Source organism: Camelus bactrianus, chromosome 17 (genome assembly GCF_048773025.1).
Source record: "Camelus bactrianus isolate YW-2024 breed Bactrian camel chromosome 17, ASM4877302v1, whole genome shotgun sequence".
NCBI classification, from domain to species: Eukaryota; Metazoa; Chordata; class Mammalia; order Artiodactyla; family Camelidae; genus Camelus; species Camelus bactrianus.
Genome location: NC_133555.1, coordinates 51,811,305 through 51,955,483, shown reverse-complemented (window position 1 = coordinate 51,955,483; position 144,179 = coordinate 51,811,305). Strand labels below are relative to the sequence as shown.

The window sequence follows — 144,179 nt, the reverse complement described above, 5'->3', positions numbered from 1 at the left end:
GGGAACACAGAGTTTCTTTTCAGTTGCAGACTCCATTCCATACATATATATGGGGAGGTAGAAGCTCCAACTCGGTTTTACAGTGAAAACTGCAGGAACTTCAAACCGGCACTAGGAAACAGACTGAGAAAGCAGAGAAAAAGTGTCCCCTGCAACCCGTTCCCTTGGTGCTAGATGAACGAACGTCTCTCCACTTGCTCAGTTCTGAGAGATAAGTGTGAGTGAAAGCCGTCCTTCACCTAGCTTGTTGGGAACACAAAGTTTCTTTTCAGTTGCAAACTCCATTCCATACATATATATGGGGAGGTACAAGCTCCAACTCGGTTTTACAGTGAAAACTGCAGGAACTTCAAACCGGCACTAGGAAACAGACTGAGAAAGCAGAGAAAAAGTGTCTCCTGCAACCCGTTCCCTTGGTGCTAGATGAACGAACGTCTCTCCACTTGCTCAGTTCTGAGAGATAAGTGTGTGTGAAAGCCGTCCTTCACCTAGCTTTTTGGGAACACAAAGATTCTTTTCAGTTGCAAACTCCATTCCATACATATATATGGGGAGGTACAAGCTCCAACTCGGTTTTACAGTTAAAACTGCAGGAACTTCAAACCGGCACTAGGAAAGAGACTGAGAAAGCAGAGAAAAAGTGTCTCCTGCAACCCGTTCCCTTGTTGCTAGATGAACGAACGTCTCTCCACTTGCTCAGTTCTGAGAGATAAGTGTGTGTGAAAGCCGTCCTTCACCTAGCTTGTTGGGAACACAAAGTTTCTTTTCAGTTGCAAACTCCATTCCATACATATATATGGGGAGGTACTAGCTCCAACTCGGTTTGACAGTGTAAACTGCAGGAACTTCAAACCGGCACTAGGAAACAGACAGAGAAAGCAGAGAAAAAGTGTCTCCTGCAACCCGTTCCCTTGGTGCTAGATGAACGAACTTCTCTCCACTTGCTCTGTTCTGAGAGATAAGTGTGTGTGAAAGCCGTCCTTCACCTAGCTTGTTGGGAACACAAAGTTTCTTTTCAGTTGCAAACTCCATTCCATACATATATATGGGGAGGTAGAAGCTCCAACTCGGTTTTACAGTGAAAACTGCAGGAAATTCAAAGCGGCACTAGGAAACAGACTGAGAAACCAGAGAAAAAGTGTCTCCTGCAACCCGTTCCCTTGATGCTAGATGAACGAACGTCTCTCCACTTGCTCAGTTCTGAGAGATAATTGTGTGTGAAAGCCGTCCTTCACCTAGCTTGTTGGGAACACAAAGTTTCTTTTCAGTTGCAAACTCCATTCCATACATATATATGGGGAGGTACTAGCTCCAACTCGGTTTGACAGTGAAAACTGCAGGAACTTCAAACCGGCACTAGGAAACAGACTGAGAAAGCAGAGAAAAAGTGTCTCCTGCAACCCGTTCCCTTGGTGCTAGATGAACGAACGTCTCTCCACTTGCTCTGTTCTGAGAGATAAGTGTGTGTGAAAGCCGTACTTCACCTAGCTTGTTGGGAACACAGAGTTTCTTTTCAGTTGCAAACTCCATTCCATACATATATATGGGGAGGTAGAAGCTCCAACTCGGTTTTACAGTGAAAACTGCAGGAATTTCAAACCGGCACTAGGAAACAGACTGAGAAAGCAGAGACAAAGTGTCCCCTGCAACCCCTTCCCTTGGTGCTAGATGAACGAACGTCTCTCCACTTGCTCAGTTCTGAGAGATAAGTGTGTGTGAAAGCCGTCCTTCACCTAGCTTGTTGGGAACACAAAGTTTCTTTTCAGTTGCAAACTCCATTCCATACATATATATGGGGAGGTACAAGCTCCAACTCGGTTTTACAGTGAAAACTGCAGGAACTTCAAACCGGCACTAGGAAACAGACTGAGAAAGCAGAGAAAAAGTGTCTCCTGCAACCCGTTCCCTTGGTGCTAGATGAACGAACGTCTCTCCACTTGCTCAGTTCTGAGAGATAAGTGTGTGTGAAAGCCGTCCTTCACCTAGCTTGTTGGGAACACAAAGTTTCTTTTCAGTTGCAAACTCCATTCCATACATATATATGGGGAGGTAGAAGCTCCAACTCGGTTTTACAGTGAAAACTGCAGGAACTTCAAACCGGCACTAGGAAACAGACTGAGAAAGCAGAGAAAAAGTGTCTCCTGCAAACCGTTCCCTTGGTGCTAGATGAACGAACGTCTCTCCACTTGCTCAGTTCTGAGAGATAAGTGTGTGTGAAAGCAATACTTCACCTAGCTTGTTGGGAACACAAAGTTTCTTTTCAGTTGCAAACTCCATTCCATACATATATATGGGGAGGTACTAGCTCCAACTCGGTTTGACAGTGAAAACTGCAGGAACTTCAAACCGGCACTAGGAAACAGACTGAGAAAGCAGAGAAAAAGTGTCTCCTGCAACCCGTTCCCTTGTTGCTAGATGAACGAACGTCTCTCCACTTGCTCAGTTCTGAGAGATAAGTGTGTGTGAAAGCCGTCCTTCACCTAGCTTTTTGGGAACACAAAGTTTCTTTTCAGTTGCAAACTCCATTCCATACATATATATGGGGAGGTACTAGCTCCAACTCGGTTTGACAGTGTAAACTGCAGGAACTTCAAACCGGCACTAGGAAAAAGACAGAGAAAGCAGAGAAAAAGTGTCTAATGCAACCCGTTCCCTTGGTGCTAGATGAACGAACTTCTCTCCACTTGCTCTGTTCTGAGAGATAAGTGTGTGTGAAAGCCGTCCTTCACCTAGCTTGTTGGGAACACAGAGTTTCTTTTCAGTTGCAAACCCCATTCCATACATATATATGGGGAGGTAGAAGCTCCAACTCGGTTTTACAGTGAAAACTGCAGGAACTTCAAACCGGCACTAGGAAACAGACTGAGAAAGCAGAGAATAAGTGTCTCCTGCAACCCGTTCCCTTGGTGCTAGATGAACGAACGTCTCTCCACTTGCTCAGTTCTGAGAGATAAGTGTGTGTGAAAGCCGTCCTTCACCTAGCTTGTTGGGAACACAAAGTTTCTTTTCAGTTGCAAACTCCATTCCATACATATATATGGGGAGGTACTAGCTCCAACTCGGTTTGACAGTGAAAACTGCAGGAACTTCAAACCGGCACTAGGAAACAGACTGAGAAAGCAGAGAAAAAGTGTCTCCTGCAACCCGTTCCCTTGGTGCTAGATGAACGAACGTCTCTCCACTTGCTCAGTTCTGAGAGATAAGTGTGTGTGAAAGCCGTCCTTCACCTAGCTTGTTGGGAACACAAAGTTTCTTTTCAGTTGCAAACTCCATTCCATACATATATATGGGGAGGTACTAGCTCCAACTCGGTTTGACAGTGAAAACTGCAGGAACTTCAAACCGGCACTAGGAAACAGACTGAGAAAGCAGAGAAAAAGTGTCTCCTGCAACCCGTTCCCTTGGTGCTAGATGAACGAACGTCTCTCCACTTGCTCTGTTCTGAGAGATAAGTGTGTGTGAAAGCCGTACTTCACCTAGCTTGTTGGGAACACAGAGTTTCTTTTCAGTTGCAAACTCCATTCCATACATATATATGGGGAGGTTGAAGCTCCAACTCGGTTTTACAGTGAAAACTGCAGGAATTTCAAACCGGCACTAGGAAACAGACTGAGAAAGCAGAGACAATATGTCCCCTGCAACCCCTTCCCTTGGTGCTAGATGAACGAACGTCTCTCCACTTGCTCAGTTCTGAGAGATAAGTGTGTGTGAAAGCCGTCCTTCACCTAGCTTGTTGGGAACACAAAGTTTCTTTTCAGTTGCAAACTCCATTCCATACATATATATGGGGAGGTACAAGCTCCAACTCGGTTTTACAGTGAAAACTGCAGGAACTTCAAACCGGCACTAGGAAACAGACTGAGAAAGCAGAGAAAAAGTGTCTCCTGCAACCCGTTCCCTTGGTGCTAGATGAACGAACGTCTCTCCACTTGCTCAGTTCTGAGAGATAAGTGTGTGTGAAAGCAATACTTCACCTAGCTTGTTGGGAACACAAAGTTTCTTTTCAGTTGCAAACTCCATTCCATACATATATATGGGAAGGTACTAGCTCCAACTCGGTTTGACAGTGAAAACTGCAGGAACTTCAATCCGGCACTAGGAAACAGACTGAGAAAGCAGAGAAAAAGTGTCTCCTGCAACCCGTTCCCTTGTTGCTATATGAACGAACGTCTCTCCACTTGCTCAGTTCTGAGAGATAATTGTGTGTGAAAGCCGTCCTTCACCTAGCTTGTTGGGAACCCAAAGTTTCTTTTCAGTTGCAAACTCCATTCCATACATATATATGGGGAGGTTCTAGCTCCAACTCGGTTTGACAGTGAAAACTGCAGGAACATCATACCGGCACTAGGAAACAGACTGAGAAAGCAGAGAAAAAGTGTCTCCTGCAACCCGTTCCCTTGGTGCTAGATGAACGAACGTCTCTCCACTTGCTCAGTTCTGAGAGATAAGTGTGTGTGAAAGCCGTCCTTCACCTTGCTTGTTGGGAACACAAAGTTTCTTTTCAGTTGCAAACTCAATTCCATACATATATATGGGGAGGTACTAGCTCCAACTCGGTTTGACAGTGAAAACTGCAGGAACTTCAAACCGGCACTAGGAAACAGACTGAGAATGCAGAGAAAAAGTGTCTCCTGCAACCCGTTCCCTTGTTGCTAGATGAACGAACGTCTCTCCACTTGCTCAGTTCTGAGAGATAAGTGTGTGTGAAAGCCGTCCTTCACCTAGCTTGTTGGGAACACAAAGTTTCTTTTCAGTTGCAAACTCCATTGCATACATATATATGGGGAGGTACAAGCTCCAACTCGGTTTGACAGTGAAAACTGCAGGAACTTCAAACCGGCACTAGGAAACAGACTGAGAAAGCAGAGAAAAAGTGTCCCCTGCAACCCGTTCAATTGGTGCTAGATGAACGAACGTCTCTCCACTTGCTCAGTTCTGAGAGATAAGTGTGTGTGAAAGCCGTCCTTCACCTAGCTTGTTGGGAACACAAAGTTTCTTTTCAGTTGCAAACTCCATTCCATAAATATATATGGGGAGGTACTAGCTCCAACTCGGTTTGACAGTGAAAACTGCAGGAACTTCAAACGGGCACTAGGAAACAGACTGAGAAAGCAGAGAATAAGTGTCTCCTGCAACCCGTTCCCTTGTTGCTAGATGAACGAACGTCTCTCCACTTGCTCAGTTCTGAGAGATAAGTGTGTGTGAAAGCCGTACTTCACCTAGCTTGTTGGGAACACAAAGTTTCTTTTCAGTTGCAAACTCCATTCCATACATATATATGGGGAGGTACTAGCTCCAACTCGGTTTGACAGTGAAAACTGCAGGAACTTCAAACAGGCACTAGGAAACAGACTGAGAAAGCAGAGAAAAAGTGTCTCCTGCAACCCGTTCCCTTGGTGCTAGATGAACGAACGTCTCTCCACTTGCTCAGTTCTGAGAGATAAGTGTGTGTGAAAGCCGTCCTTCACCTAGCTTGTTGGGAACACAAAGTTTCTTTTCAGTTGCAAACTCCATTCCATACATATATATGGGGAGGTACTAGCTCCAACTCGGTTTGACAGTGTAAACTGCAGGAACTTCAAACCGGCACTAGGAAACAGACAGAGAAAGCAGAGAAAAAGTGTCTCCTGCAACCCGTTCCCTTGGTGCTAGATGAACGAACTTCTCTCCACTTGCTCTGTTCTGAGAGATAAGTGTGTGTGAAAGCCGTCCTTCACCTAGCTTGTTGGGAACACAGAGTTTCTTTTCAGTTGCAAACCCCATTCCATACATATATATGGGGAGGTAGAAGCTCCAACTCGGTTTTACAGTGAAAACTGCAGGAACTTCAAACCGGCACTAGGAAACAGACTGAGAAAGCAGAGAATAAGTGTCTCCTGCAACCCGTTCCCTTGGTGCTAGATGAACGAACGTCTCTCCACTTGCTCAGTTCTGAGAGATAAGTGTGTGTGAAAGCCGTCCTTCACCTAGCTTGTTGGGAACACAAAGTTTCTTTTCAGTTGCAAACTCCATACCATACATATATATGGGGAGGTACTAGCTCCAACTCGGTTTGACAGTGTAAACTGCAGGAACTTCAAACCGGCACTAGGAAACAGACAGAGAAAGCAGAGAAAAAGTGTCTCCTGCAACCCGTTCCCTTGGTGCTAGATGAACGAACTTCTCTCCACTTGCTCTGTTCTGAGAGATAAGTGTGTGTGAAAGCCGTCCTTCACCTAGCTTGTTGGGAACACAGAGTTTCTTTTCAGTTGCAAACCCCATTCCATACATATATATGGGGAGGTACTATCTCCAACTCGGTTTTACAGTGAAAACTGCAGGAACTTCAAACCGGCACTAGGAAACAGAGTGAGAAAGCAGAGAATAAGTGTCTCCTGCAACCCGTTCCCTTGGTGCTAGATGAACGAACGTCTCTCCACTTGCTCAGTTCTGAGAGATAAGTGTGTGTGAAAGCCGTCCTTCACCTAGCTTGTTGGGAACACAAAGTTTCTTTTCAGTTGCAAACTCCATTCCATACATATATATGGGGAGGTAGAAGCTCCAACTCGGTTTGACAGTGAAAACTGCAGGAACTTCAAACCGGCACTAGGAAACAGACTGAGAAAGCAGAGAAAAAGTGTCTCCTGCAACCCGTTCCCTTGGTGCTAGATGAACGAACGTCTCTCCACTTGCTCAGTTCTGAGAGATAAGTGTGTGTGAAAGCCGTCCTTCACCTAGCTTGTTGGGAACACAAAGTTTCTTTTCAGTTGCAAACTCCATTCCATACATATATATGGGGAGGTAGAAGCTCCAACTCGGTTTGACAGTGAAAACTGCAGGAACTTCAAACCGGCACTAGGAAACAGACTGAGAAAGCAGAGAAAAAGTGTCTCCTGCAACCCGTTCCCTTGGTGCTAGATGAACGAACGTCTCTCCACTTGCTCAGTTCTGAGAGATAAGTGTGTGTGAAAGCCGTCCTTCACCTAGCTTGTTGGGAACACAAAGTTTCTTTTCAGTTGCAAACTCCATTCCATACATATATATGGGGAGGTACTAGCTCCAACTCGGTTTGACAGTGAAAACTGCAGGAACATCATACCGGCACTAGGAAACAGACTGAGAAAGCAGAGAAAAAGTGTCTCCTGCAACCCGTTGACTTGGTGCTAGATGAACGAACGTCTCTCCACTTGCTCTGTTCTGAGAGATAAGTGTGTGTGAAAGCCGTACTTCACCTAGCTTGTTGGGAACACAGAGTTTCTTTTCAGTTGCAGACTCCATTCCATACATATATATGGGGAGGTAGAAGCTCCAACTCGGTTTTACAGTGAAAACTGCAGGAACTTCAAACCGGCACTAGGAAACAGACTGAGAAAGCAGAGAAAAAGTGTCCCCTGCAACCCGTTCCCTTGGTGCTAGATGAACGAACGTCTCTCCACTTGCTCAGTTCTGAGAGATAAGTGTGAGTGAAAGCCGTCCTTCACCTAGCTTGTTGGGAACACAAAGTTTCTTTTCAGTTGCAAACTCCATTCCATACATATATATGGGGAGGTACAAGCTCCAACTCGGTTTTACAGTGAAAACTGCAGGAACTTCAAACCGGCACTAGGAAACAGACTGAGAAAGCAGAGAAAAAGTGTCTCCTGCAACCCGTTCCCTTGGTGCTAGATGAACGAACGTCTCTCCACTTGCTCAGTTCTGAGAGATAAGTGTGTGTGAAAGCCGTCCTTCACCTAGCTTTTTGGGAACACAAAGATTCTTTTCAGTTGCAAACTCCATTCCATACATATATATGGGGAGGTACTAGCTCCAACTCGGTTTGACAGTGAAAACTGCAGGAACTTCAAACCGGCACTAGGAAAGAGACTGAGAAAGCAGAGAAAAAGTGTCCCCTGCAACCCGTTCCCTTGTTGCTAGATGAACGAACGTCTCTCCACTTGCTCAGTTCTGAGAGATAAGTGTGTGTGAAAGCCGTCCTTCACCTAGCTTGTTGGGAACACAAAGTTTCTTTTCAGTTGCAAACTCCATTCCATACATATATATGGGGAGGTACTAGCTCCAACTCGGTTTGACAGTGTAAACTGCAGGAACTTCAAACCGGCACTAGGAAACAGACAGAGAAAGCAGAGAAAAAGTGTCTCCTGCAACCCGTTCCCTTGGTGCTAGATGAACGAACTTCTCTCCACTTGCTCTGTTCTGAGAGATAAGTGTGTGTGAAAGCCGTCCTTCACCTAGCTTGTTGGGAACACAAAGTTTCTTTTCAGTTGCAAACTCCATTCCATACATATATATGGGGAGGTAGAAGCTCCAACTCGGTTTTACAGTGAAAACTGCAGGAAATTCAAAGCGGCACTAGGAAACAGACTGAGAAACCAGAGAAAAAGTGTCTCCTGCAACCCGTTCCCTTGATGCTAGATGAACGAACGTCTCTCCACTTGCTCAGTTCTGAGAGATAATTGTGTGTGAAAGCCGTCCTTCACCTAGCTTGTTGGGAACACAAAGTTTCTTTTCAGTTGCAAACTCCATTCCATACATATATATGGGGAGGTACTAGCTCCAACACGGTTTGACAGTGAAAACTGCAGGAACTTCAAACCGGCACTAGGAAACAGACTGAGAAAGCAGAGAAAAAGTTTCTCCTGCAACCCGTTCCCTTGGTGCTAGATGAACGAACGTCTCTCCACTTGCTCTGTTCTGAGAGATAAGTGTGTGTGAAAGCCGTACTTCACCTAGCTTGTTGGGAACACAGAGTTTCTTTTCAGTTGCAAACTCCATTCCATACATATATATGGGGAGGTAGAAGCTCCAACTCGGTTTTACAGTGAAAACTGCAGGAATTTCAAACCGGCACTAGGAAACAGACTGAGAAAGCAGAGACAAAGTGTCCCCTGCAACCCCTTCCCTTGGTGCTAGATGAACGAACGTCTCTCCACTTGCTCAGTTCTGAGAGATAAGTGTGTGTGAAAGCCGTCCTTCACCTAGCTTGTTGGGAACACAAAGTTTCTTTTCAGTTGCAAACTCCATTCCATACATATATATGGGGAGGTACAAGCTCCAACTCGGTTTTACAGTGAAAACTGCAGGAACTTCAAACCGGCACTAGGAAACAGACTGAGAAAGCAGAGAAAAAGTGTCTCCTGCAACCCGTTCCCTTGGTGCTAGATGAACGAACGTCTCTCCACTTGCTCAGTTCTGAGAGATAAGTGTGTGTGAAAGCCGTCCTTCACCTAGCTTGTTGGGAACACAAAGTTTCTTTTCAGTTGCAAACTCCATTCCATACATATATATGGGGAGGTACAAGCTCCAACTCGGTTTTACAGTGAAAACTGCAGGAACTTCAAACCGGCACTAGGAAACAGACTGAGAAAGCAGAGAAAAAGTGTCTCCTGCAACCCGTTCCCTTGGTGCTAGATGAACGAACGTCTCTCCACTTGCTCAGTTCTGAGAGATAAGTGTGTGTGAAAGCAATACTTCACCTAGCTTGTTGGGAACACAAAGTTTCTTTTCAGTTGCAAACTCCATTCCATACATATATATGGGGAGGTACTAGCTCCAACTCTGTTTGACAGTGAAAACTGCAGGAACTTCAAACCGGCACTAGGAAACAGACTGAGAAAGCAGAGAAAAAGTGTCTCCTGCAACCCGTTCCCTTGTTGCTAGATGAACGAACGTCTCTCCACTTGCTCAGTTCTGAGAGATAAGTGTGTGTGAAAGCCGTCCTTCACCTAGCTTTTTGGGAACACAAAGTTTCTTTTCAGTTGCAAACTCCATTCCATACATATATATGGGGAGGTACTAGCTCCAACTCGGTTTGACAGTGTAAACTGCAGGAACTTCAAACCGGCACTAGGAAAAAGACAGAGAAAGCAGAGAAAAAGTGTCTCCTGCAACCCGTTCCCTTGGTGCTAGATGAACGAACGTCTCTCCACTTGCTCAGTTCTGAGAGATAAGTGTGTGTGAAAGCCGTCCTTCACCTAGCTTGTTGGGAACACAAAGTTTCTTTTCAGTTGCAAACTCCATTCCATACATATATATGGGGAGGTACTAGCTCCAACTCGGTTTGACAGTGAAAACTGCAGGAACTTCAAACCGGCACTAGGAAACAGACTGAGAAAGCAGAGAAAAAGTGTCTCCTGCAACCCGTTCCCTTGGTGCTAGATGAACGAACGTCTCTCCACTTGCTCAGTTCTGAGAGATAAGTGTGTGTGAAAGCCGTCCTTCACCTAGCTTGTTGGGAACACAAAGTTTCTTTTCAGTTGCAAACTCCATTCCATACATATATATGGGGAGGTACTAGCTCCAACTCGGTTTGACAGTGAAAACTGCAGGAACTTCAAACCGGCACTAGGAAACAGACTGAGAAAGCAGAGAAAAAGTGTCTCCTGCAACCCGTTCCCTTGGTGCTAGATGAACGAACGTCTCTCCACTTGCTCAGTTCTGAGAGATAAGTGTGTGTGAAAGCAATACTTCACCTAGCTTGTTGGGAACACAAAGTTTCTTTTCAGTTGCAAACTCCATTCCATACATATATATGGGAAGGTACTAGCTCCAACTCGGTTTGACAGTGAAAACTGCAGGAACTTCAATCCGGCACTAGGAAACAGACTGAGAAAGCAGAGAAAAAGTGTCTCCTGCAACCCGTTCCCTTGTTGCTATATGAACGAACGTCTCTCCACTTGCTCAGTTCTGAGAGATAATTGTGTGTGAAAGCCGTCCTTCACCTAGCTTGTTGGGAACCCAAAGTTTCTTTTCAGTTGCAAACTCCATTCCATACATATATATGGGGAGGTTCTAGCTCCAACTCGGTTTGACAGTGAAAACTGCAGGAACATCATACCGGCACTAGGAAACAGACTGAGAAAGCAGAGAAAAAGTGTCTCCTGCAACCCGTTCCCTTGGTGCTAGATGAACGAACGTCTCTCCACTTGCTCAGTTCTGAGAGATAAGTGTGTGTGAAAGCCGTCCTTCACCTTGCTTGTTGGGAACACAAAGTTTCTTTTCAGTTGCAAACTCAATTCCATACATATATATGGGGAGGTACTAGCTCCAACTCGGTTTGACAGTGAAAACTGCAGGAACTTCAAACCGGCACTAGGAAACAGACTGAGAATGCAGAGAAAAAGTGTCTCCTGCAACCCGTTCCCTTGTTGCTAGATGAACGAACGTCTCTCCACTTGCTCAGTTCTGAGAGATAAGTGTGTGTGAAAGCCGTCCTTCACCTAGCTTGTTGGGAACACAAAGTTTCTTTTCAGTTGCAAACTCCATTGCATACATATATATGGGGAGGTACTAGCTCCAACTCGGTTTGACAGTGAAAACTGCAGGAACTTCAAACCGGCACTAGGAAACAGACTGAGAAAGCAGAGAAAAAGTGTCCCCTGCAACCCGTTCAATTGGTGCTAGATGAACGAACGTCTCTCCACTTGCTCAGTTCTGAGAGATAAGTGTGTGTGAAAGCCGTCCTTCACCTAGCTTGTTGGGAACACAAAGTTTCTTTTCAGTTGCAAACTCCATTCCATAAATATATATGGGGAGGTACTAGCTCCAACTCGGTTTGACAGTGAAAACTGCAGGAACTTCAAACCGGCACTAGGAAACAGACTGAGAAAGCAGAGAATAAGTGTCTCCTGCAACCCGTTCCCTTGTTGCTAGATGAACGAACGTCTCTCCACTTGCTCAGTTCTGAGAGATAAGTGTGTGTGAAAGCCGTACTTCACCTAGCTTGTTGGGAACACAAAGTTTCTTTTCAGTTGCAAACTCCATTCCATACATATATATGGGGAGGTACTAGCTCCAACTCGGTTTGACAGTGAAAACTGCAGGAACTTCAAACCGGCACTAGGAAACAGACTGAGAAAGCAGAGAAAAAGTGTCTCCTGCAACACGTTCCCTTGGTGCTAGATGAACGAACGTCTCTCCACTTGCTCAGTTCTGAGAGATAAGTGTGTGTGAAAGCCGTCCTTCACCTAGCTTGTTGGGAACACAAAGTTTCTTTTCAGTTGCAAACTCCATTCCATACATATATATGGGGAGGTACTAGCTCCAACTCGGTTTGACAGTGTAAACTGCAGGAACTTCAAACCGGCACTAGGAAACAGACAGAGAAAGCAGAGAAAAAGTGTCTCCTGCAACCCGTTCCCTTGGTGCTAGATGAACGAACTTCTCTCCACTTGCTCTGTTCTGAGAGATAAGTGTGTGTGAAAGCCGTCCTTCACCTAGCTTGTTGGGAACACAGAGTTTCTTTTCAGTTGCAAACCCCATTCCATACATATATATGGGGAGGTAGAAGCTCCAACTCGGTTTTACAGTGAAAACTGCAGGAACTTCAAACCGGCACTAGGAAACAGACTGAGAAAGCAGAGAATAAGTGTCTCCTGCAACCCGTTCCCTTGGTGCTAGATGAACGAACGTCTCTCCACTTGCTCAGTTCTGAGAGATAAGTGTGTGTGAAAGCCGTCCTTCAGCTAGCTTGTTGGGAACACAAAGTTTCTTTTCAGTTGCAAACTCCATTCCATACATATATATGGGGAGGTACTAGCTCCAACTCGGTTTGACAGTGAAAACTGCAGGAACTTCAAACCGGCACTAGGAAACAGACTGAGAAATCAGAGAAAAAGTGTCTCCTGCAACCCGTTCCCTTGGTGCTAGATGAACGAACGTCTCTCCACTTGCTCAGTTCTGAGAGATAAGTGTGTGTGAAAGCCGTCCTTCACCTAGCTTGTTGGGAACACAAAGTTTCTTTTCAGTTGCAAACTCCATACCATACATATATATGGGGAGGTACTAGCTCCAACTCGGTTTGACAGTGTAAACTGCAGGAACTTCAAACCGGCACTAGGAAACAGACAGAGAAAGCAGAGAAAAAGTGTCTCCTGCAACCCGTTCCCTTGGTGCTAGATGAACGAACTTCTCTCCACTTGCTCTGTTCTGAGAGATAAGTGTGTGTGAAAGCCGTCCTTCACCTAGCTTGTTGGGAACACAGAGTTTCTTTTCAGTTGCAAACCCCATTCCATACATATATATGGGGAGGTAGAAGCTCCAACTCGGTTTTACAGTGAAAACTGCAGGAACTTCAAACCGGCACTAGGAAACAGACTGAGAAAGCAGAGAATAAGTGTCTCCTGCAACCCGTTCCCTTGGTGCTAGATGAACGAACGTCTCTCCACTTGCTCAGTTCTGAGAGATAAGTGTGTGTGAAAGCCGTCCTTCACCTAGCTTGTTGGGAACACAAAGTTTCTTTTCAGTTGCAAACTCCATTCCATACATATATATGGGGAGGTACAAGCTCCAACTCGGTTTTACAGTGAAAACTGCAGGAACTTCAAACCGGCACTAGGAAACAGACTGAGAAAGCAGAGAAAAAGTGTCCCCTGCAACCCGTTCCCTTGGTGCTAGATGAACGAACGTCTCTCCACTTGCTCAGTTCTGAGAGATAAGTGTGTGTGAAAGCCGTCCTTCACCTAGCTTGTTGGGAACACAAAGTTTCTTTTCAGTTGCAAACTCCATTCCATACATATATATGGGGAGGTACTAGCTCCAACTCGGTTTGACAGTGAAAACTGCAGGAACTTCAAACCGGCACTAGGAAACAGACTGAGAAAGCAGAGAAAAAGTGTCTCCTGCAACCCGTTCCCTTGGTGCTAGATGAACGAACGTCTTTCCACTTGCTCTGTTCTGAGAGATAAGTGTGTGTGAAAGCCGTACTTCACCTAGCTTGTTGGGAACACAGAGTTTCTTTTCAGTTGCAAACTCCATTCCATACATATATATGGGGAGGTAGAAGCTCCAACTCGGTTTTACAGTGAAAACTGCAGGAATTTCAAACCGGCACTAGGAAACAGACTGAGAAAGCAGAGACAATGTGTCCCCTGCAACCCCTTCCCTTGGTGCTAGATGAACGAACGTCTCTCCACTTGCTCAGTTCTGAGAGATAAGTGTGTGTGAAAGCCGTCCTTCACCTAGCTTGTTGGGAACACAAAGTTTCTTTTCAGTTGCAAACTCCATTCCATACATATATATGGGGAGGTACAAGCTCCAACTCGGTTTTACAGTGAAAACTGCAGGAACTTCAAACCGGCACTAGGAAACAGACTGAGAAAGCAGAGAAAAAGTGTCTCCTGCAACCCGTTCCCTTGGTGCTAGACGAACGAACGTCTCTCCACTTGCTCAGTTCTGAGAGATAAGTGTGTGTGAAACCCGTCCTTCACCTAGCTTGTTGGGAACACAAAGTTTCTTTTCAGTTGCAAACTCCATTCCATACATATATATGGGGAGGTAGAAGCTCCAACTCGGTTTTACAGTGAAAACTGCAGGAACTTCAAACCGGCACTAGGAAACAGACTGAGAAAGCAGAGAAAAAGTGTCTCCTGCAACCCGTTCCCTTGGTGCTAGATGAAAGAACGTCTCTCCACTTGCTCAGTTCTGAGAGATAAGTGTGTGTGAAAGCAATACTTCACCTAGCTTGTTGGGAACACAAAGTTTCTTTTCAGTTGCAAACTCCATTCCATACATATATATGGGAAGGTACTAGCTCCAACTCGGTTTGACAGTGAAAACTGCAGGAACTTCAAACCGGCACTAGGAAACAGACTGAGAAAGCAGAGAAAAAGTGTCTCCTGAAACCCGTTCCCTTGTTGCTACATGAACGAACGTCTATCCACTTGCTCAGTTCTGAGAGATAAGTGTGTGTGAAAGCCGTCCTTCACCTAGCTTGTTGGGAACCCAAAGTTTCCTTTCAGTTGCAAACTCCATTCCATACATATATATGGGGAGGTACAAGCTCCAACTCGGTTTGACAGTGAAAACTGCAGGAACATCATACCGGCACTAGGAAACAGACTGAGAAAGCAGAGAAAAAGTGTCTCCTGCAACCCGTTCCCTTGGTGCTAGATGAACGAACGTCTCTCCACTTGCTCAGTTCTGAGAGATAAGTGTGTGTGAAAGCCGTCCTTCACCTTGCTTGTTGGGAACACAAAGTTTCTTTTCAGTTGCAAACTCAATTCCATACATATATATGGGGAGGTACTAGCTCCAACTCGGTTTGACAGTGAAAACTGCAGGAACTTCAAACCGGCACTAGGAAACAGACTGAGAAAGCAGAGAAAAAGTGTCTCCTGCAACCCGTTCCCTTGTTGCTAGATGAACGAACGTCTCTCCACTTGCTCAGTTCTGAGAGATAAGTGTGTGTGAAAGCCGTCCTTCACCTAGCTTGTTGGGAACACAAAGTTTCTTTTCAGTTGCAAACTCCATTGCATACATATATATGGGGAGGTACTAGCTCCAACTCGGTTTGACAGTGAAAACTGCAGGAACTTCAAACCGGCACTAGGAAACAGACTGAGATAGCAGAGAAAAAGTGTCCCCTGCAACCCGTTCAATTGGTGCTAGATGAACGAACGTCTCTCCACTTGCTCAGTTCTGAGAGATAAGTGTGTGTGAAAGCCGTCCTTCACCTAGCTTGTTGTGAACACAAAGTTTCTTTTCAGTTGCAAACTCCATTCCATACATATATATGGGGAGGTACTAGCTCCAACTCGGTTTGACAGTGTAAACTGCAGGAACTTCAAACCGGCACTAGGAAACAGACAGAGAAAGCAGAGAAAAAGTGTCTCCTGCAACCCGTTCCCTTGGTGCTAGATGAACGAACTTCTCTCCACTTGCTCTGTTCTGAGAGATAAGTGTGTGTGAAAGCCGTCCTTCACCTAGCTTGTTGGGAACACAGAGTTTCTTTTCAGTTGCAAACTCCATTCCATACATATATATGGGGAGGTAGAAGCTCCAACTCGGTTTTACAGTGAAAACTGCAGGAACTTCAAACCGGCACTAGGAAACAGACTGAGGACGCAGAGAATAAGTGTCTCCTGCAACCCGTTCCCTTGGTGCTAGATGAACGAACGTCTCTCCACTTGCTCAGTTCTGAGAGATAAGTGTGTGTGAAAGCCGTCCTTCACCAAGCTTGTTGGGAACACAAAGTTTCTTTTCAGTTGCAAACTCCATTCCATACATATATATGGGGAGGTACTAGCTCCAACTCGGTTTGACAGTGAAAACTGCTGGAACTTCAAACCGGCACTAGGAAACAGACTGAGAAAGCAGAGAAAAAGTGTCTCCTGCAACCCGTTCCCTTGGTGCTAGATGAACGAACGTCTCTCCACTTGCTCTGTTCTGAGAGATAAGTGTGTGTGAAAGCCGTACTTCACCTAGCTTGTTGGGAACACAGAGTTTCTTTTCAGTTGCAAACTCCATTCCATACATATATATGGGGAGGTAGAAACTCCAACTCGGTTTTACAGTGAAAACTGCAGGAACTTCAAACCGGCACTAGGAAACAGACTGAGAAAGCAGAGAAAAAGTGTCCCCTGCAACCCCTTCCCTTGGTGCTAGATGAACGAACGTCTCTCCACTTGCTCAGTTCTGAGAGATAAGTGTGTGTGAAAGCCGTCCTTCACCTAGCTTGTTGGGAACACAAAGTTTCTTTTCAGTTGCAAACTCCATTCCATACATATATATGGGGAGGTACAAGCTCCAACTCGGTTTTACAGTGAAAACTGCAGGAACTTCCAACCGGCACTAGGAAACAGACTGAGAAAGCAGAGAAAAAGTGTCTCCTGCAACCCGTTCCCTTGGTGCTAGATGAACGAACGTCTCTCCACTTGCTCAGTTCTGACAGATAAGTGTGTGTGAAAGCCGTCCTTCACCTAGCTTGTTGGGAACACAAAGTTTCTTTTCAGTTGCAAACTCCATTCCATACATATATATGGGGAGGTACTAGCTCCAACTCGGTTTGACAGTGAAAACTGCTGGAACTTCAAACCGGCACTAGGAAACAGACTGAGAAAGCAGAGAAAAAGTGTCTCCTGCAACCCGTTCCCTTGGTGCTAGATGAACGAACGTCTCTCCACTTGCTCTGTTCTGAGAGATAAGTGTGTGTGAAAGCCGTACTTCACCTAGCTTGTTGGGAACACAGAGTTTCTTTTCAGTTGCAAACTCCATTCCATACATATATATGGGGAGGTAGAAACTCCAACTCGGTTTTACAGTGAAAACTGCAGGAACTTCAAACCGGCACTAGGAAACAGACTTAGAAAGCAGAGAAAAAGTGTCCCCTGCAACCCCTTCCCTTGGTGCTAGATGAACGAACGTCTCTCCACTTGCTCAGTTCTGAGAGATAAGTGTGTGTGAAAGCCGTCCTTCACCTAGCTTGTTGGGAACACAAAGTTTCTTTTCAGTTGCAAACTCCATTCCATACATATATATGGGGAGGTACTAGCTCCAACTCGGTTTGACAGTGAAAACTGCTGGAACTTCAAACCGGCACTAGGAAACAGACTGAGAAAGCAGAGAAAAAGTGTCTCCTGCAACCCGTTCCCTTGGTGCTAGATGAACGAACGTCTCTCCACTTGCTCTGTTCTGAGAGATAAGTGTGTGTGAAAGCCGTACTTCACCTAGCTTGTTGGGAACACAGAGTTTCTTTTCAGTTGCAAACTCCATTCCATACATATATATGGGGAGGTAGAAACTCCAACTCGGTTTTACAGTGAAAACTGCAGGAACTTCAAACCGGCACTAGGAAACAGACTTAGAAAGCAGAGAAAAAGTGTCCCCTGCAACCCCTTCCCTTGGTGCTAGATGAACGAACGTCTCTCCACTTGCTCAGTTCTGAGAGATAAGTGTGTGTGAAAGCCGTCCTTCACCTAGCTTGTTGGGAACACAAAGTTTCTTTTCAGTTGCAAACTCCATTCCATACATATATATGGGGAGGTACTAGCTCCAACTCGGTTTTACAGTGAAAACTGCAGGAACTTCAAACCGGCACTAGGAAACAGACTGAGAAAGCAGAGAAAAAGTGTCCCCTGCAACCCGTTCCCTTGGTGCTAGATGAACGAACGTATCTCCACTTGCTCTGTTCTGAGAGATAAGTGTGTGTGAAAGCCGTCCTTCAACTAGCTTGTTGGGAACACAAAGTTTCTTTTCAGTTGCAAACTCCATTCCATACATATATATTGGGAGGTAGAAGCTCCAACTCGGTTTGACAGTGAAATCTGCAGAAACTTCAAACCGGCACTAGGAAACAGACTGAGAAAGCAGAGAAAAAGTGCCTCCTGCAACCCGTTCCCTTGGTGCTAGATGAACGAACGTATCTCCACTTGCTCTGTTCTGAGAGATAAGTGTGTGTGAAAGCCGTCCTTCAACTAGCTTGTTGGGAACACAAAGTTTCTTTTCAGTTGCAAACTCCATTCCATACATATATATGGGGAGGTAGAAGCTCCAACTCGGTTTGACAGTGAAATCTGCAGAAACTTCAAACCGGCACTAGGAAACAGACTGAGAAAGCAGAGAAAAAGTGCCTCCTGCAACCCGTTCCCTTGGTGCTAGATGAACGAACGTCTCTCCACTTGCTCAGTTCTGAGAGATAAGTGTGTGTGAAAGCCGTCCTTCACCTAGCTTGTTGGGAACACAAAGTTTCTTTTCAGTTGCAAACTCCATTCCATACATATATATGGGGAGGTACTAGCTCCAACTCGGTTTTACAGTGAAAACTGCAGGAACTTCAAACCGGCACTAGGAAACAGACTGAGAAAGCAGAGAAAAAGTGTCCCCTGCAACCCGTTCCCTTGGTGCTAGATGAACGAACGTATCTCCACTTGCTCTGTTCTGAGAGATAAGTGTGTGTGAAAGCCGTCCTTCAACTAGCTTGTTGGGAACACAAAGTTTCTTTTCAGTTGCAAACTCCATTCCATACATATATATGGGGAGGTAGAAGCTCCAACTCGGTTTGACAGTGAAATCTGCAGAAACTTCAAACCGGCACTAGGAAACAGACTGAGAAAGCAGAGAAAAAGTGCCTCCTGCAACCCGTTCCCTTGGTGCTAGATGAACGAACGTCTCTCCACTTGCTCAGTTCTGAGAGATAAGTGTGTGTGAAAGCCGTCCTTCACCTAGCTTGTTGGGAACACAAAGTTTCTTTTCAGTTGCAAACTCCATTCCATACATATATATGGGGAGGTAGAAGCTCCAAATCGGTTTGACAGTGAAATCTGCAGAAACTTCAAACCGGCACTAGGAAACAGACTGAGAAAGCAGAGAAAAAGTGTCTCCTGCAACCCGTTCCCTTGTTGCTAGATGAACGAACGTCTCTCCACTTGCTCAGTTCTGAGAGATAAGTGTGTGTGAAAGCCGTCCTTCACCTAGCTTGTTGGGAACACGAAGTTTCTTTTCAGTTGCAAACTCCATTCCATACATATATATGGGGAGGTACTAGCTCCAACTCGGTTTGACAGTGAAAACTGCAGGAACTTCAAACCGGCACTAGGAAACAGACAGAGAAAGCAGAGAAAAAGTGTCTCCTGCAACCCGTTCCCTTGGTGCTAGATGAACGAACGTCTCTCCACTTGCTCAGTTCTGAGAGATAAGTGTGTGTGAAAGCCGTACTTCACCTTGCTTTTTGGGAACACAAAGTTTCTTTTCAGTTGCCAACTCAATTCCATACATATATATGGGGAGGTACTAGCTCCAACTCGGTTTGACAGTGAAAACTGCAGGAACTTCAAACCGGCACTAGGAAACAGACTGAGAAAGCAGAGAAAAAGTGTCCCCTGCAACCCGTTCCCTTGGTGCTAGATGAACGAACGTCTCTCCACTTGCTCAGTTCTGAGAGATAAGTGTGTGTGAAAGCCGTCCTTCACCTAGCTTGTTGGGAACACAAAGTTTCTTTTCAGTTGCAAACTCCATTCCATACATATATATGGGGAGGAACTAGCTCCAACTCGGTTTTACAGTGAAAACTGCAGGAACTTCAAACCGGCACTAGGAAACAGACTGAGAAAGCAGAGAAAAAGTGTCTCCTGCAACCCGTTCCCTTGGTGCTAGATGAACGAACGTCTCTCCACTTGCTCAGTTCTGAGAGATAAGTGTGTGTGAAAGCCGTCCTTCACCAAGCTTGTTGGGAACACAAAGTTTCTTTTCAGTTGCAAACTCCATTCCATACATATATATGGGGAGGTACTAGCTCCAACTCGGTTTGACAGTGAAAACTGCTGGAACTTCAAACCGGCACTAGGAAACAGACTGAGAAAGCAGAGAAAAAGTGTCTCCTGCAACCCGTTCCCTTGGTGCTAGATGAACGAACGTCTCTCCACTTGCTCTTTTCTGAGAGATAATTGTGTGTGAAAGCCGTACTTCACCTAGCTTGTTGGGAACACAGAGTTTCTTTTCAGTTGCAAACTCCATTCCATACATATATATGGGGAGGTAGAAACTCCAACTCGGTTTTACAGTGAAAACTGCAGGAACTTCAAACCGGCACTAGGAAAAAGACTGAGAAAGCAGAGAAAAATTGTCCCCTGCAACCCCTTCCCTTGGTGCTAGATGAACGAACGTCTCTCCACTTGCTCAGTTCTGAGAGATAAGTGTGTGTGAAAGCCGTCCTTCACCTAGCTTGTTGGGAACACAAAGTTTCTTTTCAGTTGCAAACTCCATTCCATACATATATATGGGGAGGTACAAGCTCCAACTCGGTTTTACAGTGAAAACTGCAGGAACTTCAAACCGGCACTAGGAAACAGACTGAGAAAGCAGAGAAAAAGTGTCTCCTGCAACCCGTTCCCTTGGTGCTAGATGAACGAACGTCTCTCCACTTGCTCAGTTCTGAGAGATAAGTGTGTGTGAAAGCCGTCCTTCACCTAGCTTGTTGGGAACACAAAGTTTCTTTTCAGTTGCAAACTCCATTCCATACATATATATGGGGAGGTAGAAGCTCCAACTCGGTTTTACAGTGAAAACTGCAGGAACTTCAAACCGGCACTAGGAAACAGACTGAGAAAGCAGAGAAAAAGTGTCTCCTGCAACCCGTTCCCTTGGTGCTAGATGAACGAACGTCTCTCCACTTGCTCAGTTCTGAGAGATAAGTGTGTGTGAAAGCAATCCTTCACCTAGCTTGTTGGGAACACAAAGTTTCTTTTCAGTTGCAAACTCCATTCCATACATATATATGGGGAGGTACTAGCTCCAACTCGGTTTGACAGTGAAAACTGCAGGAACTTCAAACCGGCACTAGGAAACAGACTGAGAAAGCAGAGAAAAAGTGTCTCCTGCAAACCGTTCCCTTGGTGCTACATGAACGAACGTCTCTCCACTTGCTCAGTTCTGAGAGATAAGTGTGTGTGAAAGCCGTCCTTCACCAAGCTTGTTGGGAACACAAAGTTTCTTTTCAGTTGCAAACTCCATTCCATACATATATATGGGGAGGTACTAGCTCCAACTCGGTTTGACAGTGAAAACTGCTGGAACTTCAAACCGGCACTAGGAAACAGACTGAGAAAGCAGAGAAAAAGTGTCTCCTGCAACCCGTTCCCTTGGTGCTAGATGAACGAACGTCTCTCCACTTGCTCTGTTCTGAGAGATAAGTGTGTGTGAAAGCCGTACTTCACCTAGCTTGTTGGGAACACAGAGTTTCTTTTCAGTTGCAAACTCCATTCCATACATATATATGGGGAGGTAGAAACTCCAACTCGGTTTTACAGTGAAAACTGCAGGAACTTCAAACCGGCACTAGGAAACAGACTGAGAAAGCAGAGAAAAAGTGTCCCCTGCAACCCCTTCCCTTGGTGCTAGATGAACGAACGTCTCTCCACTTGCTCAGTTCTGAGAGATAAGTGTGTGTGAAAGCCGTCCTTCACCTAGCTTGTTGGGAACACAAAGTTTCTTTTCAGTTGCAAACTCCATTCCATACATATATATGGGGAGGTAGAAGCTCCAACTCGGTTTTACAGTGAAAACTGCAGGAACTTCAAACCGGCACTAGGAAACAGACTGAGAAAGCAGAGAAAAAGTGTCTCCTGCAACCCGTTCCCTTGGTGCTAGATGAACGAACGTCTCTCCACTTGCTCAGTTCTGAGAGATAAGTGTGTGTGAAAGCCGTCCTTCACCTAGCTTGTTGGGAACACAAAGTTTCTTTTCAGTTGCAAACTCCATTCCATACATATATATGGGGAGGTACAAGCTCCAACTCGGTTTTACAGTGAAAACTGCAGGAACTTCAAACCGGCTCTAGGAAACAGACTGAGAATGCAGAGAAAAAGTGTCTACTGCAACCCGTTCCCTTGGTGCTAGATGAACGAACGTCTCTCCACTTGCTCAGTTCTGAGAGATAAGTGTGTGTGAAAGCCGTCCTTCACCTAGCTTGCTGGGAACACAAAGTTTCTTTTCAGTTGCAAACTCCATTCCATACATATATATGGGGAGGTACAAGCTCCAACTCGGTTTGACAGTGAAAACTGCAGGAACTTCCAACCGGCACTAGGAAACAGACTGAGAAAGCAGAGAAAAAGTGTCTCCTGCAACCCGTTCCCTTGGTGCCAGATGAACGAACGTCTCTCCACTTGCTCAGTTCTGAGAGATAATTGTGTGTGAAAGCCGTCCTTCACCTAGCTTGTTGGGAACACAAAGTTTCTTTTCAGTTGCAAACTCCATTCCATACATATATATGGGGAGGTACTAGCTCAAACTCGCTTTGACAGTGAAAACTGCAGGAACTTCAAACCGGCACTAGGAAACAGACTGAGAAAGCAGAGAAAAAGTGTCTCCTGCAACCCGTTCCCTTGTTGGTAGATGAACGAACGTCTCTCCACTTGCTCAGTTCTGAGAGATAAGTGTGTGTGAAAGCCGTCCTTCACCTAGCTTGCTGGGAACACAAAGTTTCTTTTCAGTTGCAAACTCCATTCCATACATATATATGGGGAGGTACAAGCTCCAACTCGGTTTGACAGTGAAAACTGCAGGAACTTCAAACCGGCACTAGGAAACACACTGAGAAAGCAGAGAAAAAGTGTCTCCTGCAACCCGTTCCCTTGGTGCTAGATGAACGAACGTCTCTCCACTTGCTCTGTTCTGAGAGATAAGTGTGTGTGAAAGCCGTCCTTCACCTAGCTTGTTGGGAACACAAAGTTTCTTTTCAGTTGCAAACTCCATTCCATACATATATATGCGGAGGTAGAAGCTCCAACTCGGTTTTACAGTGAAAACTGCAGGAACTTCAAACCGGCACTAGGAAACAGACTGAGAAAGCATAGAATAAGTGTCCCCTGCAACCCGTTCCCTTGGTGCTAGATGAACGAACGTCTCTCCACTTGCTCAGTTCTGAGAGATAAGTGTGTGTGAAAGCCGTCCTTCACCTAGCTTGTTGGGAACACAAAGTTTCTTTTCAGTTGCAAACTCCATTCCATACATATATATGGGGAGGTAGAAGCTCCAACTCGGTTTTACAGTGAAAACTGCAGGAACTTCAAACCGGCACTAGGAAACAGACTGAGGAAGCAGAGAAAAAGTGTCTCCTGCAACCCGTTCCCTTGGTGCTAGATGAACGAACGTCTCTCCACTTGCTCAGTTCTGAGAGATAAGTGTGTGTGAAAGCCGTCCTTCACCTAGCTTGTTGGGAACACAAAGTTTCTTTTCAGTTGCAAACTCCATTCCATACATATATATGGGGAGGTAGAAGCTCCAACTCGGTTTTTCAGTGAAAACTGCAGGAACTTCAAACCAGCACTAGGAAACAGACTGAGAAAGCAGAGAAAAATTGTCCCCTGCAACCAGTTCCCTTGGTGCTAGATGAACGAACGTCTCTCCACTTGCTCAGTTCAGAGAGATAAGTGTGTGTGAAAGCCATACTTCACCTAGCTTGTTGGGAACACAAAGTTTCTTTTCAGTTGCCAACTCAATTCCATACATATATATGGGGAGGTAGAAGCTCCAACTCGGTTTGACAGTGAAAACTGCAGGAACTTCAAACCGGCACTAGGAAACAGACTGAGAAAGCAGAGAAAAAGTGTCTCCTGCAACCCGTTCCCTTGGTGCTAGATGAACGAACGTCTCTCCACTTGCTCAGTTCTGAGAGTTAAGTGTGTGTGAAAGCCGTACTTCACCTAGCTTGTTGGGAACACAAAGTTTCTTTTCAGTTGTAAACTCCATTCCATACATATATATGGGGAGGTACTAGCTCCAACTCGGTTTTACAGTGAAAACTGCAGGAACTTCAAACCGGCACTAGGAAACAGACTGAGAAAGCAGAGAAAAAGTGTCTCCTGCAACCCGTTCCCTTTGTGCTAGATGAACGAACGTCTCTCAACTTGCTCAGTTCTGAGAGATAAGTGTGTGTGAAATCCGTCCTTCACCTAGCTTGTTGGGAACACAAAGTTTCTTTTCAGTTCCAAACTCCATTCCATACATATATATGGGGAGTTACTAGCTCCAACTCGGTTTTACAGTGAAAACTGCAGGAACTTCAAACCGGCACTAGGAAACAGACTGAGAAACCAGAGTAAAGTGTCTCCTGCAACCCGTTCCCTTGGTGCTAGATGAACGAACGTCTCTGTACACGCTCAGTTCTGAGAGATAAATGTGTGTGAAAGCCGTCCTTCACCTAGCTTGTTGGGAACACAAAGTTTCTTTCAGTTGCAAACTCCATTCCATACATATATATGGGGAGGTAGTATCTCCAACTCGATTTTACAGTGAAAACTGCAGGAAATTCAAAGCGGCACTAGGAATCAGACTGAGAAAGCAGAGAAAAAGTGTCTCCTGCAACCCGTTCCCTTGGAGCTAGATGAACGAATGTCTCTCCACTTGCTCAGTTCTGAGAGATAAGTGTGTGTGAAAGCCGTCCTTCACCTAACTTGTTGTGAACACATAGTTTCTTTTCAGTTGCAAACCCCATTCCATACATATATATGGGGAGGTACAAGCTCCAACTCGGTTTTACAGTGAAAACTGCAGGAACTTCAAACCGGCACTAGGAAACAGACTGAGGAAGCAGAGAAAAAGTGTCTCCTGCAACCCGTTCCCTTGGTGCTAGATGAACGAACGTCTCTCCACTTGCTCAGTTCTGAAAGATACTTGTGTGTGAAAGCCGTCCTTCACCTAGCTTGTTGATAACACAAAGTTTCTTTTCAGTTGCAAACTCCATTCCATACATATATATGGGGAGGTACTAGCTCCAAATCGGTTTGACAGTGAAAACTGCTGGAACTTCAAACCGGCACTAGGAAACAGACTGAGAAAGCAGAGAAAAAGTGTCTCCTGCAACCCGTTCCCTTGGTGCTAGATGAACGAACGTCTCTCCACTTGCTCAGTTCTGAGAGATAAGTGTGTGTGAAAGCCGTCCTTCACCTAGCTTGTTGGGAACACAAAGTTTCTTTTCAGTTGCAAACTCCATTCCATACATATATATGGGGAGGTACTAGCTCCAACTCGGTTTTACAGTGAAAACTGCAGGATCTTCAATCCGGCACTAGGAAACAGACTGAGAAAGCAGAGAAAAAGTGTCTCCTGCAAACCGTTCCCATGGTGCTAGATGAACGAACGTCTCTCCACTTTCTCAGTTCTGAGAGATAATTGTGTGTGAAAGCCGTCCTTCACCTAGCTTGTTGGGAACACAAAGTTTCTTTTCAGTTGCAAACTCCATTCCATACATATATATGGGGAGGTAGAAGCTCCAACTCGGTTTTACAGTGAAAACTGCAGGAACTTCAAACCGGCACTAGGAAACAGACTGAGAAAGCAGAGAAAAAGTGTCCCCTGCAACCCGTTCCCTTGGTGCTAGATGAACGAACGTCTCTCCACTTGCTCAGTTCTGAGAGATAAGTGTGTGTGAAAGCCGTCCTTCACCTAGCTTGTTGGGAACACAAAGTTTCTTTTCAGTTGCAAACTCCATTCCATACATATATATGGGGAGTTACTAGCTCCAACTCGGTTTTACAGTGAAAACTGCAGGAACTTCTAACCGGCACTAGGAAACAGACTGAGAAAGCAGAGAAAAAGTGTCCCCTGCAACCCGTTCCCTTGGTGCTAGATGAACGAACGTCTCTCCACTTGCTCAGTTCTGAGAGATAAGTGTGTGTGAAAGCCGTCCTTCACCTAGCTTGTTGGGAACACAAAGTTTCTTTTCAGTTGCAAACTCCATTCCATACATATATATGGGGAGGTACTATCTCCAACTCGGTTTTACAGTGAAAACTGCAGGAACTTCCAACCGGCACTAGGAAACAGACAGAGAAAGCAGAGAAAAAGTGTCTCCTGCAACCCGTTCCATTGGTGCTAGATGAACTAACGTCTCTCCACTTGCTCAGTTCCGAGAGATAAATGTGTGTGAAAGCCGTCCTTCACCTAGCTTGTTGGGAAAACAAAGTTTCTTTTCAGTTGCAAACTCCATTCCATACATATATATGGGGAGGTACTAGCTCCAACTCGGTTTGACAGTGAAAACTGCAGGAACTTCAAACCGGCACTAGGAAACAGACTGAGAAAGCAGAGAAAAAGTGTCTCCTGCAACCCGTTCACTTGGTGCTAGATGAACGAACGTCTCTCCACTTGCTCAGTTCTGAGAGATAAGTGTGTGTGAAAGCCGTCCTTCACCTAGCTTGTTGGGAACACAAAGTTTCTTTTCAGTTGTAACTCCACTCCATACATATATGTGGGGATCTACTAGCTCCAACTCGGTTTTACAGTGAAAACTGCAAGAACTTCCAACCAGCACTAGGAAACCGAATAAGAATCCATTATAAGTGTTTCTACTGAACCCACTCCCTTTTGTTAGTTGAACAAATGTCTCTCTATATGTTGAATATTGAGTGTTAAGTTTTTGGTAAGTCTTCAATGTTCTAAATTGTTTAGAACACATTTTTTTTCTGTTGTAATCTGCACTACATACATATATATGGTGATTACTAGCTCCAACTCAGCTTTACAGAAAAACTTCATGATATTTGCCCGGATCTAGGATAAGATACTGATAAACCAGAGTAATTTTTTCTACTACAGTCCATTCCATTTATACTGGATAATAGAACTTCTCTTCTCATTCTCAATTCTGACAGATAAATATTTGTGCATGGCATCAGAAAGCTTAATTGTTGGAAAAACCGTTTCTTTTCAGTGGGTAAATACACTACATGCATATATATGGGAAAGTACTAGCTCCAAGTCGATTTTACAGTGAAAACTGCGTGAACTTCAAAGTGTCACTCTGAATCATACTGTGAGTCCAGGGTATGTGATTCTATTTCAACCCTTTTCCTTTTTATATATGAACGAACTTCTCTCCACTTGCACAATTCTGAGTGTTAAGTGTGTGTGAAAGTCTTCAATTAAATTTCTTGGGAACACACAGTTTCTTATGAGTGTTATAATTCACTACATTTGTATAAATGTGGAGATACCAGTTACAACTCGTATTTACAATGAAAACTGCATGAACTTCAAACCAGCACTAGGAAGCATAGTCAGAATCCAGTGTAGGTGTTTCTCCTGCACACCATTCCCTTTATGCTAGACAAATGAATATCTCTCCACATTCTCAATATTCAAAACTGAATGAGTGTTGAAGCCATCCTTCATCTACCTTGTTGATAACCCAGAGTTTCAGTCCAATGGAAATTACTTTTCTTTCATATATATAGGAACTTTCTAGCATGGACTCGGTTTTATACTGTAAACTTCTTTTATTTGAAACCGGCTTTGAGAAACATGCTGACAACTCATAGAATCTGTTTCTGTATATCACTTAACCTTCAATGCTGGATGAAAAAACTCCTCTCCACAGGCTTACTTCTGACATCTGAATTTGTTTTGGAGACGACCTTCACTTAACTTGTTTGAAAACCAGAGGTTCTGTTGTAGGGGAACTAAGCTACTTACGTATCTAAGGGCAGGCGCTCACTCCAACGTGGTTTTCCACACTAAATCGCTTTTACATTGAAAACGGCGTTAGGAAACATGCTGAAATTTTAGAGAATGTGTGTCTGTAATACCTCTGCATTTTATTCTGCATGAAGGAACTCCTCTCAACATGCTCAATTTTCATAACTCTATGAGTTTGGAAGCTTTAATTCACCTAGCTTGTTGGAAACCCAGAGTTTCAGTCCAAGGCAAACTAAGCTGCTTCCATATATATCGGGATGTAATAGTACTAACTCAATTTTAAACTGCAAATCGCCTTTACTTGAAATCGGCTTTGAGAAACATGCTGAGAAATCAGAGTAATTATTTCTGTATGTCACTTAACCTTCAATGCTGGATGAAAGAACGTCTCTCCATAAGCTCAATTCTGATATCTGAGTTTGCGTTGGAGCCGTCCTTCAGCTAACTTGTTGGAAATCCATAGTTTCTGGTACAGGGGAACTACGCTACTTACATATCTAAGGGGAGACACTCGCTCCAACGTGGTTTTCCACACTAAATCGCTTTTACATTGAAAAAGGCGTTAGGAAACATGCTTACAAATCAGAGAATTTGTGTCTAGAATACCTCTGCCTTTTATGCTGCATGAAGGAACGCCTCTCAACATGCTCAATTATCAGATCTGTACGAGTGTGAAAGCCGTTCTTCACCTAAGTTTTTGGAAAACCAGTGTTTCAGTCCAAGGTAAACTACTCTGCTTTCCAATATATGGGGATGTACTAGCATGAACTCGATTTTTCACTGCAATCGGCTTTTACTTGAAACCGGCTTTGAGAAACATGCTGAGAAATCAGAGTACTTGTTTCTGTATGTAACTTAACCTTCAAGGCTGGATGAAAGAAGCCTCTCCACAAGCTCACTTTTGACATCTGAATTTCTCTTGGAGCCGTCCTTCACCTAACTTGTTGGAACCCCAGAGTTTCTTGTATAGGGTAACTACGCTACTTACATTTGTAAGGGGGGGCTTTCGCTCCAACTTCGTTTTCCAGATCAAACCGCTTTTACATTGAAACCGGCATAAGAAACACGGTCAGAAATCAGAGAATGTGTGTCTAGAAGTCCCTCTGCCTTTTATGCTGGATGAAGGAACGCCTCTCCACATGCTCAATTTTCAGGAATATAGGAGTGTGGAAGCCACCTTTCACCTAGCTTGTTGGAAACCCAGATTTTCAGTCCAAGGTAAACTTCGCTGCTTTCATATATATGGGGACGTACTAGCACGAACTCAGTTTTTCACTGCAAACCGCTTTTACTTGAAACCGGGTTTAAGAAATATACTGAGAAATCAGAGAACGTGTTTGTACATCTCACTCTGCCTTTTATGTTTACTGTGAAACGGTGGTTTGAAAGAAAAATCACTTTGCTTTGGTAAACTGCTTTGAATCGAGTTCCTCCGCTTTGATATGTAAATTGGGTAGTTCCCGTTTTCCAGAAGCTCTGGTTTTCCAACAGGTTAGGAGAAGGACGTCTCCAACACAAATTCAAGTGTCAGAAGTGATCTTGTGGAAAGGTGTTCTTTCATCCAGCATTGAAGGTTAAGTGACATACAGAAATACTTACTCTGAATTCTCAGCATGTTTCCTAATGCCAGTTTCTAAGGAAGAGTGGTTTGCTGTGGAAAACCACTTTGGAGCGAGAGCCTCTGCTTAGATATGTAAGCAGCGTAGTTCCCCTAGACCAGAAACCCTTGTTTTCGAAGAAGTTATGTGAATGGCTCCAACTCACATTTAGATGTCAGAAGTGAGCATGTTGGGAGGCGTTCCTTCTTCCACCATTGAAGGTTAAGTGACATACTGAAACACTCACTCTGATTTCTTAGCATGTTTCTGAAATCCGTTTCAAGTAAAAACGTCTTGCAGTGGAAATGAGAGTTGGTGCTAGTTCGTTCACATATATATGAAAGCAGCGTTGTTTCCCTAGTCCAGAAACTGTTGGTTCCCAAAGAGCTAGGTGAAGGACGGCTTCCATACATATACAGGTTTGAAAATAGAGCATGTGTAGAGGCCTTATTTCACCCAGCATAAAAGGCAGAGTGACATATAGAAACACATTCTCTGATTTCTCAGCATGTTTACTAACGCCGATTTCAAAGTAAAAGTAGTTAGCTGTGGAAATCCACGTTGAAGCGAGTGCCTCCCCTTAGACATGTTAGTAGCGTAGTTCCCCTAGACCAGAAACAATGGGTTTACTGCAAGTTAGTTGAAGGACAGTTCCAACACACATTCAGCTGTCAGACGTGAGCATGTGGAGATGCGTTCTTTCATCCAGCATTGAAGGTAAAGTGACATACAGAAACATTTACTCTGATTTCTCAGAATGTTTCGCAAAGCCGGTTTCAAGTAAAAGCAGTTTGCATAGGAAAACCGAGTTGGTGTTAGTATATTGCCATATATATGAAAGCTGCGTAGTTTCCCTAGTCCAGAAATTCTGTGTTCCCAACAAGCTTGGTGAAGGACGGCCTCCACACTTATACAGATCTGAAAATAGAGCATGTGGAGTGATGTTCTTTCATCCAGCATAAAAGGCAGAGTGACATGCAGAAACACATTCTCTGATTTCTCAGCATGTTTACTAACGCCGATTTAAAAGTAAAAGCTGTTTGTGTGGAAAACTGCATTGGAGAGAGTGCCTCCCCTTAGATATGTAAGCAGCGTAGTACCCCTAGACCAGAAAATCTTGTTTTCCAACATTTTAAGTGAAGGACGTCTCCAACACTCATCCAGCTGTCATAAGTGAGCATGTGGAGAGGCGTTCTTTCATCCTGCATTGAAGGTTAAGTGACATACTGAAACACTATCTCTGATTTCTCAGCATGTTTCTCAAAGCCGGTTTCAAGTAAAGCGGTTTGCAGTGGAAATGAGGGTTGGTGCTAGGACGTCCCCAAATATAAGAAAGCAGCGTAGTTCCCCTAGTCCTGAAATTATGGTTCCCAACAAATAGGTGAAAGAAGGCTTCCATACATATACAGATTTGAAAATACAGCATTTGGAGTGGCGTTCTTTCATCCATCATAAAAGGCAGAGTGACATGTAGAAACACATTCTCTGATTTCTCAGCGTGTTTACTAACGCTGGTTTCAAAGTAAAAGTGGTTTGCTTAGGAAAACCGCGTTGGAGCGACTGCCTCCGGTTACATTTGTAAGTAGCTTAGTTCCCCTAGACCAGAAACTCTGGGCTTCCAACAAGTAAGGTGAAGGACACCTCCAACACACATTCAAATGTCAGAAGTTATCATGTGGAGAGGCGTTCTTTCGTCCAGCATTGACGGTTAAGTGACATACAGAAACACTTACTCTGATTTCTCAGTGTTTTTTTCAGAGCCGGTTGCAAGTAAACATGGTTTGCAGTGAAAAACCGTTTTGGTACTAATGCATCCCCATAGATATGTATGTAGCGTAGTTTCCCTACCCCAGAAACTGTGGGTTCCCAATTAGCTAGTTGAAGGACAGCTTCCAAACTCATACATTATCTAAAAATTGAGCATGTGTTGTGGAGTTCTTTCATACAGCATAAAAGGTGGAGTGACATATAGAAACACTAACTCTGATTTCTCAGCATGATTCTGAAAGCTGGTTTCAAGTAAAAGCTCTTTGGAATGGAAAAGCCAACTGGAGCTTGTGCCTCACCTTATATAAGTAAGTACCGTAATTCCCCGAGACCAGAAACTGGGTTCTCAAAAACCTAGGTGAAAGTTGGCTTCCACTCACATATGTTTCCAAAATGGAACAAGTGTAGAAGAATTCCTTTGTCTCACCTAAACAGCAAGGCTAAATCTCAAGCACTTACCATGATTTCTCTGCATGTTTACTTGAGTAGATTTAAAGCTAAAAGCATTTTTCGCTCAGATACCTAGTTAGAGCTTATTCCTGCTGTTATATATATCGGTTCGGGCAGTGCCCCAACACCACAATTCTGTTTTCCAGCAGTGTTGGTGAAGGGTGGCTTCCACACATATTCAGTTTTCTCTCATCCTCATTCTTCTGCTTAGACATCAATGCAGGTTGTGTATTGTGGAAGCCAAGGAAATTTTTTTTCATTTAGGATCAGCCTCGGAGAAAACTGAGACCTGCTTCTGCTTCTTTTCCCTGCTAGATTTCCTCTTGGTGCATTACCAATCCTCAAGAGTGAGTTCCTTTAACCAAGTAATTATTTCAAAAAAATGAGCAGGTTTCCATAGGGCCATTACTTCTTTTATATTCTTGCTTTTTAATACCTCTCTTCCATCTCTTTATCTCCAGGTGTCTTATTTCTATGTCCTTTGGTTTGGGCTGATGGCTAATCAGCATTAGTGTAGAAATTGTTGCTTGATATTACTGATCTATATTCTTTCCATGGATATTTGATTTATCATTGGATTTTAGGGAAGATAGTTTCTTTAAAAAATCTCTGGTAAGTAACTTGCGGAGGACCCTGATTCTGTTGGTCTAGAACTATAATGCTTAATTTCTGAATAAGTGATACTTTCACAGAGCTCAAAATTCCAAAGGTTTGCGTGTCACCTCTGTCCCGAAGACTTTCAAACTTTTCTTTGGGGGCACTCAGAACTGAGTGTGTGTGTGTGTGTGTGTGTGTGTGTGTGTGTGTGTTTGTGTGTGTGTGTGTGTCCTTCTGGACTTAGTTTAGCCTGAAATGAGCAAAGGCAAGTACCCCCCATTTTACACAATCAATAGACGACTTTCACAATTTGATACCTTTTAAAAATATATGAACTGTAATGTTGTAGAATTTTACAAGAGGCAGTGACCTTCAGGACTGTCAGCAATGGAGGCAGAACAGTTGGAGGGACAGCAGGTGCTCGTGCTCAGTGGCTGAAGTCACACAACATCCACGGCCACCTCTGGTTAATCTTATAGAGTGGGTGCTGTCTGCAGGCTTTCAGGGCTGTGCCCCCTCCCCACCAAACATATATATTAGGAAAAGTGGTGAGCCTCAGTATGAGAAACAATAAAGAATTAGTAGGGGAAATTGAGTTTATTGTTTTTAAAAGAAAAATTAACATCCAGGTAGTTTAATTTCAGCTCCTAATAGACTGATGTGTTGACATTCACAAGGATGCGTAAACACCTGCAAGATCATGGGGCAGGACCGGAGACTCTGAAGCAGCAATCACCACACACAACTTCCACTGCTGTCCTTGATAGCCTTATAGAATTACTTGATTAAGAAAAGGCCATAGATTTTAAATATCATCATTTTGAGAAACCAGTACTTTTGAAATCTTATATACTAATGTAACTGAATTGGATAAAGAAATGTTAAATGTGTAATAAAGCATCCAAAGAGGTAATGATTACTGAAAACACCACAAATTGAAGAGGACCACAGCATAATGTGCATATATATTTTAATGATCTGGAAGAATCAGCTCAGCAGTCTATTCGAGACATCTAGAGATGATGTCAAAAGTGGGTGTCCTTGGATAGCTTTTTGTGAATGTTAGAGTGAAGTCAGGGTCAGGTACACAAAATTAGTTTAAAAACAAAAGGTGAACCAGATTTCTTTTCAAAAATCTATTGTGTCTTGTTAGAAATCATCAAATCCAGTGTCAAGGGAAGGAAAAAAAAAACCTAGTGACCACGTGACTGTTTCAGGAGCTGGTAGTAAAATGACAGTTGACAATTGTGTAAATTAGATATGATCTTGATGTCCAACTGACCCAAAGATTTTTAGTCCATGTGCCAATAATATATCAAGGAATAAATAGTGATATATGTTTTATCAGCTCTGTTATCCCCCCTTCAAGCCTGCATTTTGATTGGGAAACTAAGAACTTCTACTGCAGGGAGGGGGATTTTCAAAAATGGAGTGTCCCCCAACCGAGAAAATTAAGAAAATGTAGCCATACACTGTAGAGACACAGGGAGATCTGTTGAGCCAGATGACACTTGCTTTACTGTCAACTAGTGGAGGTGCAGCTTTTTGAAGTCTTGGGTACCACGTTGCTGCCTTTCTCAAGGTATTGCCGACGGCTCTTGAGAAGCGATGAAGTGAGGCCAAGGAATTAGCCTCCGAATGCCCTTTGCCATGGATGTTGTCTCTATTCGCCACTTTTAAGCTTTAGCTTAGACAAGTTGCCGTGTCTTGCCAAGTGAGCTAAATACAGTAAGTACATCTTGAAGCACACGACTCTTTCCTCCTCACTGCAGCAGAGGACCTCTGCATTGGAGCATCCTGAGATGTCATCAATTGTCATTTTTTATGTTCGGAATCAGTAAGGATGCTATGTCCACATGGATGAGGAGGGTAAGATTTCATTCTCTAAAGTGTCAATGATGGGTTGACCTTTTCACTTAAAGGGTCTCACATCAACAAATGCGTGTCTGTTCTGGACCAAGAAGAAACAAGTGTTTGAAAAAGAATAGCTTGAAAGGTCAGTGGGACATGTCAGGCATCTTCTTCATGTCCTCAATTTCGGGTATCCAACATGGTTTTCCTATCCTGAGTGATACTGACAATTTGCCGTGCTCTGTGCCACATGTATACCAAAGGCTTTCCTAAATAAAATATCTAGAAATGGTAACATTCTTGATATGTGTTAAACCGGGGGATGTGAAGGATTTAAAATTAGTCCCTAATGTGCATTGATTTTTTTAAAGACATCAATTTTATAGAAACTTTTGAAGAATTAAAGTGACAGAAAATTACAAAGCACCTTTTCCTTCTGGTAAGAAAGGGTTCTGTATTCCTTTATTGATGAATGTAACATAGAATCAGTACTAATATTGTTTGTATTGTACTTAGTGTTTACAGAGTGATTCACAGATATTCTCCTATTTCATCTGTGCAATGACCTCTGGAAGATAAGATTTCCTAGTTATGCTTTTTAATGTCTATTTTTAACTCTGTCTAAAAGCAGATTGAGCCCCATTTGCTCAATTTAGAAGGCTGGACTGATATTGTGTCAGAACATTCCATGAGGCAGAGGAAAGGAAGAGACTGGGGTTCTACATGATGGAAGCTGCTCCTGAAATGATTTGACCAGCAGTCTTATCCATTTTTCCCAAGGCTGGAAACAAAACATAACCCAAGACAAGGAAAACAAGGATCCCATGTGACTCCAGCCTTGGCACATAGAGTCACTGCTGTCTTTCTGTGCCTTGGAGAGGAGGATGCTTTGGGACTGTGTTCTACAAACTCTGTTTTGTTTATCTCCACAGTGTCTTGTTTTACTGGCATATGCTGTAACTTGATTTAAATTTCATAGCTTTAAAACAAAAATCAAGATCTCTTTATCATTTATTAACTATTTGGTAAAGAGTTTTTGGTGAATATTGAACTTTATTATTAGGTCTTACCATGGCAATGCACAACACCTAGTTCCCCAGATAACAGCAGTGGCTTAAACATGCTAAAATTGTATTTCCCTCTTACATAAAGAAGTCAAGCAATCGGTAGCCCAGGGCTGGTTTGCATGATGGCCCCTGGGTCAGAGAACAAGATGCCTGTTATCTTCAGCCCATCAACCTGATGGCCCAAAGTGGCTGCCTGAGGGTCAACCATAAGGTCCACATTCCAGGCAGCAGAGAGGAGGGAAGAAAGGTTCTTCAGTTCCCTTTTGGGATGGTTCTGTAAAGTCCCAGGTAGCTTTCCTGCTTTTATCTTGCTTTAGACAGAGGGCTGAGAGACAGCTTGCTATGAGGTAAGCTCAACTCAGGACCAGCCTTCTCCCTCGAGGGGAGGGGAGGGAGTGCGCGGGGAGGAACCGATCATCCTGCACATGGTGTAAGACACCACGATGAGCCGCCGGGGGCCTCTGCAGTCCGCCCATTGCTTTGGGCTGCACTGAGCGGTTGGTAACGGTTGAGATTTTCACGTAGAGGTGCGTGTATGCTTGAACAATTGCTCGGTTCATTTAAACTAGTGGCTACCAGAGCACGTTGGAGAACACATTTGTTCTCACCTTCTAGCCAGTGACCCTCCCGCCAGGTTGCTGTCCTGCTGTTCATTTCCACGTTATTTTCCAAGACTTCCAGAGGAAATGTAAGCAGCCTGATGCTCAAATGCTTTTCTGTGTGATTCCCCCCTTGTTCTTTGAAGGAAAAACAAATTGCCTAGAGAAGAGTGGACAAAATTCCAACCCTCCATTTCTTTAAAGCTCTGAGATTTGGTGTTAGGAAATAGAAGAAAATTCCAGAAACACCGTTAAGAAACATTATTTCTTTCAAATGTGATTTTTAACAGCAAAGGACAATATAATTTATAGAACAACTTTTAAGACAATTGAATTGGCAGTAAGTTCACATAATGAAACTTCCAACAAGTCTTTATATTTCTCCTGGAAATTCCTTGGCTATTGGTGTAAATTATTAATAATTAATATCAGCTTTCTATTCTTTCTCTTCCTGTAGTTGTAGAGTTACATGAAAATAGCTTGTTGTGTCACTGAGAAAGCCTCCTGGTCAGCCTTTTAGTTAAACAGCTTGTGTGCGTTTCGGTGGCAGGTGTGCTAAATAGTAGTTTTCAGGCACTTGGGGGATGCCCATCACACCAGCACTGTGGGAGCCTATTTCTCACCCACGACCAGGTGAGACCCTCCTTTCCTCCACTGCCTCGCCCAGCCCCCCGCATTCTGGTTATTTCTCACCACCCAATTTCATCAGATTCAGCCCTGCACAAGCAGAACAAGTCTTGGTTTCTCAAAGACCAGGATCTTAGTTCTAGGTTTTCTGTTAAAGGACAGTGTATAAAATCAGGCAAATTTATGTGTCTATTGAGGCCTCGGGATCTCTGCAATTAAAACAAGAAGTTGAGTTACAATACTATTCTTTTCCACTTCTGAATTTCTATAACTCCACACAATAGCTTTTTTATTAATTAGCTAAAAATTTTTCCAGAATATATTTTCCTAAGATTCACAAATATCTGTTACTTTATATTTAAAGATGCTATATTTAAAAAATGGAATAATTATTTACTTTTAAAAAGTAATTTAAGTCAAGAAATGTTTGATACTGAAAGTTTACTATGAGTCCAAGTATGTAAGCTTAATTTTTGTGGTACTGTCGTTAAAACACACAACGTGAGAGTTGTGGGTTAAGTTTTATCTGGGGCAAAATGAGGACCAGAGCCCAGGTGTCAGCATCTCAGAGAGCTCGGAGGAACTGCTCTGAATTTGAGGGGGAGTTCAGCATTATATGAGATTTCATTGAATGCTGACGTGCAGTCAAGTATACGTTAAGTCAGAGGCTGCTGCTATTCGAGGAACAGGTGTCTCTGTTAATGATTTTAGTGCTTTTCTAGATAGGAGGAGATGCAAGAATTTGGGCTCATAAAATTTCCTGAAAATGTCTAACTATCTGAAAGATTTTCTGCCCATTTTCCCAGAGCACAGAGCGCCCCATTCCTGATCTCCACCCTGAACTACTTTCAGAGGGTGTTCAAGGTCAGCAGCTGCAGCGGCTCATGACTTAATCAAATCAGAGGCAGATGACAAGTGCCAATTTTTAGTTGACAATATGTATATATTGTAGGAAAAAATGTTACTTTCCAACCCTACCCCTGTTTTACTTTTAGTTAGAGGTCAACTGATAACTGTTAGATGACTTAAGTCAGATGAGGGGTGAAGGAGTCGTCTCGTGAGCCGGCCAGTGCTCTATGTCAGCCTCCTTGATCACATTCAATTTTCTTTCTGTTCAAACAGCATGCATCTGATTTTATGAAGTTTGGAGACTGTCCTGAGCACATGGGGTCTGGAAGTGGCCCTGTTCCTGTGGTCTTTGTTTATTCTGTGAATTATGGTGTGAATCTTTATGTGCCCAAGCTTCATCATAATTTCAAACTTTAAGGATTTAAATATGGGAGATGGATGCCAAGTTCTGGGAATAGATTTTCAGGATAACAGCCAGGATTGGTAAAAAGTAGGGAGAATGGATACAGCCTTTAAAAAAGAAAAGTTATTTTACAATTTCTGGCAGATAAATTAAAGTCCTTGTTGGGATTCTATCAGGAATGTTTAATTGGGAGACCTACCTCCCATTTTCATGAAATAAAATAATTTTATTATTTGTTTAGTGCCTACTGTCTAACAAATAAGTATCCCCTTTGCATATATTTTTATCATTTAATCTCTACAAAGATTCCCTGGAGAACACACGTGTCACAGGTGAGGGAACCAAGATCATCCAGGGTAAGTGGCTGGAAGGCAGATGGGTTGGAGGGCTTACCCTCCTTCAGGCTGAGACAGAGACACCAAGGTTTATTGACAAGCGTGTAGCTGAAGTGGTTTATTTAATACTTTGCTTCCTTGATGAATTGGATCTCTTGAAATTGTTTATGTCTGTCTTATCTTCCCCTCTCTCCTCTGCCTCAGGACTTCTCCTCGTAAGTAGTATGAATTCAGCCTGAGCTGATTCAGGAAAATCAGAAAATAAAAAATTAGCCCACACAAATGACTTCTTAGTCCTTGTAATTCAGTACTTCCTAAAATTCTCAGAAACGCAAGGAAGGTGTGTTACTTCGGGGACTGAGTGCATTTGAAGTGTGAGAAATGTTAAGTGTGATCTGGTAAAGGCGCAGGCTCTATAGACAAAGATCCGGGTTTGGATCCTGGTTCCATCAAGTACTGGAAACATGACCACCTACAGCCTCAGTTTCTTCATGTGTTAAATGGGCTGATGGAGCTCACCTCCAAGTGGTCAGGTCAAAATGAGATGGTACGAGTGACTCTCAGGCAGAATGCTTGGCAAAGTGCTAGTTGCTCTTGCTGGTTTATAATGTCCTCTTAGGTAATTCCGTTGTCCATTGGCTTGAGAATACCTCCTCATTTGATTTAAGAAAAATAGCATGCCTTAAGAATTTTAAAAATAAGGAATGAAGATTTACTGATTAATGCTGGGTGTATTTTTATAGTTCATTTATTTAAAAAAAAAGTAGGAGTTCTCTAAAGAGAATTTATTCAGTGTGCCTAGAATATGATTCAGTTAAAAATGGTTTTCCTTTAAATACTTTTCAGAAATTTTCTGTGATATTTTTCTTGAAAAGTACTTGAAGATTTCTGAGGAGGTTTTACATTTAGAAAAGTTTATTCTTGTAACAATTGACACATTAAATAAATGATTCATATCCCTGGACAGCATAAAGCACTGGCTTTTTTTTTTTAATATATATAATTTTGGTGGTTAGTTCTATGACATTTTATTGGGTAGAACTATCTCCCATTTCCATTTTACAGGCAGAGAAGATGAGTCATACGATACTCACTATACAAGAGAAGCAGAGGCTGATTAATTTGGGCAGAAGTGTAAAAGGGTATGGAGAAAAAAATCGTTGACTCGCAAACTGGACGCATTCTGTGGTGCTGTGCAGCTGAAACGGATTTGATTTTGCTTCTGGGTTGTCCTAGGTTTTGGCACATGTGCCTGGAAATGTCTCTCGGGCAAAGATGCTTATTTAAGAAGGTTGTCATTGTAAATGTTCTTAAGAGTATTAAACAAATTCCACAGCAAATAAATGAACATGTTTGGAAGGTTTTCCACCCTAATGTAATTTCCAGAAAACAGACATGATTCACTTGCTAAACCAAACACACAGGTACAATAATGAGCCTGGCTCACATGACTGGACAGCACGGAGGGAGCCTCATCTATTGGCCTGGGTTATGCTGCAGTAACTGCACCTGAAATTTTAATTAGAATTTATTTACAGCGAGTGCTGCTTCCGCGTTTTTCTCCCCAAAGTAAGGAAGCGCCCTCAATGCCTGGCCATTAGTCTGCAGAGCCCCGCGGCTCACACACTCCCCTGCTCATCAGGAGGCTGATGGAGCCAGTTTGCTTAGACACACTTAGCTACACTCGCAGCGGGGATCATCAGTCTCTTCTGTGTGTTGATCTCCACGTGCAGGGGAGAAAATCGACTTTTGCTGCCGACAAACGCTAATTGACTACCAGTTGTTTCAGAGGGACTGTGATGTTGAAAACTGGTGTCCCATTCATTTTTATATGTTGGATGCTGACAAATTTCACGGCAACACCTTCACGGTAAGTACACCCACCAGGGAGGGTGTCGGAGTTTGAATCTGTGTGTTTTAGTATTCAGATCCTGGCACTGGTCAGTTTACAGTGTTCTCGCTGGGTTTGGGAGACTGTTTCTGGAGCGATTTCTTTGGCTTCCAATAAATTTGCAAAGCCGTCTCCTTCAGTCGATTTCTGATGAGTTGAGTTGGGAGGGGCATGTGAAATTGAGGCGGGCAGAGAGGTGCAATGAAAACTAGCCACCATCTGGTTACCTTTCATTTTTTGTGGGCCAAAAATGCTTGTCTTCTTTTCTTTTCTCCTCCATTCATCCCTTCAGGTCAGGGAGTCGTCTTCAAGAATTTCTTCCTAAAATGTAAAGTAATGATGAAGGCAGTGTGTTTCTGTGGTTGATTTCATTTGATTTGCTTTCATTGTTAAAGATTTTCTGGTGAGGTTCTTATAGCTCTTAAAAGCTGGAAGAGCAGCAATACCAAGGAGAGAAAGTCAGAGAAATGAGTCAGCGGCCCCTGTGAGGTCTGGGGGACGAGGGCAGGAGGTGGGGCGGAGGCAGCACCGTGGCCTCACCTGCAGCCCTGAGGGCAACGTGCGCATGTAAAGCCAGCGTCTCTTGTCACCATGTGTTCTAACAGGACTCCCACTAAAGGAATGCGAGGAGATTTGGGGAGGCCTTAACTTTTACCCTCTTGCCAAACATCTTTACTGCTGACTGTATTTATTCAAGATGACACAGAGATCACCTGCAGAGTGTGAGGAAGCGGTGCTTGCTTCCTGTCTTGCCCGCCCCAGGCTCACTCATCAGACACCTGATTCTTGCAGGCACTGCAGTTCCCGTGGGGGGAGCTCTGCTCCTCGGGGAGCTGGGCACGGCAGTGCGCACATTGAAGCCGGCCGCACCATCGCTGATCCCACTCCAAATGGTGAGATGAGCCCTTTGTGTAAGTAGTAGAGGTGGGATCCAGAGTCTTCCTGTGTTTGAGTTTTGCAGTAAAGCCAACTTGGAGGAAAGAAAGAAAATGCCTACTGTTCCATGACTGTGTCCTAAGGGTTTAAAGCTCACTGTGGAGCACACGTGAGATCTCATTCAGTAAATACTCTGGGGTCTTGATTCTGACTTGTCTTGAATTTGGCATTCTCATGTTATTTCTCTTAAAATATGTCTAAGCAATCATTTTTGTTTGATGGTTATGTGTGCATAAGGGTCCTGAAGAAACTGTTGTGGATGGAAGTGTGGGTACCAGAAGGGCTGGTGGCCCTGGGGGCTGCCCGAGCTCCACACCATTTGTTACCAGCAGTCTTTCAGATTGCATCTTATTCCAGAGCTCATCGGGGCTCCCATCTCTCACTACGTGACTTTAGAGAATATTTGTTCAGAGGGGAGGGGACGGGGTGCTTCCAAGTTTGGGTTCTGGGGTTCCCTGTCTAAAGGTGGCACTGGAACAAATCATTTATTCATGGAGTAATGAAGCCCCCCAGTCTCGTGGCTAATTGGGACTCCCTGTCCTTCTTCATTTTAGGAGCTGGAGGGCTTGTGTTAGGCCCCCAAACCTGTTTTTTGGTGAGCTTTCAGTCCTATAACTCCACCTGGGTTGTCCCGTTTCAGTCACATGACTTTGATTTTTGCAGGTAGGTGTGAATCCTGGATAGTGCCTGGGACTTCCTGGTTTCCCCTACAGTAGGGACACTGAAGAAAGTTCACCCCATAAGGTGTGTTCGGGGGCCTCGAGGACAAGTAGGGACCCACAGACAGATGTCTGGATGGGTGGCGATCAGGCCCAAGTCTTGGAAGAACAGAGATTCCATTACTGTTTTAACAGTGAAATTGAAGGAGTAATTCTGGAAGGTCTGATGCAACTGAGATTAAAATTATTATATGGTTTTTATTGTTAGCAGGAGTGGTTTTTAATCCTTAGACCCAGTCCCCCCTATTGACAATAAATATTTTGTAACCTTTCTTTTCTGGTGCCCGGAAGTGAACGTCATAGAAAATGTAACCTAACTATAAATATGATAAACAAATAGACAGGTAGATGGAAAGATGTTTTGCCTAAATTCTTATATTATGGGGTATTTTATATTCTATGCTAATTAGTGACCACTCAGGACAAAAGGCACATACAAAGGGAGTCACTTCTAATAAACTATTTTTCCAACCCTTACCTAACTGGGAAACAAGTGGCTTCAGAATGTTAGAGCACCTCCCAAGTCCCTGGGGAAATCTCCTTGTCAGAGTTACACTTGCTTATGGTGTCCTGTGCCAAGTGCAAGCAGATGCGGTTCGGAAGCTGCCCGGAGGCTGACTCCGGGGATTCCTTCTCCGTCGCAGCTGTGAGGGAGCCTTGTCTTTCCTGACCACAACCAAAGAGGCGATTTTGAATCTCTTAAAACTGCCATACCAGTGTATATCACAACCCTCACAAGATACGTTGAATAAAGTAGAAAACTTTAAGTGTCTCCTTTAGGATAGAAATAGGGTATAAAAGAAATAAATTAAAAAATTCTAGTGCCCGAATAAGTGCTACATTACACTGGCTGCATTATAAGGTTAGAAAACTTCATTACCGCTTTACATACCACATCTTGTATTTAGATTTTATTTATCTTTTTTTCCCTAAAGAAAAAACAATCATTTGATGAGTTCTTGTGTCAGAGGTGATGAGCAGAGAGCAAGTGTAAAACCGGGAACCGTGGTGCTGGTTAGTCTAAGACCATCTCCGTCACTGCGCAGATCATCTTTACTCATTTTACTGCACTTTTTGGAATCACCTTCTCACTTGGAAAAACTCCCGTGTCAGTTGGATTTGCTAGTAAAACAATTCTTTTTCTTACCTAGAACATCAGTGATGTTTTCAAGATGATAAAAAAAATTTGCCCATGGCATTTAAACAGTTGCTTGTTCTCGTAACTCATGGCTCACGGTCTCGTATTTGTCACAATTGGAACTGTGTTTTCTTTGTGCAAATTCTCATTGCTTTGGTGACGCAGGGACACTTGTCCTTACTGGATGGAATATGATAGTAGTTTTTTGCATTCTCTCCCTAAATCTGGAGTCCTGTGTTATGTTTCCTGTTAACTTAAAAAATAGGAATATTGTTATTTACCTAAATATCTAACCTCACACCAGTGGTGCATATCAAATTGGTCCAAATAAGAATTCCAATATTAAATGAAACAGTAATTTCACAACCCACTTTTCCAAAAATTTGGATTGATGGTTCAATTATACCAGGGACATTAGCTGTTTTAATTGAATCAATCATTGCTTTCTTCAATAAAATTTTCCATTCCATCTGCTCTTTTGGTTTATTGTTCTTCAGTGTTTCATTTGCTTTCTTTCCCAAAAATATATGATTTTGGCTTTTGTCATTGAAAACCTTACTGGTTTTGCTACCTCATGCTGGAGAGGAAGGCTTGTGACTGTTTTATAGTCACTGGTTTCATGGTTGTATGAGTGCTTAATGCCACGTTGCAGGGGTGTGGAGACCTAATGAATTGTGTACATAAAAGGCTTAGTCTACACTGAGTGCAGGGTTAGTGTTCACAGCCCATGTCATCAGTATCATAATTAATCCATTACAATCATCCTCTATTAATCAGTGTTTTCCTTCTAACGTCTCCAGGAGAGGAAATGTAGTAGTCTAAATGCAAATCTTTGCCAAACTTTCAGTCAATTCAAAACCTTTAAAGCTTTGCTGTCAATAGGACTGTGTGCCTTCTATCCCTAATTCTACTCCTCCTGACCCAGGACGCGGTCTCCACAGCTGATGATCCATGAGACACTGGATTCTTGGTCCCATGGCTCTGTGTGTTCTGGGACTTCTGGGGACTTCAGCACTGTTTTAGGGGCTTTGGGTCCCACCTCTTCATAGCATTGCTGAGATGAGATCTGTGGGTTCACCTTCATTCTTGACTGTATGGTGCATTTTTTCTAGAACCAACACACGCCACCGTGGCAGCACTACTTTGAACACGTGCTGGGGCAGCGTGTGCTTGTCAGTTCTTGGGTTTAAATTTTCTGTTCTAATTTCTATAATGGGGTATATTGACAGATACACTCCATTTAAACAGAAGCTCTGTGGGGTTTTCAGCAACTTCTAAGAACATAAATATTCCTGAAGCAGCTAATCTTCCTCCCAACAAGTGAGGAGCAAGCCGGCAAGTCCTGGGGGCCTGTGGCGGCCAAGCTGTGCAGCCCAGGCTGCTCACCGAGGAACAAGGAGAAAATCTTAAAAACCTACTTCCATGTTGTCTTTCACAGAATCTCAGAAATGAACGTTTTAATATCTAAAGAGGGGTGTTTTTTTAAAATAAATTTTTTATTTTTTTCCTTTTTCAGTTTTATCAGGTAGAATTTTTACAGTTCAACTTCACATACACATATTGCATGTAAATACATGTATAGAGCATACTGCATTTTTTAGTTTACATATATGTGCTAATTATTGTTTCATAAGAACAGATTAGAGCTTTAGATTTTTAAAATTAGTTACCAGAGGAATAAGGACATCTACAAAAGAATAAACAGAATATGGTAATCCAATCACAAAGGACGGTCAGATGTGCTTGCATATATTCAAGAAATCAAAACAATATTTAGTTCATTTGTGGTCTTATTATTATTGCTATTAATTTTAGATTCCCCATAAATGAAGTCATATGGCATTTTTCTTTCTCTTTCCACCCCACTTCACTTAAAATGACAGTCTTCAGGTCCATCCATGTTGCTGCAAATGGCATCTTTTATGGCTGAGTAGTATTCCATTGTATATATGTATCACCTCGTCTTTATCCAGTCATGTGCTGATGGACATTTGTGTTGTTTACATGTTCCTTGTTCTATGTCCCTTCTGGCAACAATTACGGATTTTAAATATTTTCCACCTTAAAATCCTTCCTGAAGGAGATGTGGTAACTGGAATCAAAAACAGTTACAGCACAGGGTTGTTTGTGATGGCCTTGGGGGCTTGGTAGAAAGGTTGGCAGAAAGGATTTCAGATTCTGATCAAATGAGTCCTCCTCTTGTAGCCCTGTTGACCGCCTCTCTCACGGCCTGCCCTACAAGTCTGACCAGTCCCTTCTGTGAATCCTACTTTATTGTGCACAAATTTTGTCCAATTGGTGTCATCCAGTATGGACCTTAAGTGAGGCACCCAAGCTCCTGTGTTGGTTTCTTCCATCAGTCCTTACTTCCTTGGGAGCCAGGACTGTCTCATTGCCCCAAGGATCCCTAATGCCTAGTGAGATGCATGATAAAGCTGGTACTTAATGAGCACATGGGTCAAATGGAAAAACCTGATCAAAAAAAGGCCCTCATTTTTCAGACATGCCTACTTGAGCACATAGGGTAAAATGACATGTCTTCTTGGATTTGCTGTCAAATACTTCAACAAAGGACAAATAAAAGAACAAAGGTCTGAATAAAGGAAATATGGAAAAGTTTGTGAATTCCTTAATCTGGGTGATTGGCTTATTGTACTATACTTACTCATGTATACTTAAGTTAGTTTATAATTTTACTGTCATTAGCTGAATAGCAAGTATTAATGCGTATTAATTGAAATCCTTAGAACTGAACAAACTTACCCCACACAAAATCCTTAATATCCTAGTAGTTTGTCTTTCAGAAATCTTTTCCCACAAAGACAGGAAAAAAGGGAAAGGCAGATCCGTGCAGTATTTCCACGTTGTGAAAAGACCAAAGGCCGATACAAAAGAAGAGATTGTAAAAAAGATAAAGAGGCTGAAATCAATGTCCGGAAAACCTAGCTAACAATCCTAAATGGCCCAACTTAACTAACCTCAGCACTGCTGCATCAAGAATGGGGCAAATAGCACCTAGTGGATTTTTTTTTAATAAATAAATAATAATCCAGTTCCTACCACAGGCAATTATGATAAGACTGAGTATAATTTCTAACACCAACTAGTGTACAAATCATAATTTCTACTTGATTCAAACTGCTTCTTCTATAAAATTTGAATCTTTTTATTCTTAAGACAGATTTGTGGCCTATGACCTAGTGATAAAATTTTCAACTGGCTTGTATTAAAAAAGGTTCACCATAGTGAGAGTTTATTACATCAAGTATTCCTTTTTGGGAAACCCATGTGCCTTGTCATTCTCTTTCATAAGATTTCCTGTGGAAAATTCAATCCTTCATTCAGGAAAAGGCTGAGCAATATATCTCATGGGAAAACCTTCATAAACTGCAACACAAGAAAATGAAAATGACAGTGAGCAGCCCGTGAAGCCGGCAGACACACAGCGCACGGCTGTGTTCCCGCCTCGAATTTCTTTAACCAGCAGGGAAAATGTGCATTTCAAGAAATAGACATAAACAATTTTCAGGACCTGAGCACACAATTTCCCTTTCAGGGTTTAGTGGGCTTCCATTTAATTCTATGAGAAATGTTTAAAACAACAGAACAACAGCTGAGATAGGGTTTAAAGTAACTTTTATGTCTTAGTGAAAATAAAGCCAACTGATAGTTATCATTTTTACTTTATTTGATCTCACTCTCTTACTTTACCTCCCCAACTTCCTCCAGAAAATGATTGTGAACATCCCCTCCTGTGTCAGAAGGCTAAGTAGAAAGTACCAATCAAATGGAGGTGGGCTTTGTTGTTTTATTTTTCAAAACAAACAAGTTTAATTCATGTGATTTAATAATTTACATCAGAAACAAAGTCTACTCAATAAATGGTAGCCAACACATGTCATCATAGCTGCTCATCAGGTTTGGCCCCACGTTACACACTTTTACATGGACATGTGCCATGTGCTGTCATGGGAAATGGTGAGTGGGGACAGGGCCTCTGCTCTCACAGGGCACACAGCCTGGTGGGGAGGTGGTGTTCAATCATTGCCCTTTTTTTTAATATAATTACAAATTATGGGAAATGCTATTTAAAAAGAACAAAATGAGTCAATGAAAGTGAAAAATACAAGGACAGTATTTAGGCTGAGGGAAGACAGGGAACCTCTTTGAAGAGCTGACACTCCACTGAGACCCAAAGGACAACTCCGGTGCTGCAGGTGAAGGGCAGGGACACATTGATAAAGGGCTGATATCCAGAATATACCAAAATCTCTTTAAACTCAACAAGAAGGATGAACAACCTGATTAAAAAATGAGCAAAATTCCTGACACAGATCTCATCAAAGAAAAAATCTAGATGCCAAAGAAGTCTATGGAAAGATGCTCCACAGCATCTGTCATCAAGGGGATGCAGACTGAAACAGCGAGGTACCACTGCACACCTGTCAGATCTGCCAAAACTCTGAACACTGACAGCACCAAATGCTGGTGAGGATGTGGAGCATAAGGAATTCTCATGCATTGCTGGTGGGAATGTAAAATGGCCCAGATACTTTGGAAGACGTTCTGGCAATTTTTTACAAAACTAAACGTACTCCTAACACATGATCCGGCAACTGTGCTCCTTGGTGTTTACTCGACGAAATGGAAACTTATGTCCACACACAAAACTGCATACAGATGTTAATAGCAGCTTTATTCATAATCACCAGAACTCAGAAGCAACTAAGCTGTTCTTCAGTAGGTGAATGGATTAACTGTGGTCCAGCCAGAAAATGGACTATTATTTGGTGCTAAAATGAAATGAGTTATCAAGGCATGGAAAGACATGGAGGAACCTTAAATGCATATTACTAAGTGAAAGAAGCCAATCTGGGAAGGTTCCGCAACTGTCTGATTCCAACTGTATGGTGTTCTGGGAAAGGGAAAACCACAGAGACTAAAAGATCAGTGGCTGTCAGAGGCTAGAGGGGAAGGAGAAATGAATGAGGTGCAGCACAGAGCATTTTAAGGTCACTAAGACAGACTACTCTGTATGATGCTGTGACGGTGGATACATGTCATTGCACATATGTCCAAACCCACAGAGTGCACACCACCAAGTGTAAATCCTAGTGTTAAGTCTGGGCTCTGGGTGATGATGACGTGTCAGTGCAGGTTCACCCATTGTCGCAAATGCATGCTCTGGTGCAGGCGTCAATAGTGAGGAGGCTGTGGGGACAAACTGCAGTTCATACACTGAATCCAGCCCCAGACACCGCTGTTAATAAAGCTCTGTGGGTGTGTGGAATGTCCGGATGCTCTGGCGTCTGAACAGCAGAGCTGAGCAGCTGCACCAGAGATCAGGAGGTTTGCAGACCCTGAAATATTTACTCCCAAGCTCTTGACAGAAAAAGTCTGCTGAGCCCTATTCTAAACGAATCAGAATTCACCCTGATGAGACAGGACAGCAGGGCCCAAACCAGGCATGGTTAATGGGACTGAAGCAATGTTTTAGTTCCAACACCTTTGCTGAAGTCCTGCAGATCCCGCGACAGACTGTAGCCAGGAAGCGTCTGCAGAAGGAGTCGGGCGAAGACCTTCCCGCCAGGCTCCGGGATGCCGGGGGCCGCGCGCTGCACGGGGGCCACCCGCTTGAAGAAGGCGGACTTGCGGTGGAAGCCGATCAACTCATAGAGCTCGGAGAGGATGCTGCACTGCTGAATTCTCTCCTAGGAATGCTGAAGCACAGGGAGAAAAGCAACAAGCATCTGAACGAAACATGTAATGGAAAAAAGACCCGTAAAAAATTTTCCCTTAAAACAGAGACCGAACGACACAGGAAGGAAGAGGAAGGCTGACTTCATGCACTGATGGGACCGGATGCAGAAATGCAGGGAAGCAGCGCTGTGCGGATGCTCCAGACCCCCTCTGGGCCCCACCTTTCCGCGTTCCGCCTCTCCTTTTACTAGAAAGTTCCGTATTCCCTGAAACAGAGGAATCTGCTACCTAAACATGGGACACAGAGAAGGGAAAGAGGAAAAGGACGGGAAAGTAAAGGAACAACAGTTCATCTACACCCTAGGGTTTGGGCGGGACTTTCACCAAACACACAACCTCTCAAAGCACAGAGCACACAGTGAGAGGCTGACAGAGTGACTGCGACTTCTGCTCCTTAAACACAAGCAACCTGCCAGCACACGCTGTGCCCGTTACTGAATCATTACAATCATTTCAGAAACTATTACTACCCCAGCTCACAGGCAAGGAAATCTGAATCTCGGGGAGGATTTATTATCATCCTGGACAAATTCCCATGGCCCAGAAGTGTCAGAGCCTCCGGCAGACCCTGGACTAAAATGCTCCTCATCACCACGGGCCCTGAGCCTCAGGCTGAGGCCACGTTAGGTCTGCACCGGCCCAGAGCACGAGTCTGTGGGACAGGGAGTGGTCCCATTTGAAGTGCCAGGCCAAGGCCCTCAGGAACATATGTAATGAAACCAAATACCCAAACTCATTTCCAAGCACTTCCCTGTCCGGTAGGACTGCTCAGCACATCTGGCTTATCACCTGTGCACAGGCTGTGCAAGGGGCCCAGACAGTGACGTGACGTCCCCATGGAAGTGGCTCAGAGACCGCTTCATCACAGGACAGACTCTCCCGGCTTCCAACGTTAACTCTCCATTCCATTTCCAACTGGAAAGTAAGTTTAGACTTGTTTTCCTCTCCAGAAACAAAGACAGTGGTAACATCAGCGGGAAACTCAAGACTGAGGAAGAGTCTCCTGGACATTTGGAAGGATAGGCTGGGGAGGGAACAGAGATAGGGATCAGAAAGACCCGTGTTCCAGTCCAAACTCTGCACATCACTCGCTTTGACAGTTTCCTTATTAATACAGGTGATAAAATCTAATTATGATTGTTTTGAATACTAAAAGAAATAACGTATGCCACTAGCATAGGTGTAAAATCCTCCATGAGTGTTCCAGAAATGGACGTGACCATGGTTAGATACTGTCTGCCAAGTCTTGTGTGCTAAGCTCACATCAGCCAGCCAGAGATGTGCCAGAGAATGCCTCAACAGCCAGCAGCCTTCTCCAACTTGGAAACTCACAGTGTCTGAAGAACAGGCAGTGGTGGATGTTTTGGGACACTGTGGAGGTAGCACTCCAGTGATGACTTTAAAAAGCTGGGGAGAATTTAGGGGACCATACAGTTCAAATACAGTAAACTCATTCCATGTCTACAAATATTCATCTGTAGCCATGGTTATTCAGAGAGGAAATACATATTCAAACGTACATCATTTTCCCACATAAGTGCATCAAAACAATTTGGAAAGAATGTAACTTTCTTCTCTAGATCACACAGTGGGGATTACAAGGTTTGTATTGACAGCACTACGTGTAAATCATCTGCAAACGTAACTGGGTCCATTATCAGTCATCATCATTTGAAGGGAAGGATGGAAAAGAACAAAGCCTAGCTAATACGCTCCGGTAATTTGTTGGGTTACGATGTCACAGAGGAGACGGACAGCTCAACAAGGAACCACTCTGTCATGATCACGGAGCCGGGGAACGGGATGGGCGGCAAGATGTATGGCGCAGCCGTAGCTGTGCCCGCCCTTCTAGGCAGGTACCCAGTCACTTTGACAAGGTGTCAAAAGTGTATGCCCACGTCCTCATCACCTGTCATGCATTAAAGAGAAATGGAAACCTATTAACGGCCAATAACCTCGGTGGGTACACCGTCCAAAGAGCAACGTCACAGTTTGACAACTGGCCATCCCGGTTCCCTGGGCTTCATTCTTGGAGAACCTTAAAAACCACTCCTCTGTCCTCAAGAACTGCTGCCTACTTGTCCTATCTTTGGCTCAGGGATACAGCACGTTCACGTTGACTTTAATGTCTGCACAGATTTGACTGTCTTTCTCCAGGTTCACTTGTCCATTCTGAAGAGGCCTGAGTTAAGTCCAAACTCCATAAGATCAATTCCCTCCAGTGACAACTCAACGAGCCTGCAATTACAAACCAACTGAACAGGACTGTCCTCAGCTAAAAATGTCACCCGCCCTTCACTGCTTTCTTAATCTCCTGTCCTGGCTAATTGCAACAGTCTAACACCACCCTCCACCAAGTTCCCCAACTATGTCAAATAGAAAGTAAGGTCCATAAAAGAGGTGACAACTCCATAGTCACATCTGAATTCCTAGCATATATTAATGTCAATAAATAGAACTATGATTATGGCTTCTTTCCTTTAAAACCTTTCTGGTTATTTAAATGAGACCATGGAAGGGAGGTGTTTGGGTCCAGTATCTTGATCCAGAAGACTCTGGAGACATTTTTCTAAATGGCTGCCCACTGATTCATTCAAAACACAACTTCTCTTTCCAGGAGGAGCTGTGATTTTCTGCCAGGAGTTTGTTGTCAGTCTCATGCCAGAACAGATTTAAACTAAATACTTACATTGGATATGTTATTTTTCCCCGCTTCCAAAAAAATTGACTTTCCTTACTTCCTTGCCTTGAGGAATGCTTTTTTACTTTTCTTTCTAATTCACCCTTTTATAAAGCAGGATTCTCAGGATGTGCCTGGCCTTACATAAGAACAGCCATCCAACTCCCAGTGTGAGAGGCCTGGGGCTCACCTCCTGCCCTCCTGTCAAGGCAACTGAAACTCAGTTCAGGAGCCAACTGGCCCCCAGGGCTTCTAAGGCTCGTGTATCTCCCAGAATCCCTGCTTTCTGGTTGACTTGGCTTCTGAGGATTTCCCCTCACTTTCTTGACAATTAGCTGTGCAGCTTGAAAGATGAGGAAGGAAGGTCTTATTTCTTAATCAGCATTTTAAGGAACTTATGTAATGAAGGTTTTCAAGAGTTTCTAGAACCCTCCATTGCCGAGACAGAAAACACACTAGATATATTCTAAATCTAGCTATCATGTGCATTTTTTATTTGCTTTTGTTTTCTTAACTGCTAACAGACATTTTTGAATTAAAAAATAAAATAAGGCCCCAAATAGGATAGAACATTGAAGAGGAAACAAAATTAAAGGGCAAAGACAGAAAAATGATAAGTACTCTACAAAGTTAATAGAAAAAATACACTATGGATCAGATCAGCAGTTCTCAGTAACAGCTAATTGAAACCTGACCATGAGGTAAAATGTCTCTCCTGTCAGGAGACGGTCAACAGAAAACAGAATTAAATCAACAAACTAAAATTCTAAGTCTGGCGAAGTAGAGAAGTCTACCCGCTAAATGTGTTTTCTTCTGGAAAAGAGGGAGACTCACAAGATCTTTTCTGTGGAGCCTGAGCCCAGGTGAGGATGGTGAATTGAGCTCTGTAAGTACCCAATTAGCAAAGTGAGTGATGAATAAAGAGACGTGAGCTTTGATGACAGAGATGATACTACTATTCACTTGTCCTGTAAGTATGTCTTCACGTTCAATGATCAATACCTCGGCGTCCTCAGGGATTGAGATTATAGGAAAATGCACAGCCCGGGCCTAGACCTCCTCTGTGATTGTGGCACTGCACTTAGATGTTTCAAGGGCACCACCAACTCCACCCTCTGCCTCTCCCAGCTCAGTCCCATCACTCACAGATGTGACTGGACCCCTCCTTCAGGGCCCAATTTCCTCAGTCAATGAGTCACACCACCCACACCTCACCTACAAAGTTCTCACTGGCACTCCCTCAGCACTGACTGTGCGCTGGGGACCACGCTGCACATTGTGCACACGTTATCTCACTGGATCTCCACAGAAGTCCTGGGAAGTCGGTATATCACTGCTTCAAGTAATAAGATAAATTGTTTCACTTCCTTGAGTGCGTCATCCAAAGTGACACGGCTACTGAGCCACAAACCTGGGACTGAAAACCATTTGAAAATTGAACACTGCTACACCTCATAGCCACCCTACTCTGACTTATCACATCACCTCCTGCCGAGCCTTCTAAATGTTTCTAAGCATTCTACAAGACAAAAGTGATCTACGAGAGCACCCCTCTCCCCTACTTAAATTCTGACAATGACGTTCCACTTCCCTTAGGAGAAAGCCCCACCGGGCCTGAGCACAGCCCAACGGCCCGGCATCCGCGTTCCCTGCCCGGCCGCGCCGCCTCACCCACCACGCAGTGCTACACGTGCCATGTCCAGGACAGGGATGCTGACTCCGTACAACCCGGGGCTCGTCTTACTCAAACAATGATCAACCTCTTCAGTGCTGACTCTCAGAAAAATGTTTTCTCTGGATGAATCAGTATCTTTTTCCTTACAACTTCCCATCATTGATAATGAGCTCCCCCCAAAAGAGAGAAAACCTAATACTCAGACTCCTTATCTGTAAAGTGTGAATAACAAGGAAATATGAGAGGTTTTAAGCGGAATAATATTCATGTGAGGCTGAGGGACAATTCCCAACATACAGTAAGCACTCAATATGTGCTTACTTAATATTAATAAAATAGATACCATTCCAGCAACGTTAAATCAATGCTTTATGGCTTTGTCCAAAAGACTACCGACAAACTATTGGACGAACCCCTTTGAGCAGATCCACCCAAGCGTACTGGGATAGGTAAGACTTGACTCCAGTTACAGCTGCAGCCAACCAGCACTACGGGGCGGGGGCAGTTTGCTCAAACTCTTACATGTTGTTTGAGCATTTAGTTGTAGTTATTGAATAAAGACAGGTATTATATAGTCAAAGCTCCTGAAACATAAATCTTCAAATTGATGCAAATTAGTTTCAAGTACAACACTCTCACTAGAAATTATTTGAAAATTATAGTCTTAGCTCCTCCACACATCGAAAGGGCATTTTCTTAATGTATCTGACTATATACACTGAAAGGATTGTTTAAAAGAAATTAAGATGAAGCCATAATGAATAAGCTTTCAGTATAATCTGCACAAAGCCCCACCCAAGGGTCTCACTTCTCACTTCCACATAAGTGTTCAGGTAGCTTAACCTGGGTCTTGGTTTCTTATGACACGGGGGTGGGAAGAATTGTGGATAGATTTATGTAGCAAATATAAATCTAGGGTATTTGCTGTGTAGGAATCCTAGAAATAAATAAATTGATATATAGTCCCACCCTTAGGAAGCTCAGCCTTTCCAACTACAACAGCATTAAAAATAAAATGAGAGATACATTTAAGAAAATTTTACAAGATTTGCACATTGAACATTTTGAAGTATCACCAAAAAAAAATTAAAACATCTACATATATGGAAGGCATCCCATGTTCATGGAATGGTAGACAATATTATTAAAAATGTTAAGACTCCCGAAAGTGATCTACAAATTTAATGGAATCCCTATCAAAATTCCAGCTGACTTCTTTCCAAAAATTGAAGAACTGATGCCAAAATTCATATGGAAGTGCAAGGGACCCAGGTCAGCCAAAACAATCTTGAAAAAGAAGAGCAAAGTTGGAGGACTCACTCAATGGTTACTACAAATCTATAGTACTCAAGTCATTATGGTACTGGCATAAGTTTGGATGCATAAATCTATGAGAAACAATAAAAAATCCAGGGGGGAAACTTACATTTACAGTCATTTTTCCAGAAATGTGCCAACAAAACTCCATTGAAAGAATAGTCTATTCAACAAATGGTGCAGAGACACCTGGGTATCTGAAGGCAAAAGAATGAATCTGGAATCTGGACCCCCGTATTTTATATAACAAATAAAATATTAATTCAAAATGGATCACAGACAGAAATGTAAAAACTAAATGTATAAATTTTCTAAAAGAAGACATAGTTTAAATCTTTGTGGTCCTAGGATAGGCTATGGCTTCCTAGATACAATACCAAGAGCACAAGTGAAAAACAAGAAAGATAAAATGGACTTCATCAAAATTAAAACCATTTGTTACAAAGGACATCATCAAGAAAGTGAAATGAAAGGGGAAGGGGGTAGCTCAAGTGATAGAGTGCGTGCTTAGCAAGAAAAATAAAATGAATAAATCTAATTACCTCCCCTAGAAAGAAATTGTTTTAATGTTTAAAAAAAGTAAAGTGAAACGACAATCTGCTGAATAGGAGAAAAATTTTGCAAAGCATATATCTAATAAGAGACTAGTATCCAGGATATAAAACAAATGCTTACAACTGACCAATACAAAGAAAATCGACCCAATTTTTAAATATGCCAAGTATTTAAATAGATAAACAATTGGCCAATAAGCATATGAAAAGATGCTCAGCATCACTTGCGAAATCAAAATCAAAATGATATCTGATTTTACACTCACTAGGATGGTTATAATCAAAACATGGACAATAACAAGTGTCGGTCAGGAGGCAGAGAAATGGGAACCCTCAATATGCAGCGGTTGGAAAGGAGCAATGGTGCAGCTTCTTTGGAAAAGCCTGGTGTTTCCTCAAAAGGTTAGAAATATATGGCTCAGCAATTCCACTCCTACATATAGAGTCATCCCTCAGTATCCTCGGGGGGGTTCGTTTCAGGAACCCCCCACCCTGGATACCATAATCCAAGGATGTTCAAGTCCCTTTACAACCAGCCATCTGGATCCTTGAAGTGGAAACTACAGATATGGAGGGCCAACTCTACAGCCAACAGAATGAAAACATATTCTCACAAAAACTTGCACATCAATATTCATGGCAGTCTCATTCAGAGTAGCCAAAGGTTACAAACAATATCCATCCATCAATGAATGGATAAACAAAATTACCAAGAATAGGCCCACAAATTTTTGGTCATTGAATCTTTGACAAAGGAGGTGAGAACATACAATGGAGTAAAGACAGCCTCTTCAGCAAATGATGTAGGGAAAACTGGACAGCTGCATGTAAATGAATGAAGTTAGACTACTCCCTCACAGCATACACAAAAATGAATTCAAAATGGCTTAAAGACTTAAACATGTAGTCAAGACACTATAAACCTCTTAGAAGAAAACATAGGCAAAACATCTGACATCCATCTCAACAATGTTTTCCTAGAGCAGTCTACTCAAGCAATAGAAATACAAGCAAAAATATACAAGTGGGATTTAATTAAACTTGCAAGCTTTAGCAAAGAAAAGGAAACAATAAGCAAAACAAAAAGACAATCTATGGAATGGGAGAAAATAGTTGCAATAAATGAGACTGACAAGGGCTTAATTCCCAGAATATGTAAACAGCTTTTACACTTCATAAGAAAGAAAAACAAACAATTCAATCCAAAAATGGTCAGAAGTCCTAAAGAAACATTTCTCCAATGAAGACATACAATTGACCAATAGGCACATGAAAAAATGCTCAATATCATTATCAGAGAAATGCAAATCAAAACTGCAATCAAGTATCAACTCTCACCAGTCAGAATAGCCATCATTCAGAAGTTCACAGACAGTAAATGCTGGAGAGGCTGCGGGGAATTGGGAACCCTCCTACACTGTGGTGGGAATGAAGTTTGGTGGAGCCATTGTGGAAAACAGTATAGAGGTTCCTCAAAAGACTAAAAATTGACCTCTCATATGACCCAGCAATCCCACTCCTGGGCGTATATCCAGAAGGATCCGTAATTCAAAAAGACACCTACACCCCAACATTCAGAGCAGCACTATTTACAATAGCAAGACATGGAAACAACCTAAATGTCCACTGACAGATGACTGGATAAAGAGTTTGTAGTGTATTTGTACAATAGATTACTATTCACCCATAAAAAAAAAAATAAAATAATGCCATTTGCAGCAACATGAATGGACCTGGAGAATGTCATTCTAAGTGAAGTAAGCCCGAAAGAGAAAGAAAAATACCATATGAGATCGCTCACATGTGGAATCTAAAACAAACAAACAAACAAAAAAACAAAAAACAAAAAATAAAGCAAAGAAACAAAAAGATAAACTTATCTACAGAACAGAAACAGACACAGAGACATAGAAACCAAACTATGGTTACCAGAGAGGAGAGGGTGTGTGAAGGAATATATTGGGAGTTCAAGATTTGCAGATACAGAGTATGTATAGAATAAACAGCAAGTTTATACTGTATAGCACAGGAGAATATATTTATTATCTTATAGTAACTTATGTTTAAAAAGAATATGAAAATGAATACAGGTATGTTCTTCTTTAACTGAAGTGTTGTGCTGTGCAAAAGAAACTGACACATTATAAACTGACTAGACTTCAATGAAAATGTTTTTAAATAGACCAAAAACGAAAAAAAAGAAAAAGGATATTATCAAACTAAAAGAATAAAGTACTGATTCAGGCTACAACATGGATTAACCTTCAAACTTTATGCTAAAATAAGCCAGACACAAAAGGCCAAATAGTGCCCTTTAAGGTGAACTGTATCTGAGTGTTTATTGTACTATTTCTGTAAATTTTCCGGAGGTTTGAAGTCTATCAATATCAAAAAAAAGTTTTATTCATTAAAATCATAAAACGCTTCCTCACAGGAGGGCTTTAATTATTAAATGCAAAAATGCATGTAAAGCTCTTGAAACAACACTTTGCACGTCCACACACAGTCACTGCTTTCACTGCCACTCAGACGTTGGTACCAGCGCTGATGAGAGCTACCTCCACTCGCTCTCCTGCATACAGGAGTGAGGGCCTGAGCTCTGACAGGCAGGGTGAGCGTGAACCTGGGTCAGACACAGCCACATTCCAGACTCTGCATTACCCAACTTTCTTATACAAACTGCAACATATAATGTAAACATGCTACAGGGATGTATCTTACAACGCAGGGAATACAGCCAATGTTTTACAGTAACTATAAATGGAGCATCTATTGTACACCTGAAATATATCATATTTTAAATCAGCTATATCTTTGTAAAAAATTAAAAAATAATTTAAAAATGTTATCACTTTAATATTCAATTCAGTTTTTAAGTAACTACTAAACAGCTTAGAATGTATAAAAGCATTTAAGTGTGCTGTTTGTTTACATATTTATTTACTTTTAGCCTCCTGCTAAAAGAGAAATTAAACAATTTTTTTAAACACAGCTTAACAACCATAACAACAAAAAGGCAAAACTGAGAGTGAAGAGAAAATGGAGATTCAATACTTAAATGAAACCAGTGGGAGGTAAAGTCATAAAAATGGATTCCATGAAGTCAGGGCAAATGTTAAAGGCCGACTAGAAATTCAGGTGTAAGATTCTTGACAGATAAAGCAAAAAGAAAAAGATGATGGGGAGGGCGGTACAGCGTGTGCTTAGCGTGCACAGGGTCCTGGGTTCGAACACCAGGGCCTCCACTAACAGATAAATACACCTAATTACCTACCCCCACAAAGAGCCCCAAAGAAAAGAAAAAGAGAAATTTCTTTCCCAAAGAATCCTGATATTAAATTTGGATTAAATACTTAAAAAAAAAAAAAGAAAAACAGAAAAGATGAGTGACACTGTGAAGGAAAAGCCCAGCTGGGCTAACAAGCTAAGTCACAAATCTAAGTGTGATAAGTGTCCGTTTACTGATCTAAGTTTTGCTGGGCTAACTCGTAAATCCGATGTCAACAATTGTCAGTAATGTGATCTGTTCCAAATTGATAAGCTTCAGTGTACTGATTCCTTGCTTTTTGTTGTTGGAGCCTTATTGGCTGATAGCCCCATACTTGTAATTAAACCTATAAAACCTCACGTGCAGGTCTTGGAGGTGCTCAGAGCTTCGGAACAGAAGCCCCTCTGAGCCCGCCGGGGTAATAAATCTCAGTACTCCAACCCTCTGTGTGGTGCTTGTTTCTTGGCTGGCCTGTTGTTTCCATAACAACACAAGCGACGATGCCCGTGAGATAGTTCTGCAGTGGCTGCTGGCAGGTCCCCATGTCTCACGTGGGAAAATCTGAAACATCCTTCTCACCACTCAGAGTCATCATAAGCCCACACCTCACCTCCCTCTGTTAAATGCAGGAGCACAGGCAGGGCCCGGCCTTTGTTCTCTCTGTGTCATCACAGTGAGATAGGATGGAAGGGGGCAGAGCACATTCATTCAAGGAAGGCCACAACAATTAACATCATAATGGTGAAGGATTCAACCCCCAATAGGCCTTGAGGCACAGGATGAAGAGATTTAACTTCTAGCAGATCTTGAGCTTCATTATGCACCCACTGTAATAGTAACATGGTGAATAACATGCCCCAGGCACCATGGCAGTCCCAAGGCTAGCCACAAAATGTCAAAGGGTGGGAAATGGTCAACTCTCTGGGAATACAAGCCCCTTGCCCTAAGGCTGATCCTTCTACTTATTAGCATATGAAACCACCAAGCCCAAGAAAAAAGAGCAACACAACACCACCTCGGGGTCACCACTCTCTCTCCCTCTTCAGAGAAGGCCCACACTATGTGGAGTGTGTACCTACTTTTAATCTGAGCATCAAACCCCCACAACTCGTGAAGTTTCTCTTGCCTTTCAATGTATCTCTCTGAATAAATATACCTTTACTCAACACTGGCTTGCTCTTGAATTCTTTACTGCATGAAGCCAAGGAACAAAATCTGGTGGGGCACATCCCAGGGGCTCATCCAAAGCCTGAGACACAGCCCTTCTCATGCGTCACGTTTTTTTTTCTTGTATCAACAGGACTGGGTTGTGAACGGAGCTCTGAGGCCCCAGCTAAGGGACAGAAGCAGCCCCCAGGGCTCGAATTGGCGGGCAGCCTCTTCCCCAGCAAGGGCCCTGGGGTCTGCCCAGTTCTCTGTGTTTCCCTGTTGTGCTGACTCCCCAGCCAGAGAGCGTTCTCCCTAGGCCTGTCCCCACAAAACCCTTCTCTCCAAAATACAAGCACATCATGTCACAGTCCTCTTGTTCAACCAGGAAATGTTCAACCCACTGTTTCCCTCCCCAGTAAAGTACCTAACTGTCCTCCCTCCCATCCCACCACTTCTTTCTTTGTGACAACTCTGCACTCCCCACCCACCATCCTGAACGCAGGTGCCTTGCTGGCTGGGACCGAGATGTTTCAGTCTCACACATCCTGCGCCCATTCACTTTCCCCTTGTTACCTTAAAAAAGCCTTTCCTGAGTCACCCACAAATCTGATACTGAACATCACAAAGTGCTGAGTTTGCAGTCACTGTGTGCATACATCCCAGGTTTTGACTAGGTTTCCTTCACAAGATCTTCATTAAGGAGCTGCATCAAGAAGTTTAAAGAGTCTTTTCTTACATCTGAGCGGAGGAGCCTGCAAAAAATTTAAATGGCTTTGAAGAGAGGGTTAACCAGGGACAGAGGGTTAGCAGGTCCTATTCAACAGTGTCATGAGGCAAAATGTTCTTCAAAGGCTCAGAGTGGCTTCTGAACGTGGAGTCAGCAAGGAGGAGGTGACAGGCAGTGAGTAGGGTGGGTGACACTGGGTGCGCTTCCCCAGCTGGGGAAGAATTGGATTTTGTTCTAGTTTTCCAAACAATTTCTTACTACCTTTTTCACCTATTGTCACATACCATTTCCTACGAATTAAGAATATCAATGTCAGTCATTTGGGCCTCTTGGGAGAAGCAACACGATGCCATTCACAGGGCTGGGACATGACAGCCACACCAGTCTAGGTTGATATACCAGTGGGGGTATTTCCAAGGTGATCACGGGCATGCAGCAAACTCCCCAGCTTCAATGACCTCATCTCAAAGGTGGGGCCAATAAAACTACCAAGAAAAGTGCGTGATGATTATTGCCGACAACTGTTTACTAGGTAATTGCCCGTGACAGCTGCAGCTTAATGGGGAATGAGTATGATAACAAGGCCCTGTCTACCTGGCCACACGCTCCCTGCCTTCCTGCCTTGGTGCAGCAGCAGAGTTTGTTTAGCCGATATGAACGCCCCCAGAGCAGCACTGATGGGAAAGCTCGCAGCTCTGCACTGCGAGGTGTGTTCCTTTCCTTCTCAGAGCTGATCACAGTTTGCTGTCATCTGTTTTTATGTTTATCCCTTTTATAACAGCCTCCCCCCGGAGTTTTTGCTCAAGCAGCGCAGGGCCAGTGTGTCTTGCGGCCTGCCAGATATTCTGGGCTGGGAAACAGCTGACCCCACATCTGGCTCTGGTGCTGAACGGAGAGGGCAGAAGGCCCTGGGGCACATGCTGAACCGAGGCCACTGCACCCAGAATTATGATCTGACTTTGGGCAAATTACAGTCTTCTTTACCCTGAGATTCCTCATCTGTCCATGAAAATAAATGCCCATGGCACACAGAGTTACAAGGATTAAAGGAAATCACCAAATTCATAACCTAGCCAAGGGGCTACCAGTGCGTCCTCAACAGACAAATGCTGCCTTTACGGATCTGACACACGCGAAGCGGGGCGGCCGCACACAGTGAACACTGCTAAATGCCAGTGTGTTAAGTGCTTCATGGGTGCTACAATACTCTTCAGAACTTACAACAATCCCAGGAAGAAAAGAATAATATCATGCCCATTTCACAGATTCACCAACAGGTTAAGAGAGCTTACATTCTAGTCCAAGGCCCTATGGTGAGGAAATGGCGATTTAAACCGGATTCTGGGCCCAGGCCTTGTCTCCAACTCTCTCCCAGCCACCTGATCACTTGCCTATGAATTCCACCTGTCCAATACCTAAGTGTGCAGTCGGCCAGCTCTTAAATGCAATGTGTGCCACCGTTTGTCAATGTTGGTTAATTACCATAAACTGTTCTCAGAAACCACTACAGAAAAGAATGGTGGACTTAAGGAATTCTGCATTGTGTTCTCCTGTAATGTGCAGAAACCCTTCACTACACCACCAAATCCAAATGTATGCTTCCTCCATGTTTATGTTTGCACACGGCTTATTAAAGTAGAAGGTACCTGCAGTAATTCCATCTCGGCTGCTTTCCAAGGTTGCAGATTATCCATAATCAGTCCATGAACGAAAATACTACAATTTGAATGAAAATACTGCAACCATGTCAGTAAACAAAGAATGCTGAAACCAAGTCAACAGCGGCTGCCGCCACCACCCAGCGAGGACAGGCCTGCAGCCCAGCCTCTGCAGCCACTCACAATGGTGCCCTCTGAGGGGACTCAGTATAAGAAAGGACAGGATACTGGCCCTAGATAGCTAGGTGCTTGTCTAAAGAATGAATTCAGTGAGTCCAAAATATTTTCTTCCTCCCATATATAGAAAAGCACTAAATTATTGAACTTGAGATACCTGGCTTTCTTTAGATAACAAGCAATCTTTTATTGTTCCAACAACCTTGTCTTTGTTGTAAAGCTCCTATATATCCTAGCTCATCCCAAACCTCTTGGGAGCAGTCCCTCAGAGAGATCTGAGAGGCTGTCATCCCGGCTCGAGTCCTCCCGCAAATAAAACATAACTCTTAAATTTTAGGTGGCACATGTATTTCAGTCAACTGTTTTGGACACCATGAAGGGACCCAGAGCAGACTTTCTCCACCTGAACTCTCCGAGTAACTGGGGCCTTTGTACCAGCAGTGGCCCTTTGTGACCATCCGCCTCCTCGGGGAGTCCAGATGAATTTGGGTGAGTCTCTCCTGGTTCTCGGATCTCATATATTGGTTGATAATCCTGAGTTTTATTTGGCGGTGTTTCCAGGTACCTGGCCCTCCAGTTGAAGGAGACTGGGGGGAATTACCCACCCAGTGGAGACATACTGGGTGGGACCTCGTTGAAAGGTAACGGGAAATACCCACATTGAAGAGACGTCAGAAGTGGGCTGGTGGAAACCTATTAGGAAAATACTCACCCAGTGGAGACGTCCTGAGTGGGTCCAAGTTGAAAACACTGGGTTCAGGACTGAGTGGTTAGGTAAGAGGCTGGTCTAATGTTTTCCTCAATTTGGTTACATCCATTGAATTTTTCAGGATAAAAGTAAAACTCTTATGAGGAACCTTTCAACTCCAAAAATGGGACCATCCTCCTGGCTGGTAACAGCTTTCTCGGGTGACAGAGAATCTTGCAGGAGTGGTAGAGACAAAGACTTCATGCCATAGAGTTGTCCCTGCGGGAAATCTTAATAGCAAATTTATTCTGAGAACCCGACCTTACAATGGGGAATAGAACTTTCAAAAAAAATAAAAAAAAGAAAAGAAAAGAAAAAGAAATGACAGATTGCCAGCCTCCAATTAATACCCCAGCCAGGTTTATGTACATACAAAACTTACAACATTAATTGGGAATTATAAAAGAAAATCTCAATCTGAAAGTAAATAATCAGGCCTGATAGAAACATTTTTTGGAATTCTGAACTTATAAAAACAAAATCCACTTTAGGGGGAAATTGGATTTCTCTTCCTGTGTCCTTGAAATGTAAACGTTTTATCTTTCTCTGGGTCTTTTAAGTGTGTTTATGTATGTATATGTATGTTTACTTTCTTTTTAAAGGAAACCTTGGACTCTGCCATACAAAAGGTACAAGTATTGCGTACATATGGTGGCCACGTAAATAAATTGGATTCTAAGCAATTCTTTGTTTGTACCAATTTTCAGATATTTTGCCATTTTAAACTTTGTTGCATCAGCCTGGACCACAAAGGCCTTTAGCTTTTGGAGAGTAAAGCTTTGAATTTTATTTAGGCAACACCCCCACTCTCATGTGGAAAAGCCTCTTCATCTTATTCATTTAAAATCACTATATATATATATATATAAATTGATGGCCATATGATGGATCCTTTAATTTGGAAAAACTTTTAAATTTGTGAAAGTTGAAAGAGATCTCATTATAAACAGCTGTTTAATTGGTACCTATTAAAATCAAGTTTAAAGATAGAAAAATATATCTAATTGTTAACCTAAGAACTTAGTTAAAAAAAAAACTGTTTTGAAAAGCTACATTTGTGTTTTTCCTTTCCAATAAATGGTTCTAGAGATGTTAATAAAAACTTAGAATAATTATTGGTAATTAAATTGAATAACTGGAAAAAGGATTGTAAAAATTTCGGAAAAAAAAAAGATAAGGGCTTATCCCAAATGGATAAATATTTTTATATGGTTATTTTGAATGAGATAAATAAAATGGACATTTTTGGAATAGATACAAGGTTTTGATACTACACTAGTAAAGTTAAAAAAAAGGGCCAAAGAGATCACCTACTGTCCCCCAACATTAAAGTTCAAACAAGTCCATTTTATTTGCCACAGTTTAAAATATATGTATATATAGACTGATATACTTGATTAATGATTGGGACAACAGACCAATTAATCAAATTAAAAATTGAGTAGGACCTAAGCACTTTGGCTGAAACTTGGGCATCCTAGAGATTTTTCTATAAAATTAGATACAATGAACAACAACAACAAAAAAGTTTCTGGCAATCCTTCTAGAAATAAAAATTATTGATTAAACCTAATAAATATAGAAATTAAAGGTATAAGATTTAAAAAATTTGAGATAAATGTTTATAAAATTGGTATATTTAAATGGTCTTTATATAAACCTTTTGCTTAATTATGTTGTGGGATAGATCTGTTTCAATGGAAAAAAGCTTCCCCTTCTTGGTATTATAAGGCTGGGCACATATCTGTCCCTCAGAAAATATTAATTGAACAAAGTAAAGGAAACCAATAGAGTTACATGAGCCATCCAATATAACGTAGAACTAAAAACTAATATACAGTGGCTAATAAAAAAAATATAATAAGAGGTTTACCCTGGGTTTAACTTATAACTCAAGGAAAAAAGACATCACTAAATACCTTATGCAAGCTTTGGAAGACATGATAAAGTAAACCTTAAAGTTTTAAAACATTGAATTCTTTGTTTACAGCTCTCCTGATTGATAAAAAAATGCCAATTAAGGAGATACAATTGGTTCTGGGTGACAGAGCAGTTCTCTGGGGAACTGGAAGCGTGTGTCTTTGTCTTGCAGACCAGAAATGTAAATACAGAAACAGTGACCTAGGACTGAGCCTAATTAGCTCAATGAGATAAAACTTAGGGCCAAGAAATTTTTGGCATTTTAGAACTCAGAACTCTGACGGGTCCTTCAGACTTTGTCAAGAAATCTTAAATATCTGTTTCATAAATAGTAAGCCTTAGTGATTTGAGCAAGCAAATTCAGCTTACTAGAACTATTATTATACCTATCTTATAAGTAACTTTTAAAGTGAAGCTATGAGATCTCTAGCTTTTGTCTGTTTATAAACCTGCGTACACATTACAGATGTGAGATATTTATACAGCTAAAAAAAAAAAATCAAAGTCAAAGAGCTCTGCTTAATTGACGTAAAAAATAAGAGCTTACAAATTAAGTATTTTTAAAATAAAAACTGAACAAATTGACTTTCAGCATCACGTGAACTGGAAAAATTCAATATTAAGATAATATTTGATATTGTTTAGTTTAAGTATGTTCTAATTAATATAGACATCTTTAAAGTCATCAATATTAAGTATAATACCTTTACTGTACCTAGGTTTAATGAAAGTCAAATAAGATTCTGTTATATCTGGTGAAGATTTGTCAAGAAAAAAATAACAGTAATGTGGTGTGGTAAAATTTTAAGTAAATTAAATGCAAATGAGATGAGAGCTTTGGGTAAATTTTTAAAATATATTTTTAAAATGTATGCTTAACATAATCTCTAAATGTTTGGTATCTTTAAATTCTAGAGTTGTGCTAAATTAAGTTAAATGATAGGATTTTATTTAATAGCTATGCCATTTTCAGATAAAATAAGATTGAAATATGAATTACTTAACATTTAACTTACTCTTACAGAGAAACTAAAGGTGTTTAGATATATTAATAAATGGTTGGTGCCACCCTGAAATAGACTCTATTTTTAAGGGAATGATCTAAGTATCCTAGGAAAGTAAGATAAATGTGTAAAGGAAGATATAAGAATGGAATTATATTTTGTTAATGAAAAATGGTGACTTTGTCCTGAAGCTGGTTATTTCTGAATGGAACAGAAAATAAGGGACACACTAATATGAGAATAGAAAGCTGTGGAAGGCTTGTGGAAGAGGTACCCTAAGGAAAGAGTTTCGTACGTTGTCGGAATTGGCTAAATTTAGAATCAACTTGGGCAAAGTAAATGAATCTTAGAAGTAAGTTGGTACAAGACTAGATTTGGTTTTCTCGCTGTTAAGAGGAAACATGTTTTTTGAAATGTTAATCCACCTTCAGCAACAGATTGTAAACCTTCTTATACCACTTAACTGATCTGTTCTGCCTTTACCTTTGACGTATTTCCTTGTTAATGAATAAGTACTGCTTTACAGTGACCTGTATGTTTATCTGACCAAGTGTTCTGAAATCTTTTAAAAAGATCCCCAGATATCAATTTCTAATTAAAGTTCTTTTAATCTCCAGTTAAGTTTGGGAAGTTACAGATGGCCCCTGAAACATCCCAAAGAGAGATTTTAAAACAGTAAGTTTCAATTGGCATGTTAAATAACATGATATTGTCAAATGAATAATAAATCTTCTAAGGTTATATTGTATGAGAAAATATTATTAATATAGATATTCTAATAATTATATGGTCTCCCTAAAATTCTGGTATATCTGAAATGTTACCAGTGATAATTCTGGGTATAGTGACCAGGTTTCTTTATCGATTATACTATAACGGTGTTTAAGCATGCTTTTAAATCTTTGTCTTTTATAGACTTTTAATTGTTTTCATCTAATGATTTTGAAAATGCTTTCTCTTCAAGGAGATTTACTGATTTCTAATAAATGTCAAACTATAGCACTGAACTAAACTGGGTAAGAAATTTTAAATATCTAATGAAAACTCTGATTAAAAGAATTAGTTATGTGGGACTAAGTAAACTGATGAATATGGTTATAATTTTTGATGTTGTTTGAACTACTACTGGCTTTTAACCTGTTTCCCAGACATAAACTCTTCCTTTTAAGCTAGTTATAAATCACAGAAATTTGATAAATTATACCTATGTAAGCAGACTTGATACAGTTATCTTTTCTCCCTATCTGATCCTTCAAGAGACTAAAAACTCTTAGGTCCCCAATGGCTCAATCAGACAAATGAGGAAGATCATCTCCTAACAGATATAAGAATCTAAAGGTATTTTAAGAATTTTAAAGAGAAAAGAAATTACCTAAATCTGTAAGGCAGAAATCAATGACAAGCCATTGACGTGGCTTTCCAGGCCTTAGCAAATCTTATTAACATTCTACCCTGAGACTCCTTATTAAAAGTTCCAACACAGCCAATTTAAAAAAGCCTATATGATCAAATAATCAGACTTGACTTGTAAAGAAATTAATCTTGATTTGGCTTTATTTGAGAAAAATGAGGGTAATTTTAGAGAGAAAAAATATTATATTTTACTGGATATTAAGTTCTAGTTTTGTTAATTGAGGTCTATATTTACTAAGACACTTCCCAGATCATTCCTTGCTTTTATGTCATATTGCTGTACAGTTTAATTTAATTATGAAAAGGATACTCTAGGTTTGTTTCCGAAGCTCAGTAATCTATCCTTGTGTAAATTTCCAATGCTCCATGACCTAAGCCAGGGGATTATACATACTGGAACATGCATGACTTAAAGAACTGTCTCCAACCTGAATGGAAAGACCTTTTATCAAGTACTCTTAACTAGACCATACACACAAAAGCTGAAGGAAACGGAATTTAGGATTCATTTCCTATCAGAAACAGCCCCTTCAGTTCACTGGCCTATAGAGCACTTGCTCACCTGAAAACAATGCCAAAATGGTGAAAAAGCTACCAGGCCAGGATGAGAAGAAGACGACATCTGAGCTCGACAGCTGACCCAAGACAACGGACCAGGCTTGTATACCAATTACTTTGACAATTTCTCCTACCTTTGATTATGAACTACTCCAAGTGTTAAGTTTATGGTAAATTACCTATGTCTAGTACTTCTGTGTTACCTTGGTGGGTTTCCCTACTCCAAGGCTCTAACTAGATAGCCCTCAGAAACGTTATTCTAAAAATAATTTATAGTTCTGTTTAGGCCACTGTTGATCTTACAACGTGGGAGAACTCACCTGGCCAATTAATACCTGCTCGGAGCCTGACCATAAATATGAACTTTCTCATAAGATCACTCAAACTCAATCAGAAATACAAGCAAAATTTTAACCCAAATATACAACTTCTCTACTATTAAATTCTTACTCGTGACTTTAAAACGTTACTAGCTATATTAGTTATATGATCTCTATTTTATTAAATTGTTGTCTGTTACATTTCCCAACGTGTAACTAGGCCTACAAGATTGATGATGGCTAAACATCCTGAAGAAATAGATAAAATTTTTAACCCTGCATAAAATAAATGTAATAGTGTGATTCTAGGTATGGTAATGAGCAACGAAGGGCAAACATTTCCTGGATCATAATAGACTAGTAAGACAGGCGATCCAGAAAACTTTTAGTATCAACAGGCCCTGAAAAAAAACCTAACACCTTGAATGGCAGCTCAGAAAATTCTTCACCTGAAATAGGAATGAGCCATCCTAGCACCGTGGGACAAAATTGGTCATGAAATGTCTCTCAAAATATAGGTCGAATTTAGGACCAAGGGGGAGCACTGTGAATGAAAATACTACAATGTGAGTGAAAATACTGCAACCATGTCAGTAAACAAAGAATGCTGAGACCAAGCCCTCAGCAGCTGCTGCCACACCCCAGCGAGGATATGCCTGAAACCCAGCCTTTCAGCCACTCACAGTGGTGCCCTCTGAGCAGACTCAGAATAAGAAAGGACAGGATACTCTCCCTAGATAGCTAGGTGCTTGCCAAAGGAATGAATTCAATAACCCATATGTTTGCTTCATCCCATACATAGAAAAGCACTAAATACTTGAACTTGAGATATCTGGCTTTCTTTAGATAACAAGCAATCTTTTATTGTTCCAAGTACCTGGTCTTTGTTGTAAAGCTCCTATTTATCCAAGCTCCTCCCCTACCTCTTGGGAGCAGTCCCTCAGAGATCTGAGAGGCTGTCATCCAGGCTCGAGCCCTCCCGCCAAATAAAACATAACTCTTAAATTTTAGGCTGAACGATTATTTCAATGAAGTCCCAGAATAGACACAACTCATCAATTCTGTAATGGAACACACTGAATCAGGAACCAAAAGCATGTTCTAGTCCCGAAAAACTACGGTTTCCTCTTTCTTCCTGTCATTATACAATCCCACCAGAACTCATTAATTTGCTGTCTGCACGCTTGGCAACCAAACTCAGAGAAGATTCAACTTAACAGAGCTCCATGCTGGGGAGAAACCCCCGCAGAAGTACAGCGGTCGGCCTGCCCTCCCGCACGCTCTGCTGACCCCTAGTGTCCTCCGTGGAGACCAGGCCAACAGAACTGCTCCAAACAGCTACAAAGTCCCACAGATTAAATAAAACATTTTATTTTATACTATATGTTATGTATATACTCATCTCTGAAAACAGCTTTGCCAGAAGCCCAAATCTTCAACATTAATCTGCAAAGGCAAATCCGGTCCCCAAGGGAAAACAAGTTTTAAGATGATGCTATGGCCTCCAAAGTCCTCTCCAGGACCATCAACCAAACTGCCTGCAGGCCTGCAGCTGCAGGCGGCTACATGTCTGCTTTTAAAGCAACCCCTTCCTGCCCTTGGGCACTACAATGTCCCTCTACGCCCTCCCTTCTCAGGGTAAGAGCAGCTGCTGCAGAACCTTGCAGGGCAGCACTGACAGGACTGGACAAAAGGATCAGAGCTAAACTAAGCCTTCTGATGACACGAGCTGTGTCACTTTACAGATGAAGATATATATAGAGAGGGGTGGGGTGATATTGCTCAAAGTCACACAGCTAATAAGTGGCAAAGTCCATACCTCTGCTCCTCCCTCTGGCGTGATGCCCCAGCTGGGACGCCCACAGGGTTATCTCGTGCCTGCCTGACCAGTCCTTTACTGTCACTCATAACCCACAACACGGTCTGACCCTAGCCTGCTTTTTCAGCATCTTTTCCTTCCAATCTCGCAGGAACAAGGCTGCTTGGGCCACTTTATGACTTCCGGCTTCCCAAAACCTCCATGCTCAGGCTGGTCTTGCCTGTGCATCCTTCCCCATGCTCAGAGGCACTTCTTCCCCTGCAGGAGGACTTTTCCACTCTCCGCAGGGACACCCCCTCAGGGGAGCCCTCTTCTTGCCCTCAGAATGGCAGGTGTCCCAGGCCACATCCTGAGCTACCCCATTAGGTCTGCGGGTGCTCAGGTCTGCTAGTCAGACCAGCAGCCTCAGAGCCAGGAATTATGCCCGGGTCACCCTGCAAACCTACTGCCCACCTCACAGCCCCCAGCCAGCAGGCCACCTGGAAGTCACAGCAAGTGCCCCACCCAATCCAGAAGTCTCTTCATTTGCCGGCACCGCTGATGACTTGTCTCCAACCTTTGGTCAGTTTTGCAAAAAAGAGCACCTTCCACAGTGAACAGTGGGTTTTCGCTTCAGCTCCCATCCTTACTGCAAACGTCAAGGGAAACCAAAAGGCCTTTTCTCAACACTTTTCTGATGACACCCTTCCACCCACTATACTCATATGCTCAAGAAAATTGGGTCCACGTGATTTTGTTTCCCTTACGCTAAGTGGCTCAACACACTGTGTGATTTTTTTTTCCTTTTTTGAGGGTATTTGTACTCAGTTTCTCGGCTTTAATCTGTTTTTGTCTCTCTCTTCAGTATCCCAAGCAGTTACCACTTCTTAGCCACTTCAGCAGCCTCCCTCCCAACATCTAGTCTAGGAAATGAGCTGTGATGAGGGGCCTGGAGGCAGTCACAGAAGAAGCAACTAAGGGACAGAGAGGGGACATAGTTTGCCCAAGGTGATCAGCCTCAACCCCCAACAGTGTGTTTCACGTCCCTCTGTTTAACTCTTATGCTAAACAAGCTAACTTTTTGTAGATTATGGTTATAAACAGATGAGGTATCAAAATACATACAAGGACACACATCAACTCTAAGATGTTCATTAACTTCACTATTTTGTTTCTATTTTTTTTATTTCTATTAAAAAATAATTAAGAACCTCTGCAGTCAATATAGAAAAATGTTACTGGGTTTTAATCCAGAATATAGAGGTGTTGTGTGTCATTACTCATACTTATTTGTATGTTCACAAGACAAAATGATTTGAAGGTCTCTCTCCCCTCCTCCTACTCAGTACCTGCTCTCACCAGATCTCCCAGTCCACACATCTAACAGCCTTTCACTTCACCCACAGCTGAATTCATCAGTTTTCCCCCAGAGCTCCCTCTGCAGCTTTCCCTCCTCAGAGCACAGCAGGACCATCACTTACCTCATTAATCCACCCAGAAACCTGGGCCTTCCTCCATCCTACCTTCACAGACAGCATTCATCCTTTCATTTTTACCATCTAAACATGCCTTCAATCTGTTCGCTTTTACCCACTGACCGTCCCACCGCTCAAGTGGAAGCCACCAACACTGCACACCTGGACTCACGAGTCTCCCAAGTGTCCCCACAGCCGCTCTCACGTACTTGAGACAAAAGGGATTGTGTCACTCCCGCGGTTTTAGGACTCTTTTCAAACCCACTCTTCTTAGAAGAAACTCCCAGTTCTTCACCTGGTAAAGATCTTTGCCATCAAATTGTCAGCTCAGGGAGGGCAGGACACGCCCTCTCCCCTCGGCCCCTCCCTCTGGCAGAGCATCAGCTTGGGAGGACCTGCTGAGCTACACCAGCCTGTATTCTAACCCTGGTCTTGAGTTCTTAGCAAACTGCTTCACTTATCCATACAAACCCAAGGTAGATTAGAAAGATTTTAGATGTTGAGCTAGACTATTGATTTGGGGATTTTGCACTAGCAACCTGCAAGTACATGTTCTAATGATTCTGTCTTCTTAAAACCACACCCAGATTTAAGGAGTATTTGTGGAATGTCTTCGGAGTAAAAGGGACTGTACTTTAACAGACTATATGTTTTATAACATGAACAACCCTGACAGGGTCACAAATGGAACCACCTCACAAGTGACAGAAGACAGGTGAGAGGCACAAAGCAACAGGTCACAGAGATGGTAAGAGCAAAGTTGTTTCTCCAACCCCCCAAAAATTTTTTGAAAGAACCGAAAACTCTGAATTTTGAAAGTAAAACACTATCATATAAAGAAATAAAATAAATAATCCTCTTCATCAGTGTTTCAAGATCTGACTGCAGAATTTTTAGCATGCCATACTGAATCCTAGCACAGAAAAATCAGATGGACTAGTGGTGAGTAAGTTCCAGGGAAACGGCAGCAATTCCTCCACTTGTAAGAGGACACACACTCAATTGTCGAAGGTGATTTTAAACCACATTCTGGAGAAATTCAGAAGATTCAGGCACCGATTCTAGATGGTGATGACACGGAAGGACGGGTTGGATGCATGCTTCTAACTGAGTCACCGGCATTCTTACACTGCAGGGGGAAATGGAGGCTCTCAGTTATGAGCAGAGATGTTCCTGTCATTTCTCCCAGGCCGTGCCTCGGGGACTCAGTGTCCTGCAGCAGCCTGGCCCCAGGCGAGGACCCGCAGCGTGGCCCACTCAACCAGGAGGGGCACTGTGCTTGAGAAAGCCCATCCCCGATGGGAGAAAGAGGGGCTGGTGGGGTTGTGTGTACCTATAAATGATCATAGAAATACACCTGCATACATTCATTTGATACAATTAATATTAGCAGGCTATTTAACAAAATTTCAATTGTCAGTGTTAATTTTACCATTCCTTTCCTCTTGTCCCCTGCACTCTGAGACAGGCTTAGGCTCTCTCACACCTGCAGCTCTGATGCAATAGTTGTGAAGTCATTTTACTTTGCTGCAAGTGTCCTCGCTCCCCGTGTCGCTGTGACTGTCGTCTCTTAACAGAGTCAGATGTCTTCCTGGATCTCTCCCTGAGTTCCTTGCTCCTGCTTCTCAGATCCTGAGATAAAGAACAGGTGAAGACACATGACTAGAAAAGGCACTGTGGACTTGACCAAAGTCCTCAGTGACCCCCTAGGTGAGTGCTGCCCACCCCTTACCTTCAATTCTCAACGTTCTGCCCAGGGTGACATCCAGACAGGAAAGAGTCTTGGGCCCAATTAAAAGCTGTGAGGCTTGGGTGCAGGGAAAGGTGCAGGAGCTAGTTCTGGAGCCGGGCCCCTCCCCACCTCTGCTACTCTCTCCCCCGAGGCCCCGCCCCCAAGCCCCCAGGCTCCCTGATCTTCTGTCCTTCTCTTCTACACTACTCCAAGCCCTTTTCCCCTTCCTTTAGTCCCTGATTATCCCCAGCTGGAGTGATTTTTTCATCACAGCATCTAAAAAAATTTCCTACAGCTGAAAAAGAAGTCTCCAGAGGTCAATGCCCACATGGTGGTTCCTGAAGAGAGCCCCTGGTTAGGGGGACTCTCACCAACACTCACAGGGCATCAGACATGTTGCAGGGTCTACCACCCCCAACAAGAATTTGCTGTGACCCCTATGCCCGCACAGCATCCCTGTTCACAAAACTTTAGTTGGGCCACTTATCCGTTATTAAGAAGCAAAAGTAAAAAAATTGCTCATGTTTCTTACTAAAATTATCTATGAGGTGGAAAAAGAAATTGTAATAGAAAAGAACAAATTTGACTCCATGTTAGATGTGTTCGTTTGTCTTTAAGCCTGTACCCTGTTTTCTAGGCTAAGACTTGTTATCTCTGCACCTTTTGTAAAAGAAAGTTGCCTTTAGCCTGAAATATCCAGGAGGGCCTATTCTGCGGGCTCTGATCTTTAAGGATGTTAGCTCTTCTACACTTATGTAGAGATGGCAAGTTGCAAAATAAAGAATAAACTTTGTTTTTTTGAGGTTTTACAGGGGTGCCATGATTTGACCCACATGGACAGCTGCAAGAACAAAGGATTCCAAGGAAATCAATTCGTACAGCAAGAAGTTTGCAACAACCAACCACACCCCCACCACTTTTTAGTATAAAAGGAGACTGAATTCTGACTTGGGGAAGAGAGTTCTCCTGGATATCAGTATGCCATCTTCTGAGTCTGCCAGCTTTTCAAATAAAGTCACTATTCCTTACTCCAAAAGCTCATCTCCCGATTTATTGGCCTGTCATGCAGCAAGCAGAACGAGTTTGGACTTGGTAAATAAATGACTGCATTAGAGGTAGTATGTCTCCACTGTTTCCTCATTTCCAGTATGTCACAACCAATCAATTTTATATGCTGTTTAACAACACGACCAAAAAACCTATTATACGGAATTGATTCCATGGAAATAAAATTATTTCTTCTCCTTCAAAACTTTGTTCTTTTCTATTTTATTTTGTTTTGATTATTGAAAAGAAAATAAAAGTCAAATCATTTTATTTCACCTATTTTTTATAGCTACATATTGTAAATACTACAAAGATATTTAAATTGCAATAAAAATTGTTCATATATTAGTATAAAGATATATACACAATCAAAGCAGAGTAGGAAAGGAGTGGATATTTACTAAAAATCCACTGCACATCCAGTCTTTTACAAGCATATTCTGGAATATAAGCTCTATTATCCAGGGGTCCACCACCCCCATTCTCACTGCCGAGTCCCAGAGTAATCAACCTCCAAGGCACCAGCATAGAACCACGCGATCACTATTTTAGGTATAAATGAGGGAATTAGCTCTTTCAATTCTAAAACAGAAACCTTAAAATAAATACTGAACTTATTTACAAAGAAAATTGGACACAAAAAAGTACAGTTTCTCCCCCAAGTCACAAAGATAATTACTGGTAAAGGCAATATTTGAACTCATCTGCCTGATTCTAAAAACTAAGGTGGAAATCCCCTTCGACTGTGGAGGTCCAGCAGCACAGCCTATCACCCTATCTTTGTTCAGATCTAGCTTTAGACAGCCTGAGACAGCACCCCATTCCTATGGAACTCGAGGGCAAACGATAACAATAAGGATTTTATATTCAGTAGTTTCTTAGGTCTCATTTATATAAAGTGTCAGCAGGTCAGCAGAAAACTCTGGGAAATATGAGTGGGTCCAGAGCTTTTTGCTGATAAGAAACAATCTATCAGGACAGAGTGACCTTCCCATGAGAGGCCTCCTGGACATAAACTAAAGGCAGCTGAGCAATGAAAACTAGCAAGACCATGGAACTCAAGCAAGAAAGATCCCTGCCATCCCCCACCCAGTTGCCTCTTCACCCACATGGACAAGATGGCAGAAGACCCAGGTTCTTGTCCAAGTTACACCATCATGGATTCTCACCCATAAAAAGTTATGACTCTATGCTGTCTTAAGCCATTTCCAACTCAAATATGATGACACCAATATCTCAGCAGAATGTCTATGTCTTCACTTTCTCTCTTCTATTAGGATACTATATCTATGGCCAAAAAGCAGAAATCCAATTAAAAACAACATGCACGAAGGCTGGTGAAAGTCTGCCTAAGAGACTTTGTTCTCACGCTCAGTGAATGAAAACTCAGAAAAAGTGTTCCTTCTCCCTCTGAAAGTGGGAGGTAGCCTGATTGTGTGTGTGTTTGTGTGCACGTGTGTGTGTGTGTGTAAATCAAATACAATGCATTCTGGGATGTGTACAGATTTTTTTTATGTTACTGTCATTTCATGAGGATGAGCCAACCTTTAAAGTAACTTGAATCTAGTGTTCTGAGAGAGTCCCAGGATCTTTTGATGGAGGAGGGGAAAGGGGAAAGGAAAGGAGGAAAGAAGTAAATGAAGCAAAGGAGTAAGAATACTACTAGGGAAAGGCAAGACTTTAATTTTGTTCCTACTTGCATCACACACAAATTAGGGACTGACTTTCCCCTATGTCTCGTCAAGCACTGAGTTGCAGAAGAAGAGGCGACAGCCCATTTCTCACTGAGATTGTGACTGTACATGGCATCTTATAGACACAAATTATTTACCCTGATCAAACACTCTAGCAGCAGGCCGTAATTCTCCTGTTTTGAGAGACAAGAAAACAGGAGTTCAAAGAGGATGTATAACTTGAGAAAAGTCAGAGGACCAGTAAACTAAAGAGGATGAATTCAAACTCAGATCTGAATGGAGAGTCTGATCTTCCCACTCCCAGGGCTGGAAAATCCTTAACAGACAGGCTTCCCAGCTCCCTGCATTGTTCCTGGCACCAAGCATTTCCCATGGCGATGGTCTCCTGTTCTCACAGACACAGTGCTCTGTGCAGCCAATAACCTCCATTCGACCTTGATCATATACCTGCCTCACTCACCAGGCTTCTCCATACAGACAGGAAAGCTGGCTTTCAAGTGCGTACAAAGCCACCCCTGGACTTACCTGGGCTCTTCAGTGGCTTTTCCAGCATAAAGGCAGCCATGAAAGTGCTCACAGTTTGTACATGAGCCACACTACCTCTCTCCATCTGTCTCCCCACCTATACTACTTAGCTATGACCATTTTGAGAATCTTGGAAACAAATTTTTAAAAACAGAAAAGAAAGTATTCTGTAACAAGTACTTAATACCTACAATTTTAAATGACAAGTTACAAAGTGATTATTTACAAATTGAATCTGCCTTCCTAGGTGTCAGTTTTAACAGTTAAAATATATAATAGCAAAAATTCTCACTTACAAAATTAACAAAAACATCAACAATAATCTGGAATAAACTCAAAAACAATGCCCATGTTGTACATGGAGAAACACAGGACTGTACTGAGGGGTAAAGTAAGAAGTGTGAATGCAGAGACATCAACATATTGTATGGAGGAAAGCAGTTTTGTAAAGATGAACGTTCTCTTAAAGATAATTCAAAACTTACTTAAAAATCCCATGACAGCTCTTATCTGTTTTTTTTTTAACTTGAGCAAAATATTTTGGAACTCTTCAGGAATAATAAAGTCATAATACTAGACAAGAAAATTGGGGATGGAAAAAAGAATAAAAAAATCGCACTGTCATATATTAAATAAATTTTTACAATATGTAAGATATAGCACTGGAGTAAGAAAGTAAGACTGACAGAAATAAACCATGAGCTCAAAAAGAGACTCTAGTGTACATAAATATTTTTGCAGGTGGGATTTCAAATCAAAGAGCAAAGTATGAATTCAATAATTGTCTTGGGACAATCAGAGAATCACCTGGAAAAACCAAATTCTATTCCAGTCATAATGACCACAAGAAAAATTACAGATAGTGATGTAAATATTAGAAAGTACTAATAACAGCAAATACAACTCTTTGCTCATAGTACTTCAACTTCTCCTCACTATAACAAGTAGTATTATCATCTCCATCATAGAGATTAAAAAATCCTACAGAGGAGATATATACCATTATAAGAAAGTATTTCTAAGAATACTATCAAGGATAAAACCCAAAAAGAAGACATTTACTGTCTTAAGATTATTTTCGGCCACAACAAAAATAAACCTACTGAACAAAATGAAAGGCAAGAAATGACAAGAAAAAGCTCTGTGATACATGTTAATGAAGACAAGGGGTTAATGTTCATAACATACAAAGAGCTGTCACAAAGCAACAAGAAGCTCCCTCACTTAAATGTGTGCAAAGGACAAAAGGGATCATTCACCTTTTAAAAGTCAGATGGCTAATGAGTGAAAAATGCTCAATACCTCACTAGTCATCAAGTGCAAACTAAAACAATGAAAAAGCAATTTTGCTCATCATATTGGCAAATGTTTTTAAAAAATATTCTAGGTAGTGTCCATCTTTGAGAGAACAAACTGAGCGATCTTTTTGGAGGACGACGTGTCAATGGATATGTAAACTCTGAAAAATGTGTGTACACACAGACTGAACTCCATTTTAGGAATCGTTTCGTTTAGAAAAAAAATCAGTTCAAAAAGATGTACTCATCAGAGCATTTACACAGCACTTTTTACAATGGTGGGAAGAAAAGCTGAAGTGAAATCATATCCAGCGATAGAGAATTGGTTACATAAGTTATTCTACATCTTTTCATTCCCCGCAGGAGAAGGAATTTCTAGAGTCACTTGAAAGGAGCCTGTGATGTATGTAATTGTCACATCCAGGGACTAAATTTCCAGAAACCTTAACTAAAGGAATACTCATACAAGATCACAGGAATATTTGTACAAGAAGGACGCCAGTCAAACACCCTTTCTGACAGTGGAAAATGGAGAAAACTTAAGTATCCACCATCAAGACAATGATGAGGTAAATCAAGGCGAGCTGTGGGCACTAAGGGGCAGGCGTTTTGGTGTGGTCCAAGGCCTTGTCCACAGTACTCTCCCACCAAAGGTGTCCTTACACAAGAGACCAAATCTACTGCACATCAGGAGACCCCTCTACTCTATCTGAAAGGACCGGGTGAGTCTGGAGTGGGAGGACGTCTATGATATACACCTCAGTGAATAAACCGAGCTGCACAAAACATATAGTATGGCCTTATTTTTCAATAAAGCATATATACACACACATATACATAGATTTCTCATATACATGTATGTATGTGTATATATATATGACAGGCATAAAGGTCATGAAATATATACACCACATTGTCAGCAGTTTTTACTCTCAGGAAAAAAAGGGGAAGGGATGTAGGGGTCTTTCGGTACCACCACAGATCTCTTTTCAGTATTTCAGTTAAATATACTTGGAATTTAAAAGTTTATTTAAGTCCGAAGTAAAATGGACGATGCCTCCACAAGACAGAATGCTATACTGGTCATTAAAAATCATGCCAGGGGAGAGAGAATACTGTAGAAAAACATGTAATAAGCCGAATGGAAAATGGAGGTCTCCACACAGTAAACAGGCACAGAGTGCTCGCTGGTTTTTATGACAGACGTAATACACACTGATGAAAAGAACAGAAAATAGATGTTAAAGTGTTAATTATTATCTCTGAGTAGTGGGACCAGGATAGACACTTTTGTCCCATTTTTCAGACTTATTATATTAAATACACATTATTTTTCATCTGAAAAAAGCATTTTTAGATGTCTAGTACCACACATTGAAAAAATTACACTAGTACTTACAGAAATAACTAGGAGACACGGCAGCAGCGTCACACAGTGTAGAATGGGCGATCCTGATTAACATCGTGCAGTTACATAAGGACCCACAAAGTGAGAGCACCTGCTGTCATAGGGCGTAGCCCCCTTCTATTTGTCAGTTGTGTCTTCAGGGCTGAGGCAGTTCTGAGCACGGCCAGTGTCAGTGCTGGTGTCTGGATGGATGCCACTGGAGGTGAGGGCACCTGCAAGCCGAGAGGAAGAACAGAAATCATCCTCTGCTTTTTCTGTCTTGTTACTTTGTTACTTTTGAAGAGAGGTGTAAATAAGATAAACTAAATCTTCCCTACTAAAATTTCAGTAATGAAACCGTTTTTAAAGTGTTCACAACTTATATTCTGCCTATAACTGTCTTTTCAACAAAGCATCATATTTCTTAAATGTTAATTAACTCAGTTAATTAACTACCTGTTGAAACCTATTAAAGAACATGAAATGCACTATGTAAAATCACCACGCCTGCAGTGACTGGCACAGCTGTCTTGATAGCAGTGCAGTCAGCCCCCACCATCCCGTGGCCCTGAGCTCCTGATGCTGCTAAGAGAGCACGCTGCCACCTCAGATGGAGAGAAACGGTGAAAGCGTTTTCTGAAATCTACAGCACTGACAAAACATAACTGACATATCCCAGGCTCCTTTGAGGCTGTCATTTTCTGTTTCTGGCCTACACCCGTCAATGAGCAGAACCACCCCATTCCCGAGCCATGGGACTCACGTGGGAAGCAGTTTTGGAGAAATTTCCAGGTATAGAATGTAACCAACTATACATAGAACTCTGAAAAAAGAAAAGATGCAATACTCTGATTTTGGAAGAAACTCAACATATTCTCCTAAGCCTTAGTAGCTGGAAAGGCTGGGCATCTCCTAAGCCACTTATTTATTTCACAGCCAGTGAGCATCTCCCACAAACCCTGTTTCCCTGTGTCTGCTGGGAGCCTCAGGCACACTGTTGCTGTCGATCTTAGAAGTCACAGGGCTGAGGCGCGTGTCTCACGCCTGCAACTCTCACACAGGCTCGCCTCCTAGCCTCACTGTCTGAACTTGGCCCCATTTTCTCACCTGTTAATTTGGTATCTGTTCTTCTGTAAGCTGCCTGAAATGCTTTTTGGAACAAGTCAGAAGAATCAGTGGGTAGAGTAATGGACAGATGGACAGGTGAGAGTTGGGGAGACAGAGTGACTCCAAGAAAAGGGGAACAAAGAAAATTTCCTATGCAGAACCCTCTTCTAGTCAGGGAAGAAAACCACCACGGAGAAGTGTGAAGAGGCAGGTGGCTTAGGACTGTTTCCTGGATTCCATGAAAAGTCACACCAAGAGATGAGAGGGTAGAACTATAAATAATAAAAGAAAAAAGCATGCATGCTTGAAAAATATATCTACAATATGTACTTTCTAAAGAATAGATTCAAATCAGCACGGCCCAATAACACAATCCTTGGGTATTTACAGAAGTGAGAATCCCATCTCCAAACCACAAGGCATCCCTTCGGAGCACTAAGAGTCTACACGGGACGGTCATAAAGCTGTCACCGCAAAAGTGATGCTATCCTGCCCTTACGAGGAATGAGCAGCTGTGCTCGGGCTGCCGACGCGCGCCATTTACACCCCACAGCACCTCTACGGGAGAGGGCCGCCTAGCGAGCCCCATCTCTGCAGGACAGAAAACAAGTCCGGGAGAGGCTAAGCCGACCTAACAGTTCTCCATCTCACAGGACTGGTCACTCCAGAGCAGGACTCGAACTCGGACCCACGTTTGTAACCGCAGTACTACCGTGATTTGTGTGCTTTTTGTGTGTATAATACATTTGTTTCCGGCATGAAAGGATATTTAACAAATGTTCGGTTGTCTTGTCTATCTCATTAGCTCACAATCTTTATATTTTTGAATTGTACTCTTTTCCCCTGGAGAAAGGAACGGAAAGAGCGGGGGTCAGAATGAGATGGGGCTCCATTCTTTATCTGTTACCTCATCTCATCCAGTCCCCAACCAGGGAGAAGGAGCAAATGTTCTCTTCATCTTTAAAGAGAGAGCTCCACTGATGGTGACTTACTCAACTCCAAAACCAAGTCTGGGAGAAGGGCACAGACAGCAACCAGAGAAGTATCACCCGTAGGAAGGAGAAAAGAGCTCAGGGGAGGGCTCAGGGGGTCAGCCTGATTTAATTTCAATGGATAATATAATACCACAGACTAAAAATACATGCAGTGAATTTGCTATTTCTTGACATCTAGCAAGTTTTCATAGCCCGCATGAAACATTATCGTGAACTAGTTAAAGGAAGAGTACACACTCAGGGAAAATCAATGCCACAGGCAGGCTGAAACCCAGGCTGGAGGAAAGGAAGAGAAAAGGCATAGTTAAGAAGAGGGGAAAGTCTGGGAAAAAGACATCATCACAAGGACTCTCCAGCATCATCCAGCTATCATATAATCATTCATTCAAGAGAGAGTTACTTAGGTCCTATTTTGTGCAAGATTTTACACAGGGCAAAGCAAGAGTGCAGCGTCCATGGTGGCAGCAAGTGGCGGGGCTATAATACAATTCTGATCCTGGTACCTTGCACACTTGTACTCAGTATAAAGGCAAAAAAATAAGGTAAAATAATACTATGTAAACTCTACGCATTGTTGAAAAAAATTAAAGAAGACCTAAATACCTGTACAGACACACCACGCACATTCCTGGATCACATGACAACGCTCTTGGGATGGCAGTGCTCCCCAGAGCGATCTGTATACTCAACGTGGTCTCGATCACAATCCCAGCGGGCTCCTCTGCAGTAACTGACTAGCTGCTGCTACTATTCATATGGGAATTCGAGGGACTCAGTAACCAAAACGTACTTGAAAAAAAGAAAAAAATGAGAGGACTTGTAATTCTCAATTTCAAACCTTACAACTGTATCTCCAGGTGAGATTAGAGGCCATTTTTAAGTTATTACTGGGTTTATCCTTATTTTCAAAATTTTCTACAATGAATATACCTGTTAGAATAAGAAAAATAAAAAGTAAGGTATCTTGTAAAACATGCACAGTGATTCATTCATTGGGAAAAAAATTATTTTAACTATAAAGAGGTAAATATCTAGTGAAAAAGGACTACTTAAAAACAAGTGTGCATTTACAATTTTCATAAATTGAAAACTGAAAAGCACAAAAACATCAAGTTTCTAGGGAGACTAGTGAAACATATTAATAGTTATTTTCAAAAATTCTAATTGAACAATGAAAACTCAAGAAAGGGAAAATTGTGATTGACACCCAAGGGCAAACACATGGAGAGCAAACGCCTAGAAATCACAGTTCCTTTAAATCTGCTTCTAACTCAATAGGAGAGGAAATTCCTCACTTAGGGGACAGTGGAATCCCATACATAAGACAGGATACACAGTACAAACTGCAGTAGTATCGGGAGTGAATTTCTTAGAATTCTAATGTTACAACATTGCTGAAAAACTATAAAAACACTGACAGACAGATTAAAACACACAGTCATATATATTATATAGAAACATATGAAGTCTGCTCCCATGTTGCATAGAAATACAAACATATTTGTTCATTTATAGGCACTGATTACTTTATCCCAGATAGAATATTTCAACTAAAATAAAAAATCAATAATACACTCCTCTTGTCAAATCTACTTGATAAGTTACTCTGCTATGTAACCATAATGTGTTTAAGATAGATCTAAAATTAGTGAAAAATCTTTGTATGGTTTCTTGAATTGTTCTCAAAATTCCAAGCTTAATTTTAAAATAGATCTGAGCAGTATTTCTATATTATCTTTTCCCTTGTGAAATGAACAACACAGTCTGTTGTCAAAATTCTGTCCTTACAATGATTCACGAGCACCGTTTCCTAACAAAACTGCTGAACAGCAAGGCACTATCCAGACACTGTGACCAAATAAATGAAACACAAGGAAGACAGTGACCCTATCCTGGAGGGCTTATAATCTGTGTCAACAGCGGGTTTTTATTTGATTGGTTTGATTGGGTAGCAAAATAAAATCAATCAAGTACTTTCTGCTTTTAGCATTCTGTAAGTCATGACTGTTTTTAGTGTCATGAGAAGGAAAGAATTAAGCATGACTTGATTAGGTCAACTAGCAACATTCATCACTGGAGAGTGAGTAATAAAGAAGTTAACTGATAGAAATGCTTCTGCCTACATGAGACCTAAAATAAATCTACACTGATATCCGAAAGGAAAATGAGGAGATGAGGTCCCCAATGAGAAAGCAAACTAACAAGGAATCAAAAAAGGAAAGACGTTTTCATTAACGATTCCAGGCAGTAGTGGAGCATGGTGGTGAGGATCACAGATGTTTGGGACAAACATGAGTGTCTGAACTCCCACAGCACTGGGTAGCTGTGAAACTGATATTTCAGAGAAATTTTCTGCATCTCAGTCTTCTATCCATACACTGGGGACAACAACCGCACCCATCTCCTAGAACGGTCCTACGAATTAAGTTATTTTATATATAAAATTTTAAATAAAATACCTCAGATTTTAAATAATACCACAAAAGCACAAGGAACAAAGAAAACAGAGATAAATTGGAGTTCATCAAAATTTAAAACTTTGCTTCAAAGGGCACTATCCAGAAAGTGGAAAAACAACACACAGGAGAAATCTTTTTCAAATCATTTATCTGATAAGGAATTTGTATCTATAAAAAAAAAAAGGACCTCCTACAACTCAACAATAAAAAGGCAACTCAATTAAAAGTTGAATAAAGTATCTGAAATGGTATTTTTCAAGGAAAATATACAAATGGCCAATAAGCACAAAGAAACGATGTTCAATATCTTTAGCTGTAAGGGAAATCAAGTCAAAATCACTAGGAGAAACCGCTTCACACTCACAACAATAGGTTATAATAAAAAAAAAGGGTAAAAAGCACTAATAAGGACACAGAGGAAGCGGAGCACGCAGCCCTTGCTGGTGAGGACGTAACACAGCGTGGCCACTTTGGAAAACAGCCTGGCAGGTCCTCAGAGAGTTGAACATTTGGTTTCTGAATGACCCAGCAACTCTGCTGTCTGGGCACAGACGTAAGAGAACTGAAAACAAATGTCCACATAAAAACTCCTACAGGAATATTCATGGCGACACTACTCATCACAGCCAAAAAGCAGAAACAACCCAATTGCCTATCACCTGATGAATGGGTAAACAGTGGGGCCCAGCCATACAGTGGAATATTATTCAGCAATAGCAAAGCATAGAGTACTGACCCAGGCCACAACGTGGACAAACTTTGATAACGTTACTCAGTGTGAAATAAGTCAGTCACAATAGACGGTTCCACTTACATGAAGTGACTCGATTTAAATGAAATGTCCAGCACAGGCAAATCCACAGAGAGAGAAGAGTGGCTCCTTGGGGCTGGGGGAGGATGGGGAAGATGGGAATGACTGCTTATGCATACGGGGCTTCCTCTTGGGGGAATGAAAATATTCTAAGATTAAATGGGATGCACAATTCTGGGCATAGAGTAAAAACGACTGTATATTTAAATGGGTGAATTGTATTAAAACTGGTAAGAAAAAAAGCACCTCGGGCCAGTACCTTCCCTAGTAAATGCAAATTGCTAACTTTTATTAGAGGAAGAAGAAACTGCCCTCAGCATGAAAGTAGGAGATCAGCAAATGTGAGTTAACCGAAATTGGACAAGAGCATTTCACTTGAAACAGTTGCTGAGTGTACACGAAATATTCAGAAATAGGAAAATCTGTTTCACATCAGGAAGAAGCATTCTGCTTCAAATGCAGATCAAGGATTCGGCAAGCCCAGCTGCTACAAATGACCAGAGAAGAAACCTGGTTCTTAAAACAAGCACCAGAGCCAACAAGGAAATGGTAGTGAGGAAAGCAGGCGGCCGACTATCTGGAACAGTTTGCTACAAATAATTTCTCCACTGAAAATTTAAAAATAAAATGAAAGTGATAAAATGCTCTGTTGACCTCACGTGAATGGGCTTCCTTCGGTGCTCGACTGTTCTGTAACCCCGATTGAGAGACTCAGGAGAATCAGCATGTCTCCTGGGAGTCCGCAAAGGACTGCCCACCAGCACGCTGACCACCATCACATCTGCCAGGGTTGAATTGCAGAGAAGAGACCAACTTCTTAAAGGCACAGGAAATGTTGACAAGGGAAGAAAAAGCTGCAGTCAGTCCTGGGACAGAGGCCCTCTGAGCAGAGGCCAGAAGGCTGCAGGTGAACTGCAGTGGCCGTGGGACAGGAAGGGACCATGGGGAGCATATCTCAATTCTCTCCTCTCTCTCCATCGGGTAGGAGAGATAAACCTGCATCCTTCTCACCTGGAACTGTGGGTTGGCTGGCAGATGTCTTACCGACATGGAATGATTATTCAAGTCTCTGTGGAAAAAGTCAATAAATCGAGAGGGAGTAGGGAGCCAACTCCACGAGCCTCTCAATTGCACCCTTATTTATTGTGTATAATCAAAGGAAAAATTCATTAACAGTTGTGTGATAGTAATAGGAACTTCGGGAAAGACAGTATGAAGCAGAGATTGTAGAATACACAATGAGTACAAAGGATTAGTGTATCTTTAGGGAAGTCATGGGGTGAGGGGAGCAAGATACATTTTCAGACATGTGAATTACAAAGCAGACCACCAGACCAGCCAGGTCCTTGTTCTGTGGATCATAGACTATCTAACAGCACACAAGCTCAGCGTTTATAGCTGAGGGCCTCGGTCCTTGCTTTGCAACCAGCAGAGTGCTATCTAAAAGCTCAACTATGCAAGCAAAGCATTGTCTCTGCTTTTTAAGGCAAGGAGACTGGAGTGAGGATGTACAGGCACTTGCTTGCAAAGCAGTTTTTAAGCATATATTTTTCTTCTTAAAGTTCACAGGAGGCTGGTGTGTGTTACAATTTGTTAAACCAATCATGGGGTCCCACATGGAACCATTATGGAGGACACCCTAGGATGACAAATCCTGCCTCTGGGTCTTTTCCTGCCATCTTCAGCCACTCTAGCAGGGTCTAGGCACATCCGTGAATAACGATCCTACAGAACTACCCACACTCTTAACTCCTGGTGCTTGAAACTTAATTTTAGCTCTACACAACTTACCGTAGAAAAGTTTCAGAAATAAAAGATATAATATTCCTTTTATATCTCATCATATTACTGATTTTTCTGATTGCTCTAAGTTGCTTCTACTTGGTAAAGCACATAATTCTGCAGGTGAATTCAGTAATTTCCATTGGGCATATCTAGCCATTTTGGGCTCTCTAACTTCTATTGGTCAAATACCGATACACTTAATTGATTTCTTTGTTTATCAATTTCAGCCGGGAGGAGAGGGAGTGTCACTCTTTTCCTCAGCCCACCCTCAACCCTTTTCTCATCAACTCAGGCCTCCTGAAAACAAAACAAAGGATTTGTTTCCCTTCTACTCTTTCCACAAAACCAACAGGAAACATCAGCCTGGAGAAAGAATTCAACACAAATGTTAAAACAAAAATCTATAAACCTGGAGCAACTCCATCTCCGAATCATGATACACAATGACATGAGAGTAAGTGTGTCAGGCACAAAGCAGGTGTGAGCCTGACCACCTCATTTCTATTCTTCAAAGGAAGGAAGGTTTTCATATTTTTTATTATCATACTTTGTCATTGTTTCTGATTATGCCAAAAAATAGTTTATGAAAGAATTATGCACTGCAATAACAGATTACTATTGTATCAATTATAGAAGGCATTCAGAGGGGATAGGAAAAGCCACCTCTGTAAAAAATGCAAAATTTCTTCCCCTGTTAAGAACACGTATACAAAATGCAACAGAGAATTCAAATTCTTGTGGAGAGGAGCAAAAGCCACAGAACCAAAGCAAAGTCAATAGAATGAGTTAATTCAGAATTCACTGGACAAACATGCTCAATGCATTCAAATAATTTTAAAGGCACACTGCAAACCATTCACTTAATGATCTGCAGGCTAGAGGAAGCATTTCCCGCTTTAACAGACAACAGAAATCAATAGGGTGCCCCAACAAACAAGGACCAAATAACAATCAGGTTTTTAACAGCTCTGATAAATCAGCATGTTCTAAAGATCAAAATCCAGAAATTTTAAACATTCATTCACACCACAATGAAACAAGCACTTAAAAAAAAAAAACAAAGGAACTAAGCACATAGATCATGTGCATAGATCAATGAGGACTTCATGTACCGCTGGAAGAACACGCTATAGCCTTTTACTTGAAAAATAAAACTACTTTTAATGATAACTGCTAAAACACATTTCATCATTCATGTTGCCTTGAAAAATCTGAGGCACTTGTATCTGATCAGAAAAGCAATTCTGGGTAATAGTAGGTTACAATTCAGTGCCAGTTTGCTTTAGAAGAAAAGAGAAAAAAAAGCTACTGTTTCTCATATCCTGCACAAAGTGTGAAGTGCCTCCCTGCCTCTTTCTCCTCCCGTTTTCTGAGCTCATGCTCCCCAACCCTTCTGAAACAAGTATGAGAAACTCTTATTCCCACAAATATGCAAAATGACAAAAGAATATCAATTTATTTGTGTAAATATATGCCTATACCTTGAACTGTAGGAGAAAGGTATCAGAAGTCCATATGAAACTTATTTCTAGATTCCTGAAATCACACACACAAACGTTCACTCAGACACAGACACATACCCCCTGGATTACTGGGCACTTCACAAGTTTAGGAATTCCAACTTCTACAAGATAACTTTGTAGTTAGTTTAAAATACAAATCTGTCAGCTTTTGAAAGCCTTGATCATCTGCTAAACCATCCAAATATCAAAGAGATCCAATTAGCTTTCTCTGTAGAATGTAATTTCACTTGATGGCAAAACAGACCCTAAGAAGTACTGGATCAAAGATTCGTGTTTATCACTACCTATGATCGTTTTTAAGCACATTAACAGATTCAGAAATGTATGTCTCAACAACATTTATTCTTATTGAAAAAGCATACGTGTTCAACTCTCTATACAGTGACTAGGTCCCATGATGGTGTTTAAGAGCTATTTTGTGTATTGAAATATTTATTTTCAAGTGCAGACAAGGAGGGTGTGTATTACTCAGTTGTAGAGCACCTGCTTAGCATGAACAATGTCCTGGATTCAGTCCCCAGTACCTCCAAAAAAATAAATAAAAATAAGTGCATATTTAAAAATAAGAATAAAGTTATATAAAAAAAAGCAGACTAAAAAGCACTGCAATCTATGTGCTACAATTATACTAAAAAAAAAGTGTTTCTTTCAAATATTGACTATATGCCAATCACAGAGACAATCACAAATCACACCTGAACCATCACGTGTGATTCTCAACAACCCTAAGTAGACACGGATGAGAAACCCGGCACTGAGGATGAGGAGACGGAGCTCGGAAGATCCGGGGACTCTGACCGTCCTGCTCCCCGTGACACCACGTCAACCCAGGGCAAGCTCTGACAGACATGCTCTGAGGGGACACCCAGCTGCATGGAACCTTGGGGCATTGGGGAGTCCCAGAAAACACTAAAAATTGTTCAGTGAAAAACCAGCTCAAATATATTACACTTTGCCACATCCTTTAAAAAGGGAAAATGACTGAGACCTTTTTGATACCTCCGTGTCCTTTCTGCCATCATCAATTATTTGCCCTCTCAGGGTGACCAGTGATGAACTGGACCCCATATGAAATGCACTCAGATGGAAGAGCTTTTAAAGTTATTTTAAGAAGTTTGTAAGACCCTGTCAATGCCTCACACAGGTGGTCATCCATCACTTCTCACCTGAAATCACTCCTTTTCTGCTTTTTAAAATCCCTTCATCTAATCCAGGCTTTTCAACAGCAAAGAAGCACCTCAACCACAGACACTGGACAGCTTTTCACCAAACGGGCTCGAACAGCCCATTGGACTACCTGGAAACCCTTTTCTTCTATTAAAACCACTTCCAGGTACTTCATCATTTTCTGATTGGTGGACTTGGCCTCTGACTGGCCTACTCAGAGAGCTCCCAGCCTCACATGCGGGGGTGGGAGAGGACCCTGCTGTTGGGGGAAATCAGTGAGGAAGGCGGACATACTCCCGCCAGGTCTGCAAGGGTAGAAGTGCCACAACGTGCTCAGAAATTATACCGTCATCACCCCTGGGCTCCCATGGACTTGTTTCACATTAACCAAACTCATGACACACTGATGAAAGAAAACCAGAAACTTAACTTATTAATGTAACAGAAGACGTGAAACTATGAACCAGACTGAAATATCAGAGTTCAACCATGAGTACATTTTCTCAATGGCCTAATCACAGGGAGGCAGTCACATGGCAAGCATGGACAGAAACAGAGCAGGAAGGGTTTCTAGATTAACTCAATGGGCTAAATTTCTGTTATAAGAACTGATCTACTGCCTGGAAAACAAATAACGCCAATCACGATGCACTCTCTGTGGACAGTGGCCAAGACATGACTATGAGCATCTGTGTAACTCTCCTTTCCCTGTCCTTTCTGGGCTAACATATGCACAGAGTTACAAAGATTCAGGGATGCAGATAACTCTAAACACCCAAAGCCCATCTCTGGGAGCCTCAAACCAGTAAGCCAGGGTTTAAATACCAGCTCTGCCACTTACTATTTCTGTGATTTTGGCCAACTTACCCTCTGTGTGCCTCAATTTCCACACTGTGAAACTGGGATAACAATCAAACCTTCCTTACTCGCTTGTTGAGAAGATTGAAGGATTCATTTCTGTAAAACTCTCAGAAAAGAATATAGCACATTTTGGGTGTTCAACAAATGTCAACTTAATATCAAAGTGATTTACAAGTCTCCCTTCTAATCATCTTATGTGTTTCCTGGCTAGTCTAAGTCCCAAAGAAAATCCTTATTTCTCCTTTTATAAACTCTTGGGGAGGACCCTTCTCTTCCATCCCACCACCTGTTTAAACCGAGGGAGGGAATGCCTCCTAACCACTCCTCTGGGCCATGGAGAGTGCTTCTCCATTCACACCCCTGGCCCCTGGCCAACAGCTAGCCCTCCTCACACTAACAGAGTGAGGTGTGAGTCCAGGGAGACAAGCAGGGCATTTGAAACCCTTCCTTTCTCTCCAGTGTTGATCACCATTGGGAAGCACTTGGGATGCTCGGCTCCATGGCAGGACAGCCTTGTGCATGAACGGGCAGGTCCTCTCAAGAGAAGGCTCGCTGTGTCACAGAGCTACATGGGACAGGGTGAGTCTCTAATTCTGGGACACAGTATCATGACACGCATTTTCCCACAGCCCTGAAGTTCATGGAGAACGTGGCTTCATCAGTAACAAATAAGACATTTATCGCCTGCCTACTCTTTTGTGTCATCTCTCAGTTGGCTGCTGGAGACAACATGTGTATAAGTATTGGATCCCTTTAAGCCCCAAAATATATGAAGTAACAAAGAATTCTGTGGCTTAACGTTGGTTCAGGGCGACAGTGTAACAGTTCTGACTCTGCTGATGCTTAATTATGGGTATAGGAACTAAGGAACCTCCTCAAATATCTTTCAGCATAAAACCAGCTTTTCTTATTTTCCTGTTTCTTAGTAATTGCCAAAGACTCTCAAATGATGGCTTCACACAAAAAAGCAGCTAAAGTTTATGAGCCCTCTTGACATACCCACTGTGGTAAACACTTTACATAATTTCTAATTCTCACAATTCTACAAAGCAGATATGAATGTCCCCATCTCACAGACGAGGGAAAAACTCAGAGCAAACTGACTCAGGCTCACGTGGCTCAGTGGCAGCACGTGCACGCAAACCCAACTCAAAAATCTACACCCCTTCGTATATGTACCAAACCTCCTACCACCAATTAACACACAGCGGCGGAGTCAATACTCAGGAACTCAATACACTTTTCAGCTTTAAGGTGCTCCAGAGGCCGCTTCTAGCTGTTTTATAAAATCCCGGCTCACTGACTTCTAACACTGGAAGAAAAGACCGATTTTGCCATTGTTTGCACAGCAAGTCTGAAATGTTCACAGCGAGATGACAGAATAAGTCTAAGACATAAGCAGAATAATTTTTCCAGGTAGACAGACATAATGGACATTGTGCTATTCTGAAGCACTAAGCAACGGAATCAAAACAAAATAACATTTGTTAAGCCTTCTTTTGCAAAAGGAATATTAAGACTGTTAGAAGGTGCAACAGCGCCACCTATGGCTAAAATGACCTTCCAGGTTGCCGGGAAAGATGCAACACAAAAATTGCCTGTAGGATCAGAAAAGAGAATCAGATAACTAAAAGCTTATGTAGCACATACTGCACTTTGCTTCGGAGGAAGGGAAGGGTATTCAGTATTTAATCTGATATTGCTAATACTCCTGAATATAAACAAAAGACATAGGTTCATGGAAACTCATCTTAGAAGAGGAAAGAATCCAGTCCAGCCACTTCATTTTACAGGAGGGGAAACTGAGACATGGGTTCTGTCCTGCAATCGGCAGCAAAGCTCTCCCAGGCCTCATGTCTTGCACTGTAGCATAAACCAACAGATCTGTACTAGGCCTATATTCATAACAGTCACGTTTATATTTTTCCAACAGTAGGTTATCTAAGTATCTTGCAAAATAATTCTCAAAGAGCCAGGATATCATACAAGATTGATGAAATACAAAAATATTTATTTACATAATAAAACAGCATGAGCTTTATTCTATTAAAAAAGTGACTTGTTAAATCAATGTTTTGATATTTTAAACCTGTTAAGAGTGCAGGAAAAAAAATCAAAATTTTGCTTAATCACAAAAGAGAGAAGCTTATTCCCTGAAAATGATCAATGTGGATTTTACTAAACTTAATGAATCTGGTCAGAATCCCACGAATTTAAATGTCTGTGTGGATGGTTACACGGCAACATGAATTCTGAGTTGTAACAATAAATATTCTGTGTAAGTAATATTCAAGGTCGTCTGATTAAGGCAATTTAACTAGTCCCTGTCTCACTAGTATGATACAGATTTCATTAAAACTTCATACTACACTAAAAAAAAAAAAATGAATCCTTGTTACTTTAAACCATATTCAAATATATCATATATATAAATATTATAAATATTAAATATGCATCAGAAATAAGCGACACTTTTTAGTATTCAGAGTTGATACTTCTAAAATATCTGTCATTCTGACAGCACATTTTTATTAAGCACCTCTTGGGTTCTTTGTATACAAGGCGTCTAACTCTCACAGTCAGACAAGTTAAACGATATTACTCAAATTTCACAAATGAGGAAATGTACTTAAGCCATGAAAACAACTTACATATTCACCATCAGGAAAGAAAAGAGTAAAGATTTTACTTATAATATTCACTGACAATCTTTTCTTCCATATTAAGACTACATAAAACCAATTCAGTCTTTGTAAGTATTTCTGTCAATAAGGGCCACTAGAGAAAAACAAGTAACATCATTAACAGTGGTCGGACTTTCAAAGCCCACTTCTCTTTGGCACTATAATTGCTTTTAATGTTTTGTTTTTTGTGCTAACAGACCACTAAATTAAAAAAATTAACTTTTTAAGTAATTACCTGAGAATTAAACATTTGTGAAAATGTACAATTTTAATTTGACACTCTGTCTCACATTCTCACTGGTGTCTCTCCTTTGAAGGCCTCATAAGGCTGAGATCACTAAAATCGGCCATTTATGGAGTCACAGCAGTTCGGGTAACCACTCAACGGGAGGCTGATTAGAGGAGCAATTAAGAATGCATCCTGTGCAGCCTGGGTTCCAGCACCGAGCTAGCCACCGCCAGCTGCGTGTGATTTGGGACAAGCTGCTCCATCTCTCAATCCCTCAGCTGCAAAAAAGGAGACACTGATACCTACCCTCAAACACCTGCTATGAAGTAAAACATGAGGAAAGCATTTTAGTGTTAGGTAGGTGTCCACTCAGAGGGAGTTTGGTCATTATGATGATGAGGATGGCTGTTAATAAATTAAGCTAGACCAAAAGGGAGAAATCACCTTAAAGGAGAAACATTTTAATTCAATCAGCATTTCCTTTTGGATGGATTGCAGAATGTTCTATTGATGTTTTTAATAAACCAAGTTTTGTCCATTAATTATAGATTTACAGGTTCATGGACAAGTCTCCAGAAAAAGAATTAGAGGCCTCTAACCTCTGAATACTAAGAAAGTAAATTAAAAAAAAATCATTTGGGAGATTATACCTCATTTGGGAGAGTATGTGCTTAGCATGCATGAGGCCCTCAGTTCAGTCCCCATAAACTCCATTTAAAAACTTTCTTTTTTAAGAAATGGAGAATTAAAGCAAAAAGATGGAGGAATACAGAATTTTTTAGAGACTCATCTCAGATTTAAGACGGGGAGAAAACATCCATTTCTCAGAGGAAATCTTCAGAACTATGTAAACAGGATCTGAGATGTCTAGTCTTCTAACATTATTCATGAATTCATATTACCAAGTCTTAAAACTACCTGATAACCCACAGAGGTGATACTGATCGTAACACCTGCCAACACGGATCGAGCTCCCGCTAGGACTGCTCTGTTCTGACATCTCTGCTCCTGAGGCCTGACCAGGCTGAGAGCACTAAATTCGGTCATTCATGAGCATCTCGTGTAAGTCCTCCATGTGTGCTTCTAACTCTCCCCTCACCAGCCCCTCTGAGGGAAGCACTGTTATCATCATCCCCACCCGCAGATAAGGCCACTGAGGCACAGAGTCTAAACCCTTTCCAGGTCACATTGGCATTAAAGGACGTCTGTATTTCTGCTGTTTTGCTTTTGACAAAGTAATCTGAGATATCAATTCAAGGGAGACTGTTAAATAGTCAAGTCTGTCAGGTCTTCACCTCAAAGAGCAGATACTATAAATTCCTGATGTAGGATGAGGCTGCCGCCACAAACTGACTCAGCTTGAAATTAATATCCAAGATGAAGCAGCGGATTCACGTAAATATTCACGACTGTCAACTCCGCTCTCGGGTCTGGGCCCTTCACTGCCTGAACGGGGGTGAAATCCCCACCCGTGTCAGGGAAGGACGCGCAGCTCTTCCGGGACTCACCCAGGATTCACGGGCTGTTTCCCCCCACAGGCTGTCCTCAATGATTAAAAAGCTCTCAAGATTTTTACACCATGCAAAACTAAAAGACATTTCTGCAGATGGAGCACTTTCTCAGGCTTAAACCTTTTTTGCCTACACTCAGCAAGGGGCAAAAAAAAAAGAAACATGACTCTACAAAGTCTCTGACCCTCACCACTCACGGGAGTAGAACGGCCACAGCAGCAGATGAGTCTTCTCATTGCACGATGAGAACAAAATAAAGCCGCCCCAACCACAGGCACTCCCAGAGACAGAGCTCAGCAGTCTTCTGCACACTCACAGTTGTGCAGCCCTCACCACCATCTATTTCCTGAACACTTCATCACCCCAGAAGAAACCCCCTGTCACTATCAGTCATTCCCTAATCCCCCTCCACCCAGCCCCTTTCAACCATCACCTGCTCTCTGCCTCTGCATGTGCCTTTTCTGGGCATTTCAGATCACTGAAATCAACAATATGTGGCCGTTTGTGTCTGCTTCCTTTCACTTAAAATGCTGTTTTCAAGGCTTGTCCATTTTGAAGTGGTATCAGCATCTCTCTCTCTCTTTTTTTTTTTTTTTTGAAAACGTTAAAGTTTATTAGAAGGTAGTAAGTACTATCAAAAAGAGTACGGTGGAGCATAAGTGATTGGGTTTCAAAGGGAAAAGTGCGGGTTGAACAGTCAGGGAGGAGTTCCCAGAACAGGTGGCCTTTTTCATTTTCCTCTTTATTTGTTTTTTCTTTTTTATTCACTCTTACATGTGAATAATGTTCCACTACATGGAGATACTACATTCTGTTCTTCCATTCAGCAGCTATTTATGAATGAAGTCCAGTAGAATGAGTGTAAGAAGTGACTACCATGGATGGCATTTAAGCAAAGGGCAAGACGTGCTTTCAAAAACAAGCCAACAAACAGAGGCACAAGGAAATTCAGTGCGTTTCTGAGCAAAGAGCATGCTTGCTTCGGCAGGACTACCGTGCAGGGCTGGGGCGGATACTGGCAAGTATCACGGTGAAGGAGTCACCTGATAAGACTCCCCACTGCAAGCAGCTCAGCCAATTCTCCCTCACACTGTATTGTTAGAGCCATGTTTCTAGGTTACTCTTATTTCAAGTAATAGTAATTTAACTACACATCTGATCATCTGCCTCAGACCACATTACCTAGAAGCCACAGAAAATCATTCACTGACCGGAGCAGCTCCAGGACATAACGGTGATGGATCAGGGAGTCCAGCAGCATTCCAGCCTGCAGGCACAAACCCCACATGTGCCCTGGTGATGTCTGGAAAATAAAATGCATGGAAATATCTCATTGCTGGTACACGACATCTGCCCTCAAATTGCCCCAAAATCATGCTGGCAAAGCACTACTCAAACTTTTCACTCCAAAAAAAAAAAAAAAAAATGCTAAGAAGGCAAATTTAGGCCCTTCCATTAAAAGCCAGCAACCATCACTGCCAGTATCTGAGCTGGAATTCTCCTGACTTCAAAAACCACCGCGCAGTTACATTTCAAAAGTGAAAGTCATATATGTATTCCACGTAGATGATATTACAGTAGGATTTTTCTTTTCAAAATTTCCAGTTGCAACATTAGCACAAGAAAGTTTATGTTTCAGCTTTAAAAAAATTAATTATCCTCCACTTTCTTAATTTTGAACATATTATTATTTTATAAAGGGAGCTATGCTGCATATTATAAACCAACTGTTTGGTTTCTGCAAATAAGACCTTTATGACCTCACTATTTCAGAGCAAACTTTAATGATGTTTTGAGAGGTGGGGCCTGGGGCGCTCACAAACAGCTCTTTAAATACTGACAAGTATGTGCTCTTAAGTAATGCAAAGGCTCTAACTCCACACTAGCTCAGAAAGCAAAGAAACTGCACCAAAGACTTACTTTAACATTTTAATATATTCCTATTGTTTTGAATATTAAAGTTCTTAAAAGATATGATTTTTTTTGAGAAAGCCAACAGCTGTATTAAATTTCCTCTCACCAAGAAAGCAATCTTTATCAAGAATAAAAACCCCTATAGAAATCGAAATGACGGGACGTTTCTAGCTAAGTGAACATGCAGATCTGAACACAAACCTAAATCCTATCAGATCTCACTCGAACGAGCTCAACAAAGTCCTGGGCTACCCTGGAACTTAGCTCTTCTTTTCCAAAAGTTGGCTGAGCTAAGATCATCACACAAGGCAGGGAAGGAGAGAAGAGGAAAGTCCACCTGGCAGCCTCCATCTGTTTTCTTCCAGCCAAAAGTCGCCTCTAGGGTCGCCCTGCTAACAAGCCCTCCCCATAAGGAAATCCGGCATCCACACTGCCCCTGCCGTCCCCAAGCAGTCCCGACGCCTCTCTCCCAGCCTGTGAATGTTCTTCTAATGACACCCCCTGTTGGTGGCACCCTTCCCCTCTTCCCTGCTACACACACACACACACAGAGCCACAGCAGTCTTCCCAAATCACAAATTTGATTACATCACCCCCACTTCAAACCCTTCAGAGGCTCCCTGGTGGAATTCTAGCCCCACCCCAGACACTGCTTGCCCAGCCTCACCTCAGTACACAGGTCCCCAGTGACCTCAGGGGCCCCCTGACTTGCTCCTACTTCCCACTTGTCTCCAGGCTCATTTTGACTGTTTCCCAAGGAAGCCTTCCCTCCTTCCAACTACCACAATTTGTTCCTCTATTCCTAGAACATTCTAGGCTAAGTCAACTTCTGACAATGCTAAGCTCACAAGAAGCAAATACATTTTGCTTACTAATGTGGCTCCACCCTCTCTCCCCTAGACACACAGAAGTGCACGTGTTATGAATAAATGATTGACGGGGTGGGTCTCAAAGAGACAGATATACCTACTCTCACACGTCCCGACCCTTGTGTCTGTAGAATATCAGAAGAAAAACCAGAATTACCTTTCCTGAGGGTCACTTTCTGATGACACCCTTCACTGACTACTGTGTCAGTTCTAGTAAAACCCAAGCTCTTCCAAAGCCCTCCATCCCGGACTCTCTCCAGTGTCCTCACCAGCAGGGGCACCTTCCACCCTGGACCACACAGGGCACTCTCCCCGTTTCCCCAAGCCAAAAGCCTCCAGGCATCTGCCCGGGCTGCACCTGCCACCTGAGCCACATTCTTGACTACTTCTCCTGGCTGACACTCTGTCCTCACAAATGAATGTAGAGTCCATTTCTTCCAGGAAGTCCTCTCTGATAATGTCCTTTAGGTCTTGGTTGGGCTTCATCTATAGCAGCAGTACATGGTGACCAACTGGGTGTTTGCCCGCTCCTTTGAGACCACGAACTCTTGGGGGCCACGTGGGAAGGAGTGAGAGATTACAAGAGGGGTGCGGGAAGCAAAAAGCAAAAATCACAGCCCAAGTCCCAAATTCAAGGATACTTTCTCAGGAAAAATATAAACAATTTCACACGTGTGCAATTTGGCTACTGTTTTTGTGGCTTGTGGACAGCAAGAACTTGGTGTTCTAGTCCAAAACCCAGATTACATGCAAAGAAATGTATATATTCATATCCAAAGGAAACCAGAGCTGCTCAACAACAGTTTGCAGTTAGAATTGAAAGGAACTTTGATAAAGGCAATCTCTCTCTCTCTCTTCCTTCTTTTCTGGCATCATATAATTTTAGAAGTATTTGCGTGACCAAGAGATGGCTACAGCCCGTGATTCTTCACTGGAGTGTTTGGGGCTGAGGAAGATCAGATTACATTCACTGCGTAAATGCAATCACACCAACACACTGATAGGTGCCGTGGTGGTGGAGATGATGTTCCAAAACAGGCAACACTATTCTGTAAGAGAACTCTAAATAGAAAGTAAGAAATGCAATGTTCTGTAGTCAATTTCATTTGCTATATGGGTCATTAATTGATAGTATATCTTGTCTAATGAAACCCAAAAATAAATTGTCAACGTCGATTTTCTTCATCTGACCATTTTATGCTAACTTTGGATATTAAACCCTCACTCCATAAGTAAAACTCAGGCCTACACTGCAGCACAGTTACATCCCGTGGAAGAAAGCCGATCAAGGGAGAACTGGAGAGTTTCCCTTCAGAAGCTGCTAAGTCTGGTTTTGCACCTGTACGTGATTTGCAACCACGTCATCGAGAATGGAGAATACCTAACAACTGTGGGGCGAAAAGCACTGCGGTGCTTCAGAAAAATCAAAGAACGCTGAGCTTTGTGAAACAGTCCTGAGGCACTTAAATCGTACTTTTTCTGAAAGGCTCCAAAACTGACCCAATTCATCATTCCAGGTTCAACAGGGAGGTACCGGAATTAGTAGAGAAAACATGCCCTTGAAGTCTGACAAGGCCTTGCTTGAATTCTGCTGCAGCATTTACTAGCCACTAAACGGACCAATTCCTTAACCCTCTGAGAAGGCTTCCCGATCTGCAAAAGGGGGCTGCCACCGCCCACCTGGGAGGCATGGATGTGAATTCAACACGCAAGTAGGGCGGCCGACTGGTACCTGACACGGGGCCTGGCTAGTTTCCCTCCACTGCCCTTCTCCCCCTTTAAACTTGCACTGTTCCCTCGGTAAGGATCAAGACCACGGAACAGAATGCCCGATTTTTCTGTGTATCCCCGGATACATGACTTACCCTTAGGAGGCCAGAAAAACTGCTTCCTCCCCAGTCACTATCAACGTTCTTAAGATTCTGGGTATTTTTAACTCTATTTTCCAGGGAGACTATTCCAGAACTTTCCAAGCACCATTCTCCAGGTTGGCTCCCCTCCCAGCACCCATCCTTTCTCACTTCAGATACTCTGTATGATTGCCTTCTGTTCATGGGAAAGCGAGTCCGGTAGGGTGGGGACTCCCAAGGACTCCCCCCTCCCTCACAGGTGAGTGTGACTACCTTCTGCCCACTCCTCACTCCAACTCCAGCTTCTAAGAAGTCTACCCTCCAGGACCCTGCAGACTCTGCATCTTCCCAAGACACACACGTGGCCACGACCCTCCCTTCAGATTTCTTCCTGGCTGGCCCTGCACACCCCCTGGCCCCTTAAAGATAAATGGCATTAGGCTGAAAATCGCAAATGCCGCTGACTGACACACCAAAGCTGCATGGTCTGGGCTTTCCTCCAACCCAGGCAGGGCCCTGCCCCCCCTCAGCCTCAGTCTGCAGCTCTCGAGATGATCTAATTCACATGCAAGGCTATGAACACCAGCTAAGAATGACGACTCCCAACGTGTATCTATAGTCCGGCTCCTTCACCTGAGCCACAATCTCATAGACACGAGTGCCTCTTTGAAGTCCTAACTTGGATGACAAATGGCATCTTAAAAATGCCTCATGTTCACCATTTACTCTGGAATTCGATTCCTGGCAGGTACCTCCCAGACTCCCCATTTTAGTAACAGCCCCAGCACCCAACTATGTGTTTGAGGTCACATTCAATTTCCAATGTTCCCTCCCCTAATCCCTGGCCTGGAATCAGTCCTATTATTTCCGTCGCTAAGCCCATCTCAAATGTGGTTCTACAGGGACCATGGCCGTAACCCCCCAAGTTCACAGCATGGTACACTGACTAACAGTCCTCCGTAGGGTGCTCCCTGGAGGGGGAGGCATCTCCTGCCACTGGTCACCTCAGAAGGCACTGTATTCTCACAAAGGAGGCCCAGGAGAAGGGACTCAAGGTTCTCCCGTGGTCTGAGCTTTGAAGGGCCCGAGGTCTGGGGGAGCTCCTAATTAGCAGACACACTTGCCAATGAGCAGATGAGGATGGAGGAACCCAGGCAAGGCTGTTCTCACTCCAACCCCTGGGCTCTCGGGAGCCACGGGAAAGGCCTGTGTCCAGGGCACAGCCCGGCCATCACAGATCCCAGCCAGCATTAGCCAACACGGACAGCCTAGACTCCATCTAATTGTGACACTTACTTCTGTTCTGTTCCCCATCCAGAATGTGATGGACTCATTCAGATATTATGGCCTGTCTCAAGCGATACAAATTCAGTGATAAATGAAGTGTCCACATTTGGACCAGAGCATGAAAGGAGAAACAAGGCCTCATGTTCAGCATGATGGTGGTGGCCAAACCCTTCCACCGAGTGAGATGAACCATGATGGGGGTGAGAATCCAAGGTCCTAGGTCGGCCAAAACTTCTTCCTTCAAGGTTGGCTGGGGTGTTGCAGACTCCCTACCGCAAACTAACTACACGGCCGTCAGTGGTGGACATCAGCTGCAACAGACACGGAGTCAGCTATTTATGCCAACATGGGTTAAAAGTAAAGGCCGGGGCAGGGAGGCCTGCACGGCTGCTGAGGCAAAGCACAGACCCGGCTCTGAATGCCCACTGGCTGGAGAAGAGAGGAAGCTACGGTCCCCTTTAGCGGTCGCTGTGTCAACAAGATCCAGGTGAGCCAGCTACTTAGGAGAAGGCCATGTTTTCCTGATACTCAGAAAAACCAGCCTCGTAAAGGGAACACAAGAGTGGCATGGATTTTAGACCCCCCTAAGCCACTTTATGAAGGCAAAGTAAAGTAAATGGCACAGGGATGTTGAATGCAAAAAAAAAAAAAAAATTAAATAAGTAAACGGTGACTGCTTCCTCCAACAGCGTCCCCTGCAGCTGCACACCCATGAGCCTGCCACTTTCTCACCAGTGACCGCTGGCCAGGAAGTGCCATCACGCACGTCACACTGTGACAGCCAGGAACCGCGTGAAGAGCACGTTTGTGTAAAAGCAGGAATCGAGCAAGATGCTGCAGACTTTGACTTGACAAGTTTAAATACTCCATGAAAAGAATCCCTCAGCAGCCGCCTAAATCAATTCGCATCTCACTTCTTCAAAACAATCAAACAAATTGAATAAGGGCGCATTTGTCACCAAATATAAGGAGGACCAAACAGGTTCCTCAAAGCAAGGATTTTAACAGGTATCAAACACCAGTGGGTGATGTGCTAACAAAGCAAATATTCCAAAAAATTAGAAAATAAAAAATGACTAGGATAATACATGGATCAAGGTAACTGTTAAGTTTTTGCTCTTTAAAGCGATGGAGAGAGTACGGAGGGCAATCTGGATATTTCCAATGCAGGGTGTGCACAGCCCACATTTTCAGACGCAACAACATGCTCACTGGGCAGTACAAGAGAAAAAGAATAAAGAAAAAGGAAAAGAGGAACAAGAGAAAATTAGAAACACACAAGAACAAAAATGATTTTGACAGCATGTACAAGAATTTATGTGAGTGTGTGAGGCCCGGGATGCTGGGACGGTGAGACCCACACTCACCTCCTGCTCCAGGGAAGGCAGGGGCCTGAGGGGAGCGGCGCTGCTGGGGGACCCCAACGTGATCAGCGCCCCTAACCAAAACTCCACCTATATGCGTCTAGGCAGCTTTTGAGCTACAAATTGTGGTCGCATTTCAGGCTGGACAGTTTTACTCACTTCCACCAAGAGTAGCAGGAGAGAATTAGACTGTTCCTGTACCAAAGCATTGTTTAAAAAATTAATGACTGTGGAATAGTAAAAGCAAAAATTGAGTAAAAGTGACTGGAGGAGAATGTGGTTGACCCGAGCTCACTTGCCACGTTATCTCACTGACGTTAAGATGCTGGCTGAGCCCTTATGGTACCAAAACAGACAGACCCACCAGGAGGGAGGTTTAATGCGCTGCTGTATTTTGATGCCGGGAGCCATGCCTGGTACACGAGGTTCTGGGTAAACAATGGTGACAGTGTCAACCACTATGGGCTAAGCACACATCCAGCTACTCCGCCAAATCCCAAGGGCAGACTTCAAAAGGCAAAAACAAGTTGGCATTCTCTGGTGGGTCTGCAGAGTCAGAGCCAAGCAGTTGCTGAGCAAAAATGTCACCAGTGCCTCCTATGACAAAAGAGGAGGCACTGGCCTGGGGCTGGGGCAGGGCTCTAGGCTTCCACTGCTCACCAACCAATCTGTCCAGGGGGAGAATGTGGTCTCTGCGTATGTTGCACCTATGCACCTACCTTGACTGACGCCTGGGGGCTCAGCAGGAGGTGACATGTGAGGTGAACGGAGCCAGCCTCGGTGTAGCACAGTGCTGGCAGCTATGCCCTCAGCAGTGCCCAGGCTCCTAAACCTGACACCTCATCTCCAAGGAGCAGAAGGGGAGTGCGGGCATGAAGATCACAGGGCCCTGTGAGGACAAGTACAGGCCATGACATGCCTTGCCTCTTCCTTAAGCCATAGAGTTATGTCCGGGAGGAACAGAAAATTCATCCAGAGGCCGCTAGGCACCTCACACACGTGGGGGACTCGGGTCACCTCTGCCTATCACTCACAGGGCTGGTCTGGACATTCTTTTTATCAATTCTCTGGCATCTTCTCCTCCAACTTACCAACAACCAGAAAGTAGAATCTGATCTTAGTTAATTTCAAGAATCACAGAGCACCGCCTCCACAGTGGGCCCGGCAGCCGTGCCAGGTCCTCCGACCGTCACCTGTCAGACCGCCATGAGTTCTCTCCAGACTCAAGGCCTGAGGCCGTAGGCCGTGGGCACACAGCTTCCCTCACTCTCCCCAGCAAAGGGGGACCACCTCTCGGCAAAGGCATGTCACCCTCTTCTGCACGAAGGACAGCACTATAGATACACGGGGAAACAGAGCAGATGGTGGGGGGGGTAGGCAGCCCAGAAGAGCTCGTCTGTAATTCCGAGACAAAGTGGGGCCGTTGACTTAATCACAGGGACAAAGTGAGGATGAACATTTCCCTGTTCTTTCCCATACTCCGTGATACGCCTTTCCCTGCATAAGGAGTTCATTCGGAGGTCCCTGGCGGTGATTCTGATGTCCCAACATGGCATGCTGGCTGTCGGGCAGGAAGAGAGGGCCTGAGCCGAACAGGTGCTGGGCCTGGGAGGCAGGAGACACCGGCTCCAGCCCCAACTCAACCAGCGCCTCGTTCTGCCTCTCGGGATTCAGCATCTCATCTACAAGCAAAGGGATGAGACTATCTTAAGACAGGCTGCCCAACATAAATGAAATGAGAGCCATGTAAAGAAAGTTTCCCAGTTGCCACATTTAAAACGGTAAACAAAGAAACAAACCAACAAACAAAAAACAAATACTAGAAAATGATTTTAAGAACAAATCTTAACCTACTGTATGTAAAATACTATCATTTTGACATGTAATCAATATAGGAAGTGATAAGATAGTTTACATTCTTTTTACTAGACAAGTCTCAGCGTCTGATGTTCATTCGACCTACAGCAAATCTCAGCTCAGAGCAGCCTCCTCCCCAGCTCTCCTAGCATCAGTGGCTGTGGATACTCTATTGGACAGCAACTCCAGGGGTCCCACCAGGGTCCTGGCTGAAAAGCTGGAGTAAGTGCCCACAATAACCCTAAAAGGATCTCTCTGAAACAAAGGCAGATTCACTTTTAAATGTCTGTAAACCGGCGGGCTGCACCTCCCTCCACCCTTGGCTACAAGAGAGTCCTCTTCCTTGCTGATCCCTTTCTGGATGTAGGGAAGAAACCCGGCACACAGCCAGGGTGGACTGGCCTCCAGGTAAACTTACCTGCTTTCTGTGTCCAGTCCCATGATGTCCTCCTTCTCAAATGGGATGCAGAGAAGGAGGATCTTGTCCCCAGAATTGTCGGATGCACCGTCCAGCCACTTGGACTTGGGCAAGATGAAGAGTGACTCAGTGAAGTCGTCGATCCTCTTCTCCACCTCCCTGCAGTCCTCGTAAATTGAAGGCCACTTCGGTGCGCGGCTGCTCGGCCACCTCCCCATGCAGCAGAAAGTCAAAGAGCTGAGAGTCATAGAGCGTGGTGCCATACAGCTCCTCTGCACGTGGAGCTTTTCGAAGCCTTGGCCGAGAGGCAGTCAGTAATGATGACAGGGCCCAAGACCTTGCGGTGGGTCTGGAATTCGCTCCACCCATTCTTGGGCGCATAGTGGTGACTGTAGTGGATACAGTTTGCCCACTGGGAGCTGCACGGACTGATCTGACTCACCAAGGTGATTCACTTATAGATGCAAAAGAAATTCTCCTCTGAGATGATCCCCACGTGTTCGACCACCACGGGGAAAGTCTGGTGGTCCTCAGCACACTGCACGTAGTCAGGGATGCTCATGTTGCAGGCCCTGACGAGAGGGGAGAGGAGATCGAAGTACATACTGTACTGTGGGCTGCAGGCCCATCTGGGTTGCGGTGACCTGGTGTGTACCAACCAGAAGGCAAGGGAAGCTCAAGTAAATCCGGGGGTACAGTTTGTCCTCAGAGTCTTCAAATGGCTACCGTAGCTCGGATCACATTACCCAGCTTTTGGTCTAGGCTTCCTGCCCTGCAGAGAAGGGTCATTTCTTGTTTTCTGTTTCCAAGCACCTACCAAGGCCCTGATGAAAAGTCACTGCTGAAAAATGCTGAATAAGGAAATGAACAAAGGAAGTGCTTTCCCCATCCTCCTTCAGCAGAATATAAAGAAAAGTACTACAGTGGGATCAAAAGATCTGGTTTTCTATCCAATTTATTTGAACTCCTAAGCTTCAGAATAATGGATAAGAAAACTTGCCTTGGGGAGGAGGGTACAGTTCAGTGGTAGAGCACGTGCTTAGCATGTACGATGTCCTGGGTTCAAACACCAGTACCTCATTTTAAAAAATGAAACAAATAAATAAACCTAATTACCCTCCTGAAAAAATATTTTTTAATTCAAAATTCAAAAAAAACCTTGCAATTGACACAACATTGTAAACTTGACTATACTTCAATTAAAAAAAAAATCTTTCTCTTACATGAATATATCTGGATTACAGAAGTTTGCAAATGTAAAATGCCTAGGGTACCACCTGCATAAAAAGGGGTGACTGTACAAATTTAGTATCGCTCCTTTATGAGCTATATTTCCTTTGGGGGGGTTATAACTTCTTAGAGCTAATTTTCTCAGATTAAAAAATATAAACATTACCTGATTCTCAGGACTGCTGAAGAATCAGATAACCCTATTAAAGCATCTGACCCACAGAGGTTACTCAATAATGTTTGTTGAATGAATGAATAAACCAGCAAAGTGAATGCTGCTCCCTGCCACAGACCATCATAATGGTACTGCCTGGAAATCCCAAGCCCACGTTCCACCCGTCTCGACACTAACAATGTGGGTGACCTGGTCAGGCCTGTGTGATTCTCTAAGCCCCAGTTTAATCGTGAATAAAATTAGGGCAATAAAACAAACCTCAAATTGTTAGTGAGTCAGTAATGAATTGTACCCCAAACTTGCAAGTTGGAACCATTAAGGAAAACTATACAAAGGGTCCATAGGCCCTCTCCATATTATCTCTTACAACTACATGGGAATCTACATTATATCTCAAAATAAAAAGTCTAATTTTTTAAAGAGGCTATTGAGGTTAAATGAGCTCACTGTCTCAAATAAGGAACACAAAGCACAAATAGGACAATGCCAGCACATGAGATACACTCAGTTAACATTCCCACTCAACCCATTGGTCCCTCCAACTTCAGAGCAAGAGGATGGGTCCTCGTGGCAAGAGGCCACTGCACCTGAAGCTAACAAAACTAATGGTGCCCACTTCCAAGAGCTCCTGTCATCACCCTTGTTCTAATTTTCTATTTGTAATTTTTTTCTTTTTATTAAATAGAAACTCCCAATTGCATAGCCTTCACCTGACTAGATATCATGATGGCAGCCCTTCAAAACCTGACCACAGAGATCATGATGGCAGCCCTTCTTGGTGAAACAATAAAATGAAAAGCCATTTCCACAAGACCTCTGTGTAAATCTACTAGGGAACTTAATCCTGGACTGAGGAAGAGGACTGGGGAGGAGGGGGCAATCAGGCGCACAGAAAACTATGGGCCACCTGTCCCACGATGGACTTTAGACTCAACCCTCACCCTACAGGAAATTCAAAATACACACCGACAGATTGCTATGGACAAGATTTTTTTTTTTTTAAACAAATCCCTGAATCCCTAGCAGGTCTTATTTCTACCGAAACACAAATGGATTATGTGTATAATGTTTCACAAAAGCCCTAAAATATTATCACGCCAACTTGACACATCAAGAAAAACTGAGGTAGAGAAGTTTATCACATTGTACATGATTAGAGAGAGGCCACGTCAGACACCGTATTTAAATCCAAGCCACTGCTCCAGTGCTCACACTAGAAAGTGTGACATACTGCACCTTTCCTGCCCTCTCCCTGCAATAAATCTCTGAAGAGTCTTTTCTGTGCCACCTGGAATCACAATCACATCAATTTTCCACAAAGTGCTATGTCACTCCTTGGAGGCTGTATCAAAATCTAAAGGGTTGGGATGGGAGGAGTGATTTGCATTTTCTGTTTCTCAAAGGAAACATGGCTTTAAAGGAAACTGAAAAGCACATATCTAGTCTAAGCCCTCATTGTGCAGAGAAAAAAATGGAGGCTCAGAAGAGATGAGGAAAGGTCCTTATTAATAAATATATCCTCAGCGCAGCACCAAGCCAGCCCTGGGCACTGCTGGGGGAGGATCTGGGAGACCCAGGAGAATGAGTGTTAGAAAAAGGAAAGAGAATAAGCATAAAAGGCCCTGTCTCTACACCACCATACCATGGAATTCCACCAAATTACCAAGTAAGGGTGCAGCCAATATTAAGGTGGGCTAAGCAGGTTATAGAAACCTGGAAGTCTCAACCATATTGGAAATTCCAACATTTACTATGTTTTTTTCCCAGTTCAAGCATCAACTCAGTGGGAACTCTGTACCAGGGACTACACGAGGCCTGGAGTTCTCCCAAATACAGACCTCTATTACCACGTGTACAAACCACATAAAGGCCACCAGAAGAAAAGCACCCACAGATGGAATTACTGAAACTGAAAGCAGCCAACCAGCATATATTACTAAGAAAAATGGTGCTCCTAGAAATGGACTCATGGACATAGAAAGCCAACTGTGGTTAGCAGGCAGGAAAGGGGGGATTAACAGATACACGTTAATAAATATAAAATAAATGACAAGGACCTACTATATAGCACAGGGAACTATATTCAATTTCTTGTAATGAGTTGTACTAAAAACAATCTAAAACATATTTATACACATATGCATATGTTCATAACTGAATCTCTGCTGTACACCTGAAACTAACATTGTAAATTGACTACACTTCAATAAAAATTAATTTAAAAAAATAAGTAAAAATAAAAGCAACGCCATTAAGAAAAAATAAAAGAACACTCTAATCCCCTTAGCTGTAGCTGCTGAAGAATTTTGGTTGCAAGCACCAAGTCCACTGGATCACTCCAGCACTGGCTGTCACTCTTTCTGACCATCAGAGAGTCACTTGGCTTCACTGAGGTTAATTTTCTCTTATGTGAAAGGCTACAGTTGCAACTAATGATGTATAGAATCTCATCATTCACAAGCCCAAAAATTAGTGAGGACTTCCCATGGGCCAGGCTCTGGAGAGATGAAAATATAGGGTCCCAGTTATATTCATGGGTAGAAGAAGTTTATGCCGTAAAGACAATAATTCTTCCTATTTTGATAGACAGATTCATTGCAATTCTGATTAGAATTCCTACCAGATTTTTCATGGAATGTAACAAGTTAATTTATGGTCAAGAATAGCCAAGAAACTTCTTTAGAACCACCACTGGGGAGGGGTGGATTGGTCATTCATTTCCACTGGTCTTTCTGATGTGATGAAAACGTTTAGGATAATAATTGTTGCACAACTGTAAATATGCTAAAAGCTGCTGAATTGTACCATTTAAATGGGTGGACTTCATGGTGTGTGAACAATATCACAATAAAGCTGTTATATGAAAAAATATTTCTTGACAATTATTTTTCCCTCTATACTACTTAGTCTGCCCCACAATTTAAGAAAAACAAAAAACCAAAACAAACCAAACTGTGCCAGGAGCTCTTTAGGACTGCAATGTCCCTGGGTCTCCAACGCCTCTGGTGGTGCTGTTCCTGTTAACACACCAAGCTGGGCTGGGCTAGTTAGGGAATGTAACTGTCTTTTTAAAATCGATGGTCACACGTTTCACCCTGGGAGAGGGAAGGAAGGAGGATGACACAGCCTTATGCCTTCAGCTCAATTTTAACTGAACCAAGCCCTGCTTTCAACACTGTAAACCCTCTCACTATAAAAACACATGACACCAACAAGCACCGCCATCATAACACCTGAAAGTGTTCAAGGTACTTACCTGGGGCAGAAACACTGAGGGAGGAGACAGAAGCTCGCTTGGCACTGAGGATCCCTTTTCCCGACTCCACCAGTAGCTGGGCTTTACAGCCGGAGGCTCTCAGCCCAGGGAGCAGCGCAGACGCCACTGAGCTGTTCCTCAGGGAGCGGGAAAGGAAGACCAGGGCAGCCCCGGAGTCACGGGGCAGGGAAATGGGTGGAAACGCGGGCTGCAGCCCCGCTCGGAGGCCATCCCCAGCCCCAGCCCCAGCTGCCCCGTCCGGGTCCGCAGACCCCGCCCGCCTGGGACGCAGCCCGCCCAGTTGTGGGGACGGGCCGGTGGCCGAGGAGAGGAAGCCCGGGAGGAGAGGACTCGCGGGCGAGAGAGGGGAAGGGGACGCCAGCAGCGGACTGAGGGGAGCCCGGCTGGGTGAGAGGTGGCAGGTGCACACCTGGCCCCGGGAAGCTGTGGCACTGGGGCACTGGGGCAGGTGGCGCGGGCAGAGGGGTCTGGCCAGAGCAATTCAGCTGAACACAGGCTGACTCATGCCCTCGTGGTCTGTGACACGCGGACCGCCCTCCCGCAGCCACCTGACCCCTTTCCCGGGAGACCCCACATTGCACTTCCACAGCCAGAGGCACGGGCCCCTGGCAGGAGCTAAAGGCCTGCCGAGCGACAGAGCTGAGAAGCCTTTGGGGCTAATCCCCGGCTCGGAGCTGGAGCTTCCAACCCGCGGTCCAGCTGACACCGACCGCCCATGCGCAGGAGGGCCAGCAATCCGCTCTGGGTTCTGCGAGAGAAGGTGGGGCAGTGAGGGAGGGAAAAGATGGGAGGGGGAGGAGAGGAGGGAAAAAGTGGAGGGAGACAGATGGACCGGAAGAGCAGAGAGAAGGGAGGGATCTGGAAAGGGTAAGGTCCTAGCGGGGATGGAGAGAAAAAGCTTTACCTCTGGTGGCACCCTGAAGAAGGCGGCAGTCCTGCCTCTGTACCCTTCTGTAACACTTCAAGGCCCGCAGCTCAAGTTTTACCTCCCTGATCCAGCCCTCCATCCGATGCTGCTGCAGAACCCCTACGGGTATCACACCTGTTGCCCCCAAGCAGAGCAGGGTTTTCTGTTGGTCTGGGAACCAAGCACCCGCAGGTGTTGTCGCTCAGAACTACCTTGGGAAGAGTACATATTCCCCTTTTACACGCTGGGAAACAGGCAGGCACGATCTTTGCCTTAGCTCCACTGTCCCAGGTGTTGGGCTGGCAGGGAGCGGGGTGGTTCAAGATCAGAGCCCCAGACAGAGCAGACTGCCTGAGTGTTGGTGCATAGTCCCCATCCGTCCTGGGTAAACCACACTCCACCCTAGTGGAACCATCAAGGGCTCACAGTAGTTCCCTGGGTGTGGGAGAGCTGTCCTCATGTGAAGGAAAAGCCCAGCTGGGCTAACAAGCTAAGTCACAAATCTAAGTGTGATAAGTGTCGGTTTACTGATCTAAATTCTGCTGGGCTAACTCGTAAATCTGAAGTTTAGTGTCAGTTTACTGGGCTAACAAGCTAAGTCGTAAATCGAAGCTCAACAAGTGTCTATTACAAGTTGACAAGCACCAGTGTGCTGATTCCTTCCTTTTTGTTGCTTGAGCCTTATTGGCTAATACACCCTTACTTGTAATTAACCCTTTAAAACTTCATGTGTATGTCTTGGAGGTGGGTGCTCAGAACTTCGGAGCAGAAGCCCCTCTGAGCCCGCCGGCATAATAAATCTGTGTACGCCAACACTCCGAGTGGTGATTGTTCCTTGGCTGGCCTGTTGTTTCCATAACACTCAGTTCCAGTGCCCAGCTTGCTAGGTATATAGGAGTGCTACCAAATCCAAATTCATTCTCTTCAGTGCAGGACAGGCCAATAAGTTGGGAGACCAGGTGTTGGGGCATGGAATAGCAAGTTTCTGTAGACCTAGATGGCAAACTAATGTCCTGGAAAACCATCTCCCCAAGTCAGAATTCAGGCTCCTTTCCTACGTGCTTGGTTGTTGCAATCTTCTTGGTGTAGGAATTCCTTCTTGTTAGAATCCTTTGTTCTTGCAGCTATCTGCCTGGGTCAAATCTCTGTAAACCTCTAACAAAACAAACGTTATTTTCTATTCTGCAATTTCTTATCTTTTTATGAATGAAAATGTGTTAAATATACTTAAAGATCAGAGCCTTCAGAATAGGTTCTCCTGTATATTTCAGGCTCTAAGCAACATTGTTTTACAAGCAAGATGAAGCCTAGGAGACAGAGCATAGGATTAAAGTCAAAGGAAAAGATATAATATGGAGTCAGATTTGTTCTGTTCTATTACCCAGGCAGAAGCCACTTGAGGATTTAAATCCCTTTAAGTTAAAAATAACTAAAACTTTAAAGGAATTTACATACATATGTGGGAATGTGCATAGCATATCTGGAAAATCACCCAAAGGATAGTAAACAGTGGCATCTCCAGGGAGGGCTGAAAGAAGAGAGGATGAGGGAAAACTTCTTTCAATTGTGTATTTTTGTGCTCTGTTTGAATTTTTTTTAACCATTTGCATGTATTTCTTTTTCAGTTAAAAAATGTGTAATGGAGCAAAGGAGTAACTAGCTCAGCAAATACAGCAGCCATGGAATCACTGAGTCATCACTTTTGATTTAAGCCAGGAAGCATTTATTGACTCACCTATGTGCCCAGTGCTGTTTTAAGACTTCTTTTATTATTATTATTATTATTATTATTATTATTATTATTATTATTATTATTAATATTATTCTTATTATTACTATTTTTATTATTACTATTTTTATTATTATTATTATTTTATGAATTAATAACAAGGTATCCCTCACCCCTGCACATGGCTGGTGGAAAACCAACTGAGTTTTTATTGAGTTGTTTTCCAAGGAGTAGAGATGAGTTATAAACTGAACACATCTTAAGGCAAAACAGTCGGAGTGGTTTTCCAGCAGGCCAGACAGCTATGAAGGGTTTTCAATAGAGGCCCCCAGAGGCTGAGAGAGAAAGCCTCGAGGACCCTACAAAAAGCTGCCCAAACTGTCTTCTCCATGGCAATACTGAAATAGGAAAGAACAAATCTGACTCCATATTAGATCTGTTCCTTTGACTTTAAAAAAGCCAAGTTAATACTCTCCGGTCTTTTCATGGGTTATGATGTCACAGAGGAGATGGACAGGTCAACAAGGAACCACTCTGCCGTGATCACGGAGCCGGGGAGCGGGATGGGCGGCAACATGTGTGACGCAGTTGTAGCCGTGCCCGCGTTTCTAGGCAGGTACCCAAAGTCGCCTCGACAAGATGTCAAACACTTGTGCCCACGTCCTCATCACCTGACATGTATTAAAGAGAAATGGAAATGTATAAAAGGCCAATACCCTTGGTGGGTACACCGTCCAAAGAGCAAAGTCACAGTTTGACAACTGGCCATCTCGGTTCCCTGGGCTTCATTCTTGGAGAACCTTAAAAACCACTCCTCTGTCCTTAAGAAGTGCTGCATATTTGTCCTATCTTTGGCTCAGGGATGGAGCACGTTCAAGTGAACTTTAATGTCTGCACAGATTTGACTGTCTTTCTCCAGGTTCACTTGTCCATTCTAAAGAGACCTGAGCTAAGTCCATCCTCCGTAAGATCTATTCCCTCCAGTGACTGCTCATTGAGCCTGCAATTAAGAGCCAGCAGAACAAGAATGTCCTTAGCTAAAAAGTTCACCCACCCTTCACTGCTTTCTTAATCTCCTCTCCTGGCTAATTGCAACAGACTATCACCTCCCTCCACCAAGCTCCCCAACTATGTCAGTTTGTCTCCCCAAAGAGAAGGTAAGGTCCATAAAAGAGGAGACAACTCCATAGTCACGTCTGAATTCCTAGCATAAAGTAATGTTAAGAAATAGAACTATGATTATGGCTTCTTTCCTTTAAAACCTTTCTGGTTATTTGATTGAGACCTTGGAAGACAGGTGTTTGCATTCAAGTATCTTGATCCTCAAGACTCTGGAGGCCTTTTTCGGAATGGCTGCTCACTGATTCATTCAAACCACAGCTTCTCATTCCAGGAGTAGCTGTGATTCTCTGCCAGGAGTTTGTGGTTACTCTCATGCCAGAAGAGCTTTAAACTATATCCTTACTTTGGATTTGTTATTTTTCCCCTCTTCCAAAAAAATTGACTTTCCTTAATGTCTTACCTTGAGGAATTTTTTTCATAATTAACCCTTTAGTAAACCATGCTTCTCGGGATGGGCTTGGCCTTACATATGATCAGTCATCCAACTCCCATTGTGAGAGGACTCGGGCTCACCTCCTACCCTCCAGTCAAGGCAACTGAAACTCAGTACAGGAGCCAACAGGCACCCCAGGGCTTCTAAGGCTCGCGTATCACCCAGAATCCCTGCTTTCTGGTTTGTCTTGGCTTCTGAGGATTTCCCCTCACTTTCTTCACAATTAGCTGTGCAGCTTGAAAGATGAAGAAGGAAGGTTTTATTTCTTAATCAGCATTTTAAGAAACTTGTGTAATGAAGGTTTTCACGAGTTTCTAGAACCCTCCGTTGCCGAGACAGAAAACACACTAGATATTTTCTAAGTTTAGCTATCATGTGTATTTTTTCTTTTCTTTTGTTTTCTTAACTGCAAATAGACATTTTTTAATTAAAAAAAATAAGGCCCCAAATAGGATAGAGACTTGAAGGGGCATACAAAATTAAAGGGCAAAGACAGAAAAATGATAAATACTCTACAAGGTTAATATAATACTTACACTATGGATCAGATCAGCAATTCTCAGTAACAGCTAATTGAAATATGTCCATGAGGTAAAACGTCTCTCCTGTCAGGAGATGGCTAACAGAAAATAGAATTAAAACAACAAACTAAAATTCTAAGTCTGGCGAGGTACAGAATTCTACCAGCTAAATGTGTCTTCTTCTGGAAAAGAGGGAGGCTCACCAGCTCTTTACTGTGGAGCCTGAGCCCAGGGGATGGCGGTGAAGTGAGCTCTGTAAGTACCCAATAGCAAACTTGTGATGAATAAAGAGATGTGAGCTTTGATGACAGAGATGATACTACTATTCACTTGTCCTGTAAAGTATGTCTTCACGTTCAGTGATCAATACCTCAGCGTCCTCAGGGATTAAGATTATAGGAAAATTCACAGCCCGGGCCCAGACCTCCTCTTTGAGCTCATGACAATGCACTTAGATATCTCAAAGGCAACTCGAGCTCCACCTGCAAAGAGCTGACTTCACGGTGCTCCTCCCATAGCCGTCCTACCCAGGGCCCCTGGTCGGGGGGCAAGGTCTCCCTTCCTCTCCCAGCTCAGGCCCATCACTCACAGATGTGACTGGACCCCACCTTCAGGGCCCAGATTTCCTCAGTCACCGAGTCCCACCACCCACACCTGAACTACCAGGTACTCACTGGCACTCACTCAGCACTGACTGTGTGCTGGGGACCACGCTGCACACTGTGAACACGTTATCTCACTGGATCACCACAGCAGTCCTGGGAGGTCGGTACATCACTTCTTCAATTGATTAGATAAATTGTTTACTTCCTTGAGTGCATCATCCAAAGTGACACAGCTACTCAGCCACAAAACTGGGACTGAAAACCACTTGAAAATTCTACACTCCTACACCTGGCAGCCACCCTAATCTGACTCATCACATCACCTCCTGCAGAGCCTTCTAAATGTTTCTAAGCATTCTACAAGACAAAAGTGATCTACGAGAGCACCCCACTCCCCTACTAAAAATCTGTCAATGACGGTCCACTGCCCTTAGGAGAAAGCCCCACCGGGCCTGAGCACAGCCCAATGGCCCGGCATCCGCGTTCCCTGCGCGGCCTCGCCGCCTCACCCACCACACAGATCTACACGTGCCGTGTCCAGGACAGGGATGCTGACTCCGTACAACCCGGGGCTCGTCTCACTCAAACAATGATCACCTTCTTCAGTGTTCACCCTCTTCACTGCTGACGGTCAGAAAAATATTTTCTCAGGATGAATCAATATCTTTTTCCTTACAACTTCCTGTCATTGATAATGAGCTCCATCCAAAATACAGAAGACCTAATTCTCAGTCTCCTTATCTGTAAAGTGAGAATAACAAGGAAATATATGAAGTTTTAAGTGAAATAATATACATGTGAGGCTGAGGGACAATTCCCAACATACAGTAAGCACTCAATATGTGCTTACTTAATATTAATAGGAATATATTGCATTCCAGCAACATTAACTCAATGTTTTATGGCTTTGTCCAACAGACTACAGACAAACATTTGGACGAACACCTTTGAGCAGATCAGCCCAAGCGTGCTGGGAGAGGTAAGCACTGACTCCAGTTACAGCTGCAGCCAACCAGCACTACGGGGCTGGGGCAGTTTGCTCAAACTCTTACATGTTGCTTGAGAATTTAGTTGTCATTAATGAATAAAGACAGGTGTTCTTTAGTCAAAATTCCTGAAACATATATCTTCAAAGATTTATGCAAATTTGATTTCAAGTACAACACTCTCACTAGAAATTATTTGAAAATGATAGTCTTAGCTCCTCTGCACATCAAAAGGGCATGATCTTAATGTATCTGACTACACCAGAAGTGTTGTTTAAAGGAATTTAAGATGAAGCCATCCTAAATAAGCTCTCAGTATCATCTTCACAAAGCCCCACCCAAGGGTCTCATTTCTCACTTCCACATAGGTGTTCAGGTAGCTTAACCTGGGTCTTGGTTTCTTATAACACGGGGGTGGGAAGAGTTGTGGATAGATTTATGTAGCAAATATAAACCTAGAGTATTTGCTGTGTAGAAATCCTAGAAATAAACAAATTAATATATAGTCCTACCCTCAAGAAGCTCAGCCTTTCCATTTACAACAGCATTAAAAATAAAATGAGAGATAAATTTAACAAAAATTTACAAGATTTGTACATTGAATATTTTGATGTATCACCGAAATAATACTTAAAAGATCTACATATATGGAACACATCCCATGTTCATGGAATGGTAGACAATATTGTTAAAAATGTTAAGACTCCCCAAAGTGAGTTACAAATTCAGTGGAATCCTTATCAATATTCCAGCTGACTTCTTTGCAAAAATTGAAAAAGTGATCCCAAAATTCATATGGAAGTGCAAGGGGCCCAGGTCAGCCAAAACAATCTTGAAAAAGCAGAGCAAAGTTGGAGGACTCACTTTAAAGGGTACTAAAAAGCTATAGTACTAAGTCAGAATGGTACTGGCATAAGTTTGGATAAATAAATCTATGAGACATAATAAAAACCCAGGGGGAAAAACTTACATTTACAGTCAGTTTTCCACAAGGGTGTCAACAACACTCCATTGAAAGAATAGTCTATTCAACAAATGGTGCAGGGAGTGCTGAGTATCTGCAGGCAAAAGAATGAATCTGGAATCTGGACCCCCATATTTTAAATAAATAAAAATTAATTCAAAATTGATCACAGACAGAAACGTAAAAACTAAACCTATAAACTTTCTAAAAGAAGACACAGTATAAATCTTTGTGGTCCTAGGATAGGCTTTGGTTTCCTAGATACAATACGAAAAGCACAAGTGACAGAAGATAAAAGCAGATAAACTGGACTTCATCAAAGTTAAAACCTTTTTGTTACAAATTACATCATCAAGAAAGTGAAATGACAGGGGAAGGGGGTATATCAAGTGACAGAGTGCATGCTTAGCAAGAAAAATAAAATAAATCAATACATCTAATTACCTCCCCTGTAAAGAAATTGTTTTAATGCTTAAAAAAATAAAGTGAAAGGACAATCTGCAGAATAGGAGAAAAATTTTGCCAAGCATGTATCTAAGAAGAGACTAGTATTCAGGATATATAAAAAATGCTTACAACTGAACAATACAAAGAAAATCGACCCAATGTTTAAATTTGCCAAGGATTTAAATAAATACACAAATGGCCGATAAGCACATGAAAAGAAGCTCAGCATCACTAGCCAAATCAAAATCAAAATGAGTTCTCATTTTACACCCACTAGGACGGTTTTAATCAAAACATGGACAATAACAAGTGTCGTTGAGGAGGCAGAGATACCTCATTTGCGGCCAGTGGAAAGGGACAATGGTGCAGCTTCTTTGGAGAAGTCTGGTGTTTCCTCAAAAGGTTAGAGTTATATGGCTCAGCAATTCCACTCCTACATGTAGAGTCATCCCTCAGTATCCTCGGGGGGTTGGTTTCAGGAACCCCCCACCCTGGATACCATAATCCAAGGATGTTTGAGTCCCTTTACAATCAGCCATCTGGATCCATGAAGTGGAAACTACAGATATGGCGGGCCAACTGTACAGCCAACAGAATGAAAACATATTCTCACAAAAACTTGCACATCAATATTCATGGCAGTATCATTCAGAGTAGACAAAGGTTACAAACAATATCCATCCATCAATGAATGGATAAACAAAATTACCAAGAATAGGCCCACAAACTTTTGGTCATTGAATCTTTGACAAAGGAGGTGAGAACATACAATGGAGTAAAGACAGCCTCTTCAGCAAATGGTGTAGGGATAACTGGACAGCTGCATGTAAATGAATGAAGTTAGACTACTCCCTCACAGCATACACAAAAATAAATTCAAAATGGCTTAAAGACTTAAACATGTAGACAAGACACTATAAACCTCTTAGAAGAAAACATAGGCAAAATATCTGACATACATCTCAGCAATGTTCTCCTAGAGCAGTCTACTCAAGCAATAGAAATACAAGCAAAAATATACAAGTGGGATGTAATTAAACTTACAAGGTTTTGCACAGCAAAGGAAACAGTAAGCAAAACTAAAAGACAACCTATGGAATGGGAGAAAATAGTTGCAATAAATGAGACTGACAAGGGCTTAATTCCCAGAATATATAACACCTTTTACACTTGATAAGAAAGAAAAACAAACAATTCAATCCAAAAATGGGCAGAAGGCCTAAAGAAGCTTTTCTCCAATGAAGACATACAAATGGCCAATAGGCACATGAAAAAATGCTCAATATCATTATCAGAGAAATGCAAATCAAAACTGCAATCAAATATCACATCTCACCAGTCAGAATAGCCATCATTCAGAAGTTCACAAACAATAAATGCTGGAGAGGCTGTGGAGAATAGGGAACCCTCCTACACTGTGGTTGCAGTTTGGTGGAGCCATTGTGGAAAACAGTACAGAGGTTCCTCAAAAGACAAAACATTGACCTCCCATATGACCCAGCAATCCCACTCCTGGGCATATATCCAGAAGGAACCGTAATTCAAAAAGATACCTACACCCCAATATTCAGAGCAGCACTATTTACAATAGCAAGACATGGAAACAACCTAAATGTCCACTGACAGATGACTGGATAAAGAGGTTGTAGTATATTTGTACAATAGACTACTATTCAGCCATAAAAAAATAATAAAATAATGCCATTTGTAGAAACATGAATGGACGTGGAGAATGTCATTCTAAGTGAAGTAAGCCAGAAAGAGAAAGAAAAATACCATATGAGATCGCTCACATGTGGAATCTAAAAAAACAAACAAACAAAAAGATAAACTTATCTACAGAACAGAAACAGACACACAGACATAGAAACCAAACTATGGTTACGAGAGGGGAGAGGGTGTGGGAAGAAATAAATTGGTAGTTCAAGATTTGCAGATACTGAGTATGTATAGAGTAAACAGCAAGTTTATACTGTATAGCACAGGAGAATATATTTAATAACTTATAGTAACTTATGCTGAAAAAGAATATGAAAATGAATACATGTATGTTCCTATATAAATGAAATGTTGTGCTGTACACAAGAAACTGATGCAAAATTATAAACTGACGCAACATTATAAACTGACTAGAATTCAATGAAAATATTTTTAAATAGAGAAAAAACGAAAAAAAAAGAAAAAGGATATTATAAAACCAAAACAATAAAGTACTGACTGAGGCTACAACATGGATGAACCTTGAAAGTTTATACGAAAATAAGCCAGACACAAAAGGGCAAACAGTGCCCTTTTAGGTGAACTGTATCTAAGCCTTTATTGTACTATTCCAGTAAATTTTCTGGAAGTTTGAACTCTCAAAATCAAAATAAAATGTATTATTCATTAAAAACCTAAAATGATTCCTCACAGGAGGGCTTTAATTATTAAATGCAGAAATGCATGTAAAGCTCCTGGAACAACACTTTGCACGTCCACACACAGTCACTGCTGTCACTGCCACTCAGAGGGTGGTGCCAGCGCTGATGAGGGCTGCCTCCAATTGCTCCCCTGCAGACAGTAGTGAGGGCCTGGGCTCTGACAGGAAGGGTGACCGGGAACATGGGTTAGACAGAGCCACGCCCCAGACTTTGTATTACCCAACTTTCTTATACAAACTGCTCCATGTAACATAAACACGCTACAGGGATGTATCTTACGACACAGGGAATATAGCCAATGTTTTACAATAACTATAAATGGAGCATAACAATAAAAATTGTGCAACTATTGTACACCTGAAACTTATATCATATTGTAAATCAGCTATACTTTTATAAAATGTTAAAAAATAATTTTAAAATGTTATCACTTCAGTATTCAATTCGGTTTTTAAGTAACTAATAAACAGCTTAGAATGTATAAAACATTTAAGTGTGATAAGTTTGTTTACATATTTATTTACTTTCAGCCTCCTGCTAAAAGAGAAATTAAACAATTTTTAACACAGCTTAACAACCATAACAACAAAAAGACAAAAGTTAGAGTGAAAAGAAAATGGAGATTCAATACTTAAATGAAACCAGGGGGAAGTAAACTCATAAAAACGAATGCCATGAAGTCAGGGTAAGTGTTAAAGGCCGACTAGAAATTCAGCCGTAAGATTCTTGGCAGCTAAAGCAAAAAGTAAAAGATGATGGGGCGGGTGGTAGAGCTCAGTGGTAGAGCGTGTTCTTAGCGTGCACGGGGTCCCGGGTTCAACCGCCAGGGCCTCCTCTAACAGATAAATACACCTAATTACCTACCCCCCCAAAAGAGCCCCAATGAAAAGAAAAAGAGATATTTCTTTCCTAAGAAAACCTGATGTTAAATTTAGATTAAATACTTGAAAAAAAAAGAAAGAAAAATAGAAAAAGATGAGTGACACAAGCGATAATGCCCGTGAGATAAATCTGCGGTGGCTGCTGGCACGTCCCCATGTCCCACGTGGGAAAATCTGAAACATCCTTCTCACCACTCAGAGTCATCCTCAGCCCACCCCACCCCTCTCCCTGTTAAATGCAGGAGCACAGGCAGGGCCCGGCCTTTGCTCTCTCTGTGTCAACACAGTGAGACAGGATGGAAGGGGCCAGAGCACAGCCATTCAATGCAGGCCACAGCAATTAACATCAAAATGGTGAAGGATTCAACCCCCAGTAGGCCTTGAGGCTCAGGATGAAGAGATTTTACTTCTAGCAGATCTTGAGCTTCATTATACACCCGTTGTAATAGTAACATGGTGAATAACACGCCCCAAGGCACCATGGCCATCCCAAGGCTAGCCACAAAAGGTCACAGTGTGGGAAATGGCCAACTCCCTGGGAATCCCAGCCCCTTGCCCTTAGGGTGCTCCTTCTAATTATTAGCATATAAAACAACCAAGCCCAAGAAAACCAGCAACACAGCGCCACCTCGCGGTCATCACTCACTCTCCCTCTTCGGAGAAGGCCCACACTTTGTCTGTGGAGTGTGTAACTACTTTTAATATGAGCACCCAACCCCCACACCTCGTGGCATTTCTCCTGCCTTCCAATGTGTCTCTGTGAATAAATCTACCTTTACTCAACAGTGGCTTGCTCTTGAAATCTTTCCTGCATGAAGCCAAGGACCCACGTCTGGTGGGGCACATTCCAGGGGCTCAACCAAAGCCTGGGACACAGCCCTTCCCATGCCCCACTTATGTTTTCTTGTATCAACAGGACTGGAATGTGAAGGGAGTTCTGAGGCCCCAGCTAAGGGACAGAAGTAGCCCCCAGGACCAAAATGGCGGGCAGCCCCTCCCCCAGCAGGGGCCCTGAGGTCAGCCCGGTTCTCTGTGGTTCTCTGTTGTGCTGACTCCCCAGCCAGAGAGCGTTCTCCTAGGCCTGTCCCCACAAAACCCTTTTCTCCAAAATGCAAGCACATCATTTCACAGTCCTCTTATTCAACCAGGAAATTTTCAGCCCACTTTTTCCTTCCCTAGTAAAGAATCTATCTGTCCTCCCTCCCATCCCACCACTTCTTTCTTTGTGAGAACTCTGTACTCCCCATACACCATCCTGAACGCAGGTGCCTTGCTGGCTGGGACCGAGATGTTTCAGTCTCACACAGCCTGCATCCTTTCACTTTCCCCTTTCTACCTTAAAAAGCCTTTCCTGTGTCTCCCACCCCTCTGATTCTGAACTTCACAAAGTGCTGAGGTTGCATGCAGTCACTGTGTGCAAACCTCCCAGGTTTTGACTAGGTTTCCTTCACAAGATCTTCATTTAGGAGCTTCATCAAGAAGTTTAAAGAGTCTTTTCTTACATCGGAGTGGAGGAGCCTGCATAAAATTTAAATGGCCTTGAAGAGAGAGTTAACCAGGGACAGAGAGGTCATAGGTCTTAGTCAAAAGTGTCACGAGGCAAAATGTTCTTCGAAGGCTCAGAGTGGCTTCTGAACACGGAGTCGGGAGGGAGGAGGTGCCAGGCTGTGAGTGGGATGAGTGACACTGGGTACGCTACCCCAGCTGGGGAAGTATTGGATTTTGTTCTAGTTTTCCAAAGAATTTCTTACCACCTTTTCTCTTATTGTTACATACCATTTCCTACGGATTAAGAAAATCAATGTCAGTCATTTGGGCCACTTGGTAGAAGCTACACGATGCCATTCACAGGGCTGGGATGTAACAGCCACACCAGTCTAGGTTGAAAGACCAGTGGGGGTATTTCCAAGGTAATCACGGGCATGCAGCAAACTCCCCAGCTTCAATTACCTCATCTCAAAAGTGGGGCCAATAAAACTACCAAGCAAAGTGCGTGATGATTATGGCCGACATCTGTTTACTAGGTAAGTGCCCGTGACAGCTGACACTGGATTAAGAATGAATATGATCAACGAGGCACAGTCAGCCTGGTTACATGCACCCTGCCTTCATGCCTTGGTGCAGGAGCGGAGTTTGTTTAGCTGAAATGAACGCCCCCAGAGCAGCCCGGAAGGGAAAGCTCCCAGCTCTGCACGGCGAGGCGTGTTCCTTTCCTTCTCTGAGCTGATAACAGTTTACAGTCGTCTGTTTTTACATTTATCCCTTTAGTACCTGCCTCCCCTCCGGAGTTTTTGCTTAAGCAGAACAGGTCCAGGTTTGTGTTGCTGCCTGCCGGATATTCTGGGCTGGGAGACAGGCGACTCCACGTCTGGCTCTGGTGCTGAACGGAGAGGGCAGAAAGCCCAGGGGCCCATGCTGAACAGAGGCCCCTGCACCCAAAATTATGGTCTGACTTTGGGCAAATTACACCGTCTTCTTTACCCTAAGATTCCTCATCTGTTCATGAAAATAACTGCCCATGGCACGTAGAGTTTCAAGGATTAAAGGAAATCACCAAATTCACAACCTATTCAAGGGGCTACCAGTACGTCCTCAACAGGCACATGCTACCTTTACGGCTGTAACACACGCTAAGCGGGGCGGAAGGACACAGTGAACACTGCTAAGTGCCTGTTAAGTGTTTCATGTGTGTTATAATACTGTTTAAACTTACAACAAACCCAGGAAGAAACGAATATTATAATGCATATTTCACAGATTCACCAACAGTTTAATGGAGGTTACACTCTAGTCCAAGGTCCTTTGGTGAGGAAATGGCGATTTAAACCTGAATCTGAGCCCAGGCCTGGGCTACACCTCTCTCCAATCCACCTCACCACTTGCCTATGAAATCCACCTGTCCAATACACGTTTGCACAGGTCAGCTCTTAAATGCAAAGTGTGCCACCGTTTGTCAATGTTTGTTAATTACCATAAAGTGCTCTCAGAAACCGCTACAGAAAAGACAGGTTGACCCACATCCCTGCCAACAAAGAAGAGATATTCAGCCTTGCGTTCTCCTGTAATGTGCAGAAACCCTTCCCTACACCACCAAATTCAAATGTATGCTTCCTCCATGTTTATGTTTGCACACGGCTTATTAAAGTAGAAGGTACCTGCAGTAATTCCATCTCGTTTCCTTTGCAAGTTTCCAGATTATCCACAATCAGTCTGTGAATGAAAATACTACAATGTGAATTAAAATACTACAACCATGTCAGTAAACAAAGAATGCTGAAACCAAGTCATCAAGGCTGCCGCCACCCCCCAGTGCGGACAGACCTGAAGCCCAGCCTCTACAGCCACTCACAATGCTGCCCTCTGAACAGACTGAGAATAAGAAGACAGGATAATTGCCCTAGATAGCTAGGTGCTTGTCTAAAGAATGAATCCAGTGAGGTCAAATGATACATACAAAGGCACTAAATTCTTTAACTTGAGATGCCTGGATTTCTTTAGATAACAAGCAATCTTTTATTGTTCCAACTCCCTGGTCTTTGTTGTAAAGCTCCTATATAATCCTAGTTCCTCCCCTACTTCTTGGGAGCAGTCCCTCAGACAGATTTGAAGGCTGTCATCCCGCCTCGAGTCCTCCCGCCTAATAAAGTGTAACTCTAAACTTTCAGGCTACACATTTCTCTCAGTCTACAAGTCCCAGAATAGACACAACTCATCAATTCTGTAATGGAACACACTGGATCAGGAACCAAAAGCGTGTTCTAGTCCAGAAAAACTACGGGTCCCTCTTTCTTTCTGTCATTATACAATCCCACCAGAACTCATTAATTTGCTGTCTGCTCATCTGGCAACCAAACTCAGAGAAGAGTCAACTCAGCAGAGTGCTCTACTCGGGAGAACACCCCGCAGCAGCACTGCAGGCTACCTGCCCTCCCGCACGCTCTGCCGACCCCTAGTGTCCTCCGTGGAGACCAGGCCAACAGAGGTGTTCCCAACAGCTGCAAAGTCCCACAGATTAAATAAAAGCATTATATTTTCTACGATATGTTATATATATTACCATCTCTGAAAACAGCTTTGCCAGAAGCCCAAATTTTCCACATTAATCTGCATAGGCAATTCTGGCCCCCAAGGGAAAACAAGTCTTATGACGATGCTAAGGCCTCCAAAGTCCTCTCCAGGACCATCAACCAAACTGCCTGCAGGCCTGCAGCTGCAGGCGGCTACATGTCTGTTTTTAAAGCAACCCCTTCCTGCCCTCGGGCGCTACAAAGTCCCTCTATGCCCTCCCATCTCAGGGTAAGAGCAGCCACTGCAGAAACTTGCAGGGCAGCACTGACAGGACTGGACACAGAGGATAAGAGCTAAACTAAGCCTTCTGATGACACGAGCTTGTCACTGTGTCATTTTACAGATGAAGGTATATATAGAGAGGTGGGGTAATCTTGCTCAAAGTCACACAGCTAATAAGTGGCAAAGTCTATAACTCAGCTCCACCCTCTGGCGTGACGCTCCAGCTGGGACACCCACAGGGTTCTCTCGTGCCTGCCTGACCAGTCCTTTACTGTCACTCATAACCCACCACAGTGTCTGACCCTAGCCTGACTTTTCAGCCTCTTCTCCCTCTAGTTTCTCAGGAACAAGGCTGCTCTGGCCACTGTGTGACTTCCGGCTCCCCAAACCCTCAGTGCTCAGGGTGGTCTTGCCTGTGCAACCAGCACCCTGCTCAGAGGCTCTTCCTCCCCTGCAGGAGGATGTTTCCACTCTCCGCAGGGACACCCCCTCAGGGAAGCGCTCTTCTCCCCCTCAGCACGGCAGGTGTCCCAGGCCACATCCCGAGCTGCCCAATTAGGACTGCCTGTGCCCAGGTCTGCTAGTCAGACCAGCAGCCTCAGAGCGAGGGATTATGCCCGGGTCTCCCTGCAAACCTACTGCCCGCCTCACAGCCCCCAGCCAGTAGGTCACCTGGAAGTCACAGCAAGTGCCCCACCCAATCCCGAAATCTCTTCATTTGCCAGCACCGCTGATGACTGGTCTCCAAAGTTTGGTCAGTTTCACACAAAACAGCAGCTTCCACTGAAGCTGAGGGTTTTCACTTCTGCTCCCCATCCTTAATGGAAACGTCAAGGGAAACCAAAAGACCTTTTCTCAACCCTTTTCTGATGACACATTCCCACCCACAATACTCACATGCTCAAGAGCTTTGGGTCCACGTGATTTTGTTTCCCTTATGCTAAGTGGCTCAAAACACTGCAGGATTCTTTCTCTTTTGAGAGTATTTGTTTGTACTGAGTTTATTGACTTTAATCTCTTTTTGTCTCTCTCTTTAGTGTCCCTAGCAGTTGCCACTTCTTACTCCCTTCAGCAGCCTCCCTCCCATCATCTAGTCTAGGAAATCATCTGTGATGAGGGGCCCGGGGGCAGTAACAGAAGATGGAACAAAGGTACAGAGAGGCTACATAATTTGCCCGAGAAGATCAGCTTCAAGCCCCAAAACTGTGTGTCACGTCCCTCTGTTTAACACTTATGCTAAACTAGTTAACTTTTTATAGATTATGGTTATAAACAGATGAGGTATCAAAATACATAGAAGGACACACATCAACTCTAAGATGTTTATTAACTCCACTATTTTGTTTCTATTTATTTTATTTCTATTAAAAAATATTAGGAACCTCTGCAGTCAATATAACAAAATTTTAATGGGTGTTAAATCCAGAATATAGAGGCGTAAGTGTATCATTACTCATAAGTATTTGTATGCTCACAAGACAAAATGACTTGAACGTCTCTCTCCCCTCCCCCTACTCGCTACTGGCTCTCACCTGAGCTCCCAGACCACACATTTAACAGCCTTTCACTTTATCCACAGCTGAACTCATCAGGGTTCCCCCAAAGCTCCCTCTGCAGCTTTCCCTCCTCAGAGCACAGCAGGACCATCATTTACCTCATTAATCCACCCAGAAACCTGGGCCTTACTCCATCCTACCTTCACAGACATCATTCATCCTTTCCTTTTTACCATCTAAACATGCCTAAAATCTGTTCGTTTTTTCCCGGTGACTGTCCCACTGACTGTCCCACCGCTCAGGTAGAAGCCACCAACACTGCCCACCTGGACTCACGAGTCTCCCAAGTGGCCTTCCAGCTGTTCTCCCCTACTTGAGACAAATTAGATTTTGTCACTCCCGTTCTTTTATGACTCTTTTCAAACCTAGTGTTCTTAGAAGAAACTCCAAGTTCTTCACATGGTGAAGGTGTTTGCCATGAAACTGTCAGCTCAGGGAGGGCAGGACCCCCCTCCTCCTTGGCCCTCCTCTTTCCCTAAGCCCCGCCCTCTCCCTCGGCCCCGCCCTCTGGCACAGCGCTGGCTCAGGAGGACCTGCTGAGCTACACCAGCCTGTATTCTAACCCTGGTGTTCCATTCTTAGCAAATTGCTTCACTTATCCATACAAATCCAAGGTAGATTAGAAAGATTTTAGATGTTGAGCTAGACTATTGATCTGGGGATTTTGCACTAGCAACCTGCAAGTACATGTTCTAATGATTCTGTCTTCTTAAAACCACACCCAGATTTAAGTAGTATTTGTGGAATGTCTTCGGAGTAAAAGGGACTGTACTTTTACAGACTTTATGTTGTATAACATGAACAACCCGGACAGGGTCACAAATGGAACTGCCTCACAAGTGACAGAAGACAGGTGAGAGGCACAAAGCAACAGGTCGCAAAGACGGTAAGAGCAAATTTGTTTTGCCAACCCCCCCAAAAATGCCTGAAAGAACCAAAAATTCTGAATTTTGAAAGTAAAAGATTATCATATAGTGAAATAAAATAAATAATCCTCTTCATCAGGGTTTCAAGATCTGACTCCAGATTTTTTAGCAGGCCGTACTGAATCCTAGCACAGAAAAATCAGATGGACTAGTGGTGAGTAAGTTCCAGGAAAACTGCAGTAATTCCTCCACTTGTGTAAGGACATACACTCACTTGCCGAAGGTGAATGTAGACTGCATTCTGGAGAAATTCGGAAGCTTCCAGGCTCCGCTTCTGGATGCCGAGGACACGCACAGCTTGGAAGCATGCTTCTAACTCAGTCACCGGAATTCTTACACTGCAGGGGGAAAAGGAGGCCCTCAGTCGATAGCAGAGATGTTCCTGTCGTGTATCACAGGCCGTGCCTCAGGGACTCAGTGCCCTGCAGCAGCCCGGCCCCAGGCGAGGACCCACAGCGTGGCCCACCCAAGCAGGAGGTGCACTGTGCTTGAGAAAGCCCATCCCCGATGGGGGCAAGAGTGGCTGGTGGGGTTGAGTGAACATATAAATGCCCACAGAAATATGCCTGCATTCATTCAAGTGATACAAGCAACAGTAGCAGGCTATTTAACAAAATTTCAAATTTCAGTGGAAATTTTGCCATTCCTTTCCGCTTGTCCCCTGCACTCTGAAACAGGCTTAGGCTCTCTCACACCTGCAGCTCTGAAGCAATAGTTGTGAAGTCATTTTACTTTGCTGCAAGTGTCCTCGGTCCCCTTTTAACTGTGTCTGTCCTCTCTTAACACAGTCGGATATCTTCCTGGATCTCTACCTGAGTTCCTTTCTCCTCCTCCTCAGATCCTGAGATAAAGGACAAGTGAAGGCACATGACCAGAAAAGGCACTGTGGACTTGACTGAAATCCACAGTGACCCCCTAGGTGAGTGCTGCCCACCCCTTACATTCGATTTTCAAGGTTCTGCACAGGGTGACATCCAGCCCAGAGAGGTGGCCCAGGCCCATTGGAAGCTATGTGGTTGGGCACGGGGACAGGTGCAGGAGCTGGTTCCAAGGTCAGGCCCCTCCCCACCTCTGCTCCCCTCTCTCCCGAGGCCCCGCTGCCAAGCACTCAGGCTCCGTGATCTTATGTCCTTCTCTTCTACTCTACTCCAAACCCTTTTCCTTTTCCTTTTTTCCCTAATTATCCCCAGCTGGAGTGATTTTTCAATCGCAGTATCTGAAAAAATTTCCTGCAGCCGAAAATGAGGTCTCAAGAAGTCAAAGCACATATGCTACTTCCTGAAGAGTGCCGCTGGCTAGGGGGACCCTCACCAACACTCACGTGGCATCAGACATGTTTCAGGGTCGGCCACCCCCAACAAGAGTGTGCTGTGACCCCTATGCCCGCACAGCATCTCTGCTCACAAAAATATAGTTGGCCCACTTATCGGTTATTAAGAAGCAAAAATACAAAATTGCTCATGTTTCTTACTAAAATTATCTATGAAGCAGAAAAGGGAATTGTAATAGAAAAGAACAATTTTGACCCCATGTTAGGTCTGTTCCTTTGGCTTTAAACCTGTGCCCTGTTTTCTAGGCTCAGACTTCCTAGCTCTGCACCATTTGTAAAAGAAAGTTGCCTTTAGACTGAAATATCCAGGACAGCCTATTCTCCTGGCCGTGATCTTGAAGGATGCTAATTCATCTGCACTTATGTAGAGATGGCAAGTTGCAAAATAGAGAATAACCTTTGTTATTTTTTTTGGAGTTTTCACAGGGGCAACATGATTTGATCCGCATGGACAGCTGCAAGAACAGCGGATTCAAAGGACAAGCAATTCATACAGCAAGAAGTTTCCAACAACCAATCAAAACCCCGCCCCTTTTTAGTATAAAAGAAGACTCAATTCTGACTTGTGGAAGATGATTCTCCAGGACATCAGTCTGCCATCTTCTGGATCTGCCAGCTTTGCAAATAAAGTCACTATTCCTTGCTCCAACACCTCATCTCCCGGTTTATTGGCCTGTCATTTGGTGAGCAGAATGAGTTTGGACTCGGTAACAAAATGACTGCATTGGAGGTAGTATGTCTCCACTGTTTCCTCGTTTCCAATATGTAACATGCACATTACTTATGATCTAGTGCAAATAATTCATCAAAGACAACCACAAAAAGAAACTACTCACCCAGCTATCAACACTGAACACAAAACCTGTCAATTTTATATGCTGTTTAAGAACACAACCGAAAAACCTAACATAGGGAGTTGATTCCACGGAAATAAAATTATTTCTACTCCTTCAAAACTTTTTCTTTTCTTTTCTATTTTATTTTGTTTTGCTTATTGAAAAGAAAATAAAAGTCAGATAATTTTATTTCACGTATTTTTGTTATAGCTACATACTTTAAATACTACAGAGACTTAAATTGCAATAAAAAATTGTTCATATATTAGTATAAAGATATATACACAATCAATGGGGATTAGGAATGGAGTGGACATTTACTAAAAATCCACTGCAATCCAGTCTTTTACAAGCATATCCTGGAATATAAGCTCTATTATCCAGGGGTCCTCACCCACATTCTCACTGCTGAGTCCCTTAGTAATCAACTAATAAGGCACCAGCATAGAACCATGTGATCTGTATTTTAGGAATAAATGAAGGAATTGATTCATTCAATTCTAAAACAAAAACCCTAAAATAAATACTGAACTTATTTACAGACAAAGAAAATTGGTCCCTCACAAAGTAAAGTTACTTCCTCAAGGTCACAAAGCTAATAAATGGTAAAGGCAAGATTTGAACTAATCTGCCTGATTCTAAAAACTAAGGTGGAAATCCCATTAGATTGGGGAGGGTCCAGCTGGGCAGCCTATCACCCTATATTTGTTCAGATCTAGCCTTAGACAGCCTGAGACAGCACTCCATTCCTATGGAACTCGAGGGCAAACGATAACATTAAAGATTTTATATCCAGCAATTTCTTAAGTCTCATGTATATAAAGTGTCAGCAGGTCAGCAGAAAATCTCTGGGAACCATTAGTGGGTCCAGACCTTTTTGCTGATTAGAAACTCAATCTATCAGGACATAGTGACCTTCCCATGAGAGGCCACATGGACATAAACTAAAGGCAGCTGAACAATGAAAACTAGCAAGACCCTGGAACTCAAGCAAGAAGGATCCCTGCCATCCCCCACCCAGTTGCCTCTTCATCCACGTGGACACGAAGACAGAAGACCCGGGTTCTTGTCCAAGTTACACTATCATGGATTCTCACCCATAAAAAGTTACAACTCTATGCTGTCATAAATCCTTTCCAACTCAAATATGATGGCACCAATATCTCAGCAGAATATCTATGTCTCCACTTCCCCTCTTCTAATAGGAGAATATTTCTATGGACACAAAGCAGAAATCCAATTTAAAAAACCATGCATGAAGCCAGGTGAATTTCTGCTTAAGAGACTTTCCTCTCACGCTCAGTGAATGAAAACTCAGAAAAAGTGGTCCTTCTCCTTCAGCAAACGGGAGGCATCCTGATTGTGTGTGTGTGTGTGTGTGTGTGTGTATAAATCAAATATAATCGTCTGGGATGTGTACAGATTTTTTTTAATGTCACTGTAATTTCATGGGGATGAGCCAACATTTAAAGTAATTTGAATCTAGTGTTCTCAGACAGTCTCAGTCTCTTTTGGTGGAGGAGGTGAAAGGGGAGAGTAAAGAAGGAAAGAGGTAAATGAAACAAAGAATTAAGAATACTGCTAGGGAAAGGCAAACGTTAATTTTGTTCCTCATTGCATCACAACAAATTAGGGACTGGCTTTCCCCCGATGTCTTATCGAGCACTGAGTTGCAGAAGAAGAGGCGACAACCCATTTCTCACTGAGATTGTGGCTGTACGTGGCATCTTATAGACACAAATCATTTACACTGATCAAACACTCTAGCAGCAGGCCGTAATTCTCCTGTTTTGAGAGACAAGAAAACAGGAGTTCAAAGAGGATGTATAACTTGACAAAAGTCAGAGGACCAGTAAACTAAAGAGGATGAATTCAAACTCAGATCTGAATGCAGAGTCTGCTCTTCCCACTCCCAGGACTGGAAAATCCTTAACACACAGGCTCCCCAGCTCCCCTGCAGTGTTCCTGGCGCCAAGCATTTCCCATGGTAATGTTAGCCAGTTCTCACAGACACAGCGTTCTGTGCAGCCAATGACCTCCATCGGACCTTGATCATCTACCTGCCACGCCCAACAGGCTTCACCATACAGGCAGGAAAGCTGGCTTTCAAGTGCATACAAAGCCACCCCCGGTCTAACCTGGGCTCTTCTGCGGCTTCTCCAGCCTCAAGGCAGCCATGAAACTGCTCACAGTCTGTACATGAGCCACACTACCTCTCTCCATCTGTCTCCCCACCTATACTACTACTTAGCTATGACCATTTTGAGAATCTTGGAAACAAATTTTTAAAAACAGAAAAGAAAGGATTCTGGAACAAGTGCTTAATACTTACAATTTTAAATGACAAGTTACAAATTGAGTATTGACAAACCGAATCTTCCTTTCTAAATGTCAGTTTTAAGCATTTAAATATATAATAGCAAAAAATTCTCACAAAATTAACAAAAACATAAACAATAAACTGGAATAAATTCAAAAATAATGCCCATGTTCTAAATGGAGAAACTTCAGGACTATACTGAGTGTTAAAGTAAGAGGTATGAATGTAGAGACATAAACATATTGCATGGAGGAAAGCAGTTTTGTAAAGATGTAAGTTCTCCTAAGAATAATTCAAAACTTACTAAAAACTCCCATGAAAATTCCAATCTGATGTTTTTTAACTTGAACAAAATATTTTGGAACTCTTCAGGAATAATAAAGTCATAATACTAGACAAGAAAATTTGGGATGGAAGAAAAGAATCAAAAAAAATCAGACTGCCAGTGATTAAATAAATTTTTACAATATGTAAGATATGGTGCTGGAGTAAGGAAGGGAGATTGACAGAAAGGAACCATGAGTTCAAAAAGAGACTCTAGTGTATGTAAATATTTTGTACAGGTGGGATTTCAAATCAAAGAGAAAAGTATGAATTCAATAATTGTCCTGGGACAATCAGAATCACCTAGAAAGAATAAATTCTATTCCTGTCATAATGACCACAAGATAAATTGCACATAGTGATGTAAATATTAAAAAGTACTAATAACAGCAAATACAACCCTTTGCTCTTATTAACTCAACTTCTCCTCACTATAACAAGTACTATTACAATCACCACCTTAGAGATTAAAAAAACCTACAGAAGAGATTTATTCCATTATAAGGAAGTATTTCTAAGAATGTCAAAGATAAAACCCATAAGGAAGACATTTACTATCTTAAGAGTAGTTTGAGCCACAACAAGAATAAAAAACTTTCTGAACAAAATGAAAGGAAAGAAATGACAAGAAAAAGCTCTGTGATACATGTTGATGAAGTCACGAAGTAAATTTTCATAACATACAAAGAGCTGTCACAAAGCAACAAGAAGCTCCCTCACTTAAATGTTTGCAAAGGACAAAATGAATCATTCATTTTAAAAAATTCAAAAGGCTAATGAGTGAAAAAAGCTCAAAACTTCACTGGTCATCAAATGCAAACAAAAACAATGAAAAAGCACTTTTGCTTATCATATTGGCGAATATTTTTAAGATATTCTAGTTAGTGTCCATCTGTGTGAGAACAAATCATAAGCGACTTTTTCAGAGGATGACATATCAATGGATATGTAAACTCTGAAAAACGTACATACACACTGACTCAACTCCACTTCTAGGAATCGTTTCCTTTAGAAAAAAAACAATCAGTCCAAACAGATGTATCCATCAGGGCATTTACACAGCACTGTTTACAAAGGTGGGAAGAAAAACTGAAGTGAAATCATATCCAGCGATAGAGAATTGGTTACATAAGTAATTGCGCATTTTTTCATTCCCCAATGGAGAAGGAATTTCTAGAGTCACTTGAAAGGAGTCTGTGATGAATGTAAGTGTCACATCCAGGGACTAAATTTCCAGAAGCCTTAACTAAAGGAATATCCATACAAGATCACAGGAATGTCTGTACAAGAAGGATGCAAGTCAAACATTCTTTCTGACAGTGGAAAGTGGAGAAAACTTAACTGTCCACAATGAAGACAATGTTACGGTAATTCAAGGCGAGCTGTGGGCGCTGAGGGAGCCGGCGTTTCGCCGTGGTCCAGGGCCTTGTCCACAGCACTCTCCCACCAAATGTGTCCGTGGACAAGAGACGACACCCGCACATCAGGAGACCCCTCCAATCTATCTGAAAGGACCGGGTGAGTCTGGAGTGGGAGGACGTCTATGATATAACCCTGAGTGAATAAAGCGAGCTGCAGAAAAACATATAGTATGGTCTCATTTTTAAATAAATCATATATACACACACCTATACATTGATTTCTCATATGTGTATATATATGTATCTCATAGGCATAAAGGTCATGAAATATATATACCAAATTTTCCACAGCTTTTACTCTCAGGAAATAATGAGAAGGGAGTTAGGGGCCTTCCTGTACCACCACAGTTCTCTTTTCAGTATTTCAGTTAAGTATACTTGGAATTTAAAAGTTTATTTAAGTCCGAAGTAAAATGGACGATGCATTCCTTAAGACAGAATGCTACACTGGTCATTAAAAATCATGCCAGGGGAGATAGAATATTGTAGAAAAACATGTAATAAGACGAATGGAAAATGGAGATCTCCGCACAGTAAACAGGGACAGAGTGCTCACTGGTTTTTATGACAGAGCTGATACACACTGACGAAAAGAACAGAAAATAAATGTTAAATTGTTAATTATTATCTCTGAGTAGCGGGACCAGGATAGACTATTTTGCCCCTTTTTTCAGACTTATTATATTAAATGCAAATTATTTTTCATCTGAAAAAAGCATTTTTAGGCGTGTAGTAACACGCATTGGGGAATAATACATGAATACTTACAGAAACAAGTAACTAGGAGACACCGCAGCAGCGCTACACAATGTAGAACGGGCGATCCTGATTAACATCGTGCAGTTACATAAGGACCCACAAAGTGAGAGCACCTGCTGTCATAGGGCGTAGCCCCCTTCTATTTGTCAGTTGTGTCTTCAGGGCTGAGGCAGTTCTGAGCACGGCCAGTGTCAGTGCTGGTGTCTGGATGGATGCTACTGGAGGTGAGGGCACCTGCAAGCGGAGAGGAAGAACAGAAACCATCCTCTGCCTTTTCTGTCTTGTTTCTTTGTTACTTTAAAAGAGAGGAATAAATAAGATAAACTGTGTATCTTCCCTACAGAAATTTCAGTAATGAAACCGTTTTTAAATTCTTCACAGCTTATATTCTGCCTATAACTGTCTTTTCAACAAAGCATCATATTTATTAAATGTGAATTGACTCAGTTAATTAACTCCCTGTTGAAACATTCTAGTAAAGAACATGAAATGCCGTATGAAAAAGAACCACACCTGCAGTGACTAGCACAGCTGTCTTGACGGCAGTGCATTCAGCCCGCACCATCCTGTGGTCCTGAGCTCCTGATGCTGGTAAGAGAGCACGCTGCCTCCTCAGATGGAGAGATACTGTGAAAGAGTTTGAACTCTACAGTACTGACAAAACATAACTGACAAATCCCAGGCTCCTTTGAGGCTGTCATTTTCTGTTTCTGGCCAACCCCCGTCAATGAGCAGAACCACCCCATTCCCGAGCCATGGGACTCATGTGGGAAGCAGTTTTGGAGAAATTTCCAGGTATAGAATGTAACAAACTATACATAGATCTCTGAAAAAAGAAAAGATGCAATATTCTGATTTTGGAAGAAACTCAAAATATTCTCCTAAGCCTTAGTAGCTGGAAAGGCTGGGCATCTCCTAAGCCACTTATTTATTTCGCAGCCAGTGAGCATCTCCCACAAACCCTGTTTCCCTGTGTCTGCTGGGAGCCTCAGGCACACTGTTGCTGTCAATCTTATAAGTCACAGGGCAGACGCGTGTCTCTCATGCCTGCAACCCTAACACAGGCTTGCCTCCTAGCCTCACTGTCTGAACTTGGCCCCATTTTCTCACCTGTTTATTTGGTATCTGTTCTTCTGTAAGCTGCCTGAAATGCTTTTTGGAACATGTCAGAAGATTCAGTGGGTAGATAAATGGACAGATGGACAGGTGAGAGATGGGCAGACAGACAGAGAGACTCCAAGAAAAGGGGAACAAAGAAAATTTCCTATGCAGAACCCTCTTCTAGTCAGGGAAGAAAACCACCACGGAGAAGTGTGAAGAGGCAGGTGGCTTAGGACTGTTTCCTGGATTCCATGAAAAGTCACACCAAGAGAGAGGGTAGAACTATAAATAATAAAAGAAAAAAGCATGCATGCTTGAAAAATATATCTACATTATGTACTTTCTAAAGAATAGATTCAAATCAGCATGGCCCAATAACACAATCCTTGGGTATTTACAGAAGTGAGAATCCCATCTCCAAACCACAAGGCATCCCTTCGGAGCACTAAGAGTCTACACGGGACGGTCATAAAGCTGTCACCGCAAAAGCGATGCTATCCTGCCCTTACGAGGAATGAGCAGCTGTGCTCGGGCTGCCCACGCGCCATTTACACCCCACAGCACCTCTAAGGGGGAGGGACGCCTAGCAAGCCCGTCTTTGCAGGACAGCAAACAAGTCCGGGAGAAGCTAAGCTGACCTAACATTTCTCCATCTCTCAGGACTGGTCACTCCAGAGCAGGACTCGAACTCGGACCCACGTGTGTAATCACGTTACTACCGTTCTTTGTGTGCTTTTTGTGTGTATAATACATTTGTTTCTGGCATGAAAGGATATTTAATAAATGATCGGTTGTCCTGTCTATCTCATTAGCTCACAATCAATGTTTATAGTGTTGAATTGTACTCTTTTTCCCTGGAGAAAGGAATGGAACGAGCGGGTGTTAGGATGAGGTGGGGCTCCATTCTTTATCTGGTACCTCATCTCATCCAAGTCCCCAACCAGGGAGAAGGAGCAAATGTTCTCTTCATCTTTTAAAGAGAGGGCTCCACTGATGGTGACTTAACTCCAAAACCAAGTCTGGGGAAAGGGCACATTCAGCAACCAGAGCAGTATCACCTGTAGGAAGGCGAAAACAGCTCACGGGAGGGCTCAGGGGGTCAGCCTGATTTAATTTCAATCGATAAAACAGTAACACACTCTAAAAATACTAGCATGCAATCGATTGGCTCTTTCTTGACATCTAGCAATTTTCCACAGCCCACATGTAAAATGATCGTGAACCAGTGAAAGGTAGTGTCTACAGACAAGAAAAATCAATGCCACAGGTAGACTGAAACCCAGGCTGGAGGAAAGGAAGAGAAAGGGCATAGTAAAGAATTGGGGAAAGGCTGGGGAAATAAAATCATCACAAGGACTCTCAAGCATCATCCAACAATCATACAATCATTCAAGAGAGAGAGAGAGTTACTGAGGTCCTATTTTGTGCAAGATTTTAGAGCGGGTGAAGCAAGAGCGCAGCGACCATTGTGGCAGCAAGTGGCGGGGCTCAAATACACTTCTGATTCTGGTACCTTGCACATTTGTCCTCAGTATAAAGGCAAAAAACAAAAAGTAAAATAAAACTCTGTAAACTCAAAGCATTGTTGAAAAAAAAATTAAAGAAGACCTAAATAACTGGACAGACACACCACGCATATTCCTGGATCAGAAGTCAGAGCTCTTGGAATGGCAGTGCTCCTCAAAGCGATCCGTATATTCAACATGGTCTCGATCACAATCCCAGCGGGCTCCTCTGCAGAAACTGACTAGCTGCTGCTACAATTCATATGGGAATTCAAGGGTCTCAGTAACCAAATCGTACTTGAAAAAGAAGAACAATTTAAGAGGACTTGTAATTCTCAATTTCAATCCTTACAACTGTATCTCCACGTGAGATTAGAGGCCATTGTGAAGTTATTACTGTGTTTATCCTTATTTTCTAAATTCTCTACAATGAATATAAGTGTTACAATAAAAAGGATAAAAAGTAAGGTTTCTTTTAAAATATACACACCGATTCACTCATTGGGAAAAAATATTTTAACTATAAAGAGGTAAACAAATATCTAGTGAAAAAGGACTACTTAAAAACAAGAGTGTATTTACATTTTTCATTAATTGAAAACTGAAAAGCACAAACACATCAAGTTTCTAGGGAGACCGATGCAACAAATTAAGTTATTTTCAAAAATTCTAATTGAACAATGAAAACTCAAGAAAGGGAAAATTGTGATTGACATCCAAGTGCAAACACATGGAAAGCAAAGGCCTAGAAATCACAGTTCCTTTAACTCTGATACTAACACAATAGAAGAGGAAATTCCTCACTAAGGGGACAGTGGAATCCCATGCATAAGACAGCATACACAGTACAAACTGCACTAGAATCTGAGGTGATTTTCTTAGAAGAATTGCAAAGTTACAACATTGCTGAAAAACTATAAAAACACTGACAGACAGATTAAAACACACAGTCATATATATTATATAGAAACATATGAAGTCTACTCCCATGTTGCATAGAAACACAAACATATTTGTTCATTTATGGGCACTGAATATTTTATCCCAGCTAGAATATTTCAACTAAAACAAATAATCAATAATACACTCCTCTTGTCAAATCTACTTGATAAGTTACTCTGCTATGTAACCATAATTTGTCTAAGATAGATCTAAAATTAGTGAAAAAGATCTTTGTATGGTTTCTTGAACTCTTCTCAAATTTCTAAAATTAATTTTAAAATAGATCTGAGCAGTATTTCTATATTAACTTTTCCCCCGTGAAATGAACAACACAGTCTGTTGTCAAAATTCTGTCCTTAGAATGATTCACAAGCACCATATCCTAACAAAACTGCTGGACAGCAAGGCACTATCCAGACACTGTGACCAAACAAATGAAACACAAGGAAGACAGTGACCCTATTCTGGAGGGCTTACCGTATGTTTCAACACCAGGTATTTATTTGATTGGTTTGATTGGTTAGCAAAATAAAATCAATCAAGTACATTCTTCTTTAAGCATTCTGTAAGTCATGACTCTGTTGTTAGTGTCATGAGAAGGAAAGACTAAAGCAAGACTTCATTAGGTCAACTAGCAACAGCAATCACTGGGGAGTGAGTAATAAAGAAGTTAACTGATAGCAATGCTTCTGCCTACAAGAGACCTAAAATAAACCTACACTGATCTCTTTAAGGAAATGAGGAGATGAGGCCCCAATGAGAAAAACAAAAACTAACAAGAAATCAAAAAAGTAAAGGCTTTTTCATTAACGGTTCCAGGAAGGAGTGGAGCATGGTGGTGAGGATCACAGATACTTGGGACAAACATGAGGGTCTGAATTCCAACAGCACTGTGTAGCTTTGACACTGATAAGTCAGTGAAATTTTCTGAATCTCAGTCTCCTATCCATAGACTGGGGACAACAACAGCACCCGTCTCCTAGAACGGTCCTAATAATTAAGTTATTTTATATATAAAAGGTTAAATAAAATACCTCAGATATTAAATATTACCACAAAAGCACAAGGAACAAAGAAAACAGAGATAAATTGGAGTTCATCAAAATTAAAAACTTTGCTTCAAATGACACCATACAGAAAGTGAAAAAACAACACACAGGAGAAAATTTTTTCAAATCATTTATCTGATAAGGAATTTGTATGTATAAAAAAAAAAAAGGACCTCCTACAACTCAACAATAAAAAGGCAACTCAATTAAAAAATGAATAGAGGATCTGAAAAATATTTTTCAAGGAAAATATACAAATGGCCAATAAGCACAAAGAAACGATGTTCAATATCATTAGCTGTAAGGGAAATCAAGTCAAAACCACTAGGAGAAACCGCTTCACACTCACTACAATAGATTATAATCAATAAAAGAGTAACAAGCACTAATGAGGACACAGAAGATGCAAAGGTCGCAGCCGTTGCTGGTGAGGATGTAACACAGACTGGCCACTTTGGAAAAACGCCTGGCAGGTCCTTAGAGAGTTGAACATTTGGTTTCTGAATGACCAGGCAATTTTGCTTCCTGAGCACACACGTAAGAGAACTGAAAACAAATGTTCATATAAAAACTCCTACAGGAATATTCACGGCTCCATTACTCATCACAGCCAAAAAGCAGAAACAACACAAATGTCTATCACGTGATGAATGGGTAAACAGAGGGGCCCAGACATACAGTGGAATATTATTCAGCAATAGCAAGGCATAGAGTACTGACCCAGGCCACAACTTGGACAAATATCGAAAACGTTACTCAGTGTGAAAGAAGTCAGTCACAATAGATGGTTCCACTTACATGAAGTAACTAGATTTACATGAAATTTCCAGCACAGGCAAATCCACAGAGAGAGAAAAGTGGCTTTCTGAGGCTGTGGGAGGATGGGGAAGATGGGGATGTCTGCATATGCGTAAGGGGCTTCCTGTTGGGGGTATGAAAATTTTCTAAGATTGACTGGGATGAACAATTCTGGGCATAGAGTAAAAACTGCCGTACATTTTAATGGGTGAATTGTTATTAAAACTGGTAAGAAAAAAAGCACCTCCAGCCAGTTACCTTCCCATAGTAAATGCAAATTGCTAAATTTTATTACAGGAAGAAGAAACTGCCCTCAGCATGAAAGCAGGAGTTCAGCAAATGTGAGTTAACAGAAATTGGAAAAGAGCATTTAACTTGAAACAGTTGATGAGTGTACACAAATTATTAAGACATGACAAGGAAAATCAGTTTGACATCACGAAGAAGCATTCTGCTTCAAATGCAGATCAAGGATTCGGCAAGCCCACCTGCTACAAATGACCAGAGAAGTAACCTGGTTCTTTAAACAAGCGCCAGAGCCAAAAAGGAAATAATGGTGAGGAAAGCAGGCGGCCGAAAATCTGGAACAGTTTCCTACAAATACTTTCTCCACTGAAAATTCAAAAACAAAATTAAAGTGATGTGATGTTGTGTTGACCTCACGTGAATGGGCTTCCTCCGGTGCTCGACAGATTTGTAACCCCGAATGAGAGACTCAGGAGAATCATCATGGCTCCTGGGAGTCACCAAATGACCGCCCACCAGCTCGCTGACCACCATCACATCTGCCAGGGTTGAATTGCAGAGAAGAGACCAACTTCTGAAAGGCACAGGAAATATAGACAAGGGAAGAAAAGGCTGCAGTCAGTCCTGGGACAGAGGCCTTCTGAGCAGAGGCCAGAAGGCTGCAGGTGAACATGAGTGGCCCTGGGGCAGAAAGGGACCACGGGGGAGCAGACCTCAATTCTTTCCTCTCTCTCCGTCGGGTAGGAGAGATAAAGTCTGCATCCTTCTCACCTGGAACTGTGGATTCTGGCTGGCAAAAGTCTTACCAACATGGAATGAATTACTCAAGACTGTGGAAAAAGGAAAGAAAGCGAGAGGGATTAGGGAGCCAACTCCAAGAACCTCTCAAATGCTCCCATATTTATTGTGTATAATCAAAGGAAATAGTCTTTAACAGTTGTGTGATAGTAAGGAGGAACTTCGTGAAAGATGGGATGAGGCAGAGATTGTAGAATCCGCAATGAGTAAAAAGGCTTAGTTTACCTTTAGGGGAGACATGGGGAGAGGGGAACAAGATAAATTCTTTAGATATCTTCATTACAAAGCAGACCACCAGATCAGCCAGGTCCCTGTTTTGGGAATAATGTACTATCTAACAGCAAGCACGCCCAGCGTTTATAGCTGAGTGCCTGGGTCATTGCTGTGCAGAAATCTTCCACGCAGGTCCGCACAGGTAGAAGTGCCACAACGTGCTCAGAAATTATACCGTCATCACCCCTGGGCTCCCATGGACTGGTTTCAAATTAACCAAACTCATGAGAGACCGATGCAAGAAAACCAGAAATTTAATTTATTAATGTAACAGGAGATGTGAAACTACAAACCAGACTGAAATATCAGAGTTCAACCATGAGTACAGATTCTCCTCAACAGCCCAATCACAGGCAGGCAGTCACATGACAAGAGTGGACAGAAGCAGAGCAGGAAGGGTTTCTAGATTAACTCAATGGACTAAATTTCTGTTATACGAAAAGATCTGCTGCCCAGAAGACATTTAACGCCAATCACAGTGCACTGTCCGTGGACTGTGGCTGAGACACGACTGTGAGCACCTGTGTATCTCTCCTTTCCGTGTCCTTTCTGGGCTAAGTGATGCACAGAGGTACAGAGATCCAGGGATGCAGATACCTCTAAACACCCAAAGCCCATCCCTGGGAGCCTGGAAACCAGACAGCCAGGGTTTAAATACCAGCTCTGTCACTTACTAGCTCTGTGACTTTGGCCAACTTACTTACTCTCTCCGTGCCTCAATTTCCACATTGTAAACCTGGGATAACTATCAAACCTTCCTTACTCACTTGTTGTGAAGATTGAAGGATTCATTTCTGTAAAACGCTCAGAAAAGAATGTAGCACATTTCTGGTGCTCAACAAATGTGAATTTAATAAGAAAGTGATTTACAAATCTCCCTTCTAATCATCTTCTGTGTTTCATGGCTAGTCTGAGTCCCAAAGGAAATCCTTATTTCCCCTCTTATAAACTCTTGGGGAGCACCCTTCTGTTGCATCCCACCACTTGTTTAAACTGAGGGAAGGGATGCCTCCTCCACAATCTGGTCCATGGAGAGTGTTTTTCCCTTCACACCCCTGACCTCTGGACAACGGCTAGCCCTCCTCACACTAACAGATTGAGGTGTGAGTCCGGATCGACAAGCAGGGCATATGAAACCTTTCCTTTCCCTCCAGTGTTGGCCACCATTGGGAAGCACCCGGGATGCTCAGCTCCATGGCAGGGCAGCCCTGTGCATGATGGGGCAGATCCTCTTAAGGGAAGGCTCACTGTGGCCCAGAGCTAACTGGGACTGCATGAGTCTCTAGTTCTGGGGCACAGTATCATGACACGCATTTTCCCACAGCCCTGAAGTTCATGGAGAACGTGGCTTCATCAGTAATACAGGAGACATTTATCGCCTGCCTGTTCTTCTGTGTCATCTCTCAGTTGGCTGCTGGAGAAAACATGTGTATAAGTATTGGGTCCCCTTAAGCCCCAATATATATGAAGTAACAAAAAATTCTGTGGCTTAACATTGGTTCAAGGCGACTGTGTAACTGTCCTGACCCTGCTGATGCTAAATTATGGGTATAGGAACTATGGAACCTCCTCAAATATCTTTCAGCATAAAACCAGCTTTTCTTATTTTCCTGTTTCTTAGTAACTGCCAAAGACTGTAAAATGATGGCTTCATACAAAACAGGAGCTAAACTTTATGAGCCCTTTGACATTCCCACTGTGCTAAACACTTTACATAATTTCTAATTCTCACAATTCTGCAAAGCAGATACGAGCGTCCCCATCTCACAGACGAGGGTATAACTCAGAGCAAACTGACTCAGGCTCACGTGGCTCAGTGGCAGCACGTGCACGCAAACCCAAGACAAAGAACTACACCCCTTCTTATATGTACAAAATCACCTCCCAACAATTGATACACAGCTGCTGGGTCAATACTCAGGGAACTCAGTACACTTTTCAGCTTTAAGGTGCTCCAGAGGCCGCTCTTAGCTGCTTTATAAAATTCCGGCTCACTGGTTGCTAACACTGGAAGAAAAGACCGATTTTGCCATTGTTTGCACAGCAAGTCTGAAATGTTCACAGCGAGATGACAGAATAAGTCTAAGACATAAGCAGAATAATTTTTCCAGGTAGACAGACATAATGGACATTGTGCTATTCTGAAGCACTAAGCAACGGAATCAAAACAAAATAACATTTGTTAAACCTTCTTTTGCAAAAGGAATATTAAGACTGTTAGAAGGTGCAACAGCACCACCTATGGCTAAAAACACCTTCCAGGTTGCTGGGAAAGATGCAACACAAAAATTGCCTGTTGGATCAGAAAGAAGAATCAGATAATTAAATCTTATGTAGCACATAGTGCACTTTGCTTCGGGGAAGGGAGGTGTATTCAGTATTTAATCTGACATTGCTAATACTCCTGAATATAAACAAAAGACACAGGCTCATGGAAACTTCTTAGTAGAGGAAAGAATCCAGTCCAGCCACTTCATTTTACAGGAGGGGAGACTGAGATCTGGGATCTGTCCTCCTGGCAATCAGCAGCAAATCTCTCCTAGGCCTCATGTCTTGCACTGTAGCAAAAACCAACAGATCTGTACTAGGCCTATATTCATAAAAGTCACGTCTGTATTTTTCCAACAGTAATTAATCTAGGTATCTTGCAAAATACTTCTCAAAGAGCCAGGAAAGCATACAAGTGTATTGAAATTCAAAAACATTTATTTGCACATTAAAACAGCATGAGCTTTATTCTATTAAAAAAAGTGACATGTCAAATCAATGTTTTGATATTTTAAAACCTATTAAGAGTGCAGAAAAATAAATCAAAATTTTCTTTAATCACAAAAGAGAGAAGCTTATTCCCTGAAAATGATCAATGTAGATTTTTCTAAACTTAATGGTTCTGGTCAGATTCCTACGAATTTAAATGTCTGAGTGGATGGTTACACGGCAACATGAATTCTGAGTTGTAACAACACACATTCTGTGTAAATAATATTCAAGGCCGTCTGCTTAAGGTGATTTAACTAGTCCCTGTCTCACTAGAATGATAAAGATTTCATAAAACTTCATACTGCACACACACACACAAAACACTGAATCCTTGTTACTTTAAGCCATATTCATATATTCATAAATATGCATATTGAATATGCATCAGAAACAAGCCACCCTCTTTAGTATTCAGAGTTGATCCTTCTAAACTATCTGTCCTTGTGACAGCATATTTTTATAAGCAGCTCTTGGGTGCTTCATATACAAGGCGTCCACCTCTCACAGTCAAACAAGGTAAAGGGCATCACTCAAATTTCACAAATGAGGAAATGTACTTAAGCCATGAAAACAACTTACATATTCATCATCAGGAAAGAAAAGAGTAAAGATTTTACTTACAATATTCACTGACAAAACTTTCCTCCATACTAAGACTACATAGAACCAATTCAGTCTTTGTAAATTTTTCTGTCAATAAGCACCACTAGAGAAAAACAAGCAACATCATTAGAAATGGTTGGACTTTCAAAGCCCACTCCAATTTTGCACTATAATCATTTTTAATGTTTTGATTTTAGTGTTTACAGAGCACTAAAATAAAAAAATATAAAGTTTTTAACTCATTGCCTGAGAAAGCAACATTTGTGAAAATGTACAATTTTAATTTATGCCACTCTGTCTAACATTCTCACTGGTGTCTCTCCTTTGAAGGCTTCATGAAGCTGAGATCGCTAAAATCGTTCATTTATGGACTCACAGGAGTTCGGGAAACCACTCAACTTGGGGCTGATCAGAGGAGCCATTGAGAATGCATCCTGTGCAGCCTGGGTTCCAGCACTGAGCCTGCCAGCGCCAGCTGCGTGAGATTTGGGACAAGCTGCCCCATCTCTCAACCGCTCAGCTGCAGAAAAGGAGACACTGATACCTACCCTTAAACACCTGCTATGAATTAAAACATGAGGAAAGCATTTTAGCCTTAGGTAAGTGTCCACTCAGAGCAAGCTTGGTCATTATGATGATGAGGATTACTTTTAATAAGTTAAGGCAGACCAAAAATTAGAAATCACCATAAAGGAGAAACATTTTATGTCAATGAGCATTTCCTTTTGAATGGATTGCAGAATGTTCCATTGATTTTTTTAATAAATCAAATTTTGTCCACTAATTATAGATTTACAGGTTCATGGACAAGTCTCCAGAAAAAGAATTAGAGGTCACTAACCTCTGCATACAAAGAAAGTAAAGTTTAAAAAAAATCAGGGGGGAGATTATACCTCACTTGAGAGAGTATGTGCTCAGCATGCATGCGGCCCTCAGTTCAGACACCAATAACTCCATTTAAAAACTTTTTTTTTGAGAAATGGAGAATTAACTCAAAAAGGTGGAGGAATGCAGAATTTTTTTTAGAGAATCAACTCAGATTTAAGATGGGGAAAAAAATATCCATTTCTCACAGGAAATCTTGAGAACTATGTAAACCGGATCTGAGTTGTCTAATCTTTTAACATTATTCATGAATTCATATTACCAAGTCTTAAAACTGCCTGATAACCCACAGGGGTGATCCTGATCATAACAGCTGCCAACACGGATCGAGCTCCGGCTACGAATGGTCTGTTCTGCCATCTCTGCCCCTGAGGCCTCACCAGGCTGGGAGCACTAAATTCGGTCATTCATGAGCATCACGTGTAAGTCCTCCCTTTCTACTTCTCACTCCCCCCTCACCAGACCCTCTGAGGGAAGCACTGTTATCATCTTCCCCAACCGAAGATAAGGCCACTGAGGCACAGAGACTAAACCTGCTCCAGGTCACATCGGCAATACAGGACGTCTATAATTCTGCTGTTCTATTATTGAGAAAGGAATCTGACATATCAATTCAAGGGAGACTGTTAAATAATCAAGTCTGTCAGGTCTTCACCTCAAAGAGCAGATACTATAGATTCCTGACGTAGGAT

At 42.5% G+C, this 144,179-nt stretch overlaps 1 long non-coding RNA gene and 1 pseudogene across 1 annotated transcript; both read right to left on the bottom strand.

Annotated features, from left to right (window-relative positions):
• Positions 1-46,160: 46,160 nt before the first annotated feature.
• LOC141573813 (uncharacterized) lies at positions 46,161-49,314 on the bottom strand. Its single transcript, XR_012500151.1, has 2 exons — positions 49,043-49,314; positions 46,161-48,213 (listed from the first exon to the last, which is right to left on the bottom strand). It is a non-coding gene; the product is annotated as an uncharacterized LOC141573813 (long non-coding RNA).
• A 22,558-nt stretch (positions 49,315-71,872) lies between these two features.
• Positions 71,873-109,922, bottom strand: LOC141573812 (trafficking protein particle complex subunit 9-like; annotated as a pseudogene).
• Between the last annotated feature and the right edge of the window lie 34,257 nt (positions 109,923-144,179).